The sequence below is a fragment of the Equus quagga genome, chromosome 11 (genome assembly GCF_021613505.1).
Source record: "Equus quagga isolate Etosha38 chromosome 11, UCLA_HA_Equagga_1.0, whole genome shotgun sequence".
Classification (NCBI taxonomy): domain Eukaryota; kingdom Metazoa; phylum Chordata; class Mammalia; order Perissodactyla; family Equidae; genus Equus; species Equus quagga.
Genome location: NC_060277.1, coordinates 9,635,691 through 9,779,869, shown reverse-complemented (window position 1 = coordinate 9,779,869; position 144,179 = coordinate 9,635,691). Strand labels below are relative to the sequence as shown.

The 144,179-nt window shown below is 37.3% G+C and overlaps 2 protein-coding genes and 1 long non-coding RNA gene across 13 annotated transcripts; 2 read left to right on the top strand and 1 right to left on the bottom strand.

The window, feature by feature from the left end:
• Positions 1 to 30,025: 30,025 nt before the first annotated feature.
• On the top strand, positions 30,026 to 53,862 carry RNF146 (ring finger protein 146). Of its 6 annotated transcripts, none has more exons than XM_046677587.1 (4): positions 30,026 to 30,134; positions 40,520 to 40,625; positions 49,891 to 50,017; positions 52,155 to 53,862. In XM_046677587.1, exon 4 carries the CDS (start codon positions 52,156 to 52,158, stop codon positions 53,215 to 53,217), a length of 1,062 nt encoding a protein of 353 aa, XP_046533543.1. In that variant the 5' UTR covers positions 30,026 to 30,134; positions 40,520 to 40,625; positions 49,891 to 50,017; position 52,155; the 3' UTR covers positions 53,218 to 53,862. The 6 variants fall into 6 exon arrangements, with proteins under 6 accessions (XP_046533543.1, XP_046533540.1, XP_046533544.1 ...); XM_046677588.1 differs by having other exon boundaries at positions 30,039 to 30,134; positions 40,525 to 40,625; XM_046677589.1 differs by having other exon boundaries at positions 30,127 to 30,250.
• A 1,039-nt stretch (positions 53,863 to 54,901) lies between these two features.
• Positions 54,902 to 121,555, bottom strand: ECHDC1 (ethylmalonyl-CoA decarboxylase 1). 6 transcript variants are annotated; one of them, XM_046677591.1, is made up of 7 exons: positions 105,246 to 105,635; positions 104,564 to 104,694; positions 90,911 to 91,132; positions 89,806 to 89,948; positions 76,121 to 76,173; positions 74,495 to 74,575; positions 54,902 to 55,850 (listed from the first exon to the last, which is right to left on the bottom strand). In XM_046677591.1, the coding sequence occupies exons 2-7, from the start codon at positions 104,616 to 104,618 to the stop codon at positions 55,442 to 55,444; spliced, it is 963 nt and encodes a 320-aa protein (XP_046533547.1). In that variant the 5' UTR covers positions 104,619 to 104,694; positions 105,246 to 105,635; the 3' UTR covers positions 54,902 to 55,441. The 6 variants fall into 6 exon arrangements, with proteins under 6 accessions (XP_046533547.1, XP_046533552.1, XP_046533549.1 ...); XM_046677596.1 differs by lacking the exons at positions 104,564 to 104,694; positions 105,246 to 105,635 and adding an exon at positions 121,462 to 121,555; XM_046677593.1 differs by lacking the exon at positions 104,564 to 104,694 and having other exon boundaries at positions 105,246 to 105,636.
• Positions 105,862 to 122,795, top strand: LOC124247839 (uncharacterized). Its single transcript, XR_006890846.1, has 3 exons — positions 105,862 to 107,885; positions 120,159 to 120,218; positions 122,413 to 122,795. It is a non-coding gene; the product is annotated as an uncharacterized LOC124247839 (long non-coding RNA).
• Positions 122,796 to 144,179: the final 21,384 nt, after the last annotated feature.

Sequence of the window (144,179 nt, the reverse complement as noted above, 5' to 3'; positions counted from 1 at the left end):
TGGTTTAATAACTTTCCTTTTTCCCTTTCTCCCCTCTTCTATTAACTTCTACTTTGTTATTTTTACCTCCTTTCAAAAATTGCATTTTTTCTTGGCTTCTCTTTGGCTCCTTAAATTTTTAAGGTATTGGTTTAATCCTGAAGCTAAAAAGTGATTTCTGGAGCTTATGTGGATTAAAGCTTATCCAAATCCGCCATGTTTTATCTTCATCAGCTTCTTCCTATTAGCAATGCAAAAAGACTCTCGTCCAAAGCCCAATTGGTCACAGAGGGGCAGTGGTGACTCTTCATGGCGAGTAAGTGGAATAGGTACTTGCCTCATGATGCGCCCGAGCAAAATATACACACTGCTTTAAAAATAGAAAGTCCTAGGTTGGGGAGAATCAAATATTTATGTTAGCGTGAAGAAAAAATGCATAAATTTTAAAGCCAGAAGATTTGGGGACTATGCATTATATCCTATAAACTGACTTTGGGCAAGTCATTTAACCTCTCTGAGTCATGGTTTCCTCAGTTGCAAGACATAATTCTGTAGTTTTTGTCTTTCTTTTTGTCCTGTTTATCTTATTTTTTCTTTCTTTCATCTTTACTTTCTTCTACTCTCTCTCCACCTCCCTTCCCCTCTCTTTTTCTTTCCTGCTTTCTTTCCTTCCTTTCCTTCTTCTCTTTCTAGTGTACTTCGTGCCATACAAGATTTGACAGAGACTTCAATAAAAGCATGTCCAATAACGGGTCAGCCCAATGGCATAGCGGTTAAGTTCTCGTGCTCTGCTACGGCGGCCAGGAGTATGTGAGTATGTGAGTTTGGATCCCGGGAGCAGACCTACTCACTGCTCATCAAGCCGTGCTGTGGCAGTGTCTCACATACAAAATAGAGGAAGATTGGCACAGATGTTATCTCAGGGACAATCTTCCTCAAGCAAAAAGAGGACGATTGGCAACAGATGTTAGCTCAGGACCAATCTTCTTTACCAAAACAAAAAATTTAAAAAAAAACAAAACATGTCCAATAAAATAAACAAAATAGGAGTAGAAAGTACAAATAAGTAGCTAGAAAGCGCTGACAGAGCTGTAACAGCTGTCTCTAAGCAATTAAAAAAGGTTAGTCTACTTTGATTAGAATCAAGATATTCATTCAACCCTGTCAGCTTGATCGAAACAATCACACTACTTTATGGAGGTGTTTGCAGCCTCAGTTCTCAGTCTACTCCACACTTACATGCATAATGTAGGTATTTCTACTCCTTCCTAAAACTCTCCCTATTCTTCTGTGCACTTACTAGGTGGGTAAACATTGGCAAGTTGTTTAACCTCTCTGAAATCAGGCTTATTATCTATAAACACTGAGATAAAAACATACACCTGTGTATTGCTATAATAATAAGATAATATATGTGAAATTGTTTGCATTAGTTTTCTATCACTGTATAACAATATTGCCACAAACCTAGAGGCTTAAAACAACACAAATGTATGATTTAAAATTCTCCATAGGTCAAGAATCTGCTCATGGCTTAACTGGATCTTCTGCTCAGGGCCTCACAAACCTGTAATCAAGGTGCTGGTCATGATGCTGTTCTCATTCGGAGCTCAGGGTTCTCTTCCAAGCTTATTTAGATTATTGGAAGAATTCACCTTCTTGCAGTTGTAGCACTGAGGTACCCATTTTCTTTCTGGCTATTGGCTGGTGACCAGAAGCCACACACAGTTTCTTGCCACATGGCTCCCATAGTCAGTTCACAACATAGATGTTTGCTTCCTTCCAGACCACTTGGAGTGTATCTACTAATGCTTCTCATCTCTTTTAAGACCTCACCTGATTAGGTCAACTAATTGAGGATAATTTCCATTTTGAGATTGATCAGTCAAGTGTTAGTAACCTAATCATAAGAGTGACATCCCATCATATTCTCAGTTTCACCCACACTCATGGGGTGGGGGTTATACAAGGTCATGGGTCATTGGAGCTCATCTTAGAATTCCTCCAGTTGGATATAACACACTATGACACGCACTTCCCACAAAAAAATATTAAAACAAGATTTTATAAAAATTGCTACTTGGTTCAATCTTTTTGACACACCAGAATCTTGACTATAATAATCGAGTCTAGGCACCATTCTAGAACAGCGTTACCTCAAAGATTTCTCAAATTCATGAATTTTTGCTTCCTTCATTCATCTCTGTCATTCCTTTAACAAACATTTGTTGACTATCTGCTATATGCCAGGCACAGTGCTAGACACTGGTGACATAATAAGATAGACATGGTCTCAGCTTTCACAGAGCTTATAGTTAGACCTAAGAGAATAAAACAAATAAATAAACAAAAACCCCAAACAAATAAGGATAGCAAAGATACAATCTTTGCTAATTATGGTAAGAGCTTTCAGTCATTAAAGGGCTTTTAGCAGGGTGGTAACATTTTTCAGATGGCCTTTTTAGAATATGACATTGAGTATTATTAAGAGATTAATGTTTGTTGAGAATGACTATATCCATTCATGAAATGAGAATTCAATACTTTTTATCACACATAAACATAAATATGTTGGCCTTAAGAAGAACTGAAGCCTCTTTCATAAGCCTACCTTAAATTCTACTCACAATGAAGAATAGCTCTAGTCTAATTCTGTTCAAGCCTCAGATCACCATACTGAGTCACAGTCTTAGGTGGAATTAAGATGTGTCTGCTCTAATCTAGTTACTCAGGTTCCTTTTTATTAGTCTCTGGATCTTCTTGCCAGTAGATGTGATTTCAACTGGAATTTTCTCCAACTGGAATTGCTCATCACTTAGGATTAGTTTGGCTGCCTATAACAAAATAATAGTGACTAAAACAAGATAGAAGTTTATTTCTATCTCATGTGGAAAAAAAAAATAAGGCCTGAAGATATGTGTTCCAGTGGTTTGGAGCTCCATGATGTCACAGGTCCAGGTTCTATCAACCTCAACTCTCGCCTTTCGCCTCACAGTCCAAGAGAAATAGTCAAGTGCCAGCTAGACTGCATTATGGCCAGCTGAAAAGAAGGAGTCTTGAAGAAGAAAGCAGCCAAGAGCATATGCAGCTGACCATTAAGGAAGGTTTTGAGAAGCTGTAAAAAACAAAAACTTTCTGCTTACATCTCATCCACCTCAATCTCATGGCCATATGTAGCTGCAAGGAAGATGAGAAAATGGAGTCTTTTTTCCAGGCAGCCATATTTCCAACTATAATCTAGGGTTTCAATTACAAGGAAGAAAAAGAGAATGGAAACTGGAGTAGGCAACTAGCAATCTCTGCCAGGTGGTATATGTCAGGAAATGAATTCGAGGGGAGTAGGCAAAAGTCACACTTTTGGCCAGTTTTCTTCTAGGCCAGTCAGGCTAACCCAAACTAGACAAAAGGGGTCCTCTACATGGGTCAGCCTCATCAACTAGAGTTCTCAGTACAGAATTTGAAGTTGAAGCTCCCATTAGGACTGGTGTAGCAATGTTTTATGTAAAGAACAGAACAAATGAAAGTCTTGCATTAGTCAGGGCTCTTATCAGATATATATGACAGGAACCCACACTGAAATAGCTTGGGGAAAAGGGAAGTTTTTCTAGAAAGATATTTGCCTAATGCTCAGAACTTAGAAAATTACCAAACAATCAAGACTTTGGAAGAACAGGTTTGAACTAGCCTCAGGGATAAGCCAGATAGTGAAGAAATCTTCTATTCATGGTCATATTCTCAAGTCATTCTCTCAACTTCTCACCTCTATTTCAGGAGGTGGGGAGGTCAGCTTTATTTTCTTGGATTTCTCATTGTGGTGAATATGTGGAATGCCTCACTACTACTCAATCACATCCCACAGTTCTGACCAGAGAGAAGATAGAAAGAAATTCAATACCTGAAAAGGAACTCTGGTTTGCCCAGTTTGGGCACTATTCTCATCCATGGTCCAATCACTGTCAGCCTCCAAGTGAGCCAGGTAGATGAAAACAGAAATGCATGGTAACTCGACGTGAAGAAGGAGGAAAGCTCCTGGGCAAATAAACTCAGCAGAGGTCTGCTAGACCTGGAGTTGACACACTAAAGCTTTGGAAGTCCTGAACGTTAATTCCAACATCAGAATAAGAGGCAAAAATTTTAATATTTCTTCAGGGATCATTTGAGAATAAGATCCGTTTAAGGAACTTTTCATTTCTCTGTGGGAACCAAAGATGTTCTTGATTAAGAGAAGAGGTTCGTTTTGTTTAGTTTTATAGAAAGAAAACAATCTTCAGACACTTTATATTTCTGGCCTCATGTAACCGAGCTAGGCTTTTATCTGGTGTATATTGCATAACCCTGGCTAGTTTTTCCATCCAGCTGCATAAGAAAGGCCAAGGGAGCTCCCTTGAGCTCCTCTCCCAGCCAACCCAAAAAACACAGAGGAAGGGAATCCAACTAGCTCTGCCCTATGCCTTGGGCCAAACACTTTCTTGGTTATCTGTGATTTCTTCCACTGTTTATTGCTAGATGGTGTGCTTTCCTTGACTCAGAGAGTGCAGACATTCAGAATTTAGACTTGAACTCTGGAGTAGAAGCAAAGAAAGCATGTAAGCCTTCCACTGGACTTTGGTCGAAGGTCTTGTAGGCCCAATTAGCCAAGTCAAAAGAATTGTTGTATGGTCAAAGCTAGCCCAGCACACTGGAGCGCTCCATGGGAGTTTCGAGCCAACCCCAGAGAGCAATAAAATGGGACTTTGTCTGGTTTAATTTTCTGTGCATGTATTTTTTTGGATTTGTAGGTATGAGCACCTGTTAAGAATAGAATTAAGGAGCTTTGGGATATTCTATTCTGGCTAGCTGTATCTCTTTCCATAAAAATTTCTTGCAATTCACGCATACATACATATGCACACTTATTCATATACTATATCACAACTAAATACATATATACATATGTGGGGTTCTGATATACTGATATAGTAGGGTTCTAAAATAGACAGTTCCTTTTTACTAAGGAGCTTATGAGACACTCTTAGCCAGTGTAGAAGAGAATATATAGCATCTGTATTGCTTCAATCTGGAATCCTCTTATAGTCTCTTCCATGACTGTGATAGTTTTTATCAGGCCACCTACGATGGGATTTGTGTCTTTCTTATTTAAAAGCCCTCATTACTATTTTCAGAGTAGTCTTCGTTTTTTTATATCTACATGCTCACATTTCACTACCAGTTGATTTCCATAGAGAATTGACTCCTTCAATTTGTTCCATAAAGTACTTTCAGCCTGCTTTACTTCTTAACCTTGAAATGCTCTGTCTCTTTCTCCCCTTCTCTGTCTGTTTCTTTCTTGGATGGATGGACGGATGGAGGGATAGAAGGAAGGAGGAAAGGTAAGAAGGAAGGGAGGAAAAAAGAAAGCTCTTAGAGAGCATTGGCATTATGCTACACAAAAGGCGAGAAGAGTTATCTCTGGATGGGGTAATAACTTTCATACTGACTAAAACCTGAGCATCGTGTATGACATGTCCTATGTCAACACTGACTACAGCGGTTGAGGAGGTATCTGTTCAACAATTTCTCACAGAGCACTATAGAGCTTATAAGGAACATCATTAAAACTCAGTATTAGTTTCCTTCCCTTTTGGTTGAGGATAACAACAAAGGCAATAGATTCACAGGCGTTGCAGAGGGGGCAGAGAAAGGCTCAGAAAAGAGAGACTGTGGCTGCCAAATACAAACTTTACTGCCTCGCTGCTTGGCCTTTTCTGCCCTTAGGAACGAGTCAGGGAAAGGCTCTGCAGGGCCTAGGAGAGGGTTTAAGAGTCCATTTGGCACCTCTGAAATCAGGAAGTCAATAAGAGATGGCCCCTCTGAACTCCTGGTGCTTCAGGGCGGCCTGGGTGGTGTCAAATAGCCCAACACAGAAATTAGCTATTGCCCCCTCATTTAGAGTGGTGTTGACCTGAAAATGTTAATGAACCTGTTCTTTGAGTTAACCTTGGAATGACTCCTCTTTCTTTCTCACATCATTATTACTGTGCCAGCTTGTAGGGACAACATAATATAAGGAAAATGAGTTTGACCTAAGACACAGATATACTATAGTTACTACTCTAAGAAAAAAATTTGGAACTAGTGTCTAAGCTGGTTAAATATAAACTGTGTTGCTACGACAGAAGAGGCATAGCAACCAGAGGCGGAGGATGTCATCTGCTATGTGTTAAACCATCAACACTTACTGAGCGACCTGTTTCTAGAAGTAAATTCGAACCTATTCAAATTTTGTTGCTAAAATATTGCCATTCTCATTCCTTGCGTTTTGATATATTACAGCCAGGGGCACTCCCAGGGTTCTGCCCAGATCTCCTTGAATCCCCTTTATTATCCCTCATCCAGCTTCTGGCCTGAACCTGAGACTCTTTTGAAAACTGCCTGAGGTCAGCTGAAGCTGATGGCCACAGACTTAGAGCAGAGGAGCTGAAAGTGCCTGGGAGTGCAGGTACCTCCCACACGCCCAGCCCTTGGCCAATTACTTATTGCCACACAGTATGAATGCCCAGTTTGCATCCCCTCCCATCAGGACAAATGCTGAGGTGAATTTTACATTCCAGAGAACTTGACATTCCCCCAGCACCAGGCCAAGGCTTCTCCCTGACTTCTTTTGCTTCCCTGTCCTGCTCACCCGGCTCCCTTGCTGGTGTCTCCTGCGAGTACTTCCTTTACCAATCCTTTGTCTGGGCTTAGTATGCTTCTGAGACACCCTGTCTAAGACAATACGCTGTCTTGAATAGAATAAAAAATGATAAACTTGGAGATAAACTGTCAGAAATTGCATAGGACTCCAAGTCTATGCACAGAACTGTCCCTCCTAGGAATGCTGTCAGTCAGATGTGTCATTCCAAAAAAAGGGTTGAAATCCCTCCCTAAACTAAGCCTGTATGAGGAATCTTTTTATATAGCCAGTCTTTGTACCTCAGGGGAGAGAAGAAAACTGAGTCAATGTTCAAACAAGTTTGAAGATTCTTACATCAATTGCGGAATTTTTAAGGAGAGAAATGTATCACAATCTACTCATCTTTTAAAATTATTAATGAGAATGTTGAATTCTATTGATTTACTCCAAAAATAATCAAATTTCCACTTCTTTTACTCTCCATAAAAAGGTGGAATAGAGAAGAGGGAAAGAATAGAGAACAGAGAATGGAGACAAGGAGACACAGTGAGACTCAAAACTTACAGCCATGTCTAATACTTACAGAGTGCTTATTGTGGGCCAAGTATCCATCAAATACACACATAGATGTATAGATGTACACATACATGTGTGTAGGTATGTATTTATTCACTCAACAACTCTATGAGTTGGAGACTATTATTATCTTTATATTTCAGATGGGAAAACTGCAACACTGAAATGTTAAGAAATTTGCCCAAGGTCATCACACAGTGTGTGGCAGAGCTGAGATCTGGTCCCAGGCGATTTGGTTCCAGCATCTGCACTCTAATCCACCGTGCTATACTACCTGTCCTGGGAGAGAGTGAGAGAAATAAGTAGAAAAAGGCAGAGACAGAAAAGAAAAAAAAAAAGTTTAAACATCTTAAAACTGACCTGTGCATAAAGATACAGGATCAGGCAGAAAGGTGTTGACAGAAACACACACACACCCCACAGAGGCAACGGGAACCTGATATAAAGAGACTCACATTGCACACAACCACAGAGAGAGATCCATACCCCCAAAAAGGTATGCATATTTTATAAAGACAGACAAATATACAAACCAAGGCAGGAAAGGATGTACACAAATAAACAGGACTCAAGAAGAACGGGATGGGCAAGCTAAAGGAGACCAGGAACTGGAATTCAGAAAGAAAGGCCTTTAACTATTGCAGAAACGTCTTTGTTGGTGTGATTTGAGGGGAGCTATCCATCTTGAGGGATGGAGACGGGAGGGGACTGACACGAACCATCCTATAGGGAAAATTAAGTCCAAGATTCAGAATATCCATTTGTTTCCTTCATCTACTGCTTTGTAAAAATGACTCCAAAACCTAAAACAATACCCATTTTATTTTGTAAGTCAGGAATTTAGACTTAATCAGCTGGGTGATTGTTTTGCTCCATAGGGTGCTGTGTCACTGATCGTCATCTGGTGGCTGGGCTGGGCTAGATCTAAGGTGGCTTCACTCTCCAGCATGACACCTTGCCACAATCATCCAGAAGGCTGGGCTCAACTAGATCTCTCCGTCTCTCTCCATGTATTCTCAGGCCTTTCCATCAGGTCTCTCCAGCAGTGTAGTCTGACTTCTTATTTTGTGGCTTGGGGCTTCAGGAAACCAAAGCAGAAGCTACTAGTCTCATAAAAACAAGGTCTAGAACTGCCATACTCTCTTTCACTGCATTCTGTTAGCCAAAACAGCCTTGTGCCAACCCAGATTCAAGAAGAGTGCAAATAGACTCTACCTCCTGACAGAAGGTGTGTCAAAAAATTTGTGGCTATCATTCAAGCATAAATAGGTTAGTAACGCACAGATGTCTGAGAAACCAGAAGGGCTCAAGCCTTGGACAATTTCCAGAAGGAAATGTCATGGGAATGTTGAGTTTAAGAGCAGAAAATGTTCTGAGGCAACTAGTGAACCTGAGGGTTGATAATTATGGAAAAGGAAACAAATAAAATGACGGACTGTGTGGTTATAGTCACACACTTTATCTGGAACTAACTAAACATGCTGCTTTACTTAGCTGAAAAGGTTGTCTTCGTGTGCTAGATTATGTTTACTTTGTGCATATTGTCTTGATTGGCTTTCTTGTTCAGACTCTACGGCCATGTTTATAAGATCATAAGTTCTGGTATCTTTCATTGTCCTTCATGTTTCTGAAGTATCTTCAATATGTACATATATCTGGGTAAATATGATTCATTAATAGCACATATCTCCTGTCAGGATAACTCTCCTGTTCTATTTGCTAATCAAGAGACATATACAAAGGTGGGAGTGGATACATGCCTTTTAACAGGACTGACCATTAAGTAATTATATCAGCAAGATTTTCTTCCTCCCAGATAAAAATAGAATAGTTAAAGCAAAATAAGTGATGTGGGCACAGAATTCACTCTGGAGTCAAGTAGAAATCTACCAGACCATTTGCAAGATAGGTGACCTATTTAAGCCATATTTAACATGAGGTTAGTACTACTTATTTTCTAGAATTGTTGGGATTCTTGAAAAAAGTGTTTATGATGTGGATAGCACTTAGTCATTCAACAAATTGTAGCAATCATCATGAATATCATATCAACTCTAATATCATAACACAAGTAGGGAACTGGAATAAAAGAATAAAACCCATTGGTGCAATCCATGGATCTGGTTAAACCCCTGTGCCTCGAGAACTTCAACTTCTAAATATTTTATTTATTTTATATGTGGAACTCACGTAACTACACATGTATTTCACATGTAGTTTATATGTGTAACTCATATAATTGTGTATTGTCATTAAATCAGAAAATACATATTACATTATGGTTTCCACCAAAATTTATTTTTATAAATATTGACCATTCTATTGTAAATTTGGTTTGACCAGTGTCTGATTTGACTAATTATCTGTTTGCTCATCCATTCTTCATGAACATGAAAATTTAAAAGATATTATTGTTAACGGAAGGTAATAGATTTAAAAGTGAAATTTTTATGGCTGGAACGACTGCTTTTGTGTTTAAGCATATTCTTTAGACAACAATTATTTCTTAATTTTTTCATTGTACTTAAGATTAGTACACTTGAAAAATGCATATAGTACCTCAAAAGAAAGTTCCCAATAGGTTAGTTGTCTTGTTATAGAAGAGTATTTTAAATAGATCCCCACATCTATTTTATAGATTTCCCTAGTCTGGCATTTTCTATTTTCTTTATTACCAGAATCTAGTTACCAGGTCATCATATATTATTTGTTTCCTCTTCTCTGTACCCTCCAATTTGAACGAATAGCTCCCTCATGCTCTTTTGCCTTTAAGGGGAGTATGTTGTATTTTTCAGGAACTATTTTAGCATTTCTATTTGATGCTTTATTTAAAAGTTGTTTGTGTTTTTGCCTGTCTCTCCCATATGATTATCAGCTCATGAAAGACATAAGACCCTGAACCTACGTTCAAAATACAAATCAAAAGACTTTGTACATAAAAGATGTTCAATAAAAGAGATTAAATTTGCTAATGCACACACATCAACCAATCACACACTTCATTAACCAACCAAAAATAGATGACGATATAAAACAATAAATACTAGCTTTTTATATTTTTTAAGATGGGCCATTTAAAACAAATAGCCTTACTGGAGCATTCCTGACTAGTGTTAATCCAAAAATGCATCATCTAGTGTCTTGAAACAGAATTGCAACTAGTATCTCTAGATTTTAGACCAATGCTACTCTACGTGTAATCTGAGGACCAGCAGTAGTAGCTTTGGAACTTATCAGAAATGCAAATTATCTGGCTTCACCCCAGATCAGAATCTCTGGATGCAGGAATCAGAAATCTGTGTTTTAACAAACTCTCTAGGTGACTTTCATGCATGCTAAAGTTTGAAAGCTACTATTCTAGGTACTTATGAAAGTTCCAAGCTAGAAGAGAACTAGGGGATCTTTGAGGCTAGGCTTTTATTCTTCGGTGGTGAAACTGAGGCCAAGAAGGGATAAGGTACTGGCCTCAATGGCAGAACCAAAATCACAACCAGAACTTTTAATCCAGACACTGTTCTTTTCACTTTAACCCCCACTAAAAAATCATTTTCTCTTAAAACAAAATAGCTTTCAACTAAGTAGAACTAATACTAGGTGGAATTTGGGACGCAAAATATACTCATCATTTGTTACAAATTGTCAAGTTACCCAAAAGTTATTAAATAAAAAGAAGCATGGAAAGTTTGTACACTTTTGGAATCTGGGAAAGAATCATGCAGTTTATGATCTTTCTATTCATCCTGTCACTGAGCTATAAACATTCAGGTGCTTGCACGTACACACACAGTTATATACAGGGGAAATTTCACTCCGGAAACCCAACTTCACCATGATGAAACCCTTCCTCACAACAATGGATTTAGGAAGAGCAGACATCTATGTCTTGTTCCGACCTTAGAGGGAAAGCGGTCGTTCTTTTACCATTAAGTATTAATTTAACTGTAGTTTTCACAGATTTTCTTTTTCAGGTTGAGGGAGTATTCTTGTGTTCTTGCTTTGCTAAGCATTTTTATCAGGAATAGATATAAAATTTTGCGAAGTGCTTTTTCTATGTTTGTTAAGTTTTCAAAGATGATTTTTTTCTTTTTTAGTTTGTAATATAGTGAATGCATTGATTTATTTTCTGTTAAACTAGCCTTATATTCCTTAGACAAAGCCCAGTTAGCTATCATGTATTACCCATTTGATATATTTTGGGGCTCAATTTGCTAAAATTTTGTTTGGAATTTTTGTATAGATGCTCATGAGGAATATCCATCAGGAATTTTTCCTATTTGGTTTGTTTCGTTTCTTGGTACGCCTTTGCCTGGTTTTGGTATCAGTTCAATGGTAGTCTCATAAAACAGGTTGGGAAGTATTCCTTACTCATTAATTTTTGGAACAGTTTGTGTGGAATTAATATTGTTTTTCCCTTACATATTTGTAAGAGCTCACTGGGTAAGCAATCTGAACCTGGAGTTGTCTTTGTGGAAAATTTTATAACTACAGTTTCAATCTCTTTTACAGATATGGGGTATTCGGATTATCTATTTCTTCTTGAGTGAGCTGTGGTAATTAATGTGGAAATGAAACAATGTCCTCCCTCTTTCTTGGCCTGAAAACTCTCTCAAGGCATGATAGCAAGGTAATCATACGACTCACCTCATTTGTTTCCAATCTGCCAGAAACCACTGTCCTTGTAACCTTCTATATATATAGTGTTTTGAAAATTATTGTTTCATATTACTTATACATTTTTTTATTTGTTTCACACGTGTGGGTAAACCCCATCGCTGTTCCTTCACCTTGGCCAGAAGTGAAAGTCCTCCACCGTTCTTTTTTTTTTTTAGGAAGATTAGCCCTGAGCTAACTGCCACCAATCCTCCTCTTTTTGCTGAGGAAGACTGGCCCTGAGTAACATCCACGCCCATCTTCTACTTTATATGTGGGACGTCTGCCACAGCATGGCTTGCCAAGTGGTGCCATGTCCACACCCAGGATCCGAACCGGTGAACCCCGGGCTGCCAAAGTGGAACGTGTGAACTTAACCGCTGTGCCACCCGGCTGGCCTCTCCTCCATTGTTCTTTTGATTAGCCTTTGCGTGGAACAGATTTTCTCATGATTTTATTTTTAACTTATCTGCTCTTTTCTATTTAAATTCTGTTTCTTGCAGACAGCATAGTTAGGCCTTTCTTTAAAAAAGAAACTTCAACCTGACCATCTCTGCTTTTTAATTGGTGTGTTAGGCTATTTACATTAAATATAATTATCAATATGTATGCATTTAAAATTATCATTTTGTTATTTGTTTTCTACTTGTCCCATTGCAATTTGGTCCATTTTTTCTGTCTTCTTTTGGATTGAGTGTCATTTTTTATTCTATTTTATTCCTACTACTGACTGATTACCTTCTCATTTTTATTAAATTGTTTAGTGATTGCTTTAGGCTTTACAATATATATCAACATTACAGTCTACCTTCAAATAATACTTTTCTAACTCATGTATAGTCTAAGAACCATAAAACTGTATACTTCCATTTCCCCCTCATGTCCTTTGTGCTGTTTTTGTCATATATTTTAATTGACAAATGTTTTAAACCACACAACACATTATTTTTGCTTTAAACAGTCATTATATTTGGGGGGAGATTAAAAGATGAGGTAAAAATAAAATATCCATCTCCCATTTATTTACTGTTCCAGGTGCTTTTCATTCCTTAGTTTAAATCAAAATTTCCTTCTAATATCATTTTCCTCTGCCTGAAGTTTTTTCAACAATTTTTCTTGTTCTTGTCCAGTGGCGATGAATTCTCTCAACTTTTAGTAGTCTGACAAAAAAGTTTTATTTTGCTTTTATATTTGAAACATATTTTCACTGGCTAAAGAATTCTAGATTGACCATGTTTTCTTTGAGTGCTTTGAAGATGGTGCTTCACTATTTTCTGGCTTCCATTGTTCCTGTTGTTATGCTTAGATGTACTGCATTTTAATGTGACTTTTTCTCTGGCTGCTCTTAAAATTTTCTCTGGTTTTTCGTAATTTGATATGATGTGATTTGGCATGGCCTTCTGAGTTATTTTTATTGAGCTTCCTGGGTCAGTGGGTTTGTAGTTTACAGCAAATTTAGAAAACGTTTACCCATTATTTCTTCAAATGTTTTTCTGAGACTACCCCCACCCATCCCTTTCCTCTGGGATTTCAATTACATATATATTAGACTGCTAGATATTGTCCTACTGGACATTGATTCTTTGTTTTGTTTTTTTGAATCAATTTTTTCCTCTCTGTGCTTCATTGTAGTTTCTATTGCTATGTCTTTGAGTTCATTAACCTTTTTTTCTACTGTGTCTAGTCTGTTCTGAATTCCATACAGTGCATTTTTTCACTTCTGATACTGTATTTTTCATCTCTAGAAGTTCAATGTGGGATGTTTTTATATCTTCTATATAAAAGATCTCATCATTTCATGTTTTGCTCTACCTTCTTGAACATGTGTGTCATATTTATAAGAACTGTGTATATAGCAATGCTAATTTCATCATCTATTATTTCTGGATCAATTTCTATTGATGGATTTTTATAATAGTTATGGATCATATTTTTCTAATCTTTTGCAAAAAAATTTCTTTAATTTTAATTGTGATTGTTAATGGACATTTTCTAGTGGTTGCTCTATTTTGTTATATTCCTTTTAAGTTGTGTTGAATTTTGTTCTGGCTTGTTAATTGTAACATGTAAGATACAGATAATTTATATAACAGGTAGTTACTTACCTGTTGCCTGGAATTACTTTGAGTCTTCTTTTAAACTTTATTATAGTGTGTCTGTAGCATAAAAACTGAAATTTCAAGTGCTGCCTTGATATCTTTGAGCCACACAGGCCCCCAAAGGCCTAGCTGTGAGTTGCCCTGCTCTCATCAGATATGTCCTCCACCCACTGGGAAGGGCTACCCATCTGGTTAGTTCCACTATCAGCTTGACAAGTTATACTGCACTTGGTCCTCCACCTGACATGTTTCACCTCATGGCCAGCCTACAAAATTACTCAAACAAGCAAATCACAACATCTTTTAAGAACCAAGGGACATCTCTTGTTACTGCAAAGCCTGCCTCCCACAGCCCCTTTTGGGTTATGTTGCTCCCAAGTGCAACTTCCATGTGGCCCTGCATGGCTGGCATATGGTGTCCACTCTCAAGCTGTGAGTATACGTGGTCAATAAACTTCCACCAATCTCTTCTGTCCATTTTTTGGGTGCCATGTGTTCAGCCATCTCATGCTATGTAGGGTGGGGAACCCCTCCTTCACCAACAGGGTGAATAGGAAGTCATCAGAACAGTGTCTAAAGCAGCCTTCAGTCTAGGATTAATGTAGTCCCACTAAAGTGATACTCTTGAGAATTCTATCTGATGAATTCTGTATTATCAGGTCTTTACATATTTGTGGGTAGGAATGTGAACAACTTTCAACCCTGTGTGATTTCTAGGAATTATTCTGCTACTCCTTCATGGTGGTTCTTTCTGTGATCCTCAGGTAGTTTTCCTCAAACTCATGTGTAGATCACTTCTCAGCTAAAGACTCAAGGGTTCATTCTAAAAATCTCACGAATTTTTTTTTTGCAATTTTTTCCTCTCCAGTAGTCTCACCAGCAAATTCTAGCCAACACAGCTTCCCCGAACTCTTTCTTTTTCTTCAGCTGAGCTCTCTTTGGGCTCCAATAACTGGACTGCAGCATGAAAACTGTCTCTAAGTAATAAACTGGTAAAGTCACAGGGCTCATATTGTTTATTTCTCTTCTCTTAGGGGTCACAGTCCTGTGCTGTTTGCTGTCCAATGTCTGAACACTTTTATTTCTCATATATCTCTTTTAGCAGTTGTTTAAGGCAATGGATGTGGATAAGATTTGGTCTTTCTTAGTTCACCTTGACTGGAATAGAAAATTCTAATTTAAAATTTTAAAGTGTATTTTTAAACAAGTAGGTGCTCATAAATTTTTTTAAATATTTATTTTTCAAATATAAATAAAGGCTAACTTCTCCTTTAAAAATTCTTGGAATTTATAGATGTGTAAAGGACTTAGTTTTTAAAGATTTACGTTGAAACACTGGAAACTGTTGATGTTCACCAAGATGAGTGTGTTATTCCTTTGCAATTGTTCCTATTTTTTCTCAATTCTGTCTTGCAGATCTCTTGTCAACATATATCTCTATTTTAATCTAAAATAAACTCCTCCTTTCTGACCTTTCTAACTCCTTTCTCAACCCCATTTCAGATCTCTTGCTCATCAATGCCAAATTCTTTACCACCATCTTCACCATAATACTTTCCTGCTTCAAACAGAAAGATATCTTTCTAACACATAATTCAATCAAAACTTTCAAAATTTGAACTATCTTGTAAACTATACCCCCAAACAAATGTTATTTATTAATAGAATTATACTCTGCCTAAATTTAAAAACCCTAACTCACTTCCACTAATAGTATGAGTCAGAGACTCAATGGTATTCACCTAGGATATGTTCAGCTTCCTATTTTTTAAAAATTTATTTGTCAGTATCCAAATGCTGCTTTAGGGATAATTCTCCTTATTTTTTGATTTCACATTTATTGAACGTTTACTATTTACTAAGTGCTGTATTACATATGATAGATATATAGATAGATGATAGATAATTTAAGATTACATATAATAGAGTGGTTAAGCACTTTACACATAATATAGTATTTAATTTCAATACAACCCTATAAAGTAGATTCTACACCTATCTCCATTTTATTTAATTGTTTTTATTTTTCCTTCTTCTCCCCAAAACCTCCCAGTACATAGACGAATATTTTAGTTGTGGGTCCTACTAGTTGTGGTATGTGGGACGCTGCCCCAGTATGGCTTGATGAGCCGTCCTAGGTCCACACCCGGGATCCAAACCAGCGAAACCCTGGGCCGCTGAAGCGAGTGCACGAACTCAACCACTGGGCCACGGGGCCAGACCCTACACTTATCTTCATTTTATAGTTGAGGAAATAGACAAAGAGACATACAGTGAGTATATCACAGATTTGAGATGTATATATGGTCTGTTCTCAGAATTGATCATGTTGACCACTATATATATGTATGAGCAATGTAGAAAATATAAAGGATGCATTTATTTATGGAATCTTGCAATAACAAATTATAATTCAAGCAAAAAAATTATAAACAGGAAAAGAGTGATATATAGGGATGAAGAGTAAAAGCCACAAGACTATTTAATAGTCATGCAGCTGTATATATCATTGCATTTCTTATATATCACACCTATTTTAAATTTTAAACTAATTTGTTTAACTACCATTTGAATAAATACCATTTATTTAAATACCATTAAAAATATAACACAAAATAGTTAAATAAAAAATTTTCAGAAGCACAAAAGGAATAAATAAATGTGCCATGTCACTCTCAGTTCATGAATGGTTAATTAGATCAAAAATTTTACATATAGGGTATAACTGCATAATTTCATTAATAAGATTTATATAATAACTATGCATTGACTAAATTCTACAGAAATTACATGGCTTTTTCAAGTGTCCTTGTAATAGGAAAAATTTTTTTTAAATCATAATTTTGTACAAGCAAAACCTCAACAAATTAAAAAAAAACAGATACAGAAGAACAGACAAAGAACAATGCTATAAATGGAAATTAAGAAAATGATATTCAAGACATATATCTTTCCTTAAAAAATTCTTAATAGAGAAATCAAAAGTCTCAGGTGCTTTTATAAAATTAAGTACAAAATAATGACAAGAAAATAAGGGGTCCAATCCAAGAGATTAGGAAAAAAAACAGTAAATGAAAAGTAAGAAATATATAAATGAAAGGAACTAATAAAGCTCAAAGTTGGAATTTTTATCTCCATAAAAAGAAATTCAAGGCAGAAGGAGAAAGCGGAAGACCATGACCAAACACAGCCAGTCCAACTAGCACAGACGGCCTCCCTCTGACTACAAAGAGAATCCTGGATGAAGAACTTTTTAAATGGCTTAATACAACTCTTAGCTTGAAAGAAAGACAAGAAAACTCCAGGAGCCATAAACAGAAATAAAGAAAGCATAGAGAGGGAAAGGGAAGCGGATGCCACGGCCCACAGAGTATTCAATCAGATCCAGCAGCCAGGGTGGGGTTCTAAGGCAAACAGGAAGACTGAAGAGTGACAAAGTATCTCCATAGTGGAAAATTTTAGCACATTGCTCTCAGAAACAGCTATTTAAAGCAGATACATTTTCTTAAAGATATGAGTGACAAAATTAATAATTTAGAGAACAATTAGGGAATGCGCATTCTTTTCGAGCTCAAATGAGATACTTTCGCAAGTTGATCAGGTTCTGAACCACAAAATATTCTCAACAAATGCCAAAAAATTAATAACATAACCACATTCTATACTCTGCTACAAAATGAAAAATCAATAATGTATAGCCTAAAAAAAAATAAACAAATAAATGAAAATCATAGTAAAAAATATCTGGGCATTTAAAAGAGCACAATTCTAGAAAAGTCACGAGTCAAAGAAGAAATCATAATGGACAGTGTTTACTATTAAATATTAATCATGAATTACAACTAAACTCCCATCTAGCAAAACTTATGGATGCAATTACAACAGTTTTAGAGCAAAATGTATAGACTTAAGAACGCACATATTACAAAACACGAAAAACAAAGAGTTAATGAGCTAATCATCCACTCAAGAACTTAAAAAAATAATCCACAGGGTAAATCCTAGAAATAGAACAAGGATAATAATAAAGCCAAGATCGAATATCAGTTAATATAAGAAAGAAAGATACAAACCAGAGAATTAAATAAACTAAAAAATTATTTTTTTGAGAAAAACTAATAAAATAGAAAAATATACAACAAGATTGATGGGAGAGAGAGAGAGGAAGAGAGGTGAAGAAGGAGAGAGGGAAGACAGAGAGAGAGCGCGCTGTGCTGCTAAACCAGCTCTCTCTGGAGTTGGGGTAGGCCTCAACTTGTGTAAATTCTGATTTCCATAGTGTAAATATTCCCACTATCGCTGGTTTTAATCTACCAACCTGATGTAATTGTATGCAAACTCGGAAGAGAAGCACAGACTTGGCTTTGGGAGCTGGTACAAGCCAGCTCTAGCACACCACTGGAGAGACATCACAAACAGTATCAAAACTGAAAAGTAGGACCCAATGCAGTAAAGATTTAAAATATTATAAGAAAATATCCTGAATAATTCTGCCCACATAAATGAAAACTTGGAAAAAGTGAGCAATTTCTTAGAGAACTATAACTTACCAAATAGACCCCAAAGGAAACTAGATCAGAACTAGGTTACTAAGATAGTGAATTAATAGTTTAAAATTCACCCATTACTGAAGAAAACAAAACGAAACAAACAACTTGGCCCATCAGATTTTATAAATCAGTTTTACCAAATATTTAAAGGAGCGGTTCTTAAATTCCAGCCCTCAGTTCAAAAGCATCCGAATCACCCAGGAGCCTGTTAGAAATGCACATTCTCAAGTTCCACTTCACATCTACTAAATTAGAAATTCTGGGTGTGAGGCCAATGAATCTATATGGTGATGCAGGCTGAAATTTGAGAATTATATAATTGTTTCAAGAAAAAGAGTAACCTAAAATTATGAAAACTAATGGCTAGAAAAAGAACAAATTCCCCTCTAGTGATCTCATTTTATGAGACCAATATAGCCTTCACTTCAAAATCAGACATAAATACTATCAGAAAGGAAAATTATAAGCTGATGTCACATGGAATATAAACTCTCTAAACAAAATATTAACAAATGGAATCCACCCTTGCTTGTGTGTGTGTGTCTCTGAGAGTGCCATAACTAAGTTGGGAATATCCCAAGAAGTAAAAGATATTTTTATATAAGGAAATCTATTAGTACATTTACTACATTAACAAATTAAAGGAGAAAAGTGATATGATGATCTCTAAAGGTAGAAAGAATTTTTGATAAGTTTAAATATGCATTCATGATAATCATCATCATTATTAATAGTAACTCTTAGCAAACTAGAAATAGAAAAATTTTAACCTGATCAAAACTATTTACTAAAAACCTTCACTAAATATAATATTTTTGATAAGATCATAGATATATTCCTTTTAAATTGGGAACAAGACAAAGATACTGGCTACTACTGCTTCTATTCAGCATTGTATTGGAGGTCCAAGTCTAGGCAGTAAAATAAAAGAAATAAAAGGATATGGATTAGAAAGAAAGAAATAAAGCTCATTCTTTTTAAGTGATATTATTGTGGATACAAAAATTCAAGACACTTGATAAATAAATAAATAAAGTTCAACAAAGTTGCCTGAGATCACTTTGTATGAGATCACTGCACAAAATCAATAGGATTCCTCAAGAGATCAAGAGATCTCATTCAAAACAACACTGGAAATTTTAAGTCACTTAGGATTAAATCTAACAAAATAAGGAAGATATATAATCCTAATTATTTAGTGATATAAACGCTAAACAGATGGAGATTATAGAGTGTTTGTGAAAAGGATGACTCAGTATCTTAAAGATGTCATTTCTTCCCAGATTAGGGTTGCCAGATTTAGCAAATAAAAATAGAGAATACCCAGTTAAACTTAAATTTCAATAAATAATGAATAACTCTTTTGTATAAGTATGTCCCAAATATTGTATGGAACCAGTTTATGGTAAAAGGAAACAATAAAGGATACAGATGAACACCCAGATGAAAGAGATGTGTAGGGCAAGGTATGTGGGAAGGGGCGCAGAGCTTCCATGCTCTCTCCGGGTGCGCTACTCTCCCAGCACTTCCACGTGTTCAGCAACCTGGAAGCTCCCTAAAGCTAATATCTTTGGGATCTTTACGAAGGCTTCATCCTGTAAGCATGATTATCATTAACTTAATTTCCAGCCCCTCTTTCTTGAAGAATAGGGATTGGGGTTGAAAGTTCCAGGCTTTTAATCATATCTTGGTCTCTCTGGTGACTAGCCTCCATCCAGGAGCCCACCAAGAGTCACCTTACTAAAGTAAAGACATTGTTATCACTCAGAGAATTCCAAAGGATTTAAGAGCTCAGTATCAGGAACCCAGGTCAAAGAGCAAACATTAGAACAAAAGATGCTCTGCATGCTCTTATCACTTAGGAAATTACAAGGACTTTTAGGAGCTCTGTGCCAGATACCAGTGGCAGAGACCAATATATATATTTTCTATCATCTCACAGGTAGGTTTTTGCCTTAGACCTGTATGATTAAAGATATATTTTTAAGATGTCTAAAACAAAAAAGGGGAGTGTCTTCCCAAAGATAAATATTTTTTTGCCCCAGAACGCAGAAACAGGAGTGATTATACCTGTATTGGCCTATTCATTCCTGCCAGGTGGCAACAAGAGGGGAAAGAAGAATCTCCACATCATTGGTCATTATTTTCATTCATTTTCTTCTCTTTCCATGAGGAAATCATAAAGTTCTTTCAATTCAAGGTAATAAAAAGCAAAAATGAAAGTACTATAATTTAAAATGAGTCATGACACCCATTTGACCTCAATAACCACATTCCAGGTGTGATCTGATCCTAGTCTCATCCTGTGGGTAGATCCAGTATCTCACAAGAAAAGTAGACCAGATGGGCAGACGGTGTTGGTAAGATCAATTCAGGAGTCTATCCTAGTAGATAGATGCAACCGAGGAACAGGAGATTTGGAGGAAAAGCACACTTACACAAAAATGCAATCACGAGAACAGTTTGTATCAGTTAGGATTCTTTAGGTGTAAAAAACAAAAACCAATCCAGCTTAACAATATTGGAGCATTGAAGAATATAGGACATCTTTTCACAATGTCAGAGTGAGTCTTGGAAAAGTCACGAGCCAAAGTATTTATGGGGAAAACGGAAACTAATGGACAGTCGCAGCCAGATGGGATTGATGAGCTCCAACTGCTTTTTCCACCTTTCTCCACATTCCACATGAGCTTCAATTCCAAGGAGCAGAAAGCTTTTGATTGGTATAGCTTGGGTCACATGTGCATCCCTTGGCCAGGGGAATGAGGACATCTCGATTGATAGTTCCACGGTTGTATCCAATAGTGAAGGAGTAGTTTATTCAATGTACACTCAGGGCACCATTTCAAAAGAAGAGGAAATGGATTTTTGGCAGGCATACACAACAGATGTCCACTGCATGACTAAACAACACAGGTTTTGGGAAAGATATCAATGTATAATGATGTCGTGATTGCCAGTTGAACCTTGGTGCAAGACCATGATTTTTTTTTTTTTAATAAGAGAAAGGATTTTCTCAAGATTAATCATTCTGGGAAGTGGTTAATACTAGAGTAGGAAATGACGTAGGCCTCTGTTTGGGAGAGAAAGGGTCTTTCTTCACTCTCTGGGGCTGGAGGCATTATGCTGACACCTGGATGTTATTCTAGAACTATTCCTGCCTGTGGTGACTGCTGGGAATCTCTGCTTGCTATATGAGATGCAACAGCAACAACAATGAAGAAAGATAAGCTACTTTCTGGAGCTTCCACTATCCATGACAGTGGTTGTGGAGTCCTCCCATGTCAAGGGAGGCACCTTGTTTCATGCAAAACAAAACAAAACAAAAAACTGCCCTCTCCAATAACGAGTAAAACAAACGAAAAACTCCCAGTTATTTGGACTGCAGGAGAGTTTTCTTTGCCCAAAACCAGGATGGGGTTTCCTCAGTGGTAACCAGTAGAGGGTCTGGGGCCAGCAGAGTAACACTCAAGAGAATCAGCAGCAGCAGCATCTCACAGAAACAAGATGAGAATGCTTGAGTGAAGGGAACTGCTTATTCCAGAGCAAGCATACGTACCCTACACATTGAGTGAAAATCCAAGTAACCATTCTTGCATAATAAGGTAACATATAAAAAGACAAAGAGGAAGGCAGAAACATACACACATATATAATATGTAAATGTGTACATTTACGCATATGTATACATATAATAAACATAATATGTATTTCACTTAGGAAATAATTACTACTACTATTTCCAATAGGTTTCATTCCCCTTTTAATTTAATGTATTTTTGATGTACATAACCTTGCCATTTTCATAGCATCAAATATCCTTTTCCTCTATAATTTCTTCCATTTCTTTTATGCTTAGAAAGTGCTTTCCTGAAAAAGGGTGGTATTATGGTGTCTATAATTCACTTTAAATAACCTTGGCATAGACAGTGTACTATCATGTATGTGCTATTTGGCTTAAGCTACATGGTATGTGTGGTCATTTGCCCTAATCAGTATTTCCCATCCAAACAGTGATCTGCTAGCATTCAACAGAAAGGCCACACTCCAAAGACTACAAGTGCTTCAAGCTAATGTATCTCTGATGACCACCTGAACTTTTGCTAGTCAACATATGGACGGTAGAAAAGGTTTTTTGTTGGTGAGATGAGATTTTCTTGGTGAACTTAATGACATTGAGATATGTACATTGGACAAAAAATTTCAGAGACAGTTCCTACCCTTGCTTGAACAGTATTGAAGAATCTAGGGAGCCCTATATCCTGTTTGCTTAGGGATGGCACCAAGACTTGATCCCTAAGGAGATGTTTTGCCTAATTTCTAATAAAAACAATAAATGGCTGTATGTGTGGAAGAATTTGGTCTGAGAATTGCTTTCTTTATAACCTGATGGAGAGATTGTGGGGAAGTAGTTAATCCTCACACACCTCTAGTCCTTGGAGGCTACTCTTAATAAACAAAATTACCTAAGAGTTGTACTTGATCAAATTGGCTTTGGCCAATTTACAAGAACCAATTAAACATCCACCTGTGTTTTCTTCTAATTTATTCTATGGTTTTATATCTGATATATCTTTTACATCTGATCCATCTGGAGTTTTTAAACTAAAATGGCTAAGGAGTGGAGCCATTCACATAAATGCATGAGGCAAGCTGGTGTAAAAACAGGAGGTAGGAAGAAATATGCCAAATTGCAGAGCACCGAGGGGCCGCCACTCCTCTGTTCATGCCAATAGCTGCCATCTGGGAATGCAGGTCCAGTGCTGTCATATCTTCTGATTTGCTTTTTCTTCCCAAGCTTTTTTCTTTATAACATTTACATTTTGATGAAAATTCTTCTGATTTTTAAAATACCATGCAACAAACAGTATACATTTGTGGCTCAGTTATGGTTCAAGGATGGCCAATTTGCAATCTTTGCTTTATAGTATAAGATGTGAATGTAATATATTTATTCTCCAAGTAGGCAATTTTTCTTCAAAACTATTTGTTAAAAATATAGCCTTTCTTGTTAAGATCTTATCCTTCCTTCATCAAACACTATATACCTGTTTACTAGCAGCTATTATGTCCTGCATTTTTGGGTAAGTTGAAGAATGACTTGCCCATCTTCAACAACTTCTTTTCAGATTTTGATTTGAAATTTTAATTTCAAATTAAGTCCTTATTAATTCAAAAAAATTTAAAATAATAACATTTAATAACAAATATTTATTTTAATATTTTAATTAAAATATTTAAATTTTTGTACATTTATTTTGTATCTAAATATTTGACTTCAGTCTTTTCTAGTTCTAAGAATTTTACAATTTATTCTTTCAGGTTTTCTAAATGTATAATTGAACAACTGGTCATCATCTTCTGGAGTATCAAACATTTTATATAGCATAGAGTGTTTTTATTTATTGAAAGCTTGAAGGGCTCAACAGCAAAACTGTTATACCTTGGCACTATTTTTTGAAGTAATTCCATGATTAGTGGATATAGTTTTGTGATTCTAGTCGTTTTTATTTTCCTAAAAAATTATTTTACTTGTTTACATAGACTTTTATTAATACCAACTAAGTGCCTCTGTTCTATGAGCACTGGGCAGTGAAGACTCACAAAGTCCCTATTTTCAAGGAATTTACATTCTTAGAAGCAAAGACAGATAAACCAAGAATTAAATTTTAAAAATATCAAGTAATGAAAAACACTCTGGGGAAATTAAGAGTGTGATACAGATAGGGAGTGACAGGCTGAGGGATGCTGGAGAATTATGGGTAGTCCAAAAAAAAAAAGAGAAAAACCTCTCTGAGGAAGTGACATTTAAGCCAAGACTTCATTGACAAGAAGGAATGATGGAAGATCCAGGGAAGGAGATTTGTCTCAGTCCATTGGGCTGCTATAACAAAATACCACAGACTGGGCACCTTACAAACAGTAGAAATGTATTGCTCATAGTTCTGGAGGTCGTAAGTCCAGGATCAAAGTGCCAGCTGGTCAAGTGAGAGCTCTCTTCAGGTTGCAGACCTCTCCTTGTATCCTCATGAGGTGGAAGGGCTAGGGAGCTCTATGGGATATCTTCTATAAAGGCACTAATCCCATTCATGATGGCTCCACCCTCATGACCAAATCTCCTCCCATTGGCCCCACCTACTAATATCATCACCTTTGGGAATTTAGAATTTAGCATGAACTTTGTGGGGACATAAACATTCAGACCATAGCAACATTCCACATCGAAGGCAAAGTTAGTTCAAAATGTAGGAAATATTTGTCTACAAAGAAAATTGGTATGTTCCAAGTTACTCATGTCACTGGAATTTTCAAAGTTATTAGTACAGCGTTAGCTGGTAATGTTAACTTCTTCCATATCTATGGCTGTTTTTCCTTCTCATTCTTAATAATGCTCACTTGTATTTTACATCTTTTCTTAATAAAAGTTGCCCAAGATTTATCTCATATTGTGCATTTATTTTTAAATCATACAAAACTTCTAGATTATCAATTCTACGTTGATTTTTATATTTAGGATTTTATTCCTCTCTTCTTGTATCCTTTTCTAAAATTCTTCTTTTTGTTCTCTATTTTTAGTTATAAAAACTATAAGACTATGAAATTTTCTCTGAGCTAACTTTTGCCCACGTTCAAAAAATGCTAATACATTGTGTTCTTGTTATTCTTGTTTTAAGATTGTCTCAAATTACAATATTGATTTTATCGTTGGCCCAAGATTTAGAGACTTTACTTTGAACTTTGAAATGACAGAGATTTTTTTCCCCATTTAATACTTTGTTATTAACATCCAGTTTAATTACATTGTTATCAGAAAATCTGACCTGATGAACTTGATTTGAGAAATTTATTGAAATATTCTTTGTAGACTAAGTATATGAGTTTCTTTTTTCCCCTTTCTCTGTTTGGTAATTACTGCATGGGCATCTGAATATAAAAGGTATATTCTTCTCTTGTGAATATAAAGTTTATTGTGTATACATTGATTCACCCTTAAAATTTGCAATTTTTCCTTGTTATTACCTTTTAAAAATCTATGTGCTCTATCAAAGTTGAGAGATGTACCAGCTGTGCAAAACAGGGTTTTTTCCCACATTTTGCTTTATATTTCTAACAGTTTAGTAGGACCAAGAAAGTGTAAGAGCTAAAAATCCAAAAGTACGTAGCTAGAGTATAAGACTGTTTGTTGCCAAATGTAGCAACTGTATCATGTATCAGGATGTTTCTTGTTGCAAATACTACAGAAAAAGCTAACTCAAACTCACTTAAACATTATAGGGGCTATACTTCTTGAATTGAGAAGTTCAGAGAAAATGCAGCCTATAAGTGTGCTTCAACAGACCTCTGGCATTCTCTCCATCATCTATCAGTTTTATCTGCAGGCTTGCTTTCCTCATGGTAGCAATATGAATGAGGCAGCTCAAGGTGCGACAACTGCACTTGATGCCACCCAAACCAGGAGAGGGTCCGTATCCCAAAACTCTCAGCAAAAGTTCCAGAATTTTACATGATACCACTGTCTTAGGTCAAACGTCCACATCTTACAGTCACTACCCTGGGGTTGGTATGTACTCATTGACTTAGTCCAGTTCACATGCTACATTTACAAGAATGGAGTAGTGTTTCCCAGAATCTCATGGACCCTCCATAGAAATCAGAGACAAGGAGGAAGAACAAATGAAGAAACTCAGTTCTGGTCAGAGCAGCAGTGACTTCCTTGTCTGTTGATGCCTAGCCTCACAATGGCACTTCTATATTCTGCTTTATATCTAAGGGAGCCGGAAAAGGTCATTTTCCAGAATCCACTGACCATTTGTTTCTTGTGTTTCTACCAATGGAAGACACTCATAAGTAAATCGAAGGTGGGAGGGAGAAGGTGATTCTTTTCGTGTTCCTGGCTCTGGCAGTGGCAGAGGTAGATGACTGCTGGTGGCCATGAGTTCCCGGATTCCGGCAGCCTCAGTAAGCATACAGGCTCCTGGCTTCCTGTTGCAGCAGTTCAAACAGAAATGCTCCAACATCCTTGGGGAGAATGTGACTAGGCTCCTGGGACACCCGTAAACCTCTGTTCCTCCAACCTTAGCACAGCTGGTGACTTTCCGCATTTACTGATTTCAGGTTATTCTCATCTTCCTTCTTTGGCTCCTCCAGTTTTATAATACGTTGGCAACCAATTCACTTCATTGAATTCCCTTTGTTTGAAATACTTAAGGTGGTTTCTGTTTTCCAAACAGGATCCAAACTGATACACTACTGTGAAAAATATTTCAAGTTTCTAGGTTATAATAAACCAATAACTGATATGCATATAATTCCATAAATAAATAAATGCCCCAATGTACATGATTATAAAACCATTGAATGTTGACTTCCTAAATCTTAACCACTTTGAGAAAAAACATATTTGCTGCCTGTACAACTGTAGGGTATTTCCGTTACATAATAGGGTGCACTGTCTAAGTGTCAGTTTATTAAAAGAATAATATATTATTCTTTTCTTTCATTATAAAATAATGAAGGATTCTGTCAAAAAACAAAATAGAGCATTTATTCTTATCTTTCAACGCTATGCTCAATGAGAGGTCATGTCATCTAATGAACAAGCACGGACTCTGGAGGTAACATAATAGCTGATATTGTCAACATAAAACATCTAAAAATCAATACATACATCATGTATATATACAACCAGGGTTAGGAAAGGCATCATCAACTTTACAATCAAACTGTAAAATCTGAGTCAGGGACTGTTTTGTGCTGGGCTATTTCTCAGGCATACAATTATCATAATTCAGTTGTAACTTCTGGGGCTGCAGTAGGAACACTGAGAACCAGTAAAAGAGAGAGCATTGATTATCACATTAGGTAAAGGAAAAACACAAAGAAAACTGTCTACTACACATTATTAACAAAGGAATTCTACTAGAAAAGTAGCTATTATTTGATTACTGTAAATAGAACAACATCAAATGGTAGGACAGAGACCAAGCTAAGCAAAACAAATAACATCTAACGTTTTTGGGTGTTGGGAGGATAGTATGGGGAAGAGGGGTGCCTGGAGGAGATATGTGGTATTCATGAAGCATTTTATACACTTGTGGGAACTAGACAGTGGGTTATGAATAACGAGAAATTCCTCCCAGTATGTTGCAACTCCTTTATCTTTGATTCAATGAAGCAAAATAGAATGCCAGTGACAGTAACATTATTATAGAAATGCCCTGAATCTGTTAGGCTCTGATTTATTTCTTTAAGTAAATCACTTGAAAGTTTGGAGAGTTTAACAATTACTGGAAACCAATTACTTTTAAAACACTTCTGGGGCCGGCTCCGTGGCCGGGTGGTTGGGTTCGCGCTCCCCTGAGGCGGCCCAGGGTTGAGATCCTGGGCGCGGACATGGCACACTCATCGGGCTACGTTGAGGCGGTGTCCCACGTCCCACAACTAGAAGGACCTGAAACTAAGATATACAACTGTGTACGGGGGGGGTTTGGGGAGGTAAAGCAGAGGAAAAAAAAAAAGATTGGCATCAGTTGTTAGCCCAGGTGCCAATCCTTAAAACACTTCTGACAATGTTGACAGGTGCTATCCTATATTGTTCATAGAGATAAACATCACTATCTTTCAGGTGGCTGGTGGAGGTTGGGTGCATATTATTCCATACATTCAGCTCTCCTATATATACACAATTGCTGAAAAATAAGAATTTCTTATTTATTTATATATTATTTGGTATATAAATGTGTGCACACATATTCATTTATTCATTCAACATATATTTACAGAGAGCCTCTCTAATAGTGTCAGGCACTATTCTTGGCAGTTGTGATACAAAACAGAACACAAATTCCTGCCCTCAAGAGATTTATGTTCTAGTGTGGAGAGACACACAATAAAGATGAATAAGCAAACTAAATCATCCCTTACATTATGAAAAGTCTTAGAAAAAATAAAGGGAGAGGATAAGAAATACTGGGAGGGGGTGATGTCATGATTTAAAATAGGGTGGCAAGTAGAGGACTAACTGACAAGATCGCATTTGAGCACAAACAGAGGGAGGAAGCTATTAAGGGGAAGAGCATTCTAAGCAGAGGGAACAGCAACCGCAAAGACTGAGGTTGAGAGCTTGTGTAGAGTTGTCTTGGAACACAAGGCTGAGTGAGCACTTTGTGAGGTCAGACAGGCAACGGTTTTTACTCTGTTTGGGGAAGCCATGGAAGACTTTGAAGAGAGGAATGGTATGATCTGACTTTCTTCTTCATAAGTTTACTTCGGCTTCTGTGTTGAGAATAAACTTAAAGGAAAGCAAGGACAGAAGCAAGACAACCAGTCCCTGGGCTACTGCAATAATCCAAACAACAGATGTTGTAGGTTATAGCAGAGACGGTAAGTAGTTGGATTCGGGACGTGTTTTGAAGGAAAAGCCAACAGATTGTTTGCAAAATGGACATGGAACATAAGAGAAAGAGAGGAATTAAAGATGAGTTTGGACAAGGAAAGATGGAGCTATTCACTGAAATGACTAAGATTATGGGTGTGGCTAAGAGAGATTTTAAAGCCTGGAAGGGCATTTTAGTGGGATTCTTATTGATTAATTCCATTAATTAATTCCAGATAGAATATAAATTACAATTAACTCATAATTAACAGAATATAATAGTCATTTAGAGAACCCGTTCTAAACATGTGCCTAGAACAAGTGAAGACCAGTGAATAACTTTTCCTAAATTACAAGTATTTATGGACCAGGAAACATACCTGTATTGTGATCCCGGCTGTATCTTGAGCAGGAAAGTCTTTGAGCAAGTCCTTTAACCTTGTTATATCTCTTTCTTAACTGATAAAATGAAGAAGTGGACTAGATGAACTCTTACAGCCCCTGACTGCATTCAAATCCCAGCTATGCCTGTTTCTGTAAACTGGGACTAACAAGTGTACCCACCACATAGTTTATTGTGAGCTAAAACGTGTAAAGCACTTCGAACAACGCCTTGCACATTGTTAGTTAATATTAGTATCTCTCTTCAAGATGGGATCTTCAAGTATATACCAAATTTTTCCTATTGTCTGTTCATGGGTTGTGTAGGAGAGAGGGATGATAAACTGGAACGTCCTAGAGGTAGGTTTTTTTGTTTTGAAAGAGAATAACCAGTACTTTCCCAAGGGCTCTTCACCCCAAAATGCAGCTAGGCGCGCCCAAGGGCTTCTTCTGGGTCTCCAGGCTGGGTTTATGAGCAGCACCACCTGCTGGTCCTACATGCGCCTTACTTCCTCAGCCCCGAATCTCTGGGGGACCGGCGTTCTTTCAGAGTCTTCTGCACCTAATCACAAATTACAAAAATTACAAAGCAAAACATAAAGCAACGACAGGAACCCACGCAGCCAAAAAGTAGAGCCTCAAAGGCAGGAGCAGGCAAGGGCCGCGCGGCGCGCTCCGGGGCGGGGCGTGGGGAACTGCGAGGGGCGGGGCTGGCGAGAGCTCCCTGGTGCACGGCGCTGCTTCCGCCCCGCGCGGCCCCGCCCCCGCGCCGCGTCGGGCGGTCACGTGACGGCCGCGCGCGTCCCCGGCCGCTGCGGGCTCCGAGGCCGAGGAGAAAAGACTGCGAGGCGGCCGCGGCCGGGGCCCGAGAGGTGGGAGTCGGGGCGAAGCTCTCGCGGGGGCAGGGGCAGCTCTGCCACTCCGGAATCCTGACATGGGGAGAGGAGTGACGGCCCGCGGTGTCACCTCCAGTGGCGACCCGCTCCGGGTGGGCCCTCAGCGCCGGGCCTGAGGGGCGGCGGCGGGGTCAGGGGCCGGGACGGTGGTGGACGCCCTTGGGCCGGCGCGGCCGCGGCTGTGCGCCCCAAGCGACAGGGACAGCGCAGCCCTTCCCGCCGCCCCCACCGGGGCTGCTGTCGCAGGCGAGGAGACTGTGACGGGCTCGGCGCTGTCCGAGCCACCGCAGCCCCTGCCCTGGGCGACGGCCCGGAGCTGGTCACGGTCGGGGTGCGAGAGGCGGAGCAGCGGCCATTACTGCGCAGCCTCTTCCGCCGGTGTCTTCGTCGCTGCCTTTGGTGGCGGCCTGGTCCCTCCCCTCTCCCGTGGTGTCAGGCCTCTACCGGGAACCGTCTGGCCCCAGGATTTAGGGGCGGCGATGGTTTGAGGGTATCCTGCTCCCTGCTTCCCGTGTGGAGGCCTCTGCCCGGCCTTGGGTCAGATAGCAGCCGGGGCGCACCGGCCCTGCGTTTTGTCTTCTCCCAGAGTGTCTCTAGCCGTTTCTTTCTCTTCCTCTCTCCCTCCTCCTCCTGCTCAGGGTCTGGGTCTTGCCTCATCCGAAGAGTAGCCCCTCCACCGAGTCCTGGTTTAAACCCAGCGCTGCACAGTCTTCGTTGTTTTGATGGTTATTAAAGCATCGGAATCATTAAGAGATCTCTCGATACCCGTTGAGCCTCCAAAACCTCAATGCGTCTTCAAGCGGAGGCTGTTGCTTTGTTCTCGTGGCTGCTGGGTGCGGAGTTCTCTCCCTACCCCCATCCCGGCTGAGAGAGTACGGGTCTTCCTTGTTGTCGCCCTTCCGCTGTCCCTGGGCGTCTAGAGAAAGGCTGCAAAATTGTTTTGAGTTTACACACACATGCTGGCAACTAGATCTTTTTTCCTTGTAATCCATTTTCTTATATGTGTTTGTTTCTTTTCCCTAAGTGCTGTTTTAGTGAGCACTTATTGTTCAAGTTTCGAAAGTGCCTACGTTTTGTTCCAGTAATATTTTTGTAATATTAAACAGTGTGAAGTTGAGGGAGGAGAAAGCCAAGAAATAATTGAAAACGCTTTGTCTTTGTATGGTTGACATTTCAGGTGCTGGGGCGCACCCCTCCTTTGCAATGTGTGTACTTTTTAAAATAGGATGTGGAAGAATAACGTTGGCATTGAAAGCAGTATATAGTTACAGAAATTGGAAAGCTTAAGACTGTTTTTTGTCTCTTTAATAGATGGATCTATATTTAGACTTTTAAAAGACGTGGCATATAGGACGCGTGTAGAAAATGACTCGCACAAGTAACAGGGTTTATGATGTTGGCTTTGCTGTTTCTATGACCAGCAAATACTGTTTTTGTTGAGTGTCTGGGTGCTCTAAAAACACAGAAAATAGGTCAAGTAAATCTCATTGTAAACGGAAAACCGGAAGAGTGAGAGCCACTCTAGAAATAGATTTTGGATGTGTTTGTTTTGGCCTCGTATGTCTTAAATTGGAGCATTTCGTTAAGCCTGATCTTTGATTTAGAATTTATGTTTCAAATGGGCCAATGTAAGTTGTGGGAAAAATGAAAATAATGGTCAACATTTGAAGGTTTTTGTTATTTACTGGTGGTTAGAATTTGGTGGAATTGTAATCATCAGGAAAAATGTTTTTCCAACTAGCTGGTCATTAGACAAGAGGAAGAAAAAGAGAAATGGCGTTTTTTCTTTTAGGGGACATATGTCAACTGGTAAAGTATTTTATTTCAGTTTCCACCAACTTGGATTGTCGGAAGAATGGGGTAGAATGTTTTTGAAAGGATCCGAAAATGATTTCTTGATTTAATAGAAGAAAAAGATAGTATTAAATCTTTTCTTTTCACACTATTGGTCTGTTCAAAGAATATTATTTTGTGTATTAGCCATTTACTAGCGTGAAACTCCTGACACACTGTCAGTTGGGTATTGAATGCTTTTTTCCCCCAGTGTTAGTAATAGAAGGTGCTGAGCCATTTTCATTTTCTTGCCTCATTTCTGGTTGTGCCTAAGGAACCTGAGTCCACAGGCTGGATTAGGAACAATCTTTGTGGGTATGGAAACCATCTTATTAACATTCTGCTACAACCACCTGTACTTATTTATGGACTATTTAGTGTTCATGGCTTACTACTTTTGGGGTTAATTAAAACAAAACCTGTTGCTAAATGCCTGTTAATTAAAGTTTAGAATTTAGAATTACAGAAGCATAGACTAGGGTAAAATGACAGAGACCTGGGAGTTATGACTTGACCAAGGTCACACAGATAATTAGTAGCAGAGCCTTTCTTATTTACAAAATGGTTGCAAGCTATGAAACTGCTGTTTGATGTGATTAAAAGACAATATTTTTCACATTCACATTTCGTGTTTTGCTAAAATAAAATATAAAGGCTGTATTTTTTTGGGGGGGAGTGTAAAGGTTTAATGCTTGAGTATGAAGATTGTGGAGGCCTTAGATTGCCATACAGTAATGTTTGCAAAGGGAAGTGCTATACAGTAAGGGAAATAATTCTTTAAAATAGAATAGTGTAAAGTATTGGGCCCCATTTAGTTGAAATGAGTTTTGACTGAAGACTTGTTTCTCAATGTGACCTGTAAGCTGAGTTTTAACAAGGGATGAGAGGGAAAGCTAAAAATGGAAACATTAGGGCGTTTGGTTACATCTCTTGATTTGTGACTCTTTCTGAAGAAATTTTAAGTTGTATCTGTTAAATTACACCCAATTTCTCTATTCCTTTTTTTTTTTTTTGCTGGCCCTTGCTTTTTTTTTTTGAGTTTGTATACCAAAAGGTGGAAGGTTTCCAGTGCTTTTCTTTTCTGTCACTGATAGCTTTTATATAGAATGTTTCCTGTTTTGTGTATTTTGAATAAATAAAGAGTAAAAACTATTTTATTAAACATTAGCTGTTAGTGATTGGAAGAATACAGGAAGTCTTCAAATCTTTATGATTTGGTTTTGTTATATGCATCTTTTCTTGATTCGTTCTTTAAAAAAGATAATCATTTATTTGAATTGGTTATCTGAAAAAAAACTTGATTTTTGTCGACCTTGTGACTGACTTGAAAGTAGAATTGTAATTAATCCTAGATATTTTCAGGGAAAATAATAGTATATACAAATAATAGTGTGAATTTGTTGAGTGGTCACAAATTATAACTAGTGCAATATTACTTCCTTTTCGGTCATACTTATGTAGTTGGTTGAGTGGGTAAATGATTTAAATCCACTAATGATCTCTAAACTCTTTTATATATTTTTAAATTTAGTCTGTCACTTTTTTCCTCCACAGTTGTTAAGAAATATTTAGTTTCAAATTTTTTTCTTTTTATGTTGCCTTCCTAGTTCATTTCTGTATAAATTTGCACCTAAAGAAGGAACCTTAACTCATTAACTAATTGATATTTGCATGTCAAAATATTTGGTATGTTTTACTGTAGTATTCATAAATTGTATGGAATTTGGTGTATAATTTACAAATCTTCATTGCAGCAGGATTTATATATGTTTGAATTATTTATGTTTGCCAAATTAATTCTGGCCTGTGGTTAGAATTACACTGTTCTCTGTTATGTCTTTCTTGAAAGTAAAAGCCTCTCCCTTCCTCCATTTAAAAAAATCTTTAGTTTCAAATATAGAAGTTCTCTGAGGGCTACTTCACATGACCATTCTGGGTGTGACATGCCATGCTGTATGTTGTGCGCAGTTGGCATTATAATTCTCAGAGGCTATAGTTGATGAGTCAATTTGGCAGAATTGGGACCACCTAAAACAGTCAATTTTGATCACGACAGAATATGCGATTTTCTTTATCTGTGCCAGCAAAGGTGTGGGTAAAGTAACATGGAGTTCGTTTTCTTTATTCACTGATTCTTGTAGCAAATTGCCAGTTTTGTGTTTAAAAAAAATTGTCAATATGCAAAACATTCTAAACCTGCGTTGCCCACTAAGGTAGCCACTAGCAACATGGAGAAATTGAGCACTTGATATGTGTCTGGTCTGAATTGAGTTGTGTGATTTCAGTGTGTACACACACACCCACGCACATGAATGTAAAATATCACAATAACCATTTATTTATATTGAATACATGTGGAAACAGTAATGTTTTGAATATATTGGGTTAAATAAAATAAATTATTTAAATTAATTTTACCTGTTTATTTTTATTGTTTTTAATGTGGCTAATAGGAAATTTGAAATGATGTATGTGGCTTACATGGTATTTCTATTAGATAATGCTATTTTACACCTTTTCTCTGAGATACAGTGTATTGAAGAAAATATTTTTTTGAAAGAGATACTTGAGTTTGAATCCCATCTCCCAATATTGATAGCATTGTGATTTGGATTAAATCCTTGTGGGCTTGGGTTTCCTCATTTGTAAAATGGGCATAATCATATCTCAAAAGGTTGTTTTGAGGATTCAGTGGTATAATGGGTCTACTAGTGCTTCCTGAACTTTAATATGCATATGAGTCACCTGGAGATGATTCTGTAGGTGAGATGTGGCACTCCAGATTTTTCGTTTGTAAGGAACTCCCAGGTAATGCTGATATTCCTGGTTGGGGACCACAGTTTGCGTAGCTGGGATCTAGATTACTACATAGGTTTTAGTTCATTTTCCTTCCCCCAACCATTATTATCTATGTAGAGTCTACTTTGAAAATCATCCATGGGATATAGAAATTGGAAAAGTCATTGTAGCTTGTAAGATTTACTATAATTGGTTTTATTCTTGGATATTTTTATCTGCGTTCTGGAGAATTCATTGCAAGTGAACAATAGTTGGGTAAATGATGAGCTTGTCAAAAGATATAAAGATAGCTTGAATTTTATGTTTGTAAATGTAGTAACTCCCTCTGTTGGATTTTAAGTTCTTTAAAGAAAGGATTAGAACTTAGATATCTTTTATCTTTTGTGGCTGGATGCCTTGTTCACAATTAGAACTTAAATGTTGTGTTATGTGAGTAAATAAATTTAGGTTTTTGATATTTTATTTCTCTTAACAGTTATTTTAGGAACTTTTTCATTCATCTAACAAATATCAGTTTAAGTCAACAAAAACTGATTGGCAGTTTACTAGCCACCTAGAAGTATACAAACAGTCCCTATCTTCTTGTGGCTTGTAGTTTAATAGAAGAGTTGGAAACAAACAAATAATTTCAGTCCGTATGGTAAGTTCAGTAATAGAAGAATGTATAAAATATAGGGGAGGGAACAAGTTTTTTGGAGGTAGAGGAAGTGCTGTTAGCATTCATAAGCTGTAAAAGAGATAGACTGTATCAGGCAGGAGGAAATACAGAACTACAAAGGGAAGTTTGGAGAACTATTAGTAATTTGGTATAACTAGAGTTGATCTGTGAGAGATAAATAAGACTAGAGAGTTCTTTAGGTTTCAGGTCATTGAGGCCTTTGAATGTTGTCCTTAGGAGCTTTGCCTTTTTATTGTATATGCTGGAGAGCCAGTTTAGGGCTTCACATATGGGAGGTCTATTTTGCCTTTTGAGTGTATCACTCAGAGACTTGGTGAATAAATTTGAGGGGTGATGCTGAAACAAGATAATCAGACTGAATAGTAGTCCAGGTAAGAGATGATAGAGGTGTAATCTAGGGCACTAGCAATGGCAAGACAGTAGAGGATAGATTCCAAAGGTGTTAAGGGGAAAAGTTGACAGAATTTGATGTGGTTGGTTGGAGAGAGGGGTGAGAAGAAGAATTTTCTGTTTTTCTTTATCAGCACTTATTGGTGAAGGCATGGAAGCTGAGATGTCACATTGTAAGATTCATGCAGAGATGGGGGTTTGTGGAGTACGTGTAGATGAGAAACGGTGATAAGAGGGAGTCAAGGATTCTGTTAAGAAAGAAGTTACAATGGCTGGGCTCCAGATTGGGTAGGAAAGCAAATGAGATCAGAGCTGAATAAAGGAAAGGAGGTGGTCCAGAGACTGGAGCCAGTCTCCGTGAAATTAAAGAGCAGTTTTGGGAATGAGTGAGTAAGTGACCAGCAAGGACCAGAGCTTGCAATTTGAGAGTGAGATCAAGATTTTAGAGAGGCAGCAGTTTGAGGTGGCATTTAGTTCCAAATGTGGCCATGATATTTTGTTGCTGCTGGTGGGGTGAAGTTCATTGAATTCAGGATTTGAGGAATTGAAAACGGAGGACAGTGTTTCTCAAATTGTATCGATGCATTACCTGCATTGATATCATTTGGGGTGAGATTCCTGGGTTTACACCCCTGTATACTGGCTTAGAATCTCTAGTAAGGGCCTGAGAATGCACATTTCTAACAGGCAACCTCAGTGGGGCAAATTTAAGAATCTCTGAGTTAGGTGTTGGATGGTTCATTCTCATGGATATTTTAAAGATTTTATTTTTCCTTTTTCTCCCCAAAGCCACCCGGTACATAGTTGGATATTTTTAGTTGTGGGTCCTTCTAGTTGTGGCATGTGGGATGCCTTCTCAACATGGCTTGATGAGCGGTGCCATGTCCCCGCCCAGGATCCGAACCAGCAAAACCCTGGGCTGCCAAAGCGGACCACTAGAACTTAACCACTCGACCACGGGGCGGCCCCCTTCATGGATATTTTAAATAGGTTCATAGCCGTGTGTCAGGAGTTAGGATGAAGAGGAGGGCCAATAGTGAGAAGATTAAGTCAACACCTTAAAGATTAAGAAAGGACAGTTATAGGGGATTATAGCCAATGGTAGAGACTTCAAAGAATAACTGTTTTTGTTAAGAGTAACAATGTTAGAATAGTGGAGTGTTTCCTCCTGTCTGGTGTCTGAAAATGGGCAGTTTCTGTTTTGAGTAGGCTGCAGAAGGGAAGTGAATGGAGTCTTCGGTGGTGCTATTGAACTAGGCACCTAGAGGGTAAAGTGAAAGAGTTGGGGGAGTCAGAACAACGCAGCCCATATCTGGTAAAGACTGAGTTCTAAACTCAGAGTAAAACAGATAGGTTGTTTAGAAACCCTTTTTAATCAGTTAAAAATTCTCCAGTTTTGAAACACTTTTTGTTCTGTTAAACATTTGATGGGATAAGCTGCCTTGTGTTTAAAGACCGTGTATCATATTAAAAATATTTATCTTTAAACATGAAAATCTAGATTTTTTTAGGGAGATGGATTCCCACGCTATGAGAGGCACATGGAACTGAAAGAAGATTGAGATCTCTCCTATGTTGTCATGACTGTGAGGCCTATTTTCTCTTTAGTCATTGTGTATCGTTGATTCTAAGTTCCATGTAATATGTGCCTCCTCCAGTGGGTGTGGTGAAGTGGAAGGAGGAAATACTAAACAAGAAGAAGAGGATTAGTGGCTGAGATGATTTGGTTGGTGCCTCTGGATTCCCTGGACAAGAGGCATCTTGAGAGAAGGTTGGCTTAATGGCTATAAACTTGGACATACATATAAATAGCAGAGGTCCTACTTAATGTAACCACCTAACCTTCTCACACGCTTCCTCCTTGTAGGAAGGCGATGGCTATGGATACCTTCTGTGTAGGCTACTTTGTCCATAGAGAATTTGTTTCACTTAAAGAAAATTTTTATTGTGGTAAAATATAAAATAACATGAAATTTACCATTTTAGCCATTTTTAAATGTACAAATAAATGGCGTTAATTACATTTACAGTGTTATGCAATGACCACCACGGTGTATTTCCACAACTTTTTCATCACCTCAAACAGAAACTCTGTACCCATTAAGCAGTAACTCTCTCTTTGTCCCTCTCCCTAGCCCCTGGTAACCTCTAATCTACTTTCTGTCTGTGAATTTGCCTACTTTCCATATTTTGTATAAGTGGAATCATACAACATTTGTCCTTTCGTGTCTGGTGTATTTCACTTAGCACAGTGTTTTCAGGGCTCATCTGTGTTGCAGCATGTGTGAGAACTTCATTTCTTTTTATGGCTGAATAATATTCCATTGTATTTATATACCACATTTTGTTTATTCATTCTTCTGTTGATAGGTACTTGGGTTGTATCTACTTTTTGACTTTTGTGAGTAATTCTATAGTGAAGATTGGTGTGCAAGTATCAGTTTGAGTCCCTGTTTGCAGTTCTTTTGGGTATATACCTGGGAGTGGAATCGCTGCATTATGTGGTAATTGTATGTTTAACTTTTTTGAGAAACCTCCAAACTGTTTTCCACAGTGGCTGCACTATTTTACATTCTTACTAACAGTGTGTGAAGGTTCCAGTTTCTCCACATTCTCACCAATGTTTATATTTGTTTGTTTGTTTTTCATTATAGCCATCCTAATAGATGTGAAGTGGCATATAATGGTGGTTTTGGTTTACATTTGCCTAACAACTCATGATGTGGAGCATCTTTCACGTACTTCTTGGCTATTTCTATATCTTCTTTGAAGAACTATCTACTCAAGTCTTTTGCCCCCTTTTTTTTTTTAAAGGTATGCTTTTTAGTGAGAAAGATTGGCCCTGACCTAACATCTGTTGCCAATCTTCCTCTTTTTTTCCTCCCCAAAAGCCCAGAACATAGTTATATATCTTAGTTGTAGGTCATTCTAATTCTTCTATGTGGGATGCTGCCAGAGCATGGCTTGATGAGCGGTGTGTAGGTCCATGCCCAGGATCTGAACCTGTGAACCCTGAGCTACTGAGGGGAACACGTGAACTTAACCACTTGGCCATGGGGCTGGCCTCTTGCCAATTTTTTAATTGGTTTTTTTCTTTCTTTCTTTCTTGTTTTTTTGAGGAAGATTAGCCCTGAGCTAACATCTGCTGCCAATCCTCCTCTTTTTGCTGAGGAAGACTGGCTCTGAGGTAACATCTGTGCCCATCTTCCTCTACTTTATATGTGGGACGCCTACCACAGCATGGCTTGCCAAATGGTGCCATGTCTGCACCCGGGATCTGAACTGGTGAACCCTGGGCTGCTGAAGCAGAAGATGTGCACTTAACTGCTGTGCCACTGGGCCAGCTACCTAATTGGTCTTTTTCTTGTTAAGTTGTAGTTCTTTATATATTCTGGATATTAAACCCTCATCAGATAAATGACTTGTAAAGATTCTCATTCTGTAGGTTGTCTTTTTACTTGCCTGACGATGTCCTTTGATATACAAAAGTTTTTAATTTTGATCAAGTCCAATTTATCTATTTTTTCTTTTGTTCGTGCTTTTGGTGTCATATCTAGGAATCCATTGCCAAATCCAGGGTCATGGAGAGTTATCTCTATTTTTTCTTCTAAGAGTTGTATGGTTTTACCTCTTATATTTAGGTTGTTGGTCCATTTTGAGTTAATTTTTATGTATGGTGTGAAGTAGGGGGTCTGACTTCATTCTTTTTCATTTGGAAATTCAATTGTCCCAGCATTTATTGAAGAGACTATTCTTTCCTCCATTGAATGGAGTTGGCACCTTTTTTGAAAATCAAATGGCCATAGATATATGGGTTATTTCTGGACTCTTCTCTTCTATTGGTGTATTTGTCTTTCCTTATGCCACTACTACATTGTCTTGATTACTGAAGCTTTGAAATTGGAAAGTGTGAGTTCTCCAACTTTGTTCTTTTTTTTCAAGGTTGCTTTCGTCATTTCGGGTCCCTTACATTTCCATATGAACTTGATGATTGACTTTTCTTCCATTTCTGCAAAAAAAGGCTGTTAGCATTTTGATAAGAATTATGTTGAATCTGTGGATCACTTTGGGTAGTATTGTGATCTTGATAGTCTTCAATCCATGAACACTAGCTGTCTTTCCATTTATTTAGCTCTTTAATTTCTTTCAGCAGTGTTTCTTGGTTTTCAGTGTACAAGTCTTTTACCTCTTCAGTTAAGGTGATTCCTAGTTATTTCTTCTTTTAGATGCTATTATAAATGGAATTGCGTTTTTGATTTCCTTTTTGGATTGTTGACTGCTAGATATAGAAATGCAGTTGACTTTTTTGTGCATTGAACTTGTAACCTGCAATTTTGCTGAATTTGTTTATTAGCTCTAGTAGCTTTCTTGGAGATTCTTTGGGATTTTCTGTATAGAGAATAGAGATAATTTTACTTCTTCCTTACCAATTTGTATGCCTTTCCTGTCTTTGTCTAATATATTTGCTCTGTCTAGAACTTCCAGTATAGTGTTCAATAGCAGTGTTGAGAGAAGGCATGCTTCTCTTGAAATTTTTTCACTTTTAAGATAAAATTTGCCACTCAGTTTTGTTAAATGAAAGGATCATACATAATCGACTGATTTTGTTGATCTTAATTAGTATGTGGAAAAGTTAATGTTGAGATTTTTTCTTTTGCAGCACAGGATGAACCAGCAGTGGAAGAGAAAATCCTGCCAACTGGCTGAGTGAAGATGCTGTTTTAGTTTTGTGACAGGCATCTGTGGGGTCTGTAATAGGAATGAATGTAAGTATGGCGTCATCATGGTTTTTCCAAAGCTGCAGTAAATTAAGTGAATTCCTGTAAAATGCAAAAAATCAAGTATCTGTCATATTTACTTCTAATTATACAAAATGAGCATTTTGTATTGACTTACAGATATTTTATTGAGTTAGCAGTTTTATTCACATTAGATTATTGTTAATGTAGATATCCAAAAATCTCCTCATAGGGAAAAATCTCTGTAAAGTAAAACTGAAGACAGAGGAATTTGCTCATAGGAGGCTAAAAAACTGGAAAGATCTCCAGGTCTTCTAGGTTCTGCTTTCTCTTTACACAGTAATTTACTTAACCAAACTAGACAGACAGTGCTAGCTTTTATAAATAAGAAAGACTTAGGAGTTATAAAATACTAGTTATTAAAAGCTTGTTTCACTAAATTAAATTGATTTTTTAAAAATTGACTTTTTAAAAATTTAGTACATTATTACATTTTAATTCATACTGAATTCACTTGAGTCCCCAGTTTTACTAGTTGTGTTTTGCTATCATCTAGTCTTTGTGAAATATGCTTTAAAATGTTACACTATCTTGATCTTGCCCATATTGAACTTTATTCTATTCTTGGTGGAACATTTTTACATGATGAACATCATAGTTCTATTTTCCAAGTTAATATGAACACTGTCCAGTTTGATGTTACTCAGGAAAAATGCAGTGAACATTTTACTGACTTTCACAGACTTAGTAATCACAGTGTTCAAAATAGTGGGCCAAAGAGTGACCCTTGTAGATATTATTTCACATGTTCTCCCAGTTTGACATATAACTATTGCTATGTACTTTTTCAATATGATGCTTTGATTATATATTCCCTTTAAAAGTATGACCATATCATTCTTAGTGTTGAGAATTTGATAAAAGAAAAATGAAACCAATAAGCATTTTTCTTTAAGTTGGGGCTAATATATCTTTTATTTAATCCTGTTCATATGTTACCTGTCTGTCTGTATATAGACATACTGTGTTTTACTGTGCTTCGCTTTATTGTGCTTCACTGATACTGCGTTTTTCACAAGACCCTCCACCAGCAAAAAGATTATGACTTGTTGAGGGCTCAGATAATAGTTAGCATTCTTTAGCAATAATGTATTTTTTAATTAAGATATGTAAATTGTGTTGTTGGACGTAATGCTATTGCACACTTAATATACTACAGTATAGTATAAACGTATATTTTATATGTACCGGGAAACCAAAACATTGGTGTGACTCACTTTATTGAGATATTCACTTTATCATGGTGGTCTGGATCTGACCCTGCAGTATCTTCAAGTTATGTCTGTACATATACAGTCATGTGTCACTTAATGATGGGTGTACATTCTGAGAAATGTGTCGTTAGGTGATTTTGTCAGTTGCATGAACATCATTGAGTGTACCTACACAAACCTAGATGGTATAGCCAACTACAAACCTAGGTTATATGGTACTAATCTTAAGGGGACGAGCAGCGTATGTGTGATCTGTCATTGACTGAAACGTTGTTATGCGGTTCGTAACTGTATATATTTTTATTTTGTAGGTCAGATAGTCTAGGTGCTGGCCATAAAGAAACTAGACTATGGTGTAGTAAGTGAGACATGTATATAATTAATAAGCAGTGGAAGAAATGCCATATTGAGGTAACAATGAAATGCTTTTGGAACTGAGAGGACTTCTTCCATCTGAAGGGTTCAGAGTGAACAGAACTTTTGGCTTGGTCTTAAAGAATGAATAGAATTTTAACAATCTGAGAAAATTAGGAAATATTTTTCAAGCCAAGGGAATGAGAAGGGCACAGCTGCCTAAACATCAAGGCATCTTCGGGGAGTCGAGGAGCAATCTCATGTGGTAGGAGAAAGAGACTTCAAAGTTAGTATAGGGAATGAGTGTGTAATTAGTACCTACTGCATTGCCAGGTGCTTACTGGGCATTTTACTTGGATCATTGAATTTAATCACTGAAAGACAGTAGTAACATCATTTACTGATGAAGAAACAGAGAGATGAAGTCATTTGCCCTAGGTCAGTGTTTACCAAATTTTTTTAAGAATAATTCCCTGGGGCACTTGTTAAAAACACAGATTTTTAGACTCTAACCCAGATATGTCCACATTTCCAGGGAAGAGCACACCAGCTAATTCTTACCTTTAGAGAAGTTTGGGAAATTCTGTTCTAGGTCAACACGGTGAGAATAAATGATGGAGCCAGGATTTTAGCTAAGTCTGTTTTACTCTAAAGGTTGTGTCAGTGTACTTGAAAGCTAATGCCTAGGAATTTGGATTAGATTATGTAGGCAGTAGGAAACTATTGAAGATTGAGCAGAGAGAAGACTAATTAGACATGATTGAACTGAGGATAGATGAGAGGGAGAAAGGACGGAAGTCAGGGAGGCTACTTGCAAAGTCGATATTTTGTACAAGAGTGTGTCCAGGAGGCCAGAATTAGGGTTACAGGCTTTGGGAATGAACAGGACACATTGTCAAGAAGTTTCTGTCATAGAAAAGAGAAGTGGCCAAGCAGTAGGGGAGCACTGAGAATGGCTTCAAGTTGTATCCAAGATGGAGAACAAAGGAAGAGGATGCAGGTTGAGAGGAACAGAGGATTTTATTTTAGTCATGTTTGATTTCAGGTGCCTGGAGAATGTTGAGGCAGACGTTTTGAAAACGGAATTGGAATTATAGGTCTTAGGTGGAATGGTTCTGGATATTGGATTTTGGGAGTCATGTAGGTGTATATTAGTTTGAAATAATCAGTAGATTGTCTAGGCATAGCATATAGTGTGAAAATAGGGCCATCCGCAGAGCCCTTGTGAGGAATACTAGTGATTAAGGGTAGCTAGAGAAGATAGAAAAAAATGAAATAGAAAGGAGAATTGAGAGAGAGAGTACCATCTTGGAAGTGAAGAGTGTAAAGTTTTAGGAAAAAAGTTGGTGGTTAACTGAATGATAATTCAGTGCAATGAGATCAAATAGCTTAAGACCAAAAGAGACCATTAGATTTAGCCTGTTAGTTGATTTTGAAATTTAGCAGTAGAGAATATTGATTAAGATCTTGGAGGAATTGGGATGCACTAACACCAGAAATTGAGGGGTTAGCTGTAAAAACACCTAGCAGTACCCCATCCCGAGCCAAGAGGAATGATGATAAAGTAGCATGAAGATAAAGATAAATTCTGAGGATCCATTCTTATCTAATTTCTTAATGATAAAGGAGTCCAGGATATCTTTTAACTATAAGGTTGGAAGTTTTGTAATAGTTTTTGGGGAGAACAGGGAAATCAAAATAGCTAGTCAGTATATGGTGCTCACAAGTTTTGCACCATACATTTCACTACAAAAGTGGAAATTTTCATGAGTTGGAGAGTAAAAGTTCTCTCCTTTCTTGACCCTTCTTTTTTGCAACTGTCTCCCTTCATGGCTTTTGTGGTGGTGATCTCTCTCTATTCCCCATCCGTCTCTGACCATTCCTTACATCTTTTGCAGACTGTTTTGCCTCACTTATAAATGTTGGAGTAGTCCACGGTTCTGTGGTTGGCCCTTTTTTGTCTGCTCTTTCTATGGGTTTAATTTGGGCATTCATCCATTTTCATGTCTCCAAGAACCGTGTATGTATTGGTGACTCATCAGATTTCTTTCAGCTTAGATTTCTTCAGAGTACCAATCCAGTAAACTCAACTATCATCTGCCTATCTTTATCTGGGGACCTTATAAATATCTCAGAGCCATTATGTCTGAGATGAAACTCTCCTCAAATGCTGAGTCTTAATGGATGGTGCATTTCTGTTTCCTTAGTATTTCCTATATTCTATTCTTGGAATCTTACATTTGCATCCTCCCTCCCATTATCTTATACCTAGATTACCATAAATCCTAGTTTCCTTTTTGCCCCATGCCATCAAGTCTTTCTCCAAACTGCTGTCCAAATGATCTTGATAAATTACTGGACTGTCACTTCCTAACATGAAAGCTTTCGGTGAATTCCTTTTGCCTCCTTAGGGGTTCATAGAGATCTTTGAACCCCTTCAAATTATATTTAAGATTTCATCAAACTCTTAATAAGCCTGTGACCTAAAAATGTTAAAACCATTGACATTTAGAATAAATGTTTAAACTCATTAAGATAGCACAATGTACAGCACTTAGTCTTGCATGATACATTTCATCCATTCAAAACGTCTCTTTCCCCTCCCTGCTAGTTACCATTTCTTCCTTTGTGCTCTCTGGTATCTTACGTCTATCATAAAACCAATAAGTAATGCATGTGTTCGTTAATTTACCTGCTCCTACACTTCGATGGCAAGTATTAGTATGCATCTCCTTCCTAGTGCCATGGGTGTGGTGGACACTCAAATACTTTGTTCAAAATTGAAAGGGAATAAAGGGAAATTCTGAAAGCGACAGAGAGCTCTTGAGGCAGGTGATATAAATTTCATTCCTTTATCAGTCTGTGAAATTTCTTAGTAACTGGTTGAAACTTTATCTTTCCTGAAATTATTGACATAGTTCTTACATTTAGATAGCCATAATTATTTTGGAGGCAATCTGTAGCAGTTAAGACCTGGATTTGAAACTGAGATTTGAAGTTGCCTCAGTCGCTTATGAACTAAGTACTGTGGCTTTGGGCTGAGCTTTCTGTACCTCAATTTCCTCATCTGTAAAATAAGGAAAACAATGGACCCACTTTATAGGGTAATGCGAGGATTAGATGTAAAGTGCTTCAAACAGTGCTTGGCACATATTACACAATCAGTAAATGTTAGTTGTTATATTTTAATGTAATAGAAATATGCATCAACAAACACCCAACAGAGATTAAATACTCACCATTTACAAGACACTGAATAATTTGAAAAGTTAAGAATTTTGTCTCAAGGTCTTAGGAATGGTCATTGTTAAAATTGAAATTTTTAAGGTGTATTTTTAACTTGTATTAAACTTCAAACTCCTTTTATTCTAGCAGAGCTAAAGATTTGAGGAATTTTTTCTTTTAGAAAATAGTCAAAGTTTTGGGAAGGAAGTTGACATTCTTTTTTGATAGGTCTGCACGGCTCAAAAGGTGGTGTGTTAACTTATTCTTTGTTCCCTTTTTTGTGTTTGTAATTACATTTGGAGCCCAGACTTTTGAAAATCTGATTTTTTTAATGGTTTTTTGTTTTGGAAGATTGGCCCTGAGCTAACATCTGTTGCCAATCTTCCCCTTTTTTTTCCCCTCCCCAAAGTCCCCCAGTACATAGTTGTATATCCTAGTTGTAGGTCCTAGTTTTCCAGATGGGATGCCACCTCAGCATGACAAAATGTGTGGTGCTAGGTCCACACCCAGGATCTGAACCAGCAAACCCTGGGCCACTGAAGTGAGCATGTGAACTTAACCTCTCGGCCATGGTGCTGGCCCCTGATTTTTAATATTTGGAATTTTTATTGCTGGCTAAAAAGTTCTTCAACACTATGTAAGCTGAAGACCTTTTTCACTTATAGTAATTTTACCTTTCTTTGACTAGGTGTCTTCAAGAAGATTAAACAAAATCTGAGTGCTTGGAGATTTCCACTAACTCTTTCCATATCTCTCTGTATTTTGTCTTCTTGAACAGAAGGCTTACAAGTATTAGTAGACACTTATGTGTCTTCCAGAAACATTTTATATAGTTTGTCTATGGGAAGAAGAAGAATGGGATTTATGTTTAAAAGTTCTAATATCTTATTAAGAATTCAGTTAGTAAAAAAATCTTTGAAAATGAGTGCTATGTTTATTATGTTCTTCAGCGGAGTTGCATTAACTTCACTCCAAATTTCTATGTATTAAATTTCTCTTAGTTTAGTAACCAGGAAATAAACTCCCTTTTTCAAAATGACCTCTGGAGTTTCCTAAGATATTAGTTAGGGAATACCTCTCTTTGATTAGCATTAACTCTCTAAAATCCTTGCTCTACAAAAAAGAAAAAATAAGCATTTCTTATTTACATATTGGTATGATCTTTTGCACACATTTAGCCTCCAGCCTATTTGAAGATCATGAAACTATGCAAAATAGAGACTTTGTAGGGTAGATTAAAATGATAAAAATAATCTTGAAGTGTATGTTTTACAGGCCAGCTAGAGGTTTGGGTCTCTTTGTCTTTCTCTTGCTATATGGCTTAGTTGTATCTTGTCCACTGTTTGTGCCTCAGCCAGAATTATGTAAGCAGTATCTACTACATTTTTCTCCCCATTTCTTAGTTGGTGACAGACTAACAGTATACTTGGTGGGCTAAAGAGAATCAGAATTTAAAAGTTGTAAATTCACAGTTGAAAGTACTTCAGATGAAATAATGAAGCTTTAGGGTCTGGTGTCTGTTTCCTGATGAAGTTTATCCACTCTGACTTCATTCTATTGAGGAAACTGAAATACCTGCCCAAACAGGACTGTTTTGCCTTTTCAATGTGTGGCTTTTACAGTTTGTGCCTTCCCCTGGGGTGGTGCTGTTTCTAGTTTTGAAATTACATGTTTAGGTTTATTCATGCAGGTAAGAGTAAGAGTCATGTAAAATATTGATCATATTCAACAGGGTGGAGAGTACTGTTTTTAGATTGAAAACTTTATTTTTTGCAGATAAGCTAACTTGCATCTGATGGAAAATAGACTTTTTTGGGTCAGTTTTACTTAAATACATCAGGTTTTGAAATTATGTATTTTTTTAAATGTATGGCATTCATTCCAAGTTACATATTGGATATTTTGTTTACATTTTACAAGGCTTTATTTTTCTTTGTTAAAAAAATTTTAGAGGGTGGCCCAACGGCGTAGCTAACACAAATTTTAGCTCAGGGCTAATCTTCTTAAAAAAAATTCTTTTTAACTTTATTGTCCTGTCCTTTGCCCAGAAAGTACCTAGATCGTTTAGGATGTGGACTTGTTTATGTATAAGATCTTGCTGCTGTTTTTCCAAAGTAGTGATGAGAAGTAGCTTATTTCTCCATTTTGTCTTATGAATGGAATCAAACATCTTTCTTACTCACTTAAATTACTACTTGTGGTTGGATGCCTTTCTTAGTTTCTTTTTCTTTTTTGGGGCTTTAAATAAATAGGGAAATTTAGAAAAAGATTTTTCAGAATTTCATTGACAACTAATTTCTTTGTCCTAAATTGAAAGAATATATTGTTTCCCCTTCTACCGCTAATTTTAGTTGTTTTTGTTGCCAGGATGTTTAAAGTTATCCAGAGATTTACATGTAGCAATAGGACCTGATGAATTAAAACTAGGTAGCCAATCCCTTAAAATTATAATTATTTTCACAGTTACTCTTTCCCTGAGATTGACCTGTATGTAGCTTTTGCCAATAAACAGAAAAGTGAGAATGAGAAGCTAAATTCAGTTAGCAAATATTTATTATATACTTTGTGGTGAGCATGTATTAGATATTGTAGAAGAGGCTTTCAAAAACACAGTTTTATGGTTTCACCTAATTTATTGTCACTTTACAAGAATTTTGAGTCAAAACATGAGTTATTCTCATTTTACTGATGAGAAAACTGAAGTCCCAGAAGCATGGTGTGAGTGTTGTGATTTTTTTTTCTAACCAATTAAAAGTACATTGGGCGCTGCTTATAGTATTTGGCAGAATTGAAAGTAATATACATGGGCTGTTACCACAGTGTAAAATTACCTGGGGCAGACAAAAGTATTCTGAATTTTTTGCCAAATGACAAAGGAAATAGGTGGTACTTTGTCTCTTGCCCTTTGAGGAAATACTAAGACTGTATTTAAGAAATACATAGGAGTTTTTGAGAGTCTAACAAAATGTGTTGGTGCACAGGGGTTGGCCCAGTGGCATAGTGGTTAAGTTCATGTGCTCTACTTTGGCAGCCTGGGGTTCGCCATTTCAGATCCTGGGTATGGACCTACTCACCACTTATCAAGCCACGCTGTGGCAGGTGTCCCACATAAAAAGTAGAGGAAGACGGGCATAGATGTTAGCTCAGGGCTAATCGTCAAAAAAAAAAAAAAAAAAAAGTGCTGTGCACAGCCAGTTCTTTTTAGGGGAAATAGGTGGGGGACACTAACGGACAGTTGAGAAGTATGTGGTTTCACTTGTAACTTAGATGTTTAGTTCCAAGGTCTTTGAAAGCAAGGGTTTATCTCAAAATATTTTGAAGCTCCTGTAGTGCCTAACACATATTAAGAGGTCATATTTGGTTGACATAGGTTAGGAAAAAGTTGTACTTTACTAGTTTCTGTAACCTAGAGTTTCTGGTTAAGGAATTGATTGGCTATGTAATTAAAGGTTGAAAAAAAGAGTTTGGAAAGTAAGCATTTCATAGTGATCAGTTTTCCAGTGAGACTGTGTGTTGCTGCTTTTTCTAGATGAGTGCAGCTTTTTCAAAACACTTAGTATCGTTTTGAACCTTGCTTATTGAGGAACCTAGGACACAGAAAAAGCAGTAAGAGAATGGATTGTTGTCTGATCGAATGTGCTGTGATGAATCCTAATATTATTCAAGTTTTGATAAGTGTAAACATTTTTACTCACTACCCTTTCCGTAACCACTGGAGCCATTTTTGAGTGCTTGATCTTGGAAAAAAGCAAAGATCCTCATTAGAATTAAATTATAAATGTTTCATGTTTCAAATGGTGAATCAACTGGTACTTGTCACTCACTTAAAGTAGCAGTTAGTTAATGGTTTATAATCTCTGAGATCTTCACCTCCATTTCTCAATCTTTTTACTTATCACTGGTCTACTCCATCAGTTTTTCCCCTTTTAAAATGTCTGTGGTTTCCTATTATTATGGGATAAAATCAAATCAGATGTTTCTTTAGCAGAGCGCAGTAAGGCCTTCATGGTCTAGCTTCTGATTCCCATTACAGCTTTATCTCCTGCTGTTCCATTGCTGATTTAACTCAGTGTCTTGAGTCTCCTGCACTCCCCAGCCTCCTCTGTACCTCAAGCTTTATAACCTGTGTCCATCCTATCTCTCCCCCATCAGTATTACTTTTAATAAGTATTCCTAACATATTTTGATTACTGTAGGAATCAGGCCATCATGTGATTATCTGCTTGCTTGCATGTATGTTTCCTTACTTAACAGAGAAGGTGTGTGTCTTACTCATCTTTAAATCTATCAGTACTCAGCATTGTATATGGACCGTAGTAGTTGTTTAATAAATGTTGATCTGAATCAATAAGGCAGAAGTTCCAAATTTTATGCCAGCATTTAAGCCCCATAAATTCCAACTTGACAGACTTTTTTCTCTCTCTCTCCTTCCTCTTCAGGGCAACTTGGATATTCATGTCATTTTTCCCCTTGGTCTTGCATGATTGTAACGGGTGTGGAGCTTTGGTGATTACAAAGTGTATTTTTGACTCTTTTCACATAAGTTTTATAAACTCTGATTTGCAGGTAAGGAAATTTAGACAAAGGGTTTAATTTAGCCCAGCACTGGTGTCACTGTATAACAGCTGCCTTAAGCCAAAGTATCCTTTGGCCCTTAGCCAGCTGCAGCTATTCATTATGTAGTCTTCAGTTTGCTTCTTCAGGGCTGATCTTTAAATGCACTGACAGTTTTTATACATTCCCAAGGTATGCTCAAGTAAATGCTTTAAAAAAATATTTATCAGTCCAGTGGCTTAACTTGCTGTTATTTAAAATAAAATAAAACCTAGAAATCTATTTTATAGTATCACATATTCATATTATTCTTTGAAAATTTATATTCATTTTCTTAGCAAATACTGAATGTTCTCTATCTGCCAGATCCCACATGGGAATACAGAGATGAGCCAGAAGTGACCTGTCCCCTGCCCCTTTAAAGCCCACTTGCTTTAAGGGAAGACTGACAATAACAAAGTAATCACACAAATAAGTACAACATCACAATTCTGATAACTGCTAGGAATGACAAGTGCATAGTAGCAAGAAGTTAAAAAACTAGGATGATTTGGCCTAGTCATGGAGGCTTTTTCAAGAGGGGTACAACATGGGTAGTAGTTTGCCCATGGTGGGTGGTGGGAGGCAGGAAGGAAGGAAATCTTCCATAGAAAGAAAACCTAGGTTTGCAGAGAATAGCTAGTATGGCTGGAAGCCTGATCAAAGGGAGGTTTGATATGAGATGAGGCCAGGCTGGTACAGGAGTGGGGCCCGATCACGCAGGGTGCACATATCCTGGTCTTCATCCAAAAGTCAACATTTTTAGGGAAGGGGTAAGGCTGGACCAATTAAAAAGCGTCTACAATAATTTAATAAGCAGTGTTTACTTGGTGGCTAGGGAAAGAGAGAGATGGATAGTAGATAGATTCAGGAGATATTTAGGAGACAGTTGATAAGACCTGATGTTTTGGATGGGGAGGGGTAGGAGAAGGGCAGTTTCAATGGTGGCTTTTTGGCTTGGATAAGCAGATGGATAGTGGTGTCACCAGAGGGGCTTTTAGGGAATAAATAAGGAGGAAACAGATCATGAGTTTAGTTCTTGTGCCTTTAAGACATCCAAGAAGAGACCTGAAATGATGATAGCAATCTGTGAGTCATTTGTATATAGGTAACAGTTGAAGCCATGAGTATAGATGAGATGATCTTGAAAGAGTACAGCAAGAAGAGCATATGGTTTAGAAAAAGGCAACAACAAAGGCCATTAGAAGAGAGATCTTCATGGAGGGGAATGAAATGAGTGGTCTAACCAGTGTTTTTAGATATACAGAAGGGAAAGGGAACTTCTTAGATTTCAGCTTTGGTCTTAATTTCATATGGTCTACTTGTCAAGTACTAAAAGTATATTAATATATGGCAATATTTGCAAAATTGCCACTTAGTAATATCCTAAAAGCCTACAAAATTGTCACTTTCTGTAATTGTAATTTCAGTTACTTTTAGCCATTTTCTGTTTTTCTAACTACTTTCCAGACTGTGAAATCAGTCTAGAATGGATTGTGCCTTTTTAAATCTTTGCATTTAGTTTTTTTTTTTTTTCAAAGATTGGCACTTGAGCTAACATCTGTTGCCAATCTTTTTTTCTTCTTCTCCCCAAAGCGCCCCCAGTATACAGTTGAATATTCTAGTTGTGAGTGCCTCTGGTTGTGCTATGTGGGACACCGCCTCAGCGTAGCCTAATGAGTGGTGCCATATCCGTGCCCAGGATCCGAACTGGCAGAATCCCGGGCCGCCAAAGTGGAGCACATGAACTTAACTGCTCGGCCATGGGGTTGGCCCCTAATTCTATCTTAAGAGTTCTGTGACTGAGTAGAAATGGTATATTTATTTAAAATCTGTGATTGGATTTTTTTTTTTTTTTGCCTAACAATTGTATGCCTCATTGCCCCTGACAAGTAAAAGTTAAAGGCATACAAATCAAAAAGATTTTTGTACACAAGTTAAGAGTTTTTTTTCTCTACTTTCATCTTTGTATCACCATTGTCTAGTATGTGGCTTGCATATAATGCATATAAAAGGTACTTCGTAAGTGTTTTCTGAATTGTTGAATTAAGATATTGGAAGAGTTAAAACACGATTTTCATATTATACGTATTTTTTCTCACTTTCATAGGATGGCTGGCTGTGGTGAAATTGATCACTCAATAAACATGCTTCCTACGAACAGGAAAGCGAATGAGTCCTGTTCCAATACTGCACCTTCTCTGACTGTCCCTGAATGTGCCATTTGTCTGCAAACATGTGTTCACCCAGTCAGCCTGCCTTGTAAGCATGTTTTCTGCTATCTGTGTGTAAAGGGAGCGTCATGGCTTGGAAAACGATGTGCCCTCTGCCGACAAGAAATTCCCGAGGATTTCCTTGACAAGCCAACCTTATTGTCACCAGAAGAACTCAAGGCAGCAAGTAGAGGAAATGGTGAATATGCATGGTATTATGAAGGAAGAAATGGATGGTGGCAGTATGATGAGCGCACTAGTAGAGAGCTGGAAGATGCTTTTTCCAAAGGTAAAAAGAGTACTGAAATGTTAATTGCCGGGTTTCTGTATGTTGCTGATCTTGAAAATATGGTTCAGTACAGGAGAAATGAACATGGACGTCGCAGGAAGATTAAACGAGATATAATAGATATACCAAAGAAGGGAGTAGCCGGACTTAGGCTGGACTGTGATGCTAATACCGTAAACCTCGCAAGAGAGAGCTCTGCTGATGGAGCGGACAGTGTATCAGCACAGAGCGGAGCTTCTGTTCAGCCTCTAGTGTCTTCTGTAAGGCCCCTGACGTCAGTAGATGGTCAGTTAACAAGCCCTGCAACACCATCCCCTGATGCAAACACTTCTCTGGAAGACTCTTTTGCTCATTTACAACTCAGTGGAGACAGCATAGCTGAAAGGAGTCATAGGGGGGAAGGAGAAGAAGATCATGAATCACCATCTTCAGGCAGGGTACCAGCAGCAGACATCTCCATTGAAGAAACCGAATCAGACGCCAGTAGTGATAGTGAGGATGTATCTGCACTTGTTGCACAACACTCCTTGACCCAACAGAGACTTTTGGTTCCTAATGCAAACCAGACAGTATCAGATCGATCAGGAACTGATCGATCAGTAGCAGGGGGTGGAACAGTGAGTGTCAGATCTAGAAGGCCTGATGGACAGTGCACAGTAACTGAAGTTTAAATAAATTAAGTCTTCAGCTCCATGCTCAAGGTGATCTGTAAATTTTTGCCCACGTAACCTTACACACTCATCCCTAGTAGTGCATTTCGGGAGTTGGGGTGGGAAGGGGTATGGGAAGGATAGGCCTGTAATTAAAGCGTCTAACATGTCTCTGTTGAGAAATTTATTTAATGTAAGGAACTGGGGTGTTAATAGTTGTGAGCTCTTTAGTAATAACCCAGTTTTCTTGAGGCCTGTTTATTTTATAGTTTTTAAAAAAATTTCTTCAGTTCTTTTGGCCAGCGTCTGTGTATTATCTGTGCATTGACAGTCCCATCTGACTCTTGCATTTTGTCTTTTTTTTTCTGCATGGATTGACATAAAACCATTACTAAAATTTGGCACCTATGAGATGTCTGGTATCAGTATGAACAGGAAGCTTAATTAATGTGAGAATAGATGACTAACAACTATTTAATAGTAGTCACTGAGCTGGACATGTAAAGACACCAGCTGATACCTTAGGATTCGGAATCCCGTCTGTAGCTCACTCATGGCACCCCATGGGCTTTGCTGTCTAGTCCTCGTAGTTTGAGGTTCTCTTGATTTGCATTGTTCTTTGATTACAGAATTTATAATTTAATAAATACTAGAGTTTATCAAAAATAATTTGTCTCTTGTTTGAGTCTGGAAAGGGGATGGAAACATTTTGACATTGGTGGCCAAAGGTCACTAAAAAGGTGGTGTTTTGAATTAATGATATTCAGCTTAAAGAGTCACCTGCTCAGAAATGTTTGATTTCTTTACAGAGGATATTTAAACACAATCTAATCTACAGGCAATATGCATGGAATAAACATGTATGGCAGTAAACCTAGAGCCTGTGAGACTTAAATTGCTTAAATAACTGATAGTAGAGACCACATATGTTTTAGATTTTCCTTGCCGGTCTTCATTAGTGATCTAACACTAATCTGAATTAAATGCTAGACTTATTTATAAACAGCATTAGTAGACACAAATTCACTTTACACAAAATGTTGTAGAATCTAGGGCACGGTAGAAAGTGTTGGGTTAATTTGGTAATCTGGAATTTGGTTCTGAAAAAGAGTAATGGGAGTTTGTCTCTATTTTCCTAACTCAGAACAGTAAGATCATATTGATGAAGCATATGCAAATTATTTTTAATGTGATTTTCAAATGTGAATTGAATGTTACAATAGCAAATAAAAACTCACTACTTTAAAACTATCTTTTACCTCTTGTTGTGATAGGTTAGAATTGGGACTTCATTCTTTGACATATGTTTTTTAAAGTCTATTACTGAGATGATCATAAAAGTTTGAGTTATACATTTTTATTAAATTTACTTTTAAAAGATGCCAGTTATCAAAAGAAGAAAGGCTAGTTACTTTTGAGAAGAAAATAGAAATCTGATGTAAAATGCAAATATATGTTACAGGATGCTTCCTGAGTCCCTTTGAAGTCTTAGGCAGTTTTGATGTGGAGTTAAATTTTATTACTACATAAACAGTACTACTTACTACTTGTTTAGAAATTCCAGGACATACAAATGAATGTGCAATTTTGTACCATCAATAAACTTTCCATGTGGGGGCTATCACTGTTCAATAGATAATCTAAAATAGAAAAAAACTATTTATTAAAAAGATCAAATAAATAAGGCTCCAGATTTGTAGGTGGGTGAAGTGGGAAGCATCTTTATTTAAAAGAAGGGCCATTCCCTGTGATTTCTTTATTCCAGCTGCATAGAGCAGAAAAAAATGATTGATCATATCTTTCCTTATAGTCTTGTCCCCTGATCCCTCTCCACTGTTGTTCTTCAGCTGCAAGGTTCATTCAGTTATTTTTATAAGTTGTTTCCAGGTAAGACAGAACAAAGACTTCATGAAAAATAACCCCAGGAATAGGTTTTATGTACAAGTTTTTCCTTTTGAAAAGTGATCTTCAGTTATAGGCTAAGAACTATTATGGGAATTTGAGAATTGATAACAATTTTTAAGCCAAAAGTTTTGTATAGCCAAATGTTCCAGATTACTTGGTAAATAACCAAATATACTGACAACTAGGCCAGCGAGATTGGGTACTCAAAAAATTATTAAAAACAAACCCAAATACCAGTGGTAGCCTTCAAAGTAATTCTGACATTCATATTTAATGTCATTTGATTTTTATACACATTAATCATTGGAGTTTTAGTTGTAGTACATCATATTTTAAAAAACTATTTATTAAATTTTGCTCTCCTAGCAATAGCCTCTAAATTTGCAGGTCCACCCCAAAGTGTTCCTAAAAGATCTCTTTCGTTCTGTAATGCCTCTTCTAAACAAAGCTCTTTGCCTGAAGAAACAGATCTTTTCAAAGCTCTAATTACTTCCGGTGGCCCTTTGATAAACTGCTTTAGCCACTCTTGTGCCTCTTCTAGAGATTCAGTTTCATCTGAAGACTGCAAGACCTCTTCGACCATTCCTATGTCTAAAGCTTTTTTTGAATCCAGTTTGAGGGCCCCAGTTAACACTTTGAGAGCTTCTCTGTTGCCAATTATGTTGACCAGCCGGGCAGCACCACCCCAACTTGGTACTATACCCATCTCCTTGTGGACAAATCTGATCTCACTCTCTCTCGTCATTAATCTGCAAAAGAGAAAAGTAAAAACGTTATTGCAACTAAGTATATACGCTTTAGTCATAAACTACTACCCATTCATAATCTGATCTGAAATCTCCATAGATTTTTATAGGTGGATATGTTATCATTAAAAACAATGTTCAAAAAATCTGGCTAAGTCTATAATTCAATTTACTAAACAGTACTTAACACTTCCCTTTGAAAACAATGGCAACATTTTTGTTGTGTTCCTTATCCCCTTTACTTTGCAAATAAGAATCTTGTGTTTATTTAATGTTTATTTCTAAAAGGCCAAAGTTTATCTTTCTAAAGTGAGTGGTGGCCCAATGAGAAAACCAGGATTAAGTGAAAATAGGGGAGTAGATGTTAGGTGCATACCCCCCCCCCCCCCAAAAATGCGTAGTAAGTTAAGGTCAGTAGTCTTCAGGAGAAAAGCATCAACTGTTTTAATCCAGCATCTATCCAGTTTCCAGTAAATATTTACTAAACACTACCAGCCCAGGAGGTCTAGGTGAGGCACTACGGGCGTGACCAAAATAAAGTCCCTGGACTCAGTTCACATTCTAGTTACGGGAGAAAGACTAGTCAATATAATGTCAGGGGTGCTAGTGCTACAAAGACAAGACAAGGGACTAGACAACAGGCCCGGGTGTTGAGGGTGTGCTATCTTAGATGGAGCAGGCCTCTGAATATTTGCCCAGTTACCCGAGAGAGTGATGGGGGGAAGTGTTCCAGGAAAAGGGATTTGCAAGTGCAAAGGCCTTGGAGCAGAACTGCTCAGTGTCTCTGGGGAGCAGGCTAATGGAGCTGGAAGAGAGCAAGCAGAGAGAGTAATAATGGGAGATGAAGTCACAGAGGTAGGCTTATTGGCCTTAGGAGTCCAGATTTTATTTTTTAAGCATGAAGCGATTTAGAGGAGGCTGACCAAGTGAGTAGGATCTGACTTATTCTATGAAGGTTTTCCTGGTTGGTGTGTTAAGACTTTATTTAGCATTTAATAGCACTTAAAGTACCCGTTGTTTAAGGAACTTTATGTTTAAGGAACATTATGTTAACTAATCCTCAGAGCAACCATATGAGGTAAGTACTATCCTCATTTTATAGAGGGGGAAAACTGAAACAACAGATTAAAGAGCTCACTCAAGGCCATGCAGCTATGGCAGAGCCAGGATTTAAGCCCAGGTAGGTTAGGTTAGTGCTCTTAACCACACAGTACACAGAGTAGTTAGCTAGTCTAGAGTGGAAGCAGGGATACCATTAAGAAAGTTGATAGTGGCTTGGGTTGGACTGAGAGCAGTGATTTCCTATAGCAGGTATTCATTTCCCCGAAATCTTGGGATTGTTATGAATAGAGTGATTAATAAGCAAAGTGGAACAATAAAGAGGAGTTAACACAAATTAGAGGGATAGCAACAGGCTTCACTTTTGCTGGTTAAATTTTGTGTGCTATCAATAGACTGCACAGAGCTGTGCTGTTTGGGGAATGCTGCCTGAGTTTGATTTTGACTGCGTGCTTCAATGAGAAGCTTTCCTTATGTTAAAACCTCTGATGTGATCCAAAGGTCATATCTCAATTTTAATTTTTTAAGAAAAATAATTGCTTTCAAAGTACTCATTACAAAAAAGACGACCTTAAGTGAATTCGGCTTTCCTGAGTTTTCAATGCTCAGCTGCAGGTGGCTTGGTTCTGTTAGCACCCAGAACAACAGACTCAGTCTCTGACCCTTTAATCAGGAGAAATATTCCATTCGAGAATTCTCACAAAAGCCTGCTTGTTAACCCACCGAGAAAGAACTTTCTCTTCACAGCTGTGAATTCCTACAAGGGAAAATCGGCCTCAATTATGAACAACTACTTTCAGAGGCAAATCGCTATGAAAATAGGAGTAGTTTTCAGTAAACAATTTGTAAATAAGAAGGAAGAAAGAACAAGTCTCATAAGAATCTGAATCTAGCTTAAAATTGTGAGAGGAGTACTGCTTTGTTAAACAAAAACAATGTTAAAAATAAAGTAGAATGAAATTACAGAAAATGTCTAATAGCCTTGGAGACAAATACTGCTAATACTGAAATATAAAGCTTTTCACAGAATAAAATATGTCACAGTTCATAAGTATATTCTGGAATTGACACTAATGCTGGCTCAGAGCTATGCCTACAATACAGAAAAGAATTATGTCAGGAATAAATTCACTTAGAATCAGCTGAATATAGAAGTTGGTTAAAGCCCTAGATGTTGGGATAACGTAAATGTGCTTATGACAACAAAAGTTATTATCTGTGGAAGCACATTTATATTTAGAATTCTTTGCTTCTAAAGAAGACTCAATCATTTTTATACCATGTATTTTTTTCCCTTTGCCACATTTGACAAGGTGAGGTATGCCTTTTTGAATCATGTTTTACAACAAATCCTGATGTAATCCTTGTAAAAATACTTGTGATCAAACTCTGACATCCATTCTTTATATATCATATGCCTGGGGTGTGCCTGTCTACTGATATACATTTGCAAATAGGACCAAAAAATCTGCTTGTGACAAAAGAACACGTGGTAGTTTAACAAGAAATATGGAACATTCAGATGGTAACCTTTCACAAGACTGTTCATTAATCTAAAAATCAAGGTTTAAATTGGAAATTTTAAATGTTGATAACCATAATTTGTAAAGAAAATGTCCAATCAACAAGCTTTATCTGAAAATAGAAACTGCTTCCTGATTGACCTCACAGGGTTATACACTAATTTTAGATGCAGTCACTTGGTACCACCTGCAATATAATTTACTGCAAGGGATAAACTATTAATCTATGTAGAATACTGGAAGACCTAAATTTTAACATTCTGAAGACTTAGACTAAATTTATCAAACCATATTAAACTCCCTTTTTTTGACAAGTAAAAGAATTTTAAGTATCTTCTGTTTATTAGTGTAATTATTATTGGCAGTGTTAAAATTTCCTGTGACACCTTAGGAGAGAGGGGATGAGGGAAGTAATCAAATGTGGATACACTGCTCCTTACCATACAAACAGCCCATAAGTGGGCAAAGATATCACCTGTGACAGGTGTTGCAAAGTCAGCGTGGATACCTGAAAGGACTGTTCGGTGTGCTACTACTTTCTGATGAGTTAGCTATAGGTTGCAGGTCTTTGAACAAATGTATTCAAGAAAAACAATTTTAAACAATTATTAAATTTTACTAAAATAGGAAGTTTTTCGTAAAGGTTATAAAAGTTTTAAAAAATGTTTATTATTAAAGAATGGTATTTTTAGTGAACTCTGTGATAAAAGAAACATAAATGATTACATTGGGAGACAGTACAGCGTTTTTTTTTTTTAAAGATTGGCACCTGAGCTAACAACTGTTGCCAATCTTTTTTTTTCCCCTGCTTTTTCTCCCCAAATCCCCCGAGTACATAGCTGTATATTTTAGTTGTGAGTCCTTCTAGTTGTGGCATGTGGGACGCCACCTCAGCGTGGCCTAACGAGTGGATCCAACTGGTGAAACCCTGGGCCACCAAAGCGGACTGGAGGAACTTAACCACTTGGCCATGGGGCCAGCCCCACAGTACAGCTTTGATGTGAAGTGCATAGACTTGAGGCAGACTGCCTGGCTTGGTTGCTAGACTGGCTGCATACTACATCTTGTAAAATACAGCAAAGAAAAAAGACACGTGGTATAAGGAGGATGAAATTACTTAACATCTCTGGGCCTCTGTCTTATTTATAACCTAGCTATAGCAAAAGTACTTATACCACAGAATGATTATGAGTATTAAGTGAGTTAATATATGAAAGCTGCTTAGGACATATATGCCAAATCCTTTAAAATAGAACCTTAGAGGGAGTGTGTTTATAGACATTTAAAAAAAATTAGTGTGAAATCTTCTGCCTCAAGCACACCTCTAGTAGAACACAGTATTATTTATACATTTGGAATATAAAAGTCATATATATATTTTGTAGCCTCACAGTGCCTGACACATATTAAGCATTTATTGTTATGAAGTCAGTTGCATTGGTAGGTAGGTCACTACAAATAATGGTGGTGTTTCTGCTGGAGAGGTAGTATAAAGTTGTTTCCTGGACTAAAATCACTCAACCCCTAAAGTATCAAAAGTAAAACAGCTATACTCACACCACGAGCCCAGCAAATGATGGTGTACTATCCGTCCTCAGTATCTGTTAATGGAGACTACAAAATATATACAATTTTTATATTTCCAAATAAAGGCAGAAATAACTATTCTGCTCCAGATATGGCTGAGAAGATTCCAAGCTGATTTTTTCTTTAAACATAGGCATATACCTCTCTAAGATTGTCTTAAGGAACATTGTGCAATATAAGTAAAGTATAAGCATAAATATTTAAAAATTTTAAAGAAAGCTTTTTTTTTTTGCTTGAGGACGAACGTCACGAAGCTAACATTTGTGCCCATCTTCCTCTATTTTGTATGTGAGATGCCACCACAGCATGGCTTGATAAGCGGTGCTAGGTCCACACCCGGGATCCAGACCCGCAAACCCAGGGCTGCTGAAGCGGAGCGCATAAACTTAACCACTATGGCACCTGGCCGACACCAAAAAGAAAGCATTTTGATGTTACAAAATTAAATAACATGATGTCATAAATTTAAAGTTTGGAATCACTGACTTGAATAAACTTCAGTATCGGACTGGTAGTCCTTTTACATTGCATATTTAGAGCCAATGACGACAAAGCCAATTGGTGTCATGGGGAAATGTGGGCATACAAGTACATATTAGCAACAGCATCTCTGTCCACAAACACCACTTTGAAATCATGCCCGAACCTAAACACGTATTTTTGTGCACGTGTGCTTCCTGGTACCTTCTACCTCCTGCTTTCTACCTGCCATCACATTCCAAGACAAATTATGGAGAATAGAAGGAAAGAACCCAAAGATTCTCCCCATAATCTTGCCTTTCTGATTTCCTACTCTCAGATGACGGGCTTCATTTATTTTATGCATAGAGACTGCTTGAGTAAGAAAGTATATATTTGGGGACCAGCCTGGTGGCACAGCGGTTAAGTTCACATGTCCCGCTTCGGTGACCCCGGGTTCGCCAGTTTGGATCCCGGGTGTGGACCTACACGCCGCTTGTCAAGCCATGCTGTGGCAGGTGTCCCACATTTAAAGTAGAGGAAGATGGGCAGGGATGTTAGCTCAGGGCCAGTCTTCCCCAGCAAAAAGAGGAGGATTGGCAGTAGGTGTTAGCTCAAGGCTAATTTTCCTCAAAAAAAAAAAGTATATGGTTGAATAAGTGAATGTTTTAAATTGTGTGTCTGCGGTGGTGGTAGAGTGGTGGGGGGAGCAGACAGGAAAATGTTTTGGGATTGTCAAATCTGATTTTAATATTTACTTAGTAATCCTAGCATGCTTAGAGGTGGATTTTCTTGATATCACAGGCTCTAAAGTAAGAATTTCCACATAGTGTAGCAGTCACCACAAAACGAAGCAACATGGGCAATGACTGCTCCTGAGGTGGTTATCTCGTCTTCAGAGCACAGGCACTGCCACAGCAAAAACTGGAATTTGTTCTTTAACGACTCTGGGATGTGTTGGTTGGTGTGCATGTGTGTGCACGGACTCATTTGTGTATGTGCAAGTGTGTGTATTCTGTATATATACAGTGTTTTATTTACTAAGTTAGTATTTTATGAAAAGGGCTGCCTAAGTAGCTCCCTTGGGACAAGCATGTTTACAGCTCTTTCTTTGTAATATACTTTGAACTAATGGGTAGCAGCTGGAAATACTAATACCTTGGGCTGAGGGTTATTTATATTCATGAAAACAATGTTAGAGATTGGAAACAAATTAGATAGGCAGACTCTAAATTGTGTAGTTGAGAATTTTATTTCACTAGGGAGACGGAGGAATAAAAATGTGTTTTTCATCTGGTGAATAAACAGCTAAATCCTTGATACTCCAAAGAAAAATAGGAAAAGAAAATTCAGACAATTCATATACACATACACAGACACACATCAATGAACATATGAAAATGTATGCCTCACCAAAAACCTTTAAAAATGCAAATTAAAATAAAATACAAGTTTTGACTATCAAAATTAGAAAAGATTTTTAACAAGATTATATTCATTCTAAGGAAGGATGCTCTCAAATAGACACATATTGCTGGTGGTAGTATAAATTGGTAGAATCTTTCCTGGAGGCTAACTTGGCAACATATATCGAAAGCCTTGAAAATTTTTATATCCTTTGATTAGGTACTTGAACTAGGTACAGGGTTTATTCTAAGGAAATAATCTGAAATGTGGACAAAGCCTTATGTATGAGGTAGTTATCACAGCATTAATGATAATAGAGAAAAATTGGAAACAACAAAGGAGGATATTTTAGTACATCCATATTGATGGAATATTTTATATCCTAAATTCATGTTTTCAAAGTATGTTTCATGCTTTGGGAACACTGTCATAAATATAAATTATATACCATATGATCTTAATTTTTTAAAATAGAAAATCATGTCTATTTTAAAAAGACATGAAGAAACACACCACAATGCTAATTCTAGTTATCTTTGGATGGTAGCAACTTTAATTTTTCACTCTACACTTTACTGTATTTTAAAAATAATTTAGAACCTTGTTATTCAATGTGTGATTTGTGGACCAGCAATATCAGCATCATCTCAAATTTCACCCCAGACCTATGAAATCAGAGCTGCATTTTAATAAAATCTCCAGGTCATTCCTATTCACTAGAAGGAGCACATAGCCTTTTATAATAAGAAAACATAAACATCTGAAAAACACCACCTGTATTATTTACTACTGATGCCTTAACAAGCTTAGTGGCTTAAAAAACACCCATTATCTCAGTTCTGGAGGTCAGAAGTCTGGGTAATCATGGCTCAGCTGGGTCCTCTGCTTAGAGTCTCACAAGGCTGAGTCAAGGTGTGGCAATACTGCCTTCCTTTCTGGAGTCTCTGGGGAGTAATCCACTTCTAAACTCATCCAGGTTCTTGGCAGAATTGAGTTCCATGCAATTTTAGGACTGAGGTCCCTGTTTCTTTGCTGGCTTTCAGGTGCGGGATTCTCATCTTCCTAGAGGCCACCTGCATTCCCTGGCTCATGGTCTCTTCCTCCATCTTCAAAGCCTTCTCATGCTTCTCATCTCTCTGACTTCCCATTCTGCCTCATGTCTTTATTTTGAAAGGCTCATCTGATTAGACTGGGGACACCCGAATCATCCAGGATAATCTCCCCATTTTAAATCTCCCCATTAGGTCCAGAACAAATTACATCAGCAAGGTCCCTTTTGCCAAATGTTAACATAATCACAAGTTCTGGGGAAAAACAGAGGTGGGGCAGACATCTCTGGGGGAGCCATTATTCTGTCGATCACACCATCTAAAACCTCAACAGAAATACTTAAGCCTGATTTTCCGTTCATTCTGCTGTTCTATTAATTTTCCTCACATATTCCTCTCACAGCACTACAGCAACTAGCTCCCACCACTACCATCACTCCTTCACATCTTTCTTGCACCTTCTGGGTAACTTTTGGCTATTCATTCAAAGATTCTCTTTGTTCTACTGTTTTAGGTGTTAGTAAGTAAAGACTCAGTGGGGAAAACAATCTCTGTTACAAAGAAAAATGAGGATTCACTGGATCTATAACATTCTACTTTTAGGTGAATGTTAAAGGCGCTGGAACACTTGTTGAGGAGTCCAAATTTCCTAGGTATAGACACTAGACCTGTGTAGTTCCAGAACCCCAAACAAGCTTTTTTTTCCCCCTCAATGTTAACTTAGTAAAATCAGAATATAAAGGCATGATTGGGTCCCCTGCTGTCACTTTAAAGAACATTAGGGGCTAGAAATCTAATTAAGGCCTGACTGAAAATGAAAGAAGGTTTATATCATAGTGGAATTAATGCATTATGTTAAGAATTTTTTCTAATTACAAAATATTTCAAGTACACAGAAAATAATAACATACTCATGTACCCACCACTTAGATTTAACAGATGTTAACATTTTGCTACATTTATTTCTCAACTCTGTTTTCATCTCTTTCCTGTTTCTTCCTGACTTCCTTCTCTCCCCAGTGGCAGCTAATATCCTGAAGTTGATGAGAATCATTCCATGCACATTTTAATTTTTATAAACTGCATGAATTCTAGAAAAGAGACCAATAAGTAATAATAATTCAGTGTTATATCCAGTATCTCAAAAGACAGGGTACCCTGACCAGCCAACACTGATCTTAAATTGGTCAGTATTATTTTAGCAGGTAATTTCTACATTGGAAATGAATTCATTAGACTATCATAGTTTGATGACAGAAGCCATTAAGATAATTCGACTAACTCTGTCTAGTGTGATTTATCCCTTCTACTGTTGATGGCCATTTAGGGTTGTTTCCAGTTTTTAGCTATTATGAATGGTGCTGCTATGAACATTCTACTGCGTATCTTTAGGTGAATGTTTGAAATGCATACAAACATTCATTGGATTTATACTGTATTAGTTTTCTACTGCTGCTGTGACAATTTACTATAACTATAGTGGCTTGAAACAACACAACTTTATCTTATGGTTTCTTAGGTTAAAAGTCCAACACGAGTCTCACTGGTTTAAAATCAAGATGATGCATTCCTTTCTGGAGGCTCTAAGAAGAGTCCATTTCCTTGCCCTTTCCAGCTTCTAGAGGCTGTCCACAATTCTTGGCTCATGGCCACCTTCCTCCATCTTCAAAGCCTGCAGTGATGGGTTGAGTCTTCACATCTCATCACTCTGACCTTGCTTCCATCATCACTATCGTTTTCTGCCTCTGAACTCTTCAGCTTCCCTCTTTCATTTTAAGGACTCTTGTGATTACACTGGGCCCACCAACCAGGACAATCTTCCTATTTTAAAGTCCACTAATTAGCAACTTTATTTTCATCTGTAATTTAATTCCCCTTTGCCATATAATGGGGACATATTCACAGGTTCCAGGGGTTAGTTATAGGTATTTTTGAAGGGCCATTATTCTGCCTACTGCATATCCCTAGAAGTAGAATTACTGTGCCATAGGGTGTATGACACTCAACTTTAGTAGATACTAGCCATTTTCCAAAATTTTGTACCAATTTACATTCCCATCAGTAGTTTATGAGAGTTCCAGCTGGTCCACCTTGCTAACACTTGATACATTCTATCTTTTTCATTTTCTCTCTTAGTGGGTGCATAGTAGAAAGGCACTGTGACTTCAATTTGCTTTTTCTTGATGACTAATGAAGGTGAGTACTTTTTAACATATTTTAGGTCATTCAAATATCCTCCGTGAAAACTTCGAGTCTTCTGCTCATTTATTTTAATTGGGTTGTCTGTCTTATTGCTTTGAAGGCGTTCTTTATATATTCTAGATGTGTCTTTTATGACATATAAGTATTGAGATAATCTTCTCTCACTCTGGATTGCATTTTCATTCTTTTGGTTGTATCTTTGATAGAAATTATTAATTTTAAAATAATCTAATTTATCAATCTTTTTCTTTATGGTTAGAGATTATTATGCCCCATTTAGGAAATCTTTGACTACTTCAAGATGGCAAAGACATTCTTCCATGTTTTCTTTCAAAAAGCTTTACTGTTTTACTTTTCACTTTTAGATTTGCAATTCATCTGAAGTAATTTTACACACACACATACCCTTACTGGAGAGACCATTATTTCCTCACTGCTCTACAGGGTTACGTTTGTCTTGGATTAAATGGCCATATATTTTGGATTGGTTTCTGGACTCTACTGGTCAGCTTTTCTATCCTTGTGCAAATACCATGCTATTTAAGTTACTATAGTTTTATGATAGGTTTGCTGTCTGGTAGTATAAATCTTCCAACTTAGTTTTTCATGACTACTTTGGTTATTCTTAGTACTCTGCATTTCCATGGGAATTTTAGAGATTGTCAATTCACATACAAACAGAAACCTGCTGGGATTTTTACTGGGATTACACTGACTCCGTAGATTAATTTTTGAGAGAAGCGAATCCTTAAAATATTGAGTCTTGTATTTCACGGAAATGGTCTATTTCACTATTTGTTTAGGTCTTCTTTAATTTTTCTCAGTAATCTTTTTTAGTCTTCTGTGTAGAAGTCTGACATGTCTTTTGTTAGATTTGTTCCTAGGTGTTAGGCATTTTTTTTTTAATGCTACTATAAATGGTATTTTTAAAAAATTTTGTTGTCGATTAGTTTGCTGCTGGCATATAGAAATGCTATTGATTTTTATTGACCTTGCAACCAACAAACTTAGAAAATTAACATATTAATTTCAATAGATTGGCTACATATTCTTTTGGATATTCTATGTACACAATTATGTCATCTGTCAATAATATGGTTTTATTTCTTATAATCCAATCCTTACAACTTCTTTAATCTTGCCTTACTGAACTATCTAGGATCTAGTACAATGATAACCATAAGTGCTGACAGGATTCTCCTTGTGCCTCATGTCAAAGGGAAAGTTTTCATAGTTTTATCATTATGACATATTTGCTGTCGGATTTTTGTAAATGTTCTTTATTAGACTAAGAAAATTCCCTCCTAGTTTGCTAGGAGTTTTTCTCATGAATGAATGTTGCATTTTGTCAAGTACTTTTTCTGAATCTATCAAGATTGTAATTTGATTTTTGTCCCTTTTTTTGTTAATGTGGTATATTACACTGATTGATTTTCTAATGTTAAACCAACCTTGCATTTCTGGAATAAGCCTCTCTTGGTCATGATGTATTATCATTTTTATCATTAGATTAAATTTGTTAATATTTTGTTAAGAATTTTTATATTTATGTTTATAAGAGAGATTTGTCTATAATTTTTTTTCTTATGTCATTTTTAGGTTTTGGAATAAACATGCTTATTAAAAGAGTGAGGAAATATAACTTATTTTTCTATTTAGTGAATGAATTTATGTAAGATTGGTATTATTTCTTTCTTAAATGTTTGGAAAACTTCACTGATAAATCTGTTGCTGTTTTAAGAAGTAAAATTTCAGAGGTTAGTCTGGAGGATAACAGCTGCTGATTGATTCCTAATCTCCCCATCCATCCTCCTCGAAGTTACAAAATTAACAAGGAGCAAAAGAAAACCAGACATGACCTACACCTACAGATTACTCAGAGACAGAGAATACTACATCTTTAAAATGATCTGTAAGTAGAGAAATAAAGACCAGATTAAAAAAAGATTTCATGCTGCTGTTGCAAACTAATGGGCACAGAGTGATAAAGAGGCTTAAGACCTCCAAGCAAAACAGGAGAGGGGCATAGAAGACTTTGAGGAAGCATGGTCAAAGTCACCCCCAGAATGAGAAAGTCTAACACTATGTTCTAAAATACTGAACACAATTCTGGGATTTTGTGGTTCATAGCACTGACTAATAGAAAAAGAGCTTGAAAATTAGTCAGGCTGAAAGTGATAGTTTCGTGTATGCACAGCTTCTGAACTTAGAAGACCCAGATAAGTAGAGAAAGGGTGATTCCTTTGGAGAGATAAAAGAAAAAAAAAATAAGAGGGGAAAAATAAGGATTCTGTAGAAACAAAAGAGATACAAGTCATGCCAACTCCCATTTCCACTGTTATCACCATCACCAATGTCATTCAATAACTAAACTGTTAGAAGATGGCACTCTCAAATTAGGAATCCTAGCCACAAAATATTCAGAAATAGAACATATCCAGCCAATTCTATAAAAATCTATTGTAAGAGTAAAGCAGAAAATGTAAATTAAAACATTTTGGCTGATGAAAAGCACCTCCCTCCCCAAGAAAAACCATGAAACTGAAGGAAAAAACAGTAATGATCACTCCAAACTGAATTCAATATCTTCAAACAGCATATAGGCAGACCTCGGAGATATTGCAGGTTTGATTCCAGACCACGGCAATAAAGTGAACATCTCAATAAAGCGAGTCACACCAATTTTTGGGTTTCCCAGTGCATATAAAAGTGATGTTTACGTTATGCTGTAGTCTATTAAGTATTCAACAGCATTATGTCTAAAGAAACAATGTACATTCCTTGATTAAAAAAACTTTATTGCTAAAAAATGCTAACCATCATCTGAGCCTTCAGCAAGTTGTATGTAATCTTTTTGCTGATGAAGGATCTTGTAAAAATGCAGTATCTGTTTAGCACAATAAAGCAAAATTCAGTAAAATGAGGTATGCCTGTAGTTCTACGAAAAAAGAAAAATCTTGAATCAGAAATTTAAAAACCAGGAATAGAAATCAACCCCTCCTCAAAAATAAGCATTGGGGGTGGGGAGATAAAATGAATGAGAGTTGATTGAACTCAAGAAAGAAATAGAAGAAAAAGACAAGAATAGGTTTGATTGAAAATTTAATAAAAGGCATTGAAAAGCAGGAAAACAACCAAGAGAATGAGAATTGATCAAAAAAAGAAATAGAGAAATAGGCAAAGAAGATGTAATATATGTATAATTGGAGTACCTGAAACACCTAATATTTTCACATAGAAAGGGTCTATTGGACATCTGGGAAAACTGACTCTAAAGGATCAACTTTGAGACAAATCCTAAGTATCACACTTTAAAGAGAGAAAAATCAGGGCCTCCAGGAAAAACAAAAACAAAAAGCCATCAAATAACTTATAAGGGCCAGAGAATTATAACGTCATTGGACTTATCAAAAGCAAAAAAGTACCAGACCCAGATGATTTCACAGGAGAATTTTACCAAATCTTTACATACATAGATTATTTTTGAGATAGGAAACAAAGGAAACATCACAATTTTTTTAATGCAGTAAGTATAGCATTGATACCTGAATTTGATAAATATAACACACACGAAAATAAAATTAGACTAATATTATTTATGTGTATTGTAGTAGGCAGTCTCCATGATGGCCCCTAATGATCACTGCCTCCTTGTACTTACACCCTTGTGTAATCTTCTCCCCTTGAGAATTTACTATGAGGGTCTATATATACCAAATAGACTTGAGTGCTCCTGACATATTAATTCATGATAGGTATTATCAGCTGATGCTTACAATGTTTGGGAGCATAGGGTAGAATAATGCTAGAATGCTGTATGAGCTCATTTCTTTTGAATACTCATATTAAGGATCTCTCTCAAATTCTGAAATATTTTCCAAGGATAATGGAAGAGCAGCAGGGAGAAAATGTCAGTTGAGTGAATTCCAGGCAGTTCTCCAAGGTTAAGAAAGTTAAACAAGCAAAAAAGGGCCAACATATACCTAAGGAAGGAACTGATCTTTTTAGCAGAATGCTATGAAAGCTTTTGGTGTTCTTTTGGAACAAGCAGATATTTTTAGAACACAATTAAAGCAAGTTGTCATAGAAGATAACTGACAAGGTACTGATAAAGTTAGGGGGGAAATCAGAAGAGTAACTTGTAATGATTTATCACTTCCTTGAAACCGTGGCTGGTCATGTAGTTCAGGATGCAATCTTCTCTATTAGCCTCTAAGGTTGAAGACTTTTTGCTTTTGGTGTAAGTTAAAAAGGGCTGAAGAGACTAGGACAGTGCTTTTCTATGGTGAAGGATCAGTTCCTACTTTTTTAAAATTTCTAATTGGTTGTAAAATGTAATAAAATATAATACTAGAAAACCAAAACGAAAAATAAAGATGTAAGTTTCTTGAATGGCAGTGCCTGGCATACATGGGTACTAAACATATGTTTAATGAACAAAGACACCACTTCCAGAAAAGTTGGTTTACAAATGAACATGGCTTCATTGGAAGCTGCTCTGTGAATGTATCTGGTATACTACTGGATATATCTGATGAGGGCAGTACCCTGAGACATCTCATAACCAATAAAACTAAATATTTTATGAGGCTTCAGGACACACGATACTTCCTTCATTTAGAGAACAGCAAAGCAAGGCAAATTGGCAGTATTAAAAGATTAAACAGTCTCTGATTGTTTTTCCTGTGATTTGGCCTTGTGTCCTAAACCCTAACTAGACCCAAACGCAGATGAGGAATAAATATGAAGGGTGATGTGAAAGTCTAATAAATGCACAAAGATGAAACCAGACTCTGTGTTAGAGGGTACACTTTCTACAGAGGACATCTATAAAGTTTTACTTCGCACTGACCTTTATGTACAGGTTTTTTAAGTGTAATAATGCACAGTTGCATGAGCTTAGAATTCTTTAAATACATTAAATTATATTTTTAAATATATACTTTATATTTATATATTTAAATTATATATTTCCTTAGTACACGTATTTCAAGGTAAAGTGAGAAAAGTCTTTAATCCTTTCACACATAGAGCATTTTATATTTAGTCTCACATTGTCCAAAAAGCCAATGACTGCTTCCACCTCACAGAACAAGCTGTAGATCCTAATGCAATCTGCCCTGAGGACAGCAGAGGGCACCGTCATATGAAATGGCCATTTTTAATTATGTCTAAGAATCCTCTGGAGTTAGGAAGCACTAGTCTTCAAAGAGGCTAGAATCTTCATAAACTGTCTTATACATCAAAAACTATTTTAAAATCTCTATTTTTGTGACTACAATGTGATATATTTCAATTGACAAGTTAAAACCTGTCATAAATTATCAAAAAGAATAAAAATTAATATAAAATTTTACTACTTTGCATGAATTAGCTTACTGACTCTTCCCTCACACTATTTCTATTACTACATGATGCCATTTATATGAAGTTCAAAAAGAATATATTGGTTACAGAATAACTAGCTTATAAAACTATAGAGGAAAGTAAAAAGGAAAATATAAAATTCAGGGTAATAGTTTCTGCTAGATGGAAAGGAGGGGGTATGGCTTAGAAAGGGTGTGTAGAGGGCTTCAGGAGTGCTGGCAATGTTCCAATTCTTGATCCGTATCATAGTTACATAGGTTCCCATTTTGTAACAAGTGATTAAACTAAACGTTTGTGTTCTATACACACAAAACCAAAATATTAGAAGGTCTTATCAAAATTGCATCAGTGGTCAAAAGATATATCTTAAAATGCAAAAGATAATGATAAAATAAATAGTACATAAGCAGAAATATTTGCTTCAAAAACAGGGGTTCTAAACCAAGGGTCCATGGATGAGATTTTATATGAAGCTTTCTAAGATAGGGTTCCTAGCTTTGCTACATTCTAAAAAACTGGAAGAACAATGTGGAAATATCATCGAGTTATTAGTATGATCCAGCTTTCTTAGAAGTAATTAAGTTCCAAAACTATTCAAACAATACAGAATTAAACACATCTAATACTAGATGAATTTCTGGTTAGAGAAATCATTATCTTCATTCATAAAGTTAAAAATTCAGATATGCTTAAACCCCAAATTTTTTTTCTGGTAAAAATATAAATAAATAAAAAGGCCTTTCATTCTTATTATGTTTATTTCTTTAAAAGATAATTGCCTGATTAAAACAAAAGCATAATAATAATTTGTGAAGTTATAACATGTAGAAGCAAAATATATGACAACAAGAGCACAGAGGACAGGAGAAGGGAAATAAAAATATATTGTAATGTTTTTATATTTTGTGTGGAGTAGTATATTATTTGAAGGTGGACTATGATAAGTTTAAAATGCATATTATTAACTCTAAACTAACCAGTCAAAAAACTATATATGTATGTATATGTTTGTGTGTGTACATATATATTACTAGAAAATATCTTTTTCTGTGTTTTAGAAATATATATTTTCTACCCATATATTCTAGGCACTGCCATTCAAGAAATTTGTCTTAGTTTTTTGTTTCATTTTCCTAGTACTATATCTGATATATATATATCAAAGAGGTATAGTCAATAGTAAAGGTAAAATGGGGTCATAAAAAAATAATCTAGGATGAGGCAGGAAAAGAGAGTAAGAAAGAACAGATGGGACAAATAGAAAACAATACCAAGATGGTAGAATAAACTCAATTATATCAATAACAACACTGAATATAAATGGTATAAAATTCCAATTAAAAGTCAGAGATTGTTAGACTGGATAAAAAGGCAAGACTCAAATATATATTTTGTACTAACTAGAATTGCCTTTGAAAAATACAACACAGGTTAAAATGAAAGGACAGAAAAAGATATACCACAATAATGTTAATCATAAGAAAGCTGGCATGATTGTATTTATCTCAGACAAAATAGATTCTTGACTGGATCCTGGACCAGAAAAAGGACATTAGTAGGATAATTTTAAAAATTTGAGGAGCCAGCACAGTGGCACAGTGGTTAAGTTCGCATGTTTTGCTTCAGCAGCCTGGGGTTCACCAGTTCAAATCCCAAGTGCGGACCTACGCACTGCTTGGCAAGCCATGCTGTGGCAGGCGTCCCACATAAAGTAGAGGAAGATGGGCACGGATGTGAGCTCAGGGTCAGTCTTCCTCAGCAAAAAGAGGAGGATTGGCAGCAGATGTTAGGTCAGGGCTAATCGTCCTCAAAAAAAAAATTAAACAATAAAACTTTGAATGAGGTCTGTAGACTATTTGAAAGTACTGTATTGATATTAATTTTTATAACTATACTGTGGTTATACATGATATTAACATTTGGGAAACTGAGTGAAAGGTATATTGGAGTTATCTGTATGATTTTTGCAAGTTTTTCATAAGTATGTAATTATTTCAAAATGAAAAGTGAAAAATGTTTTAAAAATTAAAAATTTCCGCTCTTCAAAAGACCCTAATAAAAAAAGGCAGAGAGAATACATTGACAGTACTTACATTTGACCAAGAACAACTATATATTTGGTGACATAAAAGGACTTCTATCCAGAATATATAATAATATATAGAATGCAAAGAAAGGCATACTACTGAGGAATTAAATAAGCAAACCACTGATATATGGAATAAGACAAATTAATCTCAAAAACAAACTGTGATATATCTATACAATGAAACACTTCTCAACATTAAAAAGGAATGAAGTAGTGATACATGGTACAACACTGATGAATCTCAAGCTGGAAATAAGAGAGTACATACTATATGAATCTATGTATATAAAACTAAACCAAAGCACAAACCTTATTTAGAATGAGAAAGTGGTCAGTGTTTGCCTTGGACTAGGGTGGGAAGAGACTGGGAAAGGGTACATGTAACATATGGGGGTGATGAAAACCTTCTACATCTTGATTGTGGAGGTGGTTACACAAGCATAGAATGTAAATTATACCTCAATGAGACTGATTTCAAAATTGTTAAAATGGAGGTTAGAAGAGATAAGTCTATGATTAATATACATCTTTTAGCATCCTTAATTATAGGTCTTCCTTTTCTTTTTGATGAGTGTTTTTTACATCATCATGACTATTTTCATACCATTTTGGTACAGTGGACAGATTACGAGTGTTAGCTTACATAATTTGAAAATCTGAACTATGAAAATTTGAGCCTACAGCACTACATGCCAGAGTGGAATGGCTTTCTCTTCAGTGTCTGAAAAGGAGAGTCAAAACTTTAAACACTGATAGTCTCCTCTTAGTGTATGCTCCAACATTTTCCTTTGCCAGGATCAAGTGTATAATGAATAGGAAAAAGGAGTGAGGCCACGGTTAGCCTTAGGGCTGAAAAACATTCCCAGTGAAACAAGAATTAATGAGTTTAAAGCCTGAACATTACCATACTGGCATTTCTGTAAAAGTAGTATAAGGTAATCCTAAGACTCTAATCAATATCATGTGTACACTCATGTGTACTTTAGGTTAAGAATTATGCTAAAACCTATATATTCATTAACTCGTTTAAATCTATCTACAACACTTAAGGGAGATTATTTCCATTTTATAGACAAAGAAATTGAGACTTAGACGAAACAGTTACTTGCTTAAAGTCAAATAGATAAAAGCAGCAAACTGGGAAAGAACCTAATTCTGACTCCAGTGCTTGGGCTCTTCTCCATTTTACCTCCAAGTATGCTATCTACTCTGCCTTTCGCATTATAAAGAGGCTCAAGTGTGCAAGTCTGTACAAAGAACACTGTATTGGTTCTCCTAGCTAAGCAAGTAGGTCCTAGGAATGGTACTGAGAAAGCACCTTCAAACATACATAAACTGTCAGATTCCACAAAATGTCCTTCCTATACAGTACAGCTGTCCAACAGTAAAAAGAATTCTAGGGATTGAAGGGCTATTGGTCCCACATAACTTTCTCTAATTTTATTCCCTAATCAGCCCAAAGCCTCCACAAAGTTACTACATATCCGAGTAGAGTGAAGATATGAAATGGATCTCAGAAAACCTCTTTTTATTGGTAAGAGGACGACTACAGTAGTCTTTCTCCATTCTCTTTTTCTTTTCTTTCTCAGTTTTTTACTTTTCTTTATATATTTCTTTTGAATCTTAAAGTTTCATACGTTTCCTTGGCTTCCCTCTCCAGGGATTTTGCTAATATGGATTTGATTTATTCAAACTCATTTGGTTTTGTGAAACTTTTGAAATGTACAGTAATAAAGTAATGGTAGAATTATTATACTAGACTGAAATTATCTACTTTAATGACTGACAAAAATATTTGCTAATTGATTATCCTACTTAATACATAAAATATTGATATTAAGGCAAAAAAAATTTGAGCATATATTAATTAAATACATGCAAGGAGTAATACAATTTTCATCCTACCTGAAATCACATGCCGTAGTAACTTCTGCTCCTCCACCCATTGCCCGACCTTGAACCAGTGCAACACTTACTAAAGGAAGTCTGTATATTGAAAGAAAGAGAAAAAACGAATGTGAGTATTTTTAATTTCAATATTAACTTACTCTTATTTTAAAAACTTAAGATGCAGTGGAAACAAAATTATTGAGCAGTATTTATAATAACAAACAAATCTTTAAGGACAATGGAACCTTTAGCCTGTGCCTCAAGAGGAGAAAAACAGTTTAATAATGAAGATATAATAATTCATAATAAATGCCATGTAATTTACCAAAATATCTCCCTGACTCATTATATATTTTTAAATAGTATCCATACTGTAACTTTCTCTCAAATAAATGGAGTTTCTGTATAATTTACAGCTCCTGGAACTTCTCAGTAGCTGGTAATTGGGAATAATTCAATGTGATATCATCTTAGTCCATTTTTATTGAGATGCGGATATGGATGGGAAAATTAAGGCTGTATCCAAAGGGAGGAAATGTGGTTCAGAAGACTGAGCTCCAAAACTGTGTTATTATGAAGGTTCCTATCAAAAATCTTTTCATTACTCACTAAAAATGATCCACAGACTAATCCTACATAAAGGAATGGTTCTGCGGTAAAAATCAATCTCTTCCCCTTTCCTGTCTGCAAGGACCCACTTTGCAGGAGTGTGTGAATATTCAAAGATAAATCAAAAATGTTTTGAAAGTAAAGAATTTTCAGTAGGTTCCAACAAAAATGCAAAGCTGCAGAAATAAAGTAATTGAAAATTTCTTAACACACACTGCTTCCAAATAAAAAGAATTATTAAAAAAAAAACTTTTTTATGTTTACCTAAGAAAAAGTCAAATGTAGTAGGGAGAAGATGGTGACAAGAACTAAAACAATGAAAAAGCATTTTAGAATAGTAATGTTATGATTCCATTATTCTTTTTAGAGTCTCAGATACACAGAACATAAAACTACAGTAATGTCCAATTAATTAGTATGCTAAATAAATATAAATTTCCTTAGTTTTTGTAATTTTTAAATTGTCAACATTCAGAATATGGAAGTAGAAAGTTCATCAGCCCAACCAAGTCATAGTGTGTAACCCCAAATGCATAGTGATAGGCCAAGAAGAATTTTCTCCCTTTTCTTAAAACTTTCACCTAAGTGCAAAGAACCCATCTTCCTCAGAAAGATGTGAAAACCTCTCCAATCCAGAGTTGTTGATCTTTCCTCTGGACACAGACCACTTCACTATACATTCTAAGAATTTTGAATATTAGGTGATCTTTACATGTCATCTCTTGATCAGTGTCTTTATTCTGCTCCAATAGCAGTATTTAACTTTCCCATGTCTATCCCTAAATATAGGTAGCACTATAAGCTTTTAAGGAAAAAGGCCATGTCTTAAATTCTTTTTCTATACTTGTATAGACTTCTAGACACTAACATCTAATTAAATGACTATCCTTGATGGCACAAATAAATTTCCACATTAGAATAAATATAATTTGAAAATCAGCTATTATCTTTTTAACTGGTACAAAAAATAGAATAATGAAGAGCTATTTTTGGTATTTTAGAAATCAGATTTTAAAAAGAAAGATACATTACCTCATAAGTCTTGTTAAGGTGTTTTGCATGAACATACTTATGGCCACTCCATCCTTTAAATAAGAATATGCATAAACACAAAGATATAATGCAAATGTATTACATAAGAAATTTTAAAAAGATATTTCCAGGATTTAGAAAGTAATGAAACCAAAAATACACCTAATTTTTTTAGTAATGTTTTCATTTAAAACTCTCTGATAGCGTCCAAAATGCAAATGACGCAGTATTTGATTTTGTTGAGCTCCTGGGCTCCTTGAGCTCAGCTACGCACGAGGTATTAGCAAAGACTTAGGTGTGAGAGTTAGATCATATACCCTTACAACAGTGTGGAGTTCTACTCAGGGTAATTTGCTGGGAAGGGCACAAGATACACCCACCTATTATCCCAGACTGTAATCCCCTGAGAATATAAACATCTAAAAAACAAATTTATTAAAAGTAGTCTAAACTCATTGCCTCTTCTTTTTTCTTCACACGTTTTCTTCAACCTAGTGTAATCTGTTCTTCGCCCTTCTCTCAAAAGACTCCCCTTCAAAGGTTTCTAAAACCCTCCCATTATTCAAATTAAATGGCTTTTCTCCATCCTCCTCTTCCTCTCTCTCCATAACATGTGCTACCTTGCTTTGACCAGTTTCTTCATTTTAACATTCTGTTTGTTTCTAGCAACATCCTCCACTCCTGATTCTCTTCCTAGTTCTCTGACTGTTCTTTTCCAGTTTTCTTCTTTCTCTCTTCTTATTCAGCTAATGCTCTAAATGCAGGTATTCTCAAAAGTCCAATCCATGATTCTCTTTCTTATCTCTATCAATTTCATTCTTGGAAGTCTCGTTCATTATTATCCTTGCTTCCACTACTGTTTTCATGTAGAGTTCCAAAACCTATGAGAAATTTCCACTTTCTGCCAACACTTCAAACTCAGCATGGCAAAACTAACTGGGAGTGAAACAGGTGAGTTTGAATCCCAGTGTTATCACTTACCAATAACATGAAATTGAGCAAGTCATAACTATGAACCTCAGTTCCTCATCCACAAGGAATGAGGAATAAAAAAATACCTGTTTTATTTGATTTACAGGATGGTTGGAAAGATGAAAATGAATCTAGACACTGTGAAAAATCACATAAATGTAAGCAAGTTCTGAGTTAGTGGAAAAAGGTCTTCTGGTCAACAAGGCTCAGAAATTGGTATTTCTTTGATTTCACAATTCTCCTACACTCGATTAGTTACCAAGTACATTCCCCCAATTCTTCCTTTGAAATTTTTCCAATATAAATCCCTTCTTTTTCTATTTTCACTACCATTCCTCTAGTTCACACTTTGTCACTCATGCTTAGATTATTACAACAGCCTTGCTTCCTAACTCTCTGTATTTAATTTCTTTTTCCTCTTTAATATATCTTGCATCCTGCTGTCTGATAAACCTTCCTATAGGATGATGATTTTTATCACCAATAAAATAAAGTCTAAATTCCTTGGGAAGGCCTGATCCCACTTGATCCCAAACTATTTTATCAACTCTATTGACTACCATAACCCTCATCCAAGCATCCTAACTTCAGCCACATTAATTTGTCATTCCTCCAACATGTTACACTTATTGTTCCTGTGTCTTTGCTCACATCATTCCCACTATCTGGAATAACCCGTCCTTGTCTCCACCTATTTCAAGAAATGCCAAGATCAAATAATATTTTTCCATCTGGATTTTCTATATCCCATAGTAATAGTTTTCTCCTTTGTGTTTCCATGGTGTTTTTATTTTTGTAACTTATCAACAGTACTTATAGATTGTCTTGCATGCATTGTGTTTGGATTCATTATTAGACACATTATTTATACAGGATAGGGTCTAGGGAACCTCATAAGTGGAATGTGGTCTCAGTTCTTAGTCCCCAAAAATCTTATGAGAGATACAGAAATGCAACATGTATGAAGGTATTGCATAGTAAGCATTTTAAGAAATGCCTGAACAAACTGGGAATAGCACCAAATAAGAAACAATTCATTTCAATTGGGTTGGAGTAGTTGGGAAGGGTTTATAGAAGAGAAGGGGAGAGGGCATTTGCTAGGCCTAGACCATAAGTTTCTTGAGGTTGATGGTACATCCTCTTTATCCTCAGAAGCTAGTACAATGTTCTGCATATAGTATGTGCTGGTTGAAGTTAACTGAATCAGATGAATTTCAGATGGAGAACTACATTGATTTATAAAATAAATGCAGTCAGTGAAAGGTAAAAACCAACATGGTACAAATTTCCTAATCAAAAAAGCCTTATCAGGGGCAAGCCTGGTGGCACAGTGGTTAAGTTTGCACGCTCCATTTCAGTGGCCCATGGTTCACAGGATCAGATCCTGGGCATGGACCTACACAGAGCTCATCAAGCCATGCTGTGGTGGCATCCCACATAGAAGAACAGGAAGGACTGAGAACTAGAATATACAACTATATACTGGGGCTTTTGGGAGGAAAAAAAAAAAGAGGAAGATTGGCAACAGATGTTAGTTCAGGGCCAATCTTCCTCACCAGAAAAGCCTTTATCAGGAAGGTCAGTCTATATTACAAAGTGATGAGAAAATTAATACAAGCACAAAGAGCTAAAAGTCTTTAAAAGTAGACTGATTTATAGTCTATTTAAAACCTGGCCAATAGAACTGGTTAAATTATCTCAATAAAGTCATTTTAATAGGTCTATTTTCTATTACTAGATTTAGAGTACTTGAAATTCTGATGGAAATATCTAAAATTGGTAGTAATGATGGTGATGCAGGTATTAGCCTGTGTTCTCTTACAATTTCCAATGAAGGGATAAAAGTCACACTAAAAGAGGTTTAAAAGCAGCCTAGAATAATGGTTAACAGCACAGACTCTAGAGGCTAACTGCCTAGTTTTGAATCTGGGCTCTATCCATTGACTAGCCCATTTGACTTTGGGCAAGATACTTCCCTCTCTATGCCTCAGGATCTTCACATGTAAAATGGTGCTAATAATAGTACCTACCTCAGTAGGGGAGTTAGTAATGATTAAATAACTTATGACAGGTAAAGAGCTTAGAAGAGGGCCTGGGCATACAGGAGAACAAAAATGTTATCTAACTTGTTATTGTTAACATCAGTGACAGCACTGGCAATCACATAACAAGTATGTCTTGGCCTTAAGTGTACCATAAAGTAGAGATCACATTGTGCTAGCCAACATGACCTAAGGAGAAGAAAGATTTAATTTATTACATTTGTCCCCCAAAGCCAGTGAGCCAACAATGGTTATACTCTCAGGCCTCTTACTGGGCTGAAGGAAGAAAATAAGTCAATTAGATAAACTCCTACCTGTGATAGAATGAGTTGAGGGAAAGGGACCAATGAAAAGCTGGACCTGCTCTGACAGCTAAAAGCTGGAAGCTAGGAAGTACTTAAAAAAAAAAAAGGTTTTGAGAGCTGTTGCAGATGGTGATATTTTTGTCCGATCTGGATGATACTCTGACACCCAACCCTACTCCTCCAGCTCTTCCCAGTATAACAAAGATGAGAAGCACAATATTCAGCCTAAGTGCCAAAAGAACTATTAACAACATATTTCCTCTAAGCCTCATGTATCCTGAGTGGAAAAATGCCCAGCTTGTAAAATATCTTATCCTAGAACATAAGTGAGCTCTCTGTTTCCCTAAGTGCTTGTTGTATGGATTTATTACTTTGCTCAAATTACATGGAAGGGTTTAGAGAAAATTAAAATAGCTTATTTATAAATTATTGACTAAAATGGAACTGTACAAGAGTAGTAGCAAAAGCAAAGAAGTGAGACAAGAACTTTGAGGTCACTGTAGAAATTTAAGCAACACAGAAAACAGGGTCAAGAGATTGGCAGAAAAGTAACAAGGAAGGTCAGGAGGCAAAGGAGGATGTTATCTTCAAGCTATCAGATAAAGAGTATAAGGGTTTCTAAATGTCAGACTTTTTCTTGAGGCGTTATGCCTATTCATTGTAGAGTAAGCAGGTTTTTATTTCTATGTCTTGAAGCTTATTCTTAGATTTTGAGTCTGAAAAAAGACTTTTTGCAGTCTACAGAACATCTGTGGCATCAAATCCAAATCTTATAACTGGGTTAATACTTACATTAGATTTTTTCCTATTTTGTTCTTTTTTCTGTCCCATAACCTTGCAGGGCTAATGCTTGTGTTATGCTAATCCATCTCCCTGCCTGACCTTCACAACCAAGGACTGCCTAATAGGGAGCTCTTTTACTGCTCATTAAACAAAGAATACCAAAATGAAACCAACTTCTTGAGAGACCAGGTAGATTAAAAAAAAAAAGTGGAATGATAAATATAATCAAATATTGATGGTTGTTGACGCCCTTATGAGTACATGAGGGTTTCATTGTATTAGCCACTCTACTTTTGTTTATATTTGGTAATTTTCATTAATAAAATATCTTAAAATTTTGAAAAAATACAAGGGCAAAAACATCAACATAAATATCTTTTTTAAACAAAATCAATTTAATAATCTCTTTCAAGTATCTTATTATAATTAGCAGGGAATGTAATCCAATTACTAAAATAATTATCTATTCTAGTTATCTCATCATCCTCAGAAAAGCAAATTCACCAAATAAGCAGACACTAGTGAGGCATCTGCAACCACAAAGAGTAACTATATTAGATAAGAAAAGCCTCATTGAGAGAAAGGCTCTTTATAACTTGAAGTCACGTTAAGGGTCTCACAGTATCTCAGCTGTGATGGGCAGATGCATTCACACCTGCAGCTGCAACTCAAACAGGTATGAAGCTCAGAAGACTTGAGCCCACTTGTTAAATCTCAGTTTTACACATACAGTAGTCCCCCCTCATCTGTGGTTTTGTTTTCCGTGGAACCATAGTTCAAAAATATTAAATGGAAAATTCCAGAAATAAACAATTATGGAAGTTTTTAAATCACCCCCTGTTCTGAGTAGCAGGATAAAAATCTCGAACAATTGTGATCCGTCTGCTCAGAACATGAATCATTCTTTTGGCCAGTGTATTCATGCTGTATATGCTACCTGCCCATTAGTCACTTAGTAACCATCTTGGTTATCAGTATATTGTTACAGTATATATACTGTTATAACTGTTATAATCATTCTATTTTATTATTAGTTACTGTTGTTAACCACATACTGTGCCTAGTTTATAAATTAAACTTTATCAAAGATATGTATGTTTAGGAAAAAACAGAGTATATATAGGGTTCCATATTCAGTACTATTCAGGTATCCCCTGGGAGTCTTAGAACATCTCCCCAGTGAATAAGAGGGGACTACTGTATTTAACAGTTATTTCTCAGGCATATAAAAATATAGACAGTATGAGAAATGGTAATAGTTATCAGGAACTTTATAGTTTTTGTTAATTTTAAAATCAACATGTGACAAAGTACTTTATACATATTACTATGTTTCTTAATATTATCCACAAAGAGAATTTTACTCAAATTGCTTATTTCAATGCTATAAATTTTTTATACTAGGACTAGGGAAATTTCATAAATGTAGAACAAAGGATCCATCTACCTAGGAAAATGCTTTAAGTAAAATAAGTTATTTTAAGTACCAATCTGGGTTCTAAGCATACACATTGCAGAGCTGAATCATAATTCCAGATTTTCTTTTGTTGAGGAAGATTAGCCCTGAGCTAACATCTGCTGCCAATCCTCCTCTTTTTGCTGAGGAAGACTGGCCTTGAGCTAACATCGTGCCCATCTTCCTCTACTTTATATGTGGGATGCCTGCCACAGCATGGCTTGACAAGTGTTGCATATGTCTCCACCCAGGATCCAAACTGCCAAACCCCGGGCCACCAAGGCAGTGCCCCGCTTCAGTGTACCCGGGCACCTTCAGTTCCCCGGGCACCATGCCACCGGGCTGGCCCCATAATTCCAGATTTTCTTGATGAGACTGGCAGAAGTGTACAACTGTAAGTGATGGGCACCTGCAATGCTATTTAAGCACTGGGGCCACATGATCCTAGTTCTCAGCTGTTGATCAAAAGTCAATCTTATTTTACCGCAGGCATTCAAAAGAGATTACACAGACAACGTCTATACTAAAAAGAATAAACTTCATTAAGTGATCCCTTATCTGAAGTCTGAATAAAAACTACATATGCATTCCTACATGACTTACATCAGACTCGCAATATATACATGAAACAATTAGCATGTTTCCACTTTCAGCTTCTACATATATAGGAAAAAAAAATCCTGCATGATGTAAAAAGACAGAAACAACTTTCCAACAAGAGGAAAACAAAATAACCTTGGACCTTTTTAGGGATGTTTTCCTACCTGACTTATATCAGACCCACAATAATCTACTATATCATTCTATCTTTACAGTGACTTTTGTGAGCAAAATGAGGTGCCTAGTAACCCAATCATTCGAGAGATAAAAAATTATAATCAAGCGACTTGCAGGTCACATAATTGTTAGTAAAGCTTGGGCAGGAATCCATAGATATTCCAACACCCATCTTAACACTCTAACCATTCAGATGCATTACAAACTTAAGTCTAGCAGTGCCACAAATTATGGATGATTTCATGAATAATAATATCTATTAATATCAAGATCTTTGAAATAAAAATAACAGCTACCTTTTTCAGACACCAAGCTAGTAGGCACTTTATATACATTATTTTGAATCCTCACAATAGCTCTGTGAAATATATAATTCTCACTTATAGATTAGAAAAATAAGACACAGAAAAATTAACTAATTTGTCCAATCACTTAGCCAGAAAGAAGTGAAACCAGCATTCAAATCTAAGTCTATCCAAATTACCAAAAGAGAGCTCTTTTGGAGTGACATCAGAATCATGGCAGAGTGAGTTTTCCCAGCAATCTATCCCCTCCAACATACAAAGAAAAGGACATTCATACTCCAAGAGTGGACATCCAAACGCAACATAAAAAACGTCAGAGAGACCCACGCAGCCATATGATGGAGGGCGGAGAGGCTAGAGCCCTCCTTGGGGGAAGTGGAACAGGGTAAGACAAACTTCACTATCCCCCTAAAGACTGCCATCTGGGACCACGGGAAGCCTCCAAGAGGGAAGGAACAGGGGAGGGGCTGTTCATTCACAGGAACGTGAAGGATCTCGGCTGAAGGCAGAGAGCTCAGAATATGTGGCTCTTTACCTCTACCCGGTGGCGATAGGTGGTAACTGTTACCAAATAACACTAGGATGCAAAAAAACAGAGCCACTCCCTCTAGCAATATCAAACATTATATTAGATCTCCAGGTCAGAGAGAAAATGACAAGTACCCGAAATCAGTAATCTAAATGACAAAGAATTCAAAATAGCTATCATCAAAAAACTCAATGAGGTAAAAGAGAATGTAGAGAAACAATTCAATGAGTTCAGGTGCTACTTCATGAAACAGACTGAAACTATAAAGAAGAATCAATCAGAAATATTAGAGATGAAAGACACAACGGAAGAAATAAAACAAAATATGGATTCCCTGAATGCTCGAGCAGACACCACAGAGGAGCATATCAGCATAATTGAAGATAGACATGTTGAAATCCTCCAGATAGAGGAGGAGAGACAATTAATAAGACTAAAAAGAAATGAAGAAAGTCTTTCAGAAATATCTGACTCAATTAGGAAATGCAACATAAGAATTATAGGTATTCAAGAAGGAAAAGAGGGGATGCAGTAGAAACCGTGTTCAAAGAAATAATAGCAGAGAACTTCCCAAACCTAGGGAAGATGGAACTCCATGTGAAAGGGGCTGCCAGATATCCTAAACATGTCAATGTAAAAAGACCTACCACGAGGCATATAGTAGTGAAACTCGCAAAAGTGAATGACAAAGAAAGAATACCAAGGGCAGCAAGGCAAAAGAAAATAACCTACAAAGGAACCTCTTTCAGGCTTTCAGTGGATTTCTCTGCAGAAACCTCACAGGCTAGGAGAGACTGGAATGACATATCCAAATCTTTGAAGGACAAATACTTTCAGCCAAGAATACCCTACCCAGTGAAAATATCCTTCACATATGATGGAGAAATAAAAACTTTCCCAAACATAAGCTAAGAGAGTTCATAGCCACGAGACCGCCCCCCGCCCCCACAAGAAATCCTCAAGAAGGCTCTCATATCTGTAACTCTGTGTTACAAAGCACAGAGTAAAGAGATAAATAGGTAGACAGAATCAGAGCAGGACAGCAAATACTCAAGTATATCATTAAAGACAAAGGGAAAGAAAACACCAAAAACAAAGATAATCATCATGTTAACCACAAACTCACAACACAAGATGGAATAAGATGTGAAAAAAACAGCTTAGAAGGGAAAGAGGAAAGGGACTGAATCGGTTTAGTCTAAGAAAATAGGCCATCAAAAAAGGGACTATCTTAGCCACGAGATTTTGAATACAAACCTCAGGGTAACCACTAAATGAAAAAGCAGAGCAGAGACACAAACAATAAATGAGAAAACAAACAAACACAACATAAAAAACTACATAACTTGATTGGTAGACCAAAATACAGAGGACGAGAAACAAAGGAAATCCAGGAGAACCAGAAAATGAGTGATAAAGCCTTCACATATCGATAATCACCCTAAACTTTAATGGATTGAATTTTTCAATAAAAAGACACACAGTGGCGATATGGATTAAAGAACAAGACCCAACAATATGCTGCCTCCAGAAAACATATTTCAGCTGCAATGAGAAACACAGGCTCAGAGTGAAGGGACAGAAGATGATACTCCAAGCTAATGGCAAACAAAAGAAAGCAGGTATTGCAATCGTTATATCAGACAAAGTAGACTTCAAGATAAGACAGGTAAAGAGAGACAAAGAGGGGCAGTATATAATGATCAAAGGGACATTCCATCAAGAAGAAATAACACATAAATATCTATGCACCCAACACAGAAGCACCTAAGTATATAAAGCAACTGTCAACAAGCCTAAAAGAAGACGTTAATAATAACACTATAATAGCAGGGGAACTCAACACTCCATTCACATCAATGGATAGATCATCCAGACAGAAAATCAACAAGGAAACAGTGGAATTAAATGAAAAGCTAGACCAGTTGGACTTAGAAATATATACAACATTCCATCCAAAACAGCAGAATACACATTCTTCTCAAGTGTGCATGGAACATTCTCAAGGATAGACCATACGTTGGGAAACAAGGCAAGCCTCAACAAATTTAAGAAGATTGAAATAACAACAGGCATCTTTTCCAATCACAATGCTATAAAGCTAGAAATTAATTACAAGAGAAAAGCTGAGAAAGGGACAAAGACGTGGAGACTAAACAACATGCTATTGAACAAGCAATGGATCACTGAAGAAATTAAAGGAGAAATCAAAAAATATCTGGAGACAAATGAAAATGAAAACATACCATACCAACTCATCTCGGATGCAGCAAAAGCGGTAGTAAGAGGGGAATTCATCACAATACAGGCTCAACTTCACAAACAAGAAAAATCCCAAATAAGCAATCTCAAACTACACCTAACTGAATTAGAAAAAGAAGAACAAACAAAGCCCAAAGTTAGCAGAAGGCAAGAAATAATAATAATCAGCCCAGAAATAAATGCCACTGAAACAAAACGGCAGAAGAAAGGATCAATTAAACAAAGAGCTGGTTCTTTGAGAAGATAAACAAAATTGACAAACCTCTAGCCAGACTTAAAAAGAAAAAAAGAAAGAAAGCTCAGATTAGTAAAATTAGAAATGAAAGAGGAGAAATAGCAAGGAAAACTACAGAAATACCATGGATTATAAGAGAACACTATGAAAAACTATATGCCAATAAAATGGACAATCTATAGGAAATGGATAAATTCTTAGACTCTTACAACCTCCCAAAGCTGAATCAAGAAGAAATAGAGAATCTGAATAGACCAATCACAAGTACAGAGATTGAAACAGTAATCAAAAGTATCCCAAAGAATAAAAGCTGAGGACCACACAGCTTCCCTGGGGAATTCTACCAAACTTTCAGAGAGGATTTAATACCTATCCTTCTCAAGCTACTCCAAAAAATTAGGGAAGATGGCATGCTTCCTAACACATTCTATGAGGACATCACTCTGATACGAAAGCCTGACAAGGACAAGACGAAAAAGGAAAACTACAGGCCAATATTGTTGATGAACATAGATGCAAAAACCCTCAACAAAATATTGGCACCCCCAATTCAGCAATACATCAAAAAGATCATCCATCTTGATCAAGTGGGATTTATACCAGGGACACGGGGATGGTTCAACATCCACAAATCAATCAACGTGATACACCACATTAATAAAATGAGGAATAAAAACCACATGATCATCTCAATTGTTGCAGAGAAAGCATTTGACAAGATCCAACAGCCATTTATAATAAAAACTCTTAACAAAATGGGGATATAAGGAAATTATCTCAACATACTAAAGGCCATATATGACAAACCCACAGCCAACATCATAGTCAATGGGGAAAAACTGAAAGCCATCTTTCTGAGAACAGGAACAAGACAAGGATGCCCACTGTCACTACTCTTATTCAACAAAGTACTGGAGGTTTTGGCCAGAGCAATTAGGCAAGAGAAAGGAATAAAGGGAATCCAAATAGGGAGTGAAGAAGTGAAACTCTCACTGTTTGCAGACGACATGATCTTATATGTAGAAAACCTAAAGAATCCATTGGAAAACTATTAGAAATAATTAACAATTACAGTAAAGTAAAAATCAACTTACAAAAATCAGTTGTATTGCTGTACTCTAACAACGAACTTACAGAAAGAGAACTCAAGAATACAACTCCACTTACAATCGTAACTAAAAGAACAGAGTAGCTAGGAATAAATTTAACCAAGGAGGTGATGGCTTTATACAATGAAAACTGTAAGACATTATTGAAAGAGATAATGACATAAAGAGATGGAAAGAGATTCCATGCACATGGATTGGAAGAGTAAACATAGTTAAAATGCCCATACTACCCAAAGCAATGTACAGATTCAATGTCATCCTGATCAGAATCCCAATGACATTCTTCACAGAAATAGAGCAAAGACCCTAAATTGCTAAAGCAATCCTGAGAAAAAAGAACAAAGCTGGAGGCATCACAATCCCTGACTTCAAAACGTACTACAAAGCCACAGTGATCAAAACAGCATGGTATTGGTACAAAAACAGACACACAGAGCAATGGAACAGAACTTAAAGCCCAGAAATAAAACCACACATATACAGACAGCTAATCTTTGACAAAGGTGCCAAGACCATACAATGGAGAAAAAAATAGTCTCTTCAATAAATGGTGTTGGGAAATCTGGACAGCCACATGCGAAAGAATGAAAGTAGACGATTGTCTCATGCCATACACAAAAATAAACTCAAAATGGATCCAAGACTTGAAGATAAGTCCTGAAACCATAAAATTCCTGGAAGATAGTATAGGCAGTACACTCTTTCACAACAAACTTAAAAGGATCTTTTTGAACACCATGTCCTCTTAGACAAGGGAAACAAAAGAAAAAATAAACAAGTGGGACTTCATCAGACTAAAGAGATTCTGCAAGCCAAAAGAAACCAGGATCAAAACCAAAAGACAACCCACCAATTGGGAGAAAATTTTTGCAAATCATATATCCAAGAAGGGGTTAATCTCCTTAATATATAAGCAACTCACACAACTGAACAACAAAAAAACAAACAGCCCGATCAAAAAATGGGCAGAAGATAGGAACAGACATTTTTCCAAAGATATAGATGGCTAATAAACATACGAAAAGATGTTCAACATCACTAACCATCAGGGAAACGCAAATCAAAACTACATTAAGATACCACCTTACACCTGTTAAAATGGCTATAATCACTAAGACTAAAAATAACAAATGTTGGAGAGGGTGTGGAGAAAAGGGAACCCTCATACACTGCTAGTGGGAATGCAAACTGGTGCAGCCACTATGGAAAACAGTAGAGAGATTCCTCAAAAAACTAAAAATAGAACTACCATATGACTCAGCTATACCACTACTGGGTATCTACCCAAACAACTTGAAATCAACAATCTAAAGTAACATATGCACCTCTGTGTTCACTGCAGCACTATCCACAATAGCCAAGACATGGAAACAATCCAAGTGCCCATCAACCAATGATTGGATAAGGAAGATGTGGTTATATATATATATATATATATATATATATACATACACACACACACACACAAGGGAATACTACTCAGCCATAAAAAAGACAAAATCATCCCATTTGCAACAACATGGATTGACCTGGAGGGTATTATGCTAAGTAAAATAAGCCAGACTGAGAAAGACAAACACCAGATGATTTCACTTATATGTGGAATATAAACAAGCACATGGACAAAGAAAACAGTTCAGTGGTTACCAGGGGAAGGGGGGTGGGGGTGGATACCACAGGTGAAGCGGACCACTTATGTGGTGTCAGACAAGCAATAATGTACAACTGAAATTTCACAATGATGTAAACTATTTTGAACTCAAATAAACAAAAGAGAGAGAGAGCTCTTTCCTCACATATTTATGCAAATAGAGATCATATACTACATAGAGTGGTATGAGAGTTGTGGAAACCTTTAAAACATTACCTACATACAGCCCACATCCATAATTAAATGGCAACAAATACTTACATTTTTTCCTTTTTCTTTTCATTTCTCTTGCTTTTTTTTTTTTTTTATCTAGGGGATGTGGGTGGAGGGCTGAATTCAAGAATGAACAGGCTTCTTGGAGGACTGATAAGGGAAGATGGTTAGGATTCTTTTTCTATCAGGGTATTCCAAAGGCAAATTTTTAAACTGTTACCATTTGTTGAGTCTACTATGTGCCAAAGCTATGCTAGGTAATTAATATATATACCTGAAGAAGTTCAGAGTGAGCCTTCCCAAAATGTACCACTTTGGCATGTGGACTATTTTGAGCTGAAGGCAATCAAGACCCAGCAGACTCAAGAAAAACTTTTACCTCTCCCCTAAACCTAAAAGAATTTAGATGTGGACCTGTTCCAGAAAGCAAGCTACTACCAGAAATGACTTATCTGAATGACCTATCTGTACAGCAGGACAAACATCTAATTACCAAACATCTGCTCTTCTTATTGTCCTGAGAGGCCCCAGGCCCCCATCCCATTCCTTAGCTCAGGATAGCATACAAACCTCAATTGCCTGACTTGTCCTTGGGTCTTATGTTCTTATGGGGCCCCCATACATATGTAATTAAATTTTTTTTTCTTATGTTAATCTGTCTTATGTCAATCTGATTATTAAAACAGCCAAGGAACCTAGAAGGGAAGAGAGGAAAATTTTTCCTCTCCTACATACCTCACGTAAAGTTCCTTATCATGAGATGCTAAGGGGCTTCCACTTAAAAGAATTCAAACTCTTGCTGGTTTTAATAACGGACTTTGGTTACTGCTCATCTTCCTGTCCTTCCTTTTTTTTTTCCCTCCAGTACTTCATACCATTGCAACCTAATCCTTAATTTACGAAGCAAAACAAAAACTCTGATCCTTGAAAAGCTATTAGAGTAGCTGTCATCATAATAACCACATAAGTAAAATATAATAATCTCAGCCATAGATGTCTGATAAACATGCAGAACCTAGTGCCTAATTAATTCATACAATACTTGCCTCTGGAGTTCCTAGTGCTTTCACAGCATTCAGATCAGATCCTGAGGAGAAAGTACTTTTTGCCCCACGGACAATGAGACCTTTCCCCTCTGTCCAACTTTCCAGTTCAATCACTCTTTCCAGAAGTTGTAGCATCATAACACCTGCCAGAGAGGGGAAGGGATTCACAAACACATAAAATATTGGAAAAAAGAGAAATAATTTAGAAACCATCAGGCATCAAACAGAACTCTTAGGTCATGCATTTTACAAATATATACTGAATGTCTATCAAACGCCTGTTGTGTTGGTACCATGGCACATACACAAAAGAAGTATACATGACAGCCCCCGCTTTAAGAGTTTACAATTTGTTAGTGATCTCTCTCTACCTATCCATCTTAATTAAGAAATCACACAAAAATATGGTTCGGCAGAAAAATGAGAATATATCATACATGTCCTAGGGATAGGAAGATTAGAATGAATAATATGGGATATGGTGGTATGAAAAAATTATTCCTTAGGGTAAAAATGAAATACAGACCTGACTTTACAGCAGTACACATTAAGTGTCAAGTTGACAAGCTCAACAAGAGTTATAAAGTAAACAGTTCATAACAAGAGTTATGCCTATGTTCCTAACTCAAATATAGTATTGCCTACCAGAAGACTGATTATTGGAATTACATGTATTAATGACAGTCGTATTTCAATTCACAGAAAAAAAATTTAAGCTAAATAATTTTCATTTATAGGCTTTTCTTCTTCATTTTTAAAAATCTTTGAAATGTCCCCCCACTTGTCTCCCAGTGACATTAGCTGAACGCAAATCAAGTTATTAAGCAGTTAATAAATTTCAATGAAAAATATTATCAAGATTAATTTGACATTTATCTTTTTATCAACACCTGTATTCATGGGTTTTTAAAAAACATTAAACTATCCACAAATAGTAAGAAATGTTCCTGCTTCACGGGATAGTTTTGTTTTCGTGTGTGTATGTGTGTTCTACAAAGAGTACCATGACTTCCACAAATTTTATCACAAGAGTAAAGATAAAAATCATATGATAGCAGGTTAGATTTAGGTTATTCTTTAACTAGCAAAAGAAACATCTCTATACCTGAGAAGGCATTCATTTTACTTGGATTGTTCAGAGTAAGAATGCCAATGCCACTGTCTTCCCTCTGAAGGTCAACAGATCCACCGGGAAACTGCTGAAGCTTTTTTTTAACAACTTCTTCATGGAAGCCATGAGATGTATTATAAAGTGACACTCCGGTTTTATGCAGCAATTTTGTTCTTATAGACATAGACGATGTCTTCAAAAGACTTCTTGCCATTTCTGGAAAAGAGAGATAAGTATGCAGTAGTACAGATGAACAAACATGTTTCTAATATTATATGTTAATGGGCTTTAGTGACAGATGTTTCTGTTTAATTGGGAGTACTTTCCCATTTATGAAAGCACTCTTTGAGGAGAAGATTAGTATGAAATTCCTTCCTCTTTCTGCCCCTCTCAAACCAAATAATTCACAAAGTATACCATTTCAGTATATCATGGAGAGATGATCACATAGGTACAGTGCATTTACTGGGATCCAACACACTAGAAGGTTTAGAAAAATGTCGCTGTTCTGTATTTAGCACCCTCTCCTGCCTCCAGGTAGTCTTTCTCGTGACAGTAGTTCTTCCTCCAACTCTTTTAACTTTTCCAAAACCTAAGAATAAATTCAGTCAAAAAGTCCCCTTGGAAACAGTCTCAATGCAGAAATGCTACAGGAGTAATCCCACACTCTAACAGAAATTTTATTCTTGGTATCCTTACCTCATGCAGTGCTTTTATAGAAAAAGCTAGAAGGGGTCTGGAGGAAAATGGGGAAAGAAACAGGAATGTGTATGTGAGGTTTCTGTGTTCCCTGGGATGTGTCACTCTTCTCTTCTCACTCCTGGGTAATCTCATCTCTGCCCATAGGCTTTTCCGCTCTATGTAAGCATTTTTGTTAATGTAACATAATGTATGTTAAAACATACATTCAGAAAAGTATACAAATCATACATTGCAGCTCAATGAATTTTCACAAAGGGAACACATTCAAGTAAATAGCACCCAGATCAAGAAACAGAACACGAACCTCATAAAGTCCACTGTGTCACCTTTGGTCATGATTCCAAATAAGGAAAGCAACTATTTTGACTTCTGAAACCCAAGATTAGTTTGCTAGCTTTTGAACTTTACATAAATTGAGTCATACAGTATCTTTTCTTCTGTGTCTGGTTTCAACTATGTTTCTGACATCCAATACTGTTATTATGCATAATTCGAGTCTAAATAGTCGATTCTTCCCATTGTTGTATTTTATTATATGAATATACCACAATTTACCTATTCTAATGCAAACGGATATTTGGGTTGTTTCCAGTTTTGGGCATTACAAATAGAGTTGCTGCAAACATTTTAGTATGTGTCTTTTGGCTCAATATCTATGCATTTCTGTTGGCTATATATCTAGAAATCAAATTACTGGGTTGGGCAGCAACCAGCTTATACTGATTGTTACACATTGAAGACTTTTGAAAGTTGGGTTTTTAAACCACTGATAGCTTGAAATTGACCACGGTGGGAGTATCAGCAACTCTACATACCAATCTCTTTCTCTCTCACACACACACACAAACACACACACACCAAGCCAGTTTCCCAGTACACCAATGGTCATAATAATTGCATCTGTTCATTTGTTCAACTTTAAAAGATACCGCCAAAGAGTTTTCCAAAACAGTTGTACAAATATAAATGGGTACTTCCACAGCTAGTGAATGTTCCAGTTCCTCCACAACCTTATTATCACTTGCTAATGTCTTTCCTTTTTCTTTCCATTTTAGGCTTCTAGAGAGTGGTATGTCATTGTGGTTTCACTTTACATTCCTATGATGTCTAATGAAGTCACTCCATTTTCATATACTTATCAGTCATTTGCATTTCATCTTCTGTAAAGTGACTGTTTAAGCTTTATGCCCTTTTTTTTCCTATTCGCCTTTTTATTATTGACTTGTTAGAATTTTTGTTTGCCTACAGCTTTTACTAAAACCCACAAGACACCAAATCCCACATTTCCATCTCCAGTTGAGACCTTATGCTTGTGTACTCCTAACAAACAGATATGTACTGCTGGGAGCTGTGGCTACATCATTTGATTGGCTGTTTGACAGGGTCCAGCCGATTAACGTCGAGGGGTGCAGGGTCGCCCCTTGGTGAAGAATAACTGGCCAGCCCCTCACATAGTTCTGAAACCTGTGCCACTTCTAATTGCCCTTCATTCCTTTTCCTTTCTTAACCTCCAGTTTTCACGCCTTTGGGTGGCTGCTTGGGAGGCACTACCTCCTGGGAAAATTAGATAAAGTAAGAGAATGTGACCACCTGCAGGTAACTTTCAAGACATTTTTCGGTTAATTATTGGAGGAGCACACAGTGCCATTTGAGACAAGCAGAAAGGAATCCTGCCCAGATAAGATGTCGAATTAGGTTTATGGCCTCCATCTGGTTAATGTTTCCTTCTCCCTCCAGTTCTTTGTCTAAATATATATGCATCGTCCTTCTAAGTTTGCTGGTTAATTGGATGATCAAGAAGTATCTATATATTATTCTTGACCTTCTGCTTTCTGTTAAAATGTTATAGAGGTTTTCTCCTAAAAGCAATAAATAATAAATAATTGATGAGTAGAAGGGCCGAGGGGTGCAGGGATGCCCCTCGGTGAAGAATGGCCGGCCGACACCCCTGATATTTTCTGAATTATATGTATGCTTTCTAGCAAGGTTATGTCTATACTTATTTCTGTTTTTTATTCTTGAAGATATATAGTTTAGCTTAGCTTTTCATCCCTTTACTTTACTAACAAAATGATACTTTCTCCGGCAGTGTGCTTAAGGGACTGTTAGCTCCACAATCTAAAAGACAAAGGCATGCTTTCACCCCCTAAAGGGCGCGAAAATGTAAAGATGTTTAACTGCCCGCTGAGAATGCAGATAGCCCTGGGGATAAGACACCCTGGAGTCGCCTTTTGTTCCCATTAACCACCTACACTAATGGCGTAAATGATTGAGGGAGGCAGGGATGGCTCCACCAGGATGTAACCAGAGGGACTGCTGTCCTGTCCGGAGGCCTGGACCTTCTCTCTTTGATTTAACTTTACCATGAATTACAACAGATGCCTAGGTACCTATCTCCTTTAGCTTAGAGACAACAAACACTAGTTAACTGTGGAGAAGACTACCATTAACCTTATGCTCTATAAAATAGAATGCTAATAAATATTCTTGTGCTCGTTTTTTACTTTCTTATCTCTCTGAGAATATTTGTAGAACTATTTCTGTACTAATCCTGAAAAATATATAAACGACACTTGTGCACAGTAAAGTCGGACTTGCTAACACCAACCCAAGTCTCACGTCCTATTTATTTCCCCCTCCCCAGTTTTTCGCTGACGCCGTCTCTTCCGCGGGAACCTGGACTCTGCCGAGGCTGGACCCCAGCAATGTACTTCCTTACTCCTCACCTCTAGAGGTACCTACCACAGGCTGCTCAAAATCATTGTCTAAAGCTGAACTCATACTTTCCTAAAACCTGTTGCTCCTTCTTTATTCCTTCTGTTAACTAATTTATGGTATCACCAACCCCATAAGCCACAGCAGAAAACCTCCAGGCCAACCCAATCTCCCTTCCCTCCCATACCTTCCATATGCAACCTCCCTCTAAAACAGTCTCTTATCTTTCCCATCCTCTATTCTTTCTACTCTAATACAGGTCAAACCTCATTACATAACATCTAGACTAACACAATGGTCACCAATTAGTTTCACATTACTCCTTAAAATCAGAGCTATTTTGGTAATCCTAACAGTTCATTCCAAATTCAAGGTTTTTCAATAGCTTTCTACTGACAAAAGGATCACATCTAATGCCCACTTTGATTTGGCCCTTACCTGTATCTCGAATCTCCTCTCTCGTGACGTCTCCACACACAATCTACAAAGGACACCAAACAAGCAGAGTCCCACAAATTTACTTTGCTATTTTATATTATTACCTTGCCCGATAATGTCTTTCCTTCCGTGTTGTCCTGGTAAATACTCAATCATCTTTAAAAATGAATTCCTAAGCTTCCTCTAAAAAGTGATTTCCTAAGCAGAGATGCTCACTCCCTTTACTTATCCCAACCCAGTATATTATTTATTGCATTTTAACACATTTCACACATCATTTTAATTTTATTTTTCATTTGTCTTTCTTATAGACAGGAAGCTTCCTGAGAGCAGTTCTTTGAGGTAGATACCCTCTGTCACTAAAGCCTAGCACAGTGCTCAACACACAAAAGGTACTTAATAAATGCTTAATGAAGAAAACGTAGGAAAGTAAAAATATAAAACATCAGTTAGCCAAATGGAATGCCACAATCTTGTTTCCTAGCTTTAGAAATCTCTCTAATATGTGAGTTATAAAATGGTATTAGAAAGAAATGGGGGACAGGGCATCACAAAGAAGGTTACAATATAATATCCCTCCCTTCCACTTTAAATTTAATTTAAATTGCTTCACCTTCAAGTGGCATTTTTGTTAAAATGTCTCAGCAGAGCCCTTGAAACTAAGTATCTGAAAATATTACACAGTTGAATGCAATTTCCTAAACAGATATACTTTAGGAACTAGGAAACAATATTTCAAAATTTCACCACTAAGGTGACTTACAAATACAATATTGAGGAGACAAAAAGGTTTCTTAAATCTCATCAAGGAGACTAAATAAAATGTAATTCATATTAGATAAACTGTAACCTAATATTCTGTAATATATGGTAGAGGATTTCACAACAAAGAAAGGCAGTAAGTGAGGTGTTTATTGTCTTAGAGAACCATATCCAAGAATAAGACCTTGATGCTATTTTTCCAAGAAAAAAGGTGTCCTAACTTGCTATCATAAGTGCTGCGATGGGGTCTGCTTTCAACTTCCATAACTTTATTCTGTCCTTACTATCAAACTCCTTATGGTCTTACTCTGTACTCCATAATTAACCTTCCTTCTTTCCTACTGGAAAAGACACTAATTAGTGAATATCAAGGCTGACAAACTGACATTTCTTCCACATTTTATGAGCTTAGTTTGGTTACCAGAAAATAATCCCTAGTATTTAGTCATTCATGGATGAAGGGATAACTTTTTTGAAGTTTTAATTCTGAAATGTCCTAAAATTATAAAACAAAAATAGAGAAAATAAAACAGATACCTGTCCCTCATTTATAACGGATGTTAACATTTTTCTAATATTCTCTTCAGCTCATTCTTTTTTTAAAAACTTCTCATTTCTGAAACTTTCCAACATTCACAAAAGTAGAGAGAATAGCACAGAGAATTTTCATTACCTAGCTGCAACAATAATCAACACTTTTGCAATCTCGTTTCATCTAATGACCATCTCACTTACAACATGTACAACCCACTTCTGCTTCCCCTGCGTATTTCAAAGAAAATTCACAGGACACCTTTTAAGTGTCTGAACAGACAAAGCTGAGATCCTAGACCAGTGGCCACCTAAGTAAGAAGCCCTCTGCAGCACTGCCTAAAAGACATTGAGAGCATCTTAACATAATAATTTCTTTGAACCCAGATGTTACTTATCCCATGAGTGGAGCTTAGCACTCTGGAACTTGGCCTGTAAGATCTGTTCTTAGAATCTCTCATCAATATTCAACTTGGACATACATCAGTCTGTATAACAGTTTTATTTCTAACAACTACTGGGGTTATTCCTAATGGGGTTAGGATTTCAAGAATCCTATTCAGAAACAAATTCTTTTAGGTGCTTATCAATTCATTCCTAAAACTGATGGGAAAAGAGGACTAAGAAAGAGGCTCTCTTTACTGTAGCTTAAGTTGAAGAAGATCCAGGCAATGTCTCCCCATTCTGGAATAAAAATGACTAGAAATTAAGAAGAAAATATACAGGCAAACGGAAAGGATGCCAAGTGCTCACATAGATGAGGAAAAGCAGACAAGTGTTTATTTATAACAGAACATGTTCACCCTTCTCTCTCTTTTCCTCCCCCACAAAAAGTCACCAGTTGCCTTATTGAGATTACCCATCAGTAAGGAATAGTAACAGCACTGGGGAACCACAGATGGATTGTGATTAATACTGGTCTGGGTCAAGGTGATAAACAGAGCTAAGCAACCAAGCAAGTAGTCAAATGTAATACAAGTTGCAAAATAAAATATCTAAGTAGTTAAAGTTACCTTTAATCTCTTTGTGTGGTGCCAATTCCATACTCCTTTTCCAAAACTCATGGAGTATCCTTACTTGTACACCACTCTCTCATCGCCCATCCCCCATCAGTGCTAGCTATCAGATTAGAAAATGACAAATCAAGCTGATGGATTCTACGGTTTTAACTGGTTTTAAGGTATCTAAAGCCTCTTGAAGACCTAGAGTGCTAGAAGGAATGATTATCAAACATAATTATGCAACATGCCAGGACATCTCCAGTTAATTCAAGGGGCATTGCAAGATTTTTAACGTAAATTTCAAAATGAACAAAAGAATCCAATTAGAACATAGAAATGTATAATGACACAGTAAAGGCAGGATAAATTTAAATTATAGATGTTCCCACCCCCTAAATTAGTGCAATACAAGGTACTTTCTTGATACCACATAAAATTACTGGACAGATGGGAGAAGTACAGGATACTGTGAAATTAAAGAACAAGAGGCAATCTCTAAATATCAATAATTATTACCGTACACTAAATAATAAACTATTTTTTAAACAATTTAAACGAACGATTCATTTGAAGTAAATAATTTTCCTACAAACATTATTGCATATTATTCCCCATGTTTAACTTATTCCTTTCCCTTGCATAGCCCCAGTTCTCAAAACTTAAGCATGGCTCAAAGACATAGGTCCTTGCTTTCCCAGGGGAGAGTAAAATTCTGTCGATGGAAAGGAAGCACTTCTGAAATTACGGTCTTTAGTCATCTAGCATCACTAGAAAATGAGCTATTCTGGTCAAATAAACTCTCTCTTTAACTGAAAGCATAACTGTCCTGGGCAAGGACAAATCCTTTTGTTGAAGCCTTTCTTTCTGTCAAGTACATAAAACTGTAATGTTAAATATTTCAATTAATTTTAAGATGCTTCCATTTGTCTTTAGATATTGTACATTCCTAACCATACATCTCAAGTGTACACCCTAGAAGTACAAATCTATCTATACATTTTCAAAAAAATTGAAAAGATTTAAAATAACATGGCCTCTCAGGACTGGAGCATGAATCTATGAATGAACCTGAAGGGGAAATAAAGTGAGAAAGGTAGAAAATTTAAGTCTATGGGAAGTGGAAGGAGGGGACAAAAACTTCAAAAGTAAAATGTTATCACTTATTAAGAAGTAAGAAGTGGTTATGAAAAAAAACACAAAGATTTTGGAGGCTTCCTAAGTTATCACCCAAATGTAAATATCAAGTTGCCTCAAAATATCTCAGCTGGGAAAGAAACCTATACTAAAAATTGCAGGAGGTATTGAGAAATGACAAGCAATGGGGCTTGAAACAAATTAAATGAGCTAACAAAACCTGTATTCTCATAAGATGTATCTATGTTCCTAAGCTCCAGCCATGTGCATAACCCTCTCCTCCCTGACCAGTGTTGTTTCTTTCCACATCCTCTTTCACCATCCCTGGACCCAAGTTCAGTGGTCAAAGTCTGCGGGGAAAATAGGGAAATATAACAAAATATATCATTCAAAATGAGTTCTGAAGCCTTTGCTTTTTTAAAGACAAATTTTGAGAAACATACATAATGATTAAATTAGCACTTCAGATAAATATTTTAAGATAGGACAGTATTCTTTATTAGATTATTTAAAGTAGATAATAGCCACATTCCAATAAATAAAAAAGGGTTGAATAGTTTCTTTGCATATGGGCCATTAAGGAAACTACATTTATGTGTAGGTTTTTATGGCCAAGAAATTCACAGACTGGGATCCTCGTGTATAAACACACGTGCGTATGATAAGAGCATTTGGTAAGATGTAGTTGGTAACAATTCAATGGGTATTTATTGAGTTCTTATGAGTAATCTCCCCTTTGCTCACTAGCTATTTCACAGAGAAAAAAAAGCATCTTTACCCTTGAAAAATCTTCAGTTTTACCAGGGAAACAAAATATGCACACATAAGGCAAAAATAATTCAACTACCTTATTGAAAACAGAACAAAGTCCCTCCTTTTATTAGGCTCTACTAGCTATTTGCATCAGATTTAAAATATAGTCTTAACTTCATAAAAGGATATTTTTTTCCCTTCACCAGTAAACTTTTATCATGATGTCTAAGAATATTCTACAGGCAGAAATGGATCCAAAAACATTAAATCAGTGCATAGGATTATGATATTTTATTTCCCTTCATTCCCAAGTTTTAAAATTCTAAGCGGAAATACAACAAAAATCAGGCAACAACCCAGTTCTGCTGAAAAGTAACCAAAGGAAAACAAACTCAGACGAGCTTTTCTTTCTAGTGTCTTGAATTGTAGCCAAAATATTGGCAGAGGAAGCTATCCTTAAAATACTCTCATCTTACATATTTTCAGAGTATTATTTCTTCAAAAGATTATGTTAGTGCTAATCTATTAACATGAAAATCATACAGTCCCCCTCCCCTCCTCAAAACAAATCTAAAAAAACAGAAAATAGGACCCACATTTCCATTTTACAATTCATTAAAGCTTACCTTTGTGTGCACCTTTCCCTTGGAGAGTGATCTACTCACTGTTAAATTTTGAAACAACAGAAAAGCTCTCAACCAACGTTTTCTCTCTCTGCTTTTTTTCTAAATAATTTAAAAAAACAAACTATCAATTTATAAAAACCTTTAAAACTTGAAGCACTGTTTCAGGTAGCTCCATAGGTGTCTAGAATCACAAGCCTTTTGAATGGACAAGAACATACTTTATAGACAGGCTAGCTGATTGAATCAAAATATTTATCAGCTAGTTAGGAAACTGTGCAACACTACTGTTCATTTATTAATTCTATAAAAGATTATTTTTGTCTACTGATTTGAAATTACAGTTGGCCAAAATGAAAATAAAACACAGACGTGAAGAATGAAGAAAGCTATTAGCTGAGTCACCTAATAGTTGCTCAAAAAGTCAGGTGTCAGAATATGGGCATGTTCTATTTCTTAATCTAGGTGATGGATACGCAGGTATTTATTTTTGTTATTGCTCTTTAAACTCTTCTTATGTATTTTTCACTATATGTACGTACTTCTCAATAAACTTTTTTTTAACTAATGGCTATCAATCCAAATTTGGGGGGATGTCTCTGCTTTACCAGTAATCTCTCCTAATCTTCTAAATTGCCAATTTCAAAACTAGTTTCTTAAGTAGTCTATCTCCTCACATAGAAGACACTGAGTCAGGAACACAAATACTGCCTCAGTGGCCACATAGGTGTCTCAAGTCTCTGGTAGTTCTGGCAACTAAGCAAGAGTCCTTATTAATGATAGTTCTTAAAAATTGAGGTACAACCAGAAACCAGATAACAGAGAACTAGAGATGATGTTCCTGCCTCCAGTAAATTAAAAAATTCTTATGGGCAGGGATTGCATCTTATTCACAGCCTTTAGCATACAGAGTTTAACATTTAATATTTGTAGAACTAAAGGACACATTGTGGTTATTACTATATAGAGACTACCGTACCTAACCATCATTTCCTAAACTAAATATAAGATCTTTATCTGCAAAATAGAAAAAACTTATTTCATTGTTGGGTTTCTAGAAAACCCAAGTCCAGCATGAAGAGCTACAAGTGTCAAGGGTATCACAGTCAGCCAGAGAAGCAGGTTCTCCTTGTCACTGGTCTCTGGTCACTTTGTTTACAGGACCGCCACTCCTCCATCAGTCCCAGCTGAGGAATCTCTGCTTCTCTTCAGAAAGAGAGGGCAAGAGTTCCAATTTTTCTTTCATGTTTACAAAACAGGTTTGCATATGACACAATCTCTAGTGGATCATTAATAAAAATATTAACATTTTAAGAAATGAGGTTAAGTGATAGATAAGACATCAATCTAACTGTCTATAATCTCTGTAGTTGGTAAAACATATTTTACAAGGGCTTGGTTAGGAGTACTCTTCAAACTTTATATGACCAGATTTCCCTCACAAGGCTGTTGGGTTAGGGCTAGCCTGTTACATTCTCTAACCTTCTCAGAATGAGAGGCAACTTACCCACTGGGTACTGAGGATAATACTTAAGAAGTGTTAGTGGCAAACTTCAACAGGGAACCCAAGACTTGACTTATTTTGCCCTACATTCCCCACTCCCCTTTTCCACAGAAAGATATTGGTTCTGAGCCAAAGACAAGTATAGGGCCTGGGCCTTGCTTGCTCAGCAAAAGCCCACAAGCCAACTACAACCATGTGTCCTTCTGTTTCCCTTCTGGGCAGGATGCCCAGCTGCTGGGATTTCTAACAACCCAGGGCCTGGCCAGGCCAGATCCTACCTTATCTCACTTCAAGAACATCACATCTTGAAGGGACACAGCCCTTCCACGTGAGCTAACGTTCCTGGGAACGCTGGTCATACCAAGGACAGCCTCTTGGCAAGCATATAGCCTTCGTGTCCCCTGCCTCTATAAGAAACCCCCTTCCAGCCCACGGTAGCGGGTGCACACTGCTGTCCAGCCAGCCGCTACTGGATCTCCCTATAAGTAACTCCTAATCAACCTATATGCCTCGTTCACCATCTCCAGATCTTTTCTTTGATCTCTCCACACCCTATCTGGCACTGCTCACCCACCTGGGTGTGCGGCCAGACAACAAGCAATCCAGTCAAAGTACTATGGCTTTCTGTAGGAGGCAACAAAGTGAAACTCTTTCTGCCATTTTGGATTTTCTTAATTCTTTTTAAGAATTTTTTTCTTTTTCTTAAATCTTTTTCTTAATTCTTAGTTCTTTTTTCTCTCTCCTGGATTCTCCTTCTCTCTCATGGGGCTTGTGTGGTAAAAGGAACCTAAGGCTGCCTTCATCTCAGGAAGCGTCCCATTTGAAGAAGGTCAAATAGAGTCGGGCTCAGGGTTCCTTAGGCCTGCTTCTAATCTTGGGAAAATATGCTGTCAAGGTCAGTTCACAAAGCTGGAAGGCCCACCTAGAGTCAGAGCCAAACACAGTTAGGTCCAGGCTTGCTTTTGCCTGGGGTATGCTCTATGCATGTTTTGCCCCTGAGGATTAAGTCACATATAGAAGAGACAACTCAAAGGAAAATTCAAATGGGGCAGAGGTCCTGATCTTCTCCACACTGGCCATGACTTTGGTATAAAAGGAATGTGCCAAAGAAACTTGATAAGGACTTAGATGCCTTTTTTTTTTTTTGAGGAAGATTAGCCCTGAGTTAATATCCGCCACCAATCCTCCTCCTTTTACTGAGAAAGATTGATCCGAACCGGCGAACCCTGGGTCACCAAGGAGGAACGTGCAAACTTAACTGCTGCCACTGGGCCAGCCCCTTAGATGTCTATTTTTAAAATCTAAATTTGTCTATGTTTTCAACAATACTCGTTTACGAAAAAGAAGAAAGAGTTAAACTAGAAAATAAGGAGTAAGGCTTATAACATTATTAGCATTTTTAATTATTATTGTGGGATAAGAGAATCAATAAACAACATATCTTCTGGTCACTGTAAGGAGTCGTATGCTCTGTTTATATATTAGCCTTCCCTCAAATATCCAACAACTCAAGGGCAGTTAGTATGGATGCCATCAAATGTACATCTCCTTATCCTTAAATCATTACAAATTTAAATACTTATTTAACAGAGATATTTTGACCCCATTAGACATCTTTGATATGCTGATTTCTTCCAAGGAAACTGTTAACCTAAAAATAAAGAGCTGAATAGAAAGGCACTAAGTGTTTATTTGGGATCAAAGAATTGCAATTCAGGGTACACAGATTTAGGTAGAAACCCAAAGTGTCCCCCAACAGGAGACAGACTCACAATTTTTATGGCAAAAAGGGAGGAAGAGGAGGTGAGTTGTATTAAAGAAGAGTTCATTGGTGCTAGATGAGGTAAGGCTAGGTTTGTACTTCATTGATTGGTTAGCAATTTCGTCACCATCAAAGTCCAATTTCATCAGTCCTTACAAACAGTATATTCTCATTCTTACTGACTTCTTGGAACACTGGCAGTTTGGTCCAGTTTGGAAGATAAAGAAAACAAGACATGCATGGCAATTCCTCTGAAATGGCTGTTCCACCTCTATTTTAATATGGCTCCACTCATGTCAGCTTTCACAAAACCTTACAATTAATACTTCATGTATCCTTTTCTCTATTAATTCCATTTTTTCTCTTTGCCCCCACTCCTGTCCCCCTTCCACTACTAACTCTCCCTTCTTTCCTCTCCTCTCCTCTCCTCATATTCCTTTGTTTTGCTACAGAATAGTACGAGAAAAACTCAAAGGCACTTCTTAAGTCTGCTAGCTTTACTAACCCCAAGTTTAGGAATCTAATTCTAGAAATTTGATATTAGCCTATTATGTATACTTTCATCCCAATTCTAAATTCAGAGGCTAACTTAGACAAGAGTTCAGCGCTGAGGAGATGACGATGTGTTAGCCACCACTTAACTACTCTAGTATCTACAAATACAAGCAAAGAAAGCAAGCTTGAAATTCACGTTCCATATAAGTACATAGATAAGCAACCAGCATTTTTAATTTGTTCCAGAACCATAAGGCAATGAAAAAGTTCTAACGCATTTACACTTTTATAAACTTTCATTCAGGACAAAACGTATGTTTAAAACTTGTTATGCAGGATACTTTGCTGTCCTGCCACAAGCAGATTCAATGGAGCTGAAGGAGCTCACAACCAAGCCACTGGAAACAGGAAAGAGAGCAGAGCCCCTGGGACATCTGAGGTCAAAGGTGTCACTCTCTCCATTTTCCTTAAAGTCCTGCAAAGCTGATCAAATAGTTCCCCTCCCTGCACAGGAAATAAGCTAGCTGTTCTCTTAAAGGCTGTAACCCATTTACCATACCCTGGAATTCCTAAATTCATAAAACAACACAAATGCATACTTAATAAGAAAACAATTAGCCTAAGGCAGGTAGTAAACAATGAGAAATCAGAAATATTCCATTTTAGACGGTCAATGCATGACCTGTGTCTCAAGTTTTGATTTGGTTTTAGGCTGTCACTACATAACCTACCTTCCAAGTTTCATTGCACACAACGCACACCCCTCTCCCTCACACAGCCAAAAATGAACCTCTTTCAGCTCCTCAAATCCTTAAGGTTTTCTTTTCATTCCAAGCCTCTGTAGATATGAACCCTCTACTTGTTAGGCTCTTCTCTTCCTCAGAGTAACTCCCCGTCATCTCCTCTAATACTCTAGACTACATCACTCTTACTGTCTGCTCTCACATTTACATCCTTTATTACCCCTCACTCACCCTTTCTCTAATTCTTTAACCAAATCTTCCCACTGGATTTAGCAGCAAGAGGGTACCTGCAGTGCCTAGAACGTGCTTGACAAACAGTATTTGCCAATAACAATTTGCTCTATCCTAGCTGTACAGAAAAGTTTAAAACACCTGAAGGGAATGTTCCCTAACAGCAACTGGCAAGCTGTGCTATATAAGGCTTAAGAATCTCCCCACAAACCACAATTCTCCAGCTACCTTGTTTATCAATCCTACCACTCACCCTGTTTCGACTCCATTCCGTTGTTCGAGCTGGTTTCTCTTACCGGAACGCTCATCACTGCTTTTGCGTCAGCCCAAAGTAATCCACTCAGTTTTCAGGCAAGAACCAGACAAACGTCGAGAAAAGATTGGCTGTTTCAGTAATATGCAAGTCCCTCCCAGAGTAATTTCACAATTATATCTTTCCTTCCCCGCTTATTTCTTCCAAGAGGGCGCTAGGCCTTCACAGAAGGGGTCCTCTGTTACTCCTGCCCGTGCCCCGTGCATCTCTATACCTCCAGCCCCTAGCAATAGCTGCTAACAGCAGGCGCTGAAGCGTGGAAGCGAGGGGAAGGGGGCGGGGGAGGTGCGGTTGATGTAGATTCTCTCAAAGTTCTCGCCAGTCTTTTGGATATGTAACTGAATCTGTGGTTTTAATCCCCTACATTTGTGATCCTTGTATGTGTGTGAAGCATTAAAAGGATTATGGAGGCTCAAAAGTATTCTAGAAGAACCCGCAACAAAAATGACTGGGTCATTTTTTTATTGAAAAGTTGGCTGCATGAAACAAACGACGTACGTTTCAGTTTCAAGCAGAATCATTTAACACAAGGGTACCGAGAAGGACAATTACAGAGGCCCCACGGAACACTACCTACTTAGCACAGGCCCTGGGAAGGATTCGGCAGTTAAATTGCGCCTACCAACTCTTTCGAAAACGTTCCAGGCGGAAACTCCTCCGGCGAAATTCCAAGAACGCCCGGCTCGCCCCGCCCCTCATCTTCGCCCCCGCCCGCCTTCACCTCGCCAGGTCCGCGCCCCACTGCGTCCCCCACCCAGCAGAGGGTAGTGCGCCTGCGCGGCGGCTGTAAGGAGATCGCGGCACTGCGCCCCGGCGGCTTCCCGGCGGGATGGAATTTGTGTGGAGACACGCTAATGTCCACTACATAACGACATGCTCGAGTTCTCTCCTAGATGACACTTAGAATGTAGCCCCTACGGCCACACAGTGCTGGAGGCCGCAGCGGTGGCGACTTCCCCTGCCCCTCCGCCCTTTTTCTGCTTCCGTACGCCCCGCCGCTCCCGCCCTCCGCTGCCCTGTGCCCTCCTTCCGCTCCTCGTCTCCTTTATGCTGCCTCGCACCCCCTTTCTCTGCCCGGCGCCCCCATCCGGTTCCCGTGCGGCCACCCCTGACCCCATAAGCCCCACCCCCGTCGTAAAGCGTTCCATTCTCTGCCGGGTCGCGCGCCCAGCGTGGTGCGTCCTCCGTCGTGTCGTGAACGAGCCGGAATGGCGGGCTCCTGGTAGGCCTGCTTGTTGGGTTCGCTCTGCGATGCAGGGTTAGGGCTGGGGCAGGGCAGCTGCCAGACCTGGTTGTTTTCCGGCTCCCATGTAAATGTGGGAAGAGTAGAAAAGAAGCAAGCCAGTTTAGGTGTTACTGCATTTGGTTCGTTTTTGCCCGCCTCCCTGAAAGCTAAACACTTGAGATGACGGGATAGCAGCAGAGAGACGGTTTTGATCACAATGTAGCGGTGTGAGGAGGTGAAAGCGTGAGTCTCAAATCTACTTCCCCCAAAATGGGAACTCAGGAGCATTTATGGGGTAGAGGGGTAAGGTGGTCCAAAATGTGGAGGTAGGTGATTGGACGTGAGGTAATTGATGTCAGACCCCATGCCTCTTCACAGGACACGTGCTCACAAAATGGTGGCATTAGCGTGATCTTTGGGTGCAGTTTTTAGCTGCTTGATGTCAAAAGGCCGCCTGTGGGACATCTGTGCAGGCCCAGTTGATGAGTTGGTGGTCTCAACCACCCTGGAGTGGACAGGGGTTCTAATTCCTGGAAAACTACTCATGCACCCATTACCATGGTGAACCAGGCTCCAGGGAGATGTTATCTATAGGAACCTAGTGGGAGTCAGATAGCCTGTTGCCTAAACAGTATAAAGATGGGTGGGTTAAACAGCTAAAAGTTATAATCAGTAATTGCAAAAAGGAAAAAAACCTTTAGTTTCTAGCTACTTAATCATCAATGTCTAACTGCTGGTTTCAATTCCCCTATCCTTTGGTATTCCTCATCCTTGAGGGATTCAGGGCCACAAGCCATCTAGTTACTTTGTGTTGAATTGGGGCATAGATCTGGATTAGAGGTATGAAACCGTTTAGCAATCATTTGGAAATATTCTTTTGTTCCTGGCTTCATGTTGACAGTTTGTATTATTAGAATTTTGTACTTCGCTTTACAGTTTTGGGACCAAATCTAAAGGCATATTTTATAATGAAGTGTCCAACCAGAAGGATAAGTATAGACAACCTAAATTTTAACAGTCCCTGAAAAAGAGACCTAATCCCAGTGAGGCCTCCATCTGATGATCTCCAGGTGGGAGAAGACATCTGGTCTCAGTTCCTGATAGTCTTTTGTTTTCCTGGATATGCCTCAGAGACTGGAACAATGCCCTATCCCCTGATCTTTCAGTTATCATTGATGATGGCTATAAGCACATACTCTCTGCCTGGGGGTCATCACATTCCTAAGGAACTCAAAAGAGCAAAGTTTATCAACTTATAGCAGCTGGGAGGGTCCATAAAATCTACAGAGCACAGCTTATTCAAAGTTACCATATGGTTTCTTTTCTACAATATGGCTTCCCTTATGTCTACCTTGTGTCGAGCCCATATCATGGGGATATTTTGCAAGGGGAGGGGAGAGAAAGGTAGGAATGCTGTCCTCTCTTAAACATCTTTTCTGCATTGAGTGGGAGAGGTATTTTTGTTATTTTTTTAACCAAATATTGAACATATGTTCTACATGTTATGTTGTGTTTATAAAGCCCAGCAAGCTTAAAATGCTGTGTGATACCTATAGTAGTCCCCTCTTATTGGGGGAGAGAGGGGCAGAGGGGGGATGATACTAGCCTTAATATCAGTTCCCTTACATTAAACCCAGCATATGGGTTAAAACTAAAAGCTCTCATCCCCTTCCCCTGCCTCTCCAAATTACATTCATAGATAAATACTGGATTTTTAAACTTTTGTATCCCTGAACTTCACAAGGCAAATAGAAGTTACAAATTGTTGGAGCCCAGGTGGCCTCATGCTAACATTTTAGCTAGTTATGGGTGCTTTGAAGTTTTATTACAGGGAAACTGACATCCAGAGAATATCAAGAAGCTGAAGCTTCCCAGACCCCAATTCCTCGGCTTCCTGGCACCAGAATCCACCATCCACCATGAAGGCAGACAACCAAGCATACCCACCTATGGGTTCCCTCATCTTGCCATCCTTCTCCCTGCAAACAGCCTCACAAGGCCAAACACAAGCTGGTGGGAAAGCCCTGACCTGCAAAGGTACTTGCTTACCATAACCTGTAGAAAGAGGAAAAGTTTTCTATCTCAGGATCTAGTCTTTCTCATTTTTTTCTTTTCCAGTAATAGTCTGATTGCTCACCTGTATGTATAACATTTCAATATATATGCACGTACAACTTAGTAAAAATACCTTTTACTACAATAACCATTTTGCCAAACCACAAACTAAAAGTTGATACACCATAAGATTAATATGTCAGTACCTAGTCATCCTTTAACTGCTGGCTCAATCTATAAATATTGGATGGCCATTTCTTTAGTCATTTAAGTTTTCATAAAATACATATCCAGTTATTCTCCCCCTCCTTCACCTGCCTCATTGTTAAACTGCTCTTTTTCCTTTTACCCCATGTCAGGTTCTGCAGTCAAGACTTTTCAGTATCTACTCTTCCTGAGAGATTGGCTTCATACTGAAACTCTTAATATTAATCTGAAATTTATGGGCCCAATGCACAGTCAGTCCCTGAGGCATCATGGGTTGGAGATAGAGAAAAGTTTATTTGAATTAGCCAAAACAAGAATGTGAGAGGATAGGTTCTCTCAAACCTGCCTTAACAAGAGAAGAAAGCAGGGGGTATTATAGAGCTAAGGCTTGGCAGGAGTTTCTGGAAAGAAAGGGGAATCTCTATTTCACTCCAGATATGCAACTGGGCAATCTGACTTCTGGGCATCAATAGCAGCTTGGGGCTGGTTATCTGTGATTGTAACTTTCTTGACGGCATTCTCTGCTGTAAAATAAGCTCTTAAATCCTTGTAATTCTTGAGTCACCACTCAAGTTAAACAAGAAAACAGGAGATTGACAAGGTTAGCTTTTTTCATCCATGTCTGTGTTGGGAACAAAGTCAAAAAGTCTTATTGAATATTTACAGTAACCCTCAGATACCCAGCTTCGGGCTCAAAGTAGCTTTCAATCTTGAGGCACATAAAATTTTCTTTTCTATATCATGCTTAATGACTTTTTTTTTTTTTGCACTTTGACAATTCCAAAAGACTTTGTGGACCTTAAGAAGTGTTTTGACCCAACTTTATAACTGGATAGGTCACCATTCATCCCTTTCTAAGGAGTTGAATGTCCAGGAAAACCTAATTGAGAAGTAAAAGTAGATATTTTTATCAAATACTAAAGGATCAAGTGGCTACAATGAAGGAGACCTGGCATGAAATGTGATTGTTCTTGCACACGAGGCATCCACAAGACTGGCTGGACTTTTCTGCAAACAGAATGTTCTGCCTGGTGAACTCACAAGGCCCCAGGGAAATCATTGCTTGCAAACAAGAATGTTTTATCAGCTCCTCAAAAGGAGCAAGCCTGGGACCTTGAGAGTTTGAAACATTATGAAGGAACCTGTTATGAACAGATGTGTAGGGGAAAGGTCATTATTGTGGGACGCTTGCGCAGGTTTAGGTCGCTGACTCACTGCTTTGGCAAAAGGCCGGCTTTGTTTAGAGGCTATAATAATAAAGAGCTCGAGAAACTCGAGAGCAGAAGACTACTGCGCAGCAACCGGTGTTCGTGTATTCATTTCGTCAGCAACACTACAACTTCTGTTACTTTGTGATTTTCAGCTCTCCTCTCTCCCTCCCTCCCTCCTTCCCTCTCTCTCTTCCATTTCCTTCCCCTCTCCCTCTCTCTTTCTGACACTTCATCACTTCCTGAATAGTAAAAGATATTCCCTGGTATCCTCCTAGCTATTTTTAAAAGATAGTGTAATTCCCTGTTGACATTATAAAAGAATAACTTTTTTTCTGGTTAGGAATATAATGTTCCTGTGCACACATGGAAAAGTTAAAAAAAAAAAAACTTTCATAATCCCCGATAATATTTGAGCATATTTTAAAAAATAAAGAGGGATCAGCCCCAGTGGCCAGTGGTTAAGTTCAGTTTGATTTGCTTCAGCAGCCAGGGTTTGGTTCCTGGGCCTGGACCTACACCACTGGTTGGTGCCCATGCTGTGACAGTGGCCCACAAACAAAATAGAGGAAGACTTGCAACAGATGTTAGCTTAGGGTGAATCTTCCTCAGGAAAAAAATAAAATAAAGATTGATAGATTCTATCTATAGCAGTATCTATATCTATTTTATGTATCTGCATGCATGTACATACGTATACACATAATAAAATCTATGTAATACTTAGCAAAATAAAATATAAAGCATTTCTCCACATTGGTAAATATTTTTAAACTGATGTTTAATGATTAGTCAACATTCTGTTGTTTTTTTAGGTATGCCCCTTATATGCATCATTTTGCCTAACCCAGTCTTAGAGTCTCTACCTTTTAGGGGGGGTTCAAACCATTTACATTCGTATATTTGATTTGTGACCTTTTTTTACCTTATGGTTTATACTTAATGCATGACATTCTGTTTTATCTGAAGGGATATTTTCAAGTTGTTTTTTTTCCTCCCCAAAGCCCCAGTGCATAGTTCTATATTCTAGTTGTAAGTCCTTCTATGTGAGCCACCACCACAGCATGGCTACTGGCAGATGAGTTGTGTGGTTCCGTGACCAGGAACAGAACATGGATGGCCAAAGTGGAGTATGCTGAACTTAACCACTAGGCCATTAGGGCTGGCTCTCAAATTGTTAACATACGTATCTTTTAAAAAATATCTCCCTTCCATTCAAACACATATCTCAGTGCTGATTGCCTTATGGGAGTGATATGGGTGGGAAGAAACCTGAAATGTCCCGTGAATCTCTTTGGTTTTATTTTCCATGAGTCTATGTCTTTAGGAGAATCTAGAATATGGCTAAATAAATAAAAGAGAGAGAGGATTTAGGAGCATAAACAAATGTCTTGGCCAATAATAGGTAACTAGAGAAGGCTGCAGGAACAACGAGAAATATGTTGTCTTTGTCAGATCTTTCATTACTTAAGAACGCTGAGTCTTCTCATGGAAGCAAACCAGTGCCCATCAGTGGATGAATGGATGAAGATGTGGTATATGTATATATATATATATATATACACACACACACACACACACACACACACACACACACAATGGAATACTACTCAGCCATAAAGAAGACAAAATGATGCCATTAGCAACAATGAGGATGGACCTTGAGGGTATTATGTTAAGTGAAATAAGTCAGAGGGGAAGGGGGTGGTGGGAGAGTAAAAGGGGTAAAGGGCAACATACGTATGGTGATGGGTAAAAACTGTACTATTGGTGATGAATACAATGCAGTCTACACATAAACTGAAATATAATAATGTACACCTGAAATTTATACTGTTATAAGCCAATATGACCTCAATAAAATAATTTTTTAAAAAAGACAAACATTTGGAAAGAGACCATAATCTCAAAAAGCTTTTGTAAAAAACCCACTACTGTATCATCTCTTACAATATCCCAGAATAAAATCTTTACTCTGTGAAGAAAGAAAGAGAGAGAGAGACAGAGAAAAGAAAGAAAGAGAGGAAGGAAGGAAGAAAGAGAGACAGAAAGAAAGAGAGAGAGAGAGGGGGAGGGAGGGAGGGAGGAAGGAAGGAAGAAAACTGTGTCTTCTCTATTAAGAGAGCTAAGGTTTTTTTCTGGGGTTTTTTGGGGTTTTTTTTACAACCATGTAACTTCCTGTATTTGCCTGGAGTCTTTAATAGTCACTTTGGTTAAATGGATAACTAAGTGTTGTTTCACAGTGACCTGTGATCCTTAGTTGACCAAGTGTTTTAAAACCTTTTGGTATTTTTGACAAACTTCCAAAAATCAAGTTCTAAATGAAGTATTTTTGACCTCAAACTAACTTTGGGATTTTCCAGAGGGTCCCCAGAATATCTCAAAAGATTTGTTCTCTCTCTTTATAAAAGAAAGTTGTTAAACTAATTAGGCTGATTTGATATGTTAAATTACCTGGCAGCATTGTCAAATAAGAAGTAATACTAAGCCTTCTTTATGTTGTATTTGTATGGATATATGTTATAAGTATTCCAGAAATTGTATGAAATTCCTAGAAATCTGATATGTCCTGGTATAATGTTATCTGTCATAATTCTACTTATTATCTTAAAATGTTGTATATCACAGAAACTAACAATGGAACAGAATAGAGAGCCCAGAAATAAACCCATACATATTTGGTCAAATAATTTTTGAAAAAGGAGCCAAGAATATACAATGGAGAAAAGATTGCCTCTTTGATAAATAGGAGTGGAAAAATTGGATAGCCACACACAAAGAATGAAACTGGACCCCTATCTTACACCATACAGAAAAATCAACTTAAAATGGAGTAAAACCTGAACATGAGACCTGAAGCCACAAACTCCCAGAAGAAAACATAGAGGGTAAGCATCAGTCTTGGCAGTGATTTTCTTTGGATTTGACATCAAAAGCAAAGGCAACATTAACTCATCAGATATGTGGTTTGCAAATATTTTCTCCCATTCAGTACGTTGCCTTTTCATTTTGTTGATTGTTTCCTATCATCAAAAAGGTAAGGGACAAGCGTTGGCAAGAATATGAAGAAAGAGGAACCCTTGTGCACTGGTGGTGGGGATGTAAATTTGTGCAGCCACTGTGGAAAATATGAAAATTCCTCAAAATATTCAAAACAGAACTAGCGTATGATCCAGTAATCCCACTTCTGGATATATATCCAAAGGAAATGAACAGAGGATATTTAAGAGACATCTGCACTCCCTTGTTTATTGTGGCATTATTCCCAGTAGCCAAGACATTGAAACAATCTAAGTGTCCATCAGGAATGAATAAATAAAGAAGATGTGGTATACACACACACATACACATATACAGTGAAATATTCTTTAGCCATGCAAAAGAAGGAAATCCTGCAGTTTGCAGCAACATGGATGAATATTGAGGGCATTATGCTAAGTGAAATAAGTAAGACAGAGAAAGATAAATACTTTGGAATCTAAAAATCCAAATTCATAGAAACAGAGCTAGAAAGGTGGTTAGCAGGAGCTGGGGGGGTGGGGAAAATGGGGAGATGTTGGTCAAAAGGTACAAAATTTCAGTTATGTAAGATGAATAGCCAGCCCTGGTGGTCCAGTGGCTAAGATTCAATGCTCTCACCACTTGGGCCAGGTTCATTTCTGGTCAGGGAACCACATCACTCATCTGCTGGTTGTAAAATGTGGCAGCTGTATGTGCATCTTGCTGTGATGCTGAAAGACATGTCACTGGTATTTCAAACACCAGAAGGGTCACACATGGTGGAAACATTTCAGCAGAGCTTCCAGACTGAGACAGACTAGGAAGAAGGACCTGGCCACCCACTTCCAAAAAACACACCATGAGAACCCTATGGATAGCAGCAAGGTGACATATAGTGCTAGAAGATTAGAGGATGGCAAAGAAAGACCAGGCAGGGTTCTACTCTGCTGTACACAGAGTTTCTAGGAGTCAGAATTGATTGGAGGGCATTAACAACAAAAAGGATGAATAAGTTCTGGAGATCTAATATACAGCATGGTCACTATCGTTGATACTGTATTGTATGCTTGAAATTTGCTAAGAGAGTAGATCTTAAGTTTTCTCAACACACACACACAAAAGGTAACTGTGAAGTGATGGATATGTTAATAAGCTTGATTATGGTAATCATTTCATAATATATAGGTGTATGAAAGCATCACATTGTATACCTTAAGTATATACAATTTTTGTCAATTATACTTCCATGAAGCTGGGGGGGCGGGGGAAGAAAGTGGAATAATGACATCTTCAACTATTACTGTTGACTTTCTATTTCTCCAAGTCTATTTCTCCCTTCGATTTTGTTAACTTTTTCTTCATGTATTTTGTGGCTCTAATTTTGGGTGAATACATGGTTATGAATATTATATTGTCTTTAGGATGACATTGTTATCATTTTTAAAAAGTTCTTCTTTATCACTTCAACATTTCTTAAAAGTCCATTTTGTCTTATATTCATATAGAATTTCCAGCTTTCTTATTGTTATTGTTTACATGATATACCTGTTCCATCTTTTATTTTCAACTTGCTTGTATCTACAAATCTAACGTTTGTCTACTCTAGACAGCATGTACTTGGTTCTTGTTTTTTTATCCAATGTGACAACCTCTGCCTTTGTATTCGTATGTTTAATTTACTAACATTTAATGTTATTATTTTTTTTGAGGAGAAAGGAGATTTTTAATGGAAATTGACCTAGAAATTTCTGATGCTTATAGGCATCAGAGAAGAATTCTGTAATGTATATAATCAATAGCACTCCGGCCTTCTGGTTGATGAGAGGTTATTTAACTAGGTTTTGTTCATTCATTTCTTTTTTTAACTGAAGTAATATTGCCTTATAACATTATATAAATTTTAGGTGTAAATCATTATATTTCGATTTCTGTGTAGACTACATCATGTTCACCAACCAAAGACTAATTACGATCCATCACCATATGCATGGGCCCAGTTACCCCTTTCACCCTGCTCTCTCCCCTCGTCCCCTCTGGTAATCACCAATCTAATCTCTGTATCTAAGTATTTGTTTGTTTTTGTTGTCGTTTTTATCTTCCACTTATGAATGAGATCATATGGTATTTGACTTTCTCCATCTGACTTATTTCACTTAGCTTAATACCGTCAAGGTCCATTCATGTTGTTGCAAATGGAAAGATTTCATATGTTTTTTTATAGCTGAGTATTATTCGATTGTGTACATATACTACATCTTCTTTATCCATTCATCCCTTGATGGGAGGAGGCGAGTTCAGAGTCTTCCTATGCCACCATCTTCCCAGCAATCTAATGTTATTGATATCACTGATTTAACTCTGCCATTTTTCTTTATGTTTTCTATGTCTCAGGTCTTTTTCTTCCTTTATTTTTTCTTCACTACTTAGTTTTGCATTAATGGGTATTTTCTAGTGTTACATTTTATTTCCTTTTACAATTTTTTCATTATTTGGGGGTTATTTTCTTAGTGGTTGCTTGAGGGTTTACCACATGCATCTTAACATATCAGGGTCTACTTCATATATATACTAACTTAACTCCAGTAACATATAGAAATGTTACTCCTATATAGTTCTTTTTTCTATGTTTTGGTGCCATTATTGTTATATTACATCTATAAATGTTACAATCCCAATAATACATTGTTATAAGTATTTTTTTAAAGATTGGCACCTGAGCTAACAACTGTTGCCAATCTCTTTTTTTTGTTTACTTTTTCTCTCCAAATCCACCCCAGAACATAGTTGTATATTTTAGTTGTGGGTCCTTCTAGTTGTGGTGTGTGGGATACCACCTCAGCATGGCCTGATGAACGGTGCCATGTCCACACCCAGGATCCGAACCAGTGAAACCCTGGGCCACTGAAGTGGAGCGTGTGAACTTAACCACTCGGCCACAGGGCCGACCCCGTATAAGTATTAATTTATATAATTGTATATCTTTTAAAGACGCAGAGAAAGGAAAAGAGAGCAAATGTGTATTAAGAGCGCTTGTTATATTAACTTTTTTATCTATCTTATATGGTTCCCTTAATTTATCCTGTAGATTTGAGTTACCATCTGGTGTGATATCCTTACTCCAGTACAGCTTTGCTCTTACCAATCTCTGTGCTATTATTGGCAAATATGTTACATTTCTATATGTTATAGACCTAACAATATTGTTTTATACAATTGCTTTTTAAATCAGTTAAGAGAAGACAGAATAAATAATGCACATTTAAACGTTTTATCATTACATAATTATCTTTACCAGTGTTCTTTTTCTTCTCTTGTTTTTCATATGGTTTCTAATTACTGTCTGATGTCACTTGCTTTCAGCTTGAAGAAGTTCTCTTAGTGTTTCGTGTTAGTTGGGTTTGCTTACAATGAATTCTTTGTTTTTGTTTATCTGACATTGCCTTTATTTGAACTTCATTGTGCTGTTTTCAAAATTTTCTTTTTAGACAAAATATCTTTAGATTGAAGTGTCTGAACATTTGACTAAGATGTTTCTGGGTGTAGCTCTCTTTGTGTTTTACCTACTTGGAGTTTGCTGAGCCTTTTGGATGTGTAGAATAATGCTTTTCACCAAATATGGGAAATTTTCAGTCATTATGTCTTTGAAAAAGGTTTGTGGTTTTGTTTGTTTGTTAGCTTCTGTCTCCTTCCTTTCCTGCTGCTAATCCCATTACAAGTATGTTGGTGAGCTTAAGGATGTCACATGTTTCTCTGAGGCTCTGTTCATTTTTTCTTCATTCTTTTTATCCTCTCTGTTTTTTGGATGTATAATCTCTATTGACCTTTCTTTATATTTACTGATTCTTCCTTCTGCCAGTTCAAATCTATGGTTGAGGCCTGTAGCAGTTTTTTTTCTTTTTTGATTACTCTACTTTCAATTTTAGAATTCTCATTTGTTTCGTATTTATAATTACTTACTCCTTTTTGATAGTCTATCTTTGATGAGACGTTATTATAGCTTTCTTTCATTCATTAAGCATGATTTCCTTTAATTATTTGAAAACATTTTTGATGGCTACTTTGCAGTCTTCGTATGCTATGGTCAACATGTGGGCCCCCTCAAGGAAAGTTTCTATTGACTGCTTTTTTTTTAACTGTGTATGGATCACACTTTCCTATTTCTTTGCATATCTCGTATTTTTCTTAAACTTTTCATTTTAGATAATATATTGTAGCAACTCTGGATATGATTTTCTCCCACCCATTTGTTGCTTCTTATTTCTTTATTTTTTTGGTGAGGAAGATTAGCTGTAAACTAACATCTGTTGCCGATCTTCCTCCTCCCCCCCCCCCCCCCGCCCCACCAAATCCCCAGTACATAGTTGTATATCCTAGCTGTAGGTCATTCTAGTTCTTCTATAGGTGATACCACCACAGCATGGCTTGATGAATGTTGTGTAGGTCCATGCCCAGGCTCGGAACTGGCAAACCCCAAGCGACCAAAGGGGAAAACATGAACTTAACCACTCGGTCACGGAGCCAACCCCTGTTGCTTCTTATTGTTGTTTGCCGTTTATTTGTTTAGCTGCTGGCGGTACTATTTTAGTTTGAAGCCTCTGATGTTGCTCCTGAGAGGGCACATCCTTGTGCGTGAAAACAGTCACCTAGAATAATAATAATTTTAGCAGGGCTCTCTTTGACTGTCTCTTTTCCTGATCACAGCCAAATGTTAGACTCCTGTAATTGATGGCTGATCTATTTTTACAATGCCCTTGGGCATAAATTGCTCTGCAGTTCGACACAATTAAATTTGGGCCTCATTTTATTTTTTTATTTTTTTTGAGGAAGATTAGCCCTGAGCTAACTACTGCCAGTCCTCCTCTTTTTGCTGAGGAAGCCTGGCCCTGAGCTAACATCGTGACCATCTTCCTCTATTTTATATGTGAGATGCCTACCACAGCATGGCGTGCCAAGCGGTGCCGTGTCCGCACCCAGGATCCGAACCAGAGAACCCTGGGCCGCCGAGAAGCGGAACGTGCGCACTTAACGGCTGCGCCAGCGGGCCAGCCCCTGGGCCTCAGTTTAGGGGTAGTTTCTGAAGCCAGTGTATGAAGATTGCTCTGACCTCAGGATTGATTTTCGTAGGAATTTCTTTCCCTGTTTCTCTCTGGCAAGCTTGCTGGCCAACGTGTTGTTGTCACCCTCCCTCCCAATAAACACCTCCCTTGTTTTTAAGAGCACCCTTAGGTTTGACCTTTCCCACACTCTGTTTCAAATAAGGTTAGTCCATTTGAGAGAGCTTCCAAACTCTGTGTTCTAAAGGCCTACTTCTCCCCGAGAAAAAGTCTCTGAACAGTAACTGGGAGTGCTAGATGTATGCAGTAGTCTCTGGTCCTCTTGGCTTGCCTCCCTCATAATGGAACCTTCACCCTACAATGAGCTGGCGTGTGAGAATCCAGGCCCCAGTCTTCTCAGCCTACCACACTTGTGGCAGAACCTCTGGCCTATGGGTAGGGGCTAGGTGAAACAAGGGAGCCTTTGACTACTCATGCCAGAAGCTGGAACTTAGCCTCTGCAAAATGTGGCTGGGTATTTAATAACTGCCAGCAGCCTGTCCCTTGCATAGCTGTTAAGAGGAGAGGGAACCCTGTGTTCTTGGCTGTACCTGCCTGGAGTGAAGTTTCTTTTGTGCTGAGCTGGAGGAATAGAAGGAGGGAGAAGGGTGTGATTCAAATGCCCCAAATTCTCACTGTCCTGATTGAGTTTTAGTAGATTTTCTTGAAAAAATACTTCTTTATTTACTGTATGCTCTTATGCCAATTTCCATATACATTAAATAGTTGTAATTTTTAAAAGTAACTTTTACCAATTAAGCTTATTTGGCTAAGGAATGGGTCCATGGGGCTCCTCATGCTGCCATTCCGGAAGTAGGAGTGCTGAACCTGGTTAATTTTGAGAGAGCAGCTTTAACTAAGGTGGGAACAGAGTGCAAATAAAAACTCAAACGGTCAAGATGAAGTGCAGGCAAAGGCTAGACACTCCTCCTTTAAATGTTTGGATGAAGGGTAGGGTAGCTATAAAATCATGGATGAGAAGTACAAGGGTGGAGAGACTTTTTTTAAATAAAGGCAATCTTTTTTAATAGTCTGTGCGTTTTAGTGTTGAAACTAGAGAAGAAAAGAACAAGGCTTGACAAAGAGAAAAGACATTTTTCCCCAAGTAAACAAGGATAGAAAAGTTAATTGGGGAGGTCACTGTATATTTTTTGATGAAAGGAAAGGTGTGGCAATGTGTCGTGAGATGAAAAATGGGAAAGAGAAAATAAGTTATGAGAGCTGGCTTTGATCTTCTTGCTAAAGCATTGATTCCCAAAAGCGTGTGTGAAGGAATTACACGTTAGAATTTCTCAGCTTCTTTTTTTGCCTCCCCTAGAAACAGACCTTACTTAACCCAAGGGTTCACGTGCAAGCGATTTATTGGAAGTTGCTAGGAACACAGGTGAGGTGATATAGAGACATGACAGAAGTGTCATTAGGCATGCTACCACGGTGGGAACTGGAGCCTGGTCCCCGGGGAAGCTGTGGAAAACAGTGCAAAACACATGTACAAGACTTTTCCCATCCAGGGAATGGAGTATATATATTCCCACACCTGTGAGTCAATGGTCAGTGTCCTAGGGGATGTTAGTTTCCTGGTACCTCTGGCCTGCTGTGATTTCTAACAAAAAGAGTTCTAGCAGCTCTGACAAAGATGCAAAAATTTGGTGTCAGAAGCCATGCTGGTGTGCTTGGAAATTACGGTTATGGACAAGGCATCCACAGTGCCTGCTACACAAAAGAGTTTTTCAGACAAATCAGCTTGTGCTCTTCTCTTCCCTTTACCCACTACCCTGAATTCTGATTCCCCCTGCAGAAGGCAGTATTGAGAAGAGTGCATGTAGACATTTCTTCCTCATAAAGTGATTAGTAGCCTCAATTTATTGCTTGAAGACCATAGAAGTTAAATGAGAAAAAGTTCCCCTGGGACTGAACAAGGTCATGGTGGGATGGGGAGAACATGGGGGAGAGAAAAACACGTTTTAAGGTCTCTTTGGGGAATTGATTGTGAGTCCACAAGAAATGAATTAAAAGATTCCTGGAATTGAGGTGAAAATTGCAAGAATTCATATGATCTAGTCAGCACTATCTTTGACATACAGTAACATTAGGTGTTCTGAGGAAGAGAAGGGAAGATTTTGACTGTGGCAGTTATCAAGGTTTATGATTTTATAAGTCGGTGGAAGGTTAAAGAGTCTAAGGACTCAGAAGTGCTAGAAAGAAGGGCAGAACTGGAATGTGTGAGTGTAGGCTTAGGCTAAATAGAGAAGTAAGAGAAGCCAAGAGGGACCTTAATGGACTAAAAGAATACAGAAGAAAGGAAAGCAGAGGTCATATGATAACAAAGAGTGAGGGCAACAAATATGGGAGGAAACAGCAGGAAGAAAAAATTAGAGATGGAGCCTTGAAATTTAATCTTCAAAGCAGAGCAATTCAGAACTATCAGAGTGTGATTGATAAGAAGTAGAGATAAAAGGTTTTGGAAATATGGAGCTGGAGAAATTATGAGACCAGGCTTTCTGATGAGTCATTTATATATACAACGTCAGGGGATTAAAGGAGAAAAAGTTCTCAGTCTAGTATTAAAGTTATAAAAGGAGATTTTTTGTAACAGGGAGCTATTGCAATAAAGATTTGGAAAAGATGGCATAATTTTAAAAATTTTGCTTCAAAATTATGTATCAAATTATTTTGGTATTTGATGTAGAGATATAATCTGTCTTATTTAATATTACCCATAACGTTAGTCTTTTTGATTCACACAGAAGAAACTCAATCAAGAACAAAGATTTGCTTACTGGAATAACAACTTTTTGAATTTTATGGTAAGCTCTTATTTAATAGAATTAGACTCTCACCTGAGGAATTCAGCTGAAAGTTGATCAGTGAGCATTCTCTTTCCCTAAAGCATTTGCTCCAATATGGAAACAATAGGTTCAATCTTTCATCTATGAAAGATAGGTTTTCATCTATGAAAGATAGGTTTCAATCTATGAAAGATAGATTTCATTCTTTCATCTATGAAAGCATGTTGGGAAGCAGTTTTGACCTGTAACTATCAAACATCTTCATTATTTCAGAATTACCCGTTAAGCAATCAATTACTAAAGTGGAACCTGTATTTCAACATAATTTTAGGAACTTTTGTACCCTAGGAGGCCCTGTCTTCATCACTGGGGATCCAGTAGGAAACAAGACAGGCGCCACTACAGTCCAGGAGGAGGAGGAGATGACAAACATTGAATAAACAGTCACAAATGTGATTACTGTTGAGAAAGAAGAAATAGAGAGGGTTTTTTCCTACATAGCATTTTCTTTTATTCAAATTGGCAGTGAATAGATGAACACGAGATTGGGATGACAAACAAATAATTTTCCTTTTAACACTTACCTGAATTCCAAATGAATAAACTACACACAAAGTTTTACTTAATGACTTATAAACATAATGAAAGTAAATGTTTATTGAGCATCTACTTTGCATCCAAGTGGTTAACGTACATTCACTGTAACTGGTGGCAGTACCCAAGTGGGCAGTTGCTGTTTTCCGTGCAAACACGAGTTTAAGCCGTCACTCCCTGACGCCCAACCAGCTTGCCACCCCGTCGTCTCTGCTATATAGAAATCCTTGTAGCCCAACTCAAGGTGGTACTTTTAACTTCATTTTGTAGATGAGGAGGCCGAGGTCAGGTTGATTAAATAAATTGCCAAAGGTCTCACTGCTTATAAACACAAAAGATATAACTTGAGCTCAAATCTTGTGGGTTTTTTCTTTATAGTGCTTCAATAATGGTTACGGTTCTCCTTTGTGTCTATACTGAACACTCAGCTATAAAAAAAATCCCCCCTCCATTTGGCTCCATATACCATTTTTAGGGCTTCCTCCACCTCATTTTTTTCCTTTACTCAGATTTATGTCTGAATAAAAAGAATGAGGAGTTCCTTGAGACCACCAGCAAACATTTCTGACTGCGTGTCTACATAGCCGGGCTGATGCAGGGGTAGGGAGAGAGTGGAGGGTTCAAAGCTGATATTCCCAATCTTAGGTTAGATATTCCTAATTCCTACCTTGTATTTCCTGTGCAGTTGTTAGGCCAATTTGTCCTCAAATCCCCTTCTTGGTCTCCTCTATTTTGCAAAAGGATGAACTCTTGTTTCCAGTTGTTTGACTGCCCACAGGATTGCTAGAGAGAAACTGAAGGGTGGGGTGAAAGCAGAAGCCACAGCTTTTATCCACCTCATTGCCAGTAGTGGCATGGTTAGTGGCAGTTGTGTTTCCTAATGTGGCTGCTGCTCCTGCCAGATGACCCTTGCTCTTGTACTCTGATAATCCTGCCTCTGCCAATTTTTTTTTTTTTTAAAGATTTGCATCTGAGCTAACAACTGTTGCCAATCTTTTTTTTTCTTCTTCACCCTAAAGCCCCTCAGTACATGGTTGTATATTCTAGTTGTACATCCTTCTGGTTGTGCTATGTGAGATGCCATCTCAGCATGGCCTGATGAGTGATGCCATGTCCATGCCCAGGATCCAAACCAGTGAAACCTTGGGCTGCTGAAGCAGAGCATGGGAACTTAACCACTTGACCCTGGGCCAAACCCTGCCTCTGCCTTTTGTCCCTTCCAACTGACATGGAGGAGATAATGGTTTCCTTTTGTTGCTTGCTTCTCAATGGCCTCACTATCCTCTGTTGGGTTTCTCAGTTTTTCATCACCCATGTAACCATTCCCCAGTAATAAAGTCCTCTGTTTTGAACTCTCAGGTGGTTTTTGTTTTCCTGATTAGATTTTGACATACACCCAAAATACTTTATACTTAATCATAAAGCTCAGTGCACTTGTGAATATATATTTAATAAATGTCTTCTTAGACAAACTCTCAGTTTCATGAGGGCAGAGACCATGCTATCTCCTTCACTTCCATATTGCACAGTGAAGGCCAGATGCGAGGTGCTTGATAGTTATTTGTTGAATGAATGAATGGATGGATAAGATGTGCACTAAGGTTTTTCTCTCTTCCAGCCATGTCAGTCACCTCTTCACTTCTTATTGGTGCCCTGGAATAGTGAGGCACAATAACAACAGACAAAGCAAGGCCGCTCTTGTTCTATACTCGCCGACACATCCTCACGTCATTCAAGCACTAAGTCACTTTCACACAGAAAAGCAAGTGACATCTGCCAAAATAATTAAAATAAAAATGGACTATTTGAACATACCAAGGAAAAAGAGAAAAACTTCATGATACTATCTTGAGAAGCCAACAATGGGGACGTTAAACCTGACGTGGCTTTGTAGAACCAGAGGAAAGCCAAGTGAACACTGAACTAGTCTTATTTTAACGCGGAACTTGTTCTTTCCTGTCATTTCTTTCTGTCAAATGATTTGAATTTGAATAAATCATATCAACGCCTCCAGCATTTTGAAATGCATTACTATTTATTGAGTTCAGTGGGAAAGGGGATAATAAATTTTGAGGTTTCAGAAATCCTAAAAGATGTATTAATTTGTGAGAGTGCAAAGTTGTGTGTGCTTTCTCCAGAAGTCACAATTTGGGCAGCCCTGCAGATTTTTCAGATCCATTTTCATCACAGTAGAGCTTGCTGTGTATCTTCCTGACGTTTTGGAAGGCCTATCCTCCTTTCTTTTCCTCCATTAAGAGCACAGCAGGAGGGCACCACAGCTGGGGGATTGGAAGGAATTTCAGTTCAGTCTTTTGCTTACTGTGATTATGAGAAAGTAACTCAGTTCTTGTGAAATGAAGATGAAGAAGTACTCAAAGTGGGCAAAAATCACTTAGCATCAAAAAACAATGAGCTGATGATGGTCTCTTTGTTTAAAGAAATTGCACAATATTAAGTGTTCCTCTGGATGGAATCCAAATTCTCTTACATCAGTAACATCTGAAATGCTACTCTGGGTGTTCTTATGACTAATTTAGGATAAGAGACAGAGAACTTCCAGCTGTTATTTTGATTTAAAATATCCACAGAAAATTAAAGTAGGTGAGCTACCTACAACCAAGAGAATAACATCTCCCTGGGATATAGCTACAGTAGTTCCCTTTGGATCAGGAGGGATGAGGAAATTGAAGTGCTGTAAAAAAATAAATTCTTTAATACAACATTTTGTTGTTTAAGTTGCCATTATTTTCTTTTTTTGCTGGGCAAATTTTGTCTTGAGCTAACATCTGTTGCCAATCTTCTTCTCTCTCTCTTTTTTTCCTCCCCAAAGCCCCAGTACATAATTGTATATTCTAGTTGTAAGTCCTTCTAGTTCTTCTATGTGAGCCACCACCACAGCATGCTATTGACAGATGAGTGGTGTGGTTCTGTGCCCAGAAACCAAACCTGGGCTGCTGAAGCAGAGCACACCAAACTTTAACCACTAGGCAATCAGGGCTACCTCTCAGGTTGCCATTTTTAAAGAGTGTCCATTTTGTATATATCATGATATGGCTCAACCAGATAAACATGAACAGATTTAAAGTAAGTTTCAAAGTAATATAGTAACTGCTGGCTCTGCTTTAACTTCCAAAGCAATCAAACAACTTTTAAACATCCAGAGAGTAGTAGATGACAGCTATTCAAGTTCTTTTTAGCTAGTGTATATATTACACAGAGGAGAGGTTTAAAAGATGAGTGTCAAAAAAATAAATAAATAAATAAAAGATGAGTATCTTACAGATAAAGGCACGGTAGAGAAGTTATAGGATAAGTTCTCACCATTGGGTTTATTAAGCAAAATGGCGGCACAATTAAAGATGTTGGTATATTTGTGATCCTTTGTCCTGTAAGACTTCCTCACAGGGTGGTTGTGAGGATCAAGGGAAAAAAATGTATGTAAAAGTGCCTTGTGGACTGGAAGCTTCTTTCTGGGTGTTATGAATGATCAACTCGAGCCCTGAGAGGTGAGGGAAAGCCAGGGCACACACTGTCCTCTGGCACAGGTGCCCCTTGCTTTCCAGGATTTGGAGTTGTTTGAACAGTTTGACCTCTGTGTATCTGAATCTGAGTGAATGCAGCATATATTTCAGTTACTTGGGCACTGAAGAGGTCTGGAAGGAAAGTGGGAAAGTTGTGTGACACATTTGTGAGTGAACAGTGGTAGTGGCACGGAGTGGAAAAGAGAGAGGAGAAGCACGATTTTATTTTTATTTATTTATTTGGTGAGGAAGATTGGCCCTGAGCTAACATCTGTGCCAATCTTCCTCTATTTGGCATGTGGGATGCTGCCACCGCATGGCCTGACAAGCAGTGTGTTTTTCCATGCCCAGGATCTGAAGAACCCCGGGCCACCAAAGCGGAGTGAACCCAAACACTACGCCACTGGACAGCCCCCACGATTTTATTTTTAAATGGTGACATATTCCTCCCCTGACCACTGGGCAGTGGGCTGTTCCCTCCTCTGAGTTCATGCAGCATTTCATCCATTCCTTTTTTCAAGTACATGTGGTATTCTAATGCCTTTTACCCCATCACATCTGAGCATCGTGAGGACTCAAGAAATATTTGTCACCTGACAAAAAAGCTGAATTTCAAAATTCAGTAGTTTCAAAACTAACCAACTATGATACCCAGGGCCAAAATTAATAGCAGGATATGATGGACATTTAATCGGATCAAAAACTCTGAATAAACAGTTTTTTTCTTTAAGAAAGGCACTGTGTTAGATACAAACAACATGATTTACAAAGTACAGTCCTTGGCCTTGAGGAACTACAAATGAGGTAAAGGAAGTAGATTTATAATGACAAATTATACCAAGGTAGGAAATCATGGAAAACTTAAAATTGGGGGTGTATGCAAACAGTACTAGCAGTATTTTACTTGGCTGAACAGTGGAAGGAAAGGCATTTCAAATAGGGAACAGCATGTGCAAAGCTATGGAAGTATGCAGTAGTATGGTTCATGCAGAGAACTGGAAATGTGGCTCTCTAGCTGAAGTGGGGAGAATAGGACATGTCAATGCCTACTAACTTGCCTGCGTTTCTCTATTGTTCTTGATTACAATTGTTGAGGATTGTAGAATGTGGCAGATTGATTTATTGACCCTATTCTTCATCTCTCTCTGTACCCACCCCTTATCCATGTAACTGGACATTTCCTTTCTCTAAAGCAGAGTGTCTTTCTCAGGCTCTTTACTTGGGCCTAATGGGATGTGAGTAGATGTAAGGCAGACAGAATCTCGAAATGCACTTTAAAAAGAGGGTTTGCCCTCTTACATCTCTACATTGCTGTTCTTATTATCGGAGGAGCTTCCCTTGGGTAGCTGCTGCCTATTTTGTGTGGACTCCAGCACGAACACACACACAGCAGAGCTACACCATCTGATCAATGGATCCAGGCGCAAAATATATGCTCATTGCCGCATGTCACTAAGATTTTGTGGTTCTCTTTGTGAAGAGTTGTTGCAACGGTTAGCTGACACATGGGAGCAATACATAATCCCTCTTTTTGCTGCCTAATTTCAGAATCACCTGAGAGAGAGAGAGAGAGAGAGAGAGAGAGAGAGAGAGAGAAGAAACAGGCAGCTGGAGAGTAAACACCATCTTTACCCTTTAGGTGTATTTGAACGCTGGCTTTGTAATACCTGCCCGGGAATCACACAGCCCTCCTGATCCAGCTCTAGCAGATTTGGCACACAGAGCCTGAGCCTTTTCCCTTGAATATGCCAGGAGGAGGAGAGCAGAATGGCTGTACAGTCCAGCAGGTCCCAAAGGCAGAGAGATGGGAAGGGGTGAGATAGGCATATCTGGTTCCCACTTTCAGGTTTACCTATAAGATAATTTCTGTCTCTAAACCTGACTAATTCATGCCTACTTTTCAGGGTTCAATGAGGGTTAAATTAAAGTGTCAATGAAGCATCAACACAGTGCCTGATATAGACTATGCTCCACAAACATCTTTGCCCTTATTCTTTCTCTACCCTCATCTGCTGTTTTGTGTTTTTGTTATCTATTATTCTTTCCTTCTCTCCTCTTCCTCTTGATTTTCTTCCCATCTCTCCAACTTTCTAATTAACTCTAAACTAAATATATTATATCCTATGTTGTATTTTACCAACTTTATGCTCTTTTTCTTAATTTACAAATCCAATTCATGAAATATTTGTTTCCTTCTATAAACATAAATCAAACTAAATTAAATTCTTTTAAAAAATCAGTTTGGGTATTCAATTGATTTTCTCTTTTTGGGTCATTGGCTCTCAACAGTAAAACTTTTCAGGCCCTCAGTATGTGACTGTCAAATTTCTCATCAGTTTTCTATTTCCACTTGTGATTTTCTGTAGAGAACTTATTCTAAATTAATACATGTTTGAGCTTATTGTACTCTTGATTTCAAACCTTTTGTGATAGTTCTATGTCAAAACATTATGTAGGTCACTGAACAACGCTGTTGTATCTCCATTTTCATTGCTTATCTCTTTTTTTTTGGCGGATTTAAAAAATCAATGTTGAGGGATTGACATGAGGAAGTATACAGGGTCAGGTGAAATAGTTTCTCAGGATGAAAGGAAGAAAGAAAGGAAGGTGGGGAGGGACAGAGGAAGAAAGGAAAAGGAAGAAATTCAAGAGCTGTCACTTGGCAGGGTGACATAAGCATGAAAAGGAGTGAATAAAAACTATCTGTTATGAGAAAACAAAGGAACAACCAGTCCCACTGGCCATAGAGCCTTGTGGAAACAGGAGCAGCCTACAATGTGATGGCGTGGGAGCACAGCGTTTGAATCCACTGACTAGATAGAAAGTCTGTGTAAAGACAATAGACATCTGAATGCATATACACTTGTCATTTTCAGCTTTTGGACATGAAAGACAACGATGTGAGGAAAAACTTAAGTAACTAAAAACTTTATATACCAAAATAGTTGAAGAAGATAAGATAATAGTCACAGTTGAACAGTATGGAACTTTCAGCCTAAAATCAACAAATACTTTGGGTGCTCTTTCTTAGGGTAAAATATTTCCTAAGATTTGGGGAGAATATATGTTTGTTCTATAGCTCACTTTTTGGAGCATTTCATGGACCTTGCTCTTTTGTTTTCTTTTGCACGCACTCCACTATGGAAGGCCTGCAGCACCCCAAGCCTAGAAAAGGGGAAGGCAGAACCATTCATCCCTCCACAGCAATAACATTTGCTTCTTTTAAGGACGTGCTTCTCTGATCTTCCCATATTTAGTAAAGCAGGGAAGAACAGAGTGAGATGCATTAATAACACTGGCAGGTTTACATAGCAACGGCTGAAGGTGAAAAAGGAAGAAACATTTGGATATACTGTGCGTTTTAGCCGCATCAGATAAACTTTGCATCTGAAATATTTAGAAAGTTTTTTGGAAACACACTCCCGACAGTAGCGAATATTAATTTCTTGTGACTTGATCTGTCTCTAGGCTGGGGGGCAGGCTTGGGTTTATTCTGGCATCCTCAGCTGGCTGAGGATTTTGAGGTAAACATTTTCCTTGCCCCTTCTCTTGAGCACGGTAGAGGGAGGTAGGTGCGCTCTGCTTTATTTCAGTGAAGTACAAGCCCTCTATTTCCTCTTGTTGGAGTAGGAGCTTTGTTGGAGAGTATGCAGGAGGAGTTCAGAAGCAAATTCAAATGAGTTTATCCCACGGTCCAGAGCCAACTCACTCAGCAATATCACTGTAGTGCATAGCTGATGAATTTTACATTTTTTTTTCTTTATTTCCCAAACCCCACCCCCACCGTACACAGTTGTATATCTTAGTTGCACGTCCTTCTAGTTGTGGGATGTGGGACGCCGCCTCAACGTGGCCTGACGAGCAGTGCCATGTCCGCGCCCAGGATCCGAACCCTGGGCCGCCGCAGCAGAGCGTGCGGACTTAACCACTCGGCTACGGAGCCGGCCCCGAATTTTACATTTTTATCCACCCTTTCAGTTGTTCTTGGTAAGAGAACCAGTCTACAATAAAGTACTCTGCTGGGGCCCAGCCGGTGGTGCAGCAGTTAAGTGCACACGTTCCACTTTGGCAGCCCAGGGTTCGCCGGCCCAGATCCCAGGTGCGGACATGGCACCGCTTGTCAAGCCATGCTGTGGTAGGCGTCCCACATATAAAGTAGAGGAAGATGGGCATGGATGTCAGCTCACGGCCAGTCTTCCTCAGCAAAAAGAGGAAGATTGGTGGCAGATGTTAGCTCAGGGCTAATCTTCCTTAAAAAATAAATAAATAAATAAATAAAGTACTGTGCTAATACCAGAAGTGGGAACACCATATAGATATTTATTAACATGTAGAAGAAATCTCTTTTTATTTTATTCTTTCAGCAGGAACGGATATTGAATTTTGTTTTGGCTTCTAATGAGACAATTATACATTTTTAGCTGTGATTTACTGATTGAATTAATTATATGAATACATTTTCTAATGTAAAACCATTCTAGTATTTCTTCATTACAGCCTCTTAAACTAAGTTTGTTACTTTTAGCATATAACTGAATTCATTTTGCCTAATTTTTATTTAGGAGTTTAAGAATTATGTTTATAAGAAAATCACTGCTTTAATTTTTAAGTGCAGGTTTGATTTCTCCTTGCATGAAAATGTTATGAAACTTCTGAGTCTTAAATTAAGTGATTGATTTTTTTGCTCACATTTTTATTATTATATTGATTTTATTGCATTTGTATTCAGAGAAGGTGTCCTATGCCATTTATGTCTTTTGTAATTTGAGACTTTCTTTGTGGCACAGTAAATAATTTTTGTAAATTTTCTATGGTTATTAGGAAATAAGTTGTGTTGCTTGTAGGGCACAAGTTTGGAAAAAATTAATAAATCTTAATTATATTATCAGATTACCTACATTATAATTTCTGCCTACTTTATTAAGGACTGAAAAGTATGTTTATATTTTCTGTTACTCCTGCGTTTTGGGAGATTTTTCCTTTTAATTAAAATAGTTTTGATATCATATGTTTTGACATAATATTTTTTAGTACATATGGCTTCCGAACTGATAAACACACGTACACAGCACAGACACATATACACACTGTTAATTGTGAATTTTATCCATATAAAATGACTGTCTTGATCCCATTAAATGCCATTTCCTTGAATTTCTTTCTCCGTGCTAGTTGTAATATCACTTCTGTTTCAAAAATTTATATTCATCTATTATATTGTTTATGAAAAACACAGCTGTTGGGTGTTTATAAATTTAAAGTGATAGTATATTTTTTGATGGGGAGAGTCTTAATGTATCAGCATTTATTGTTATTCCTGAGGTATTTGATTTAATTAGATTATCTTCTTTTATGCTTTCTTTCTTTCTTTTTTTTTTTTTCTGAGGAAGATTAGCCCTAAGCTAACTGCTGCCAATCCTCCTCTTTTTGCTGAGGAAGACTGGCCCTGAGCTAACATCCATGCCCATCTTCCTCTACTTTATGCGTGGGACGCCTACCACTGCATGGCTTTTGCCAAGCCGTGCCATGTCCGGACCCGGAATCTGAACTGGCGAACCCTGGGCCACCGAAGAGGAACATGTGAGCGGAACGTGTACACTTAACCGCTGTGCCACTGGGCCAGCTATGCTTTCCTTTCAGGCTTATTTTCTTTGCTTTCATTTTTTCTTTTACTTTGTATTCATTCCTTCTATATTTTTTGCACAGAATATATTTCCTAAAAATATCCATGCTTTCATATGGCTTTATTAATATTGCTATGAAAGAATCAAAACTCCATGTAATTGAGTCACTCTTTTGCCATAATCATCCATACATTAAGGATTCAAAATTTGAAAATAACGTCATTCACAAATGAGTAGATGAATCCTTAAATCACCACGTCAACCTATTACCTGGCACTTTAGGCTGAGTATTCTACCAGTATCTCATTTCTATGACACTGAGGCAAATGAAAGCTGATTACAATGGTCCCAGTTCTACTATCTCGAAACATCACGCCATATTTCAGCAACCAAAATTTATTATAATTATGGAATATTTAAATATATTTGAATACTATTTAAATATAGTATAAATATTTACATTTAAATATATTTTAACATTATGTATATTCTTAAGTGTGATAATAGTATTGGAACTGTTTTAAAAAGAGTTTCCTATTTCTTAAAGATACATGCTGAAATATTTATATATGAAATTATCCATATGGGATTTATTTTGAAATATTATAGGAGAGACAAGTGATTGAAGGTTTGGGGTGCTATGAAACAGCAGTGGGAGAATCCAACTTTGCTTTATATCCGGTTGTCTTATGCTTCTAGGTAACTTTTATTCCAAGATGTTAAAGCAATGTTATCTGAGAATATATTTGGTTATATTCCAGTGAGCCTGGAAATAACTATAGGAGACCAGATATTATATTCCAGAAGAGAAATATTTTGCACCAACTATGTATAACACATTTTCTCCTGCTCTTTCTATCATAATCAGATTTTTAAGATTTAATGGAAAGAATTCTTTCTACTTTTACTATCCCTTTTGAATCCTTAACACCGATCTATTTCCCCAGTAGTCTCTGAAACAATCACTTCTCCCTTAAGAGGAAATACAACACAGAATCTTATAATATATTATGTTGTCCCTGGTTTAGTAGAAAGAATGCCCTTGTTAGGGAAACAGGTGGTCTCAATCTAGGTAAGTGGCAGCCAAGCAGCAGTTTCTCCTTCTGTATAATACCAAGAATGGCTTATATCAGTTTTTCTTTTAAAAATGAATCATTTTCTGTTCCAAGTTAGTTCTTATGTATTTAATTGTGTGTGTGGGTGTGGGTGTGTGTGTGTGTAGGTATGTAAATATACACATATAATCCAAATAGAGCTTCATTTCACTTCCTCCCTCCCTCAGGCCTTGAAGCTCAACCAAGGAACCTAGGACCTTTTGAAAAAGCTCTGATATGGATCCTTTGTAGCTCTAACTTCCTTTGATTCAATAGGAATTAAAATATCTTTTATTCAATTTATAATGCTCATTCCTACACTTTGAAAACTAGAACACTGTCAAGTAAGATGATGACATATTGAAGAAATTTGGAATCCAAACTAAGTGTCTCTTTATGATGAATTAAGTAAACCAAGGGAGACTCTAAACACTTAGACAATTATAGGAGGATCTTTATTAAAAGATAAGAAGTTCCACGTGATAATTTTAGATTACTTTAAAATTACAACAAGAGGAAGCCTGGTGGCGTAGTGGTTAAGTTTGCGTGATCCACTTCAGCACCCAGCGTTTGCAGATTCAGATCCTGGGCATGGACCTACACATGGCCTATCAAGTCATGCTGTGGCAGCCATCACACATATAAAAAATAGAGGAAGATGGGCACAGATGTTAGCTCGGGGCTAATCTTCCTCAAAAAACAAAAACAAAAAAAATATAAAAAGTCTCTGCTTACCTCCCCTTAGATTTAAACCAAATTGAGGATGATGATGTTAAATTGGGTTTGTTAGCAAATTGAATTGATGACTATATTGCCTTAAGTGGAGGAGAAAAAAGAAAAAAAAACCTAAACAAATAAGAAGTGGTGAGATTTCCTGGCAGCAGTAGCCTGGAGTTTATACTGTTTCCTTTTGGTTAATTATGAACGGACCCTTCAAACTGCTGCTGAACTGAGAGTGCTGTATTCACAAGATTCAGGATATTGGTTGGTGCTTGTGTTGCACCTTGTATCAGTTAAGATTCTTGTTCTATGGGGCAGGCCTGTTGGCGCAGCGGTTAAGTTCACACGTTCTGTTTCAGTGGTCCGGGGTTCGCCGGTTTGAGTCCCAGGTGCAGACCCACAGGCTGCTTGTCAAGCCATGCTGTGGCAGGCGTCCCACATATAAAGTGGAGGAAGATGGGCACTGACGTTAGCTCAGGGCCAGTCTTCCTCAGCAAAAAGAGGAGGATTGGCAGCGGATGTTAGCTCAGGGCTAATCTTCCTCAAAATAAATTAAAAAAAAAAAAAAGAAGATTCTCATTCTCCAAAGTCATAGTTGGTATTTGCGCTTGCACCACCACCATATTGGGGTTCCTACCCATCTACATGCTTGCCAACACTTTATCAAATTCTAACTTTTATCTCAGAGGTGTGAGAAGTTTAAGCATCTTTGGCATATTTACAGCCCATTGGTCCCCTTTCTACGAACTATCTGTTCCCGTTCTTTTCTTATTTCCGAATTTTTTCTTTTAGTGATTTATAGGAAAACAATTTATATTTTGGGTATTAAGCATTTATCAGTCACATATTGTCAGGAGCTCAGCTGAGCTGGGAGAGAGAGTGAGCAGAGCTAGCAGATGTCAGAGCAGCCGATTAAAACCAAGCCAGGAATGAAAGAGTCAGACCTTTACTGACTTACTGCCGTGGCATAAGCAAGAGGCTAAAACCGGAGAAAGTGCCGACCCCTCACCTCCTTTCCATTTTTTCCCGTGGAGAGGTGCACCGGTTGAGAGTCGGGTATATTGGCGTAGACGTGGGCATCGTCCTATTGTGCAGAGAACCCTGAGCAAAAGGCTCCGGCAGTTTTATGAACCTTGGGGTGGGGAGAAGGCCAGGGCGAAGGGCTGGGAGAGGAAAAGTACAGGCTACCGAGTGAGAGAGAAGAGAAGCGTCTTCAAGGTTTCCCCTCTTGTCCCTATAAGGACGCCTCACCAGAGGTGCTTGAGGAAGACCTCCGCCCAGCGCCTCAGATGAAGAGACCTAGGAATGAAGGCAAATATGGAAAAGCACCAGCGCCAGGGGGGGCCTGAGTCCTAGCCGGCAGCTCTCTTCACAGGCTGCAGCGCGCTGGCTGAGCGCCAAATCTGGTGTGGGGAGGGCATTTCTCCACCAGGCCTGTCAGGTAAAGTGGGTGTCAGGCCTGAAAAATCTCTCCTAGGGTTTTAACCAGGAGCTGACTCCTCATGTATGTTGCAAAGGTCTTCTCCCTATATGTGGTTTATTTTTTTAACTTCTTTAAATCAGTTAAACTTCTTTATTCTTTCTGTCCCGAAGTGGTAAAGTAGTCTCTTATTTCCTAAAAGTCTTAGGATTTTGCTTATCATATTTAGGATTTTTATATATGGTGTGACATACAGATATATTTCATTTTTCCATACTTATAACCAATTATTTCGCACCATTTATTGAATTGTCCTCATTTTCATTATTGATTAGCAGTGTCATTTGTCATAGATGAACTTTATGTGTAGTTCTGTTTCTAGGCTTACTATTCTGTTCCTTTGGTCTGTTGTTTGCTCCTGAGCCAATACAGTGTTACCTCAATTACTGCTGCTTTGAAATAAACATTGGTATATAACTGAGCAAATCCTTCCGTCCTGTTCTTCTGTTTCAAAATTGTCTCAGCTGTTTGTGGCCATTAGCTGATGCATATGTATTTTCAAACCACTTGGTCAAGTTGCATAACAAACTTGGGTGGGATTTTGAAAGGAGTTGCAATTTATAAATTAAGATATGGTCCTCTTAATCTATAAAATCAACATCTTAAGAAATGATAACATCTTTACTATTTAGGAGTCTCTTCTGCATGTATTTCATTTATCTCTATAATATTTTTTAATAAAGTGTAATTATTTTCTCCACTAAGGTTATACATTAACTTTATTAGATTTATTCCTTGGTATTTTATATTTTTTGTTGCTATTATGAATGCTATTTTAAAATGATCTTTTCTAGTTGTCTTTTTTTGGGATATTAATCTTATACTCTTCTTTTTATCTTATTAAATCAAACACTTTTCTATAGGTTCTTCTGGTTTTTTTATTCAAACATATTATTTTCAAATAATGACTATTTGGTTACTTTTGTTTATTTCTTTTACTCACTCCATTACTACAGCTTTCTTCATGATATTCAATGTTGATGATAGCATTGTTGTCTCAATCTGGATTTGAATATGAATTATCCTGATATTTCACCATGAAGTATGGTATATTTCTATAAGTTTATGATAGGTTCTGTTAATCAGTAAAGAAGCTTTCTTCTTTGCCTAATTTTCTATGATGTGGTAATAGTTAATGCTGAATTTTATTAATGCTTGTTCTCCATTTAATGAAATGATCAAATAATTATTCCCTTCAGTATATCAATGTGACAAATTCTATTAATAAACTTTCAAATGCTAAAATGTTCTTGCATTCCTACCTGGGATTAATCCAATTTGATCATGATGTATTACTTTTTAATACATTGTTAATTCAGTTTCCTGATAATTCTACAATGACTTTTGCATCTATGACTCATAAAAGGGCTGAAGATTTCCTTTCTCATTCTATTCTTCACTGGTTTCATATTAAGTTTTTCTTATTTTCTGTATATATTGATTTTTACGTTCCCTTCTTTTTTCCTTTCTGAATTTCTTTTAGATTACTGAAGTTTTTAAAAACTACTGTTTTTTCCTCCACTAATTGGAAATTATAAATTCTATTTCTCTTATTTTTTCTTTCAAAGTTACAATAAATATTACATTTAGCTCTGATCAACTCTATCTTACTCTGTAATTATCCACTATTCCTGTTCTCCGTTTCTTGCTCCCTGGGCTAGACATTGACATTATTATTTTATATAGTCTTTTAAAGAAGATTTATCCACCTTTTTATTTTTATCAATTTCTTGATCATGATTCCTTCTTTTATCTGGAACCATTTTTTTGGGACTATTTTCTTTTTTTCTGAAGTCTTTGGAATTTCCTGTATTGAGGGTTTATTGGAAAAGAAGTAAGCTATTTTTGGTGGTGGTTCTGAAATGTTTTTATTTTGTTCACATTCTTGATTAATAGTTGATCTGTGTCAGGGGCTGGCCTAGTGGCGTAGTGGTTAAATGTGCACGTTCCACTTCGGCCACCAGGGTTCGCCGGTTCAGGTCCCAGGTGTGGACATGGCACTGCTTGTCAAGCCATGCTGTGGTAGGCATCCTACGTATAAAGCAGAGGAAGATGGGCACAGATGTAAACTCAGGGCCAGCTTTCCTCAGCAAAAAGAGAAGGATTGGCGGTAGATGTTAGCTCAGGGCTAATCTTCTTCTTTTTCTTCTTCTTCTTCTTCTTCAAAAAAGTCTATCTGTGCATATAATTACAGGTTGAAATTAATTTGTGTCAGTACTTTGAAAATGTTCTGGCTTCCATTTTTGAGATTGGAGAGTCTGCATTGAGTCTAATTGTTATTTTTGTAGGTGATCTTTTTCCTCTGATTGCTTTGAAGATCATTTCTTTGTCTTTGCTTTTCTTTGTTTTTGCTATGATTATGTTATAGAAGAATTTTCTTTTATTTATTCTGCTTGTGAGGGTTTATATTTCATCAATTATAAAAATTTACCAACTATTATATCTTCAAATATTGCCTGTCTCTTTTTCTATTTGCTTCTTTCTTCTGGAACACCATATAAATACAAATACATGTAAATGTATATGTATATATACACACATGCACATATATGCATAAGTTTTTTCTCATTCTATGCTTCATGTTCCTTAATCTCTCTCTTTCTCTCATATTTGTTCTCTATTTCTGTGTGCTATGTTTTAGAAAATTAATTCGGATCTGTCTTCCAATTTTTCTTATGAGCTATGCATTGTCTGCTATTTAAACCACGTTGAGTGTTTAAGTGAAGTGACTGTATTTTTTACTTCTACAACTTCTATTTGTTTCCTTTTCAAAATTTCCCATGTTTGTCAGCATAGTATCTGGTTAATTGCTTGGTTTGTCTTTCTTTATACTTCTTCGCGCATTTAAACTTCTTGTCTTTATGAGTTTTGTAATTCTGAGTGGTGAAATCATGTCTGGCCTGACTTCATCTGCTTGATTTTGGACTTGTGAGAGCTTGGATTAGATTTATGCCTTGTAGGGAGAATGCTCTGCCCAATCCCCAGGGCTCTGGCAACAGAGACCACTGTAAGTGTGTTTCTCAACTTTGTACTTGCCATGCCACCCACTTAACTCCCTGAGAAACACAACTGTGCTTGCAAATTCTCGATCGAGACTTTCTCTTCACTCATTGCTCAAGTTAAGACAGACACATTTTCCGGTTGTATAGATTTTTGCCTTGTTTATCATTTTACAGAAGGCATAGCCCTTCATAGAGGGCAACTTTCTGCAGGCATGGGAGGACAGGACTCCATTTTAACTCTCCACTCTTCCAAGGCCTTATTTCTTTTTTCTCTCCTGTCCTTAAAACAGAAACCTCTATAGAACCCAGATCAGCAAATAGCATGAAGGCTACTCTAACTCACCATTATGAAGTGCTCAAAGCAGTGACCAGCAGATAAAGCATTATGTAGAAATACATGTTCAATAAATAAACAGAAAATGTCACCTAGGAAATGGTTGATGGGACCAAGAATGTTTAACTGGGAGTCCTTATGACGTTTTATTAGGGTTGGAGATGAGTAGATAGATCATCTGGTTGCTCTCTCTACCCAGTTTCAAATACTTAAAAGGTGACGAAGTTGAAATAGATTTGTTCTATGTACCTAAATGAGCAGAATTCAAATCAATCCATCAATAAATACAGCAGCCCTTGTTGTCTGGCAGTGGAAAACATAAAGAACTGAAATACCATCATTTTATTTATTTGTTTATGTTTTACAAGCTTCAATGGTCACATATGTAAAATTTTACCCATTTTTCAAAAAATTTAACAGTAAATCATAAACCTATAAAAATAATATTAAAAAGTTTAAAAAACATGGTTATTGGCTCCACAATATTTTATAATGTGGAAAAGGCATGACTTATCTAACCATTTCCTTGTTGGAGAACTAATTTTTGCTCTTAAGAATAGTACAGCCATGCACTGCATAATGATGTTTCAGTCAACAACAGGCTGTATATATGATGGTGGTCCCATGAGATTAGTACCATATAGCTTAGGTGTGTAGTTGGGTTGTTTCCATGTCTCGGCTATTGTGAATAGTGCTGTGGTGAACATAGGGGTACATATGTTACTTTGGATTGTTGATTTCAAGTTGTTTGGGTAGATACTCAGTAGTGGGATAGCTGGGTCATATGGTATTTCTATTTTTAGTTGTTTGAGGAATCTCTGTACTGTTTTCCATAGTGGTTGCACCAGTTTGCATTCCCACCAGCAATGTATAAGGGTTCCCTTTTCTCCACACCCTCTCCAACATTTGTTATTTTTAGTCTTAGTGATTAAGGCCATTTTAATGGGTGTTAGGTGGTATCTTAGTGTAGTTTTGATTTGCATTTCCCTGATGATTGTGATGTTGAACATTTTTTCATGTGCTTATTGGCCATCTGTATATCTTCTTTGGGAAAATGTCTATTAATATCCTCTGCCCATTTTTTGATCGGGCTATTTGTTTTTTTGTTGTTCAGTTGTATGAGTTCCTTATATATTATGGAGATTAACTGCTTGTTGGATATATGATTTGCAAAAATTTTCTCCCAGTTGGTGGGTTGTCTTTTGGTTTGATCCTAGTTTCTTTTGGCTTGCAGAAGCTGTTTAGTCTGATGAAGTCCCACTTGTTTATTTTTTCTTTTGTCTCCCTTATCTGAGAAGACACTGTATTCCAAAAGATCCTTTTAAGTTCAGTGTCAAAGAGTGTACTACCTATATTATCTTCTAGGAGTTTTATGGTTTCAAGACTTAGCTTCAAGTCTTGGATCCATTTTGAGTTTATTTTTATGTATGGCGTGAGATAATCGTTTACTTTCATTCTTTTGCAAGTGATTTTCCAGATTTCCCAACACCATTTATTGAAGAGACTATCTTTTCTCCATTGTCTGTTCTTGGCACCTTTGCTGAAGATTAGCTGTCCCTAGGTGTGTGGTTTTATTTCTGGGTTTTCAGTTCTGTTGCATTGATCTGTGTGCCTGTTTTTGTACCAGTACCATGCTGTTTTGATCACTATGGCTTTGTAGTACATTTTGAAGTCAATGATTGTGATGCCTCCAGCTTTGTTCTTTTTTCTCAGGATTGCTTTAGCAATTCAGGGTCTCTGGTTGCCCCATATGAATTTTAGGACTTTTTGTTCTATTTCTATGAAGAATGTCATTGGGATTCTGATTGGGATGGCATTGAATCTATAGATTGTTTTGGGTAGTATGGACATTTTAACTGTGTTTATTCTTCTGATCCATGTGCATGAATCTCCTTCCATTTCTTTATGTCATCACCTATTTCTTTCAATAATGTCTTATAGTTTTCATTGTATAAGGTCTTCACAACCTTAAATTTATTCCTAGACATTTAATTCTTTTTGTTGTGATTGTAAATGGAATGGTATTCTTGAGTTCTCTTTCTGTAAGTTTGTTCTTAGAGGATAGAAATGACTGATTTTTGTAAGTTGATTTTGCACCCGACAACTTTACTGTAATTGTTAATTATTTCTAACAGTTTTCCAATGGATTCTTTAGGGTTTTCTATATATAAGATCATGTCACCTGCAAACAGTGGGAGTTTCGCTCCTTTACTCCCTATTTGGATACCTTGTATTCCTTTCTCTTGCCTAATTGCTGTGGCCCAAACCTCCAGTATTATGTGGAATAAGAGTGGTGATAATGGGCACCCTTGTCTTGTTCCTGTTCTCAGGGGGATGTCATTCAGCTTTTGCCCATTGAGTATGATGTTGGCTGTGGGTTTGTCTTATAGGGCCTTTATTATGTTGAGGTAATTTCCTTCTACTCCCATTTTATTAAGAGTTTTTATCATAAATGGCTGTTGGATCTTGTCAAATGCTTTCTCTGCATCAATTGAGATGATCATGTGGTTTTTATACCTCATTTTGTTAATGTGGTGTATCACATTTATTGATTTGTGGATGTTGAACCATCCCCTGTCCCTGGTATAAATCCCACTTCATGTTGATGTATGATCTTTTTGATATATTACTGTATTCGGGTTGCCAAAATTTTGTTGAGAATTTTTGCATCTATATTCATCAGTGATATTGGCCTGTAGTTTTCCTTTTCTGTGTCATCCTTGTCAGGCTTTGGTATCAGGGTGATGTTGGCCTCGTAGAATGTGTTAGGAAGCATTCTGTTTTCCCTAGTTTTTTGGAATAGCTTGAGAAGGATAGGTATTAACAATAGTTATTTCTCTGAATGTTCGATTGAATTCTCCAGGGAAGCCATCTGGTCGTGGGCTTTATTTTTTAGGATATTTTTGATTATTATTTCAATCTCTACTTGTGATTGGTCTATTCAGATTCTCTATTTCTTCTTGATTCTGTTTTGGGAGGTTGCAAGAGACTAGGAATTTATCCATTTCCTATAGATTGTCCATTTTGATGGCATGTAGCTTTTCATAGTGTTCTCTTATAATCCTTTGTATTTCTGTGGTATCTGTTGTTATTTCTCCTCTTTCATTTCTAATTTTACTAATCTGAGCTTTCTTTCTTTTTTTCTTTTTAAGTCTGGCTAGAGGTTTGTCAATTTTGTTTATCTTCTCAAAGAACCAGCTCTTTGTTTCATTGATCCTTTCTTCTGCCGTTTTGTTTCAGTGGCATTTATTTCTGGTCTGATTATTATTATTTCTTGCCTTCTGCTAACTTTGGGCTTTGTTTGTTCTTCTTTTTCTAATTCAGTTAGGCGTAATTTCAGATTGCTTATTTGGGCTTTCTCTTGTTTCTTAAGGTGAGCCTGTATTGTGATGAATTTTCCTCTTAGTACCACTTTTGCTGCATCTCATATGAGTTGGTATGGTATGTTTTCATTTTCATTTCTATCCAGATGTTTTTTGATGTCTCCATTAATTTCTTCAATGATCCATTGGTTGTTCAGTAGCATGTTGTTTAATCTCCACATCTTTGTCCCTTTCTCCACTTTTTTCTTGTAATTAATTTCTAGGTTCACACCATTGTGATCAGAAAAGATGCTTGTTATTATTTCAATCTTAAATTTATTGAGGCTTACCTTGTTTCCCAACATATGGTCTATCCTTGAGAATGTTCCATGCACACTTGAGAAGAATGTGTATTCTGCTGTTTTTGGATGGAGTGTTCTATATATGTCTATTAAGTCCAAATGGTCTAGCTTTTCATTTAATTCCACTGTTTCCTTGTTGATTTTCTGTTTGGGTGGTCTTTCCATTGATGTGAGTGGAGTATTGAGGTCCCTTACCATTATTGTGTTATTATTAGTATTTCCTTTTAGGTTTGTTAATAGTTGCTTTATGTGCTTTGGTGCTCCTGTGTTGGGTGCATAGATATTTATAAGTGTTATGTCTTCTTGGTAGAGTGTCCCTTTGATCATTATATACTGCCCCTCTTTGTCTCTCTTAACGTGTCTTATCTTGAAGTCTACTTTGTCTGATATAAGTATTGTGACACCTGCTTTCTTTTGTTTGCCATTAGCTTGGAGTATCATCTTCCATCCCTTCACTCTGAGCCTGGGCTTGTCATTGGAGCTGAGACGTGTTTCCTGGAGGCAGCGTATTGTTGGGTCTTGTTCTTTAATCCATCTTGCCACTCTGTGTCTTTTTATTGGAGAATTCAATCCATTTACATTTAGGGTGATTATCGATATTTGTGGGGTTAATGCTACCATTTTGTCACTCATTTTCCAGTTCTCCTGCATTCCCTTTGTTTCTCGTCCCATGTGTTTCAGTGTACCGACTGAGTTATGTAGTTTTTTATGTTGTATTTCTTTGTTTTCCCGTTTTTTACTCATTTGTGCCTCTGTTCTGCATTTTGCTTACTGGTTACCATGAGTTTTGTATTCAAAATCTCATAGATAAGATAGTCCATTTTCTGATGGCCTCTTATTTCCTTAAACTGATTCAGACCCTTTTCCTTCCCCTCCTAAGTTGTGTTTCTCACATCTTATTCCATCTTGGGTTGTGAGTTTGTAGTTAAAATGACGAGACTATTTTTATTTTTGGTGTTTTCCTTCCCTTTATTTTTACTGTTTTACTTGAGTATTTGCTAACCTGTTCTGATGTATAGCTACAATTTTCTGATTTTGTCTACCTATTTATCTCCTTATCCCAAGGTTTGTAACCCCTTTCTCCCTTATTTTTTCAGGTATGAGGGCCTTCTTGAGGATTTCTTATAGGGGGTTGTCTCATGGCTACAAGCTCCCTTAGCTTTGGTTTATCTGAGAAAGTTTTTAATTCTTCATCGTATCTGAAGCATATTTTCACTGGATAGAGTATTCTTGGCTGAACGTTTTTGTCCTTCAAAGATTTGAATATGTCATTGCAGTCTCTCCTAGCCTGTAAAGTTTCTGCCGAGAAATCTGCTGAAAGCCAGATAGGGGTTCCTTTGTAGGTTATTTTCTTCTGCTTTGCTGCCCTTAGTATTTTTTCTTTGGCATCCACTTTGGCAGTTTCACTACTACATGCCTTGCAGTAGGTCTTTTTACATTGACATATTTAGGAGATCTAATAGCCTCTTTCACATAAATTTCAATCTCCTTTCCCAGGTTTGGGAAGTTCTCTGCTATTATTTCTTTGAACAAGCTTTCTGCTCCATTCACCCTCTCTTCTCCCTCTTGATATACCTATAATTCTTATGTTGCATTTTCTAATTGAGTCGGATATTTCTCAGAGACTCTCTTCATTTCTTTTTAGTCTTAATTCTCTTTCCTCCTCTATCTAGAGCATTTCAATATATCTATCCTCGATTATGCTGATTCGCTCTTCTATGATGTCCACTTGAGCATTCAGGGAATCCATATTTTGTTTTATCTCGTTGATTATGTCTTTCATCTCCAACATTTTATTGATTCTTCTTTATAGTTTCAATCTGTTTTGTGAAATAGCTCCTGAACTTGATGAATTGTTTCTCTATGTTCTCTTTTAATTATTTGAGTTTTTTGATGATAACTATTTTGAATTATCTGTCATTTAGATTACATATTTCTGTGTCTTCAGGACTGATTTCTGGGTACTTGTCATTTTCTCTCTGGTCTGTAGATTTGATATAATTTTTGATATTACTAGAGGGCATGGCTTTGTTCTTTCACATCCCAGTATTATTTGGTCACAGTTACCACCTATCACCACTGGTTGGTGGTCAAGAGCTGTGTATTCTGAGCCCTCTGTGTTCCACCAGGATCCCAGGTGCTGGAGCCAGCACTGGGTGGGTCAGGGGGAGGGGCATTTTCTTCTGTGTGCTCTCACAGGCTTACTCACTCTGCTATCCTGGGGTGTTGGCTTCATGAGGTCACCCCCTATGATAGCTTTCTCCCTGGTAGGGGCTTCCCCCTAGGCTGTGAGGGACCTTGGAGATCTCTGCTGTTCCCATGAACAGGCATCCCCATCTCCCTTCCTTCCCTCTCAGATTGCAGTCTTTTGGGGAGGGAGTGAAGTTTTCTCTTACCCCGTTCCACTTTCTCTGAGGGGGGCTCCAGCCTCTCCACCCTCCAATGTATGGCTGCATGGGTCTCTCAGACATCTTTTGTGTTGTGTGGACATCCTCTGTTGGAGTATGAATGTGTTTTTTGTTGTATCATGGAGGGGAGAGATTGCTGGGAGAACTCACTCTGCCATGATGCTGACATCACTCTTCTCTTTTTTTTCCCATATATATATATATATTTTAAAAGATCTCTGATAAATTCCTTAGATAGAATGATAGAAGTATCAAAGGTCATGAATAAGTTACAAAGGCATTTGATATTTGTTTCCAACTTGTTTTCTGGAAAGATTAGACCAACTTACACTTCCACCAGCAGTCATAATCTTGTTTATTTCATTTCTGTAATTTCTTTTCTGGGTCTGTTTACCACAATCATAAAAACAGGAACTCATGTTTGCAATCTGTAAGACTTAAGCTACAGGTGTTCCTCCTCAAATATACACTAGATTTATCTTTTAAAGATAGATACTCAGATAGAGAGTTGCCAAGTTGATGGGCATACACATGTTATTGTTATAATAATTTGTCATGTCCTCCTTCTGCTGTTTCTGTTGAATTTCCTCCTTCTTTCTCTTCCAAGAGGAGACTACTTGTAGTTCCCTATGGGATCTACTTGAAAGCTGTGTAGTTTTAGATATCAACTGTAATGGCCTTTTACAGCAATAGACATAGAATCTAAAAGTAAATTCATTTTAGATTCCTTTTCATATGACATTTTCTCTTCCTACAATAGCATGAAATCCTTGATAGCTAAGAAATGTTACTTATTAAAGGTCAGAGACTACATATTCTTTAGAATTGGAAATTTTTATTAAATTTGAAGTTATTGGGTTGCAATTTAAATTTTACTCAATACAGAAATTATATTGTTATGGGTGATGGGAAAAACTGAAGCAGCACTTGCTAACATATTTCAATAACTCATTTTTGTAAGTGAATAAGTGATCTAGAATATTTATTACTATTCTACTTGAGAGATACTATGCAAACTTTCCCTGGGCAAAGAGATTTGTGATACGTGATTAAATTATCTCATTAGATCAAAAGTTGAGTATTCCAGGGGCTGGCCCAGTGGTATAGCAGTCAAGTTTGCTCACTTTCCTTTGGCCACCTGAGATTCTCTGGTTCCATTCTGGGCATGAACCTCTGCACTGCTTATCAAGCCATGCTGTGGCAAGTATCCCACATATAAAATAGAGGAAAACAGGCACAGGTGTTAGCTCAGGGCCAGCATTCCTCAGCAAAAAGAGGAGGATTGGCAGCAGATGTTAACTCAGGACTAATCTTCCTAAAAAAAAAAAAATTGATTATTCTACTGGCATGACTGAATCAACCTCATTCATTTATACCTTGAAGTAAATTTTAAACCAACTCCTTATGTTGCACAGAGTATCTTCATTCACAAGTCCTCTTCTTAGAGAGAATGAAAGGCTTCTTCCTCTGTAAAGGCACCAGGGTCAGTCTATAGATAGGGAAGTTGTTTTGGGTGACAGGCAGCCTTCCTGTTGTCC

Excerpts from the sequence above, each read along its gene's own strand:
- ECHDC1 (XM_046677591.1), bottom strand. The coding sequence starts at position 104,618 with ATGAGCGTTCCGGTAAGAGAAACCAGCTCGAACAACGGAATGGAGTCG. Across the intron at positions 89,949-90,910 it reads TAAAATGAATGCCTTCTCAG|GTGTTATGATGCTACAACTT; the intron begins GTATAGAGATGT and ends CCTCTCTGGCAG. Across the intron at positions 74,576-76,120 it reads ACCTTAACAAGACTTATGAG|ACTTCCTTTAGTAAGTGTTG; the intron begins GTAATGTATCTT and ends TTCAATATACAG.